This window comes from Drosophila miranda, chromosome 3, assembly GCF_003369915.1.
Source record: "Drosophila miranda strain MSH22 chromosome 3, D.miranda_PacBio2.1, whole genome shotgun sequence".
NCBI lineage: Eukaryota > Metazoa > Arthropoda > Insecta > Diptera > Drosophilidae > Drosophila > Drosophila miranda.
Genome location: NC_046676.1, coordinates 2,462,216 through 2,606,394, shown reverse-complemented (window position 1 = coordinate 2,606,394; position 144,179 = coordinate 2,462,216). Strand labels below are relative to the sequence as shown.

General features: G+C 41.5%; 5 protein-coding genes across 10 annotated transcripts; 2 read left to right on the top strand and 3 right to left on the bottom strand.

Annotated features, from left to right (window-relative positions):
- Positions 1-24,990: 24,990 nt before the first annotated feature.
- LOC117188518 (protein Wnt-5-like) lies at positions 24,991-116,836 on the bottom strand. 5 transcript variants are annotated; one of them, XM_033392518.1, is made up of 10 exons: positions 116,467-116,829; positions 103,681-104,095; positions 95,713-97,324; positions 94,672-94,756; positions 90,395-90,575; positions 84,721-85,117; positions 78,720-78,944; positions 43,775-43,877; positions 26,012-26,179; positions 24,991-25,955 (listed from the first exon to the last, which is right to left on the bottom strand). In XM_033392518.1, the coding sequence occupies exons 2-10, from the start codon at positions 103,794-103,796 to the stop codon at positions 25,768-25,770; spliced, it is 3,075 nt and encodes a 1,024-aa protein (XP_033248409.1). In that variant the 5' UTR covers positions 103,797-104,095; positions 116,467-116,829; the 3' UTR covers positions 24,991-25,767. The 5 variants fall into 5 exon arrangements, with proteins under 5 accessions (XP_033248409.1, XP_033248411.1, XP_033248410.1 ...); XM_033392520.1 differs by having other exon boundaries at positions 116,642-116,829; XM_033392519.1 differs by lacking the exon at positions 116,467-116,829 and adding an exon at positions 106,670-107,226.
- On the top strand, positions 99,505-100,095 carry LOC117188519. The gene is made up of 2 exons (XM_033392523.1): positions 99,505-99,757; positions 99,824-100,095. Exons 1-2 carry the CDS (start codon positions 99,560-99,562, stop codon positions 99,995-99,997), a joined length of 372 nt encoding a protein of 123 aa, XP_033248414.1. The 5' UTR covers positions 99,505-99,559; the 3' UTR covers positions 99,998-100,095.
- On the top strand, positions 100,206-101,686 carry LOC117188520. The gene has a single exon (XM_033392524.1). The coding sequence runs from the start codon at positions 100,355-100,357 to the stop codon at positions 100,721-100,723; it is 369 nt and encodes a 122-aa protein (XP_033248415.1). The 5' UTR covers positions 100,206-100,354; the 3' UTR covers positions 100,724-101,686.
- Positions 101,825-103,299, bottom strand: LOC117188521 (probable salivary secreted peptide). Its single transcript, XM_033392525.1, has 2 exons — positions 102,731-103,299; positions 101,825-102,090 (listed from the first exon to the last, which is right to left on the bottom strand). The coding sequence occupies exons 1-2, from the start codon at positions 102,914-102,916 to the stop codon at positions 101,914-101,916; spliced, it is 363 nt and encodes a 120-aa protein (XP_033248416.1). The 5' UTR covers positions 102,917-103,299; the 3' UTR covers positions 101,825-101,913.
- Positions 116,837-124,364: 7,528 nt separating the features above from the next.
- Positions 124,365-134,324, bottom strand: LOC117188052 (rho GTPase-activating protein conundrum). Of its 2 annotated transcripts, XM_033391276.1 has the most exons (10): positions 134,232-134,324; positions 133,655-133,665; positions 133,161-133,332; positions 133,029-133,096; positions 126,413-126,583; positions 126,256-126,344; positions 125,935-126,201; positions 125,322-125,880; positions 124,738-125,256; positions 124,365-124,682 (listed from the first exon to the last, which is right to left on the bottom strand). In XM_033391276.1, the coding sequence occupies exons 3-10, from the start codon at positions 133,273-133,275 to the stop codon at positions 124,560-124,562; spliced, it is 1,911 nt and encodes a 636-aa protein (XP_033247167.1). In that variant the 5' UTR covers positions 133,276-133,332; positions 133,655-133,665; positions 134,232-134,324; the 3' UTR covers positions 124,365-124,559. The 2 variants fall into 2 exon arrangements, with proteins under 2 accessions (XP_033247167.1, XP_033247168.1); XM_033391277.1 differs by lacking the exon at positions 133,655-133,665.
- Between the last annotated feature and the right edge of the window lie 9,855 nt (positions 134,325-144,179).

Below are 144,179 nucleotides of genomic sequence, written 5' to 3'. Positions count from 1 at the left end.
TCTCTTCCGTGTTGGTTCTCTTAATTCTACTACTAAGTAAAAAGGCCTCACTATTTTGGGGTTCTCTTAGCCTATTTCTTACTTTAATTTGGGAAAATAAGGATAACAGCATTAATTTAAACAAGAGAAATATCCGTTAGCCCATGGATAAAATCATTGTGGCAATTGGGAAGCAGCAGGTTAGCTTCGTCGTAAGGCACCCAAGAAAAAAATGGTAGGTTGAAGTCCCCTATGACAATAATTTGATCATTGAACGTAATGCCGATACGACAGTATTAATAGCTGAGAGGTGATTAAAGTAAACCTCAACATCAGACCTGGGAGGAATGTAAGGAAAAATGCCGACACAACACGATCTTTGACTGCAACAAATTCTATTCCATGGATGTCATTGAATGGGAATAACTCAGATGAGAAATCAATTTTGACTGCAATCAGAACCCTGCTAGCAAAATATGGGCGATCCATCCTATAAATAGTGTAATTATCAATGAAAATTTAATGATCATTGATATAAGAGTTTAGACATGTTTCAGTAAAAGCGATGGCGTCGAAATCAAAATACGCACTATTTGTATGAATTGTACGCAATTTTCACAACAAACTGCGTACGTTCTGACAGTGAATAGAAAAATGGTTCATCAGTTTTTTAGAGCAGCATGTTCGGTATTTCTAGGACTTAGGTTAGAATCGCTCAAGAGATTTAAAAAGAAAAGAATCATGGAGACATGTATTTGCGTATTTATGTATAATTATGTATAAGTAGGTTCGAGTATGTACAACGAAGCGGCAGCTTGTATCGGGGGTGGAAGCGTAACTGATTCTAGCTTACATGCTAAGACAACGGTGAGCGACGTGCGGATCGTAAAAGAGCACAGAGCCGGGAGAGCGAGAGCGAGGCAGAGGGCGATGTAACTGGCTGTTAACTGAGTGCAGTACGCAGAAGCGATAATAGACTGTTAGCCTGGGGCGCGGTTAATATTCAATATTAATGAGATTCTATAATATACCAAAACAAAATAACAATAATGTCGTATGATATTTAATCAAAGGGTAGAAAATGCAGGAGCGAGAAAAAAAATTTCGACGTCTATACAACCATCGAGCTGGCGCATCTCCCTAGTAACTTCGATGGAATACATCCTTACAAAACGGAACATAAGCTAGGCAGTAAACAGCTTCAACCCGTTCAAATCGCCAGGTCCGTACCCAGTAATTCCGGCCCATCTTCAAAGGCCGGGGAAATGTCCATCAACTGGCTACAATGTACAATGATTCCCAGGCCCACAGAAGGATCGAAGCTGGACAAGCTGGTCTTCCAAGCAGAGGTCATATTGATCAGGGAAGCTCTGAACTGCCTTCAAGCTGTTGCCGTTATGTCAGCTCGGATAAACATTTGTAGGGACAGCATAGACGAATTGGCCAGATCTGGTGGAGGAGGCAGTGGAACAACTGTTCTGCTCCTGTCCAGCTCTCGGCAGAAGAAGGCTACAACACTTGGGCTCGGTCTTTCTAAATGACATTTCAGAGATGTCTATACTATGTCCCAAAAGGAACGCTAACTTTGTGAGCGCATCTGGATGGGATAATTGCTGACATGAAACAAACTTTTTCTAAAAGATTTGGAGCTTTAATTTGTTGTTCCTTTATATTTCACATAACTTAAGAATCTGGTTGAATTGGACCCAAACATTTTGTAGCTTAGCTTACCGTCTGGGAAATATTAAGCTCTCAAATGCAAAGTTTTGACTTTAAAAACTCCGGAAAAGTCGACAAATATAATAGGCGTTCAAGCTATCGTTGAATACCATTCGGTACCTTCCCAAATTCTCTTGACAGTTAATAACTGTTACAAACACAAAATTTTGGTATTTTTTTTTAAATAAGGTTTGATTCCTTAAACGGAAGAACAAAAAAATGTTGGGCCATTGGACTTTTCTTTGTATCGATTACACAAATATGTAGACGATGTTGCTAGATAATTAAATGATTAGTGTTGCCCCAGGTGTGTTGTCGCAAGTTTCCCTAGAATATAATAGCATAGATAGCAGCAAAAAAAAAAATATTAGCTGCCGACATTGAAAAAATTATCATCCATATTATCGGTAAATGTTGAGGTACTATTTTCTAAAAATATAACCTTGTCTACTTCAAACACCCTTCTGTTCTCAAAGGGACTTGCCTTGACACGGGCAACATCCCCTTGGTCGCAATAGTAGAAACATGAACGCGAACAGGAACACAGCACGATTCATTTCAATTCAGTAAAATTTCATTGTGATTAAAGGAGAGAACAAAAAAACTGAAATCAAAAAGTTATATATTTAGTTTTTTTAATTACTACTTGGATATGATAATAAGTACTTAACAAATATCCAAGAAAACCACGATTAATCAATTTGATTTCCACATGTACAATCTTTTTATTCGTAATTTGCATATGATTCTACAGTTGAGAGCCAATATTTCATTATCAATAGTTCGACTTAACTTTTTGGAACACTAATTGGACATTTTATATTGAAAGGTGTGCTCTCATACATTAGAAGACACACAATTCATTCTAAATCATATAGATGTATACTTACAAAAGTAAGTTACGTTACGAGCATAGGTTGATCATTGCATCTACTTAGATCTAATTTAACTTATTCTAGCGCTAAAATCGAATTATTAGCTACACGTCACAATCATCAATTTGTATATTTTAAAATCAGTTTCAATTTTTCTGACTTATAAATACACTCGTTTTACGAATTAAACTTACTAATAGGATAGAAGCATTAAAAATCGAAGCTATTTTACGCTGAATACAAATTATTACGAATATAGTTTTTTCAAAAAGTAGTTACATACATGCTTAATTTCGAATTCGGATGAAAGCGCATGTTACAATATTTTCCCAATTCGTGAGGCAAAATATATATATGAAATAAAGCAACCTTAATTTTAACTATCGTTAAATAGTCTAAGTTAACTCTATAGGTATTTCGCAGGAATGAAAATCTAATGATTTAGTAACCTGTTTAATTGTTAAAAAATAAATACCAGAAAGCAGAATGCTCGATTTTGTAACTTATTGATTTCAATAAATAATTTTTGTAAGTATGCATAAGGTCGCTGCTCCGTCGCTGCTACTTTGCTGCTCTGTCGCTGGTGCCGCTTTGTCGCCGTCGCGTGCCAAAGTTTTAGGCGCGGTCCGCGGCCATTTTTTCCCGGCACGCGGTGTCTTCGGCGTCTCTCCCCGTCTCTTTCTACTGCGTAGGTGGCTGGCTGCGTGGTTTTCCGCGTGGTTTTCGCAGGCGCGTCTGGGACACGTGCCGGCGGCTGTTGCTTGGGGGATATTAGGTAAACCAGCCTTAGCTGTACACAAGTCGAGGGATCAAAGATTGGTGCTGGCTATTCGCCGGGGCTCTGATTTTGGGCTGCCAATCCCTGATTTGAAGATTTCTGCTGCTGCTTAGTTCCCTTTTCACTTTTCACTGCTTTTAACTTATTCCCTATGCTCACCGACTCTCCCCTCGTGAGTCCCTGCTGGGGCGCCATCTGTAAGGAAGTTCTCAGTCCGAGGTACAGCTTCTCAGTCTGTCCAGGGCCCGGTCCTTCCCCACAGCAAAATTTGTCGTGTGAGGACCTAAGGGGAGAGCCGTTCGTGGCGAAAGCGCACCCGTGGGGTGGATCGTGGGACGGTCGGGCCTGGCCCGGCCACGAGGCGTGGGTGAACCCATGCTTGTGGAGCTGCAGAGACGTGCGTTGGGGGTCATGCGTGGCGGGAGAAGGGGTTTGGGTCAGGGATCGGAAGGGTATGGGAGAGGGGAGCCCAGCTTAGCAGATGCCGCATGATCCACGACTCACATCTGCGTCGCCGGGTCCCCAGGGCGAGGGTGTAGGAGAGGGAACCCAGCTTTGCGGATGCCGCGTGAATCCACGACTCACATCCAGCATCGCCGGGTCCCCAGGGGAGAAAATTATAGGAAAGGGAAGCCCAGCTTGGTGGATGCCGCATGATCCACGACTCACATCCACTTCGCCGGGCCCCCAGGGAATAGGGAAGAGAGGGGGAGGGGGTGAGGGACTCCTACGGGCGAAAGTTCGGAAACCGGCGGGTTGAGGTGGGTGTCTTTATTGTGGGGGAATACGACAAAAATATCATAGACACCATGTCGATATCGATATGCATTTAACACTGTGGGAAACTTCTGCTGCTGAGCTTCTACCCTGCCTACTGCACCGATCTATCCCCCCCAGAGCTCACATACGTGAGGTGGCTCACCCTTGTTTCCCTTCTTTGGGTCCTGCGGCGGGTCCTCGTCACGGTGGTCACGTCTTACTTTTCACTTCGCGCGGGGTCGGGGCACTCATTATTTGGTACAACCGTTCTGGCTTAGCCCGAACGCTTTTCTGCTTTTCTTTTTGCAGCTTCTCTGCCGCTTCGCTGCTGCGCAGCTTTCGGCTGCCGGCCTCGGCTCGGGGGTGTATGCATGCTTCGCCGTCGGCTCTCTCCCTCGGCTGCGTGGGCGTAAGACCGATCGACGGCTTCTCTGCCGCTTCGCTCTCTTCCATGCTGGCTCTCTTTGCTGCGTGGCCGTAGTATGCGTCTCTCTTCCGTGCTGGTTCTCTGAGCTGCGTGGCCGTAGTATGCGTCTCTCTTCCGTGTTGGTTCTCTTAATTCTACTACTAAGTAAAAAGGCCTCACTATTTTGGGGTTCTCTTAGCCTATTTCTTACTTTAATTTGGGAAAATAAGGATAACAGCATTAATTTAAACAAGAGAAATATCCGTTAGCCCATGGATAAAATCATTGTGGCAATTGGGAAACAGCAGGTTAGCTTCGTCGTAAGGCACCCAAGAAAAAAATGGTAGGTTGAAGTCCCCTATGACAATAATTTGATCATTGAACGTAATGCCGATACGACAGTATTAATAGCTGAGAGGTGATTAAAGTAAACCTCAACATCAGACCTGGGAGGAATGTAAGGAAAAATGCCGACACAACACGATCTTTGACTGCAACAAATTCTATTCCATGGATGTCATTGAATGGGAATAACTCAGATGAGAAATCAATTTTGACTGCAATCAGAACCCTGCTAGCAAAATATGGGCGATTCATCCTATAAATAGCGTAATTATCAATGAAAATTTAATGATCATTGATATAAGAGTTTAGACATGTTTCAGTAAAAGCGATGGCGTCGAAATCAAAATACGCACTATTTGTATGAATTGTACGCAAATTTCACAACAAACTGCGTACGTTCTGACAGTGAATAGAAAAATGGTTCATCAGTTTTTTAGAGCAGCATGTTCGGTATTTCTAGGTGTGGAGATAATGTTTTTTATCCCCAATCGGCCGACTAATTATTTCGAATTAAATAAAACTCGGCGCAGAAATAAAATTACGATATGTTCTTTAATGCGTGACATCCAAATTACAATTGTGGCTTGCCTGCCCTTTACATTGCCGCTCCGATCGCTAAGCGCAGCTTCGCTCGGCCGACGTCGGTAGGCAGACGCAAAGCGGAGATAGCGAAGAGCGAGCTGGCAGAGAGCGTTTAGCAGGGCAAGCAAGCGCAAAGCTTTAACAAATAAATGAGTGACATAGACATAAGTAACAAACAAAATAAGCGGCTGAGGGCCAAGAATTAGGTGCTATTTGGCAAGCAGCTAATCGGCTGGGTTCTGCTCCGAACATTCACCCCCCGTTGGAAGGCAAAGGCTTTCAACAGATCCATCCTGAAGGGGCAGAACCGCTATTTTTCCAACGGCCCTCTTGAAGATGCTTGCTTGGGCGCAGCTGGCGGCTACGCTGGGATGATCGTCGAACGCAGCAATCGGCGCATCTTTACGAAGGCGGCTTGTCGTGATTACGTCTTGATCATCGGGAACCTCTGTAATTGCATAGAATGGCAGGAAATTTGGCAATGTAGAAATTGTTGAAAGTTGAATTTCATTTAGCGTGGATATGTAGGTTTTTAATATATGGAAAAGTTCGCGCTGCAGTTCCTGATTCTCCGATCGCAGTTTTTCCACTTGCACCTGGCACTCGAGCAGCTGCTTCCTGCATTGCTGCTCTAAGTTTTGGTACTCCAGCGTTGTGGGTCGAAAATCGTCAATAGAGATGCACGAGGAATTTTCAAAAGCGGCTAAAGCTGCACGCTTATTCTCCGAGCTATCAATGTTTGCTGATACTATCCAACCAAGTTTAGTCTCCTGCAATGTTGGCAATTGGGCTGATAGTCGAATCTGTCCGACGCACATTAAATCGAAGAACAAACCAGAACCTATCAACAGATCGATACGTTGGGGCTTGGAGAAATTGGGATCAGCTAGTTTTAGATTATTCGGCATTGGCCAATCCTTTGCGTCTACGCCGAAGTTAGGCTGCATTTCCGTAATTGAGTTGGTGACAATTGCAGCGAAGGAAGCTCGATAGCTTGCGTCCTGGGATTGTACAACTATATGTACAGACTTGCTCGAAGGTAGAATGGAATCCCCGATTCCAGAGATGTGAACATAAGACGAGCGATGATCCAACTGCAACTGATCAGCAAGTCTAGATGTTACAAAGTTTGCCTGTGATGCAGAATCCAAAATGGCACGACATGGGATAAGTGCTCCATAACGATCTGTTACATGGACGAAGGCAGTAGGTAGCAACACGTTCTGGCTAGGCTGAGATTTCTGGATCGAGGGGGGAGGGCTAGAACACCCGCTTGCTAGAAGCACAGTCGCGGCCTCTTGCTGGATCGATTCCTCGGCCGGTGAAGAGGAAGATGAAGCACCAGTTCCCGATGGAATGTGGAGTAGCGTGTGATGTTTGGCCTGGCAATGCCTGCAAAGTCCTGACCTGCACCTCTGCAATTCATGGCCTTTGTTGAGGCAGTTCAAACACAAGCGGCTCTTCTTTGCTTCTTTGTATCGTTCAAACGCAGATAGATTCAGGAATGCCTGACATCTAGATATGTAATGCTCGGAGGAATTGCAATGGTTACATATGGGGTTAGGATGGTCGTTACTGGAGGTGATAAGGGTGACAGGATTGTCTTCTCCCACCTGTTGACTAGGACTTGTTGCCATGGCTGATCCCAAATTCTCCAGCATCCGACATCTCGCTTCCAAAAATGAGGCCATGCTTGACCACCGAGGCAATCCTGACGTCGGCAAGTTCTCTTCCCATTTCTCCTTTGTTTTGTGGTCCAGTTTCGTGCCTATAATGAAGATCAGCAACCCATCCGAAATCTCCTGCGGGGTCGCCAAGGTGCACGCAAGTGCGAATTGATTTTGTCGCTGAGCGCGCGCAAGCCGATAGCTGAGCCCTTCTCCACCCCTTGCAGCCCGAAAATAGCCTTGACGTGTGCCTGAAAATGTAACAGTTTATTATCGAATCGCAACATTAGCAAATTCAACGCCTTGTCGTAATTCTCCTCAGAAAGTTCCAAGGAACGAATCGTATCCAGCGCAGCACCATCTAGACATCCACGAAGATATTGGAATTTTTCGATGATTGGTATACGATGGTCTTTGTGCACCATTGTCGAGAACATCGAGTGGAATTCTGGCCAATCCATGTAGTTCCCCCCGAATCGCGGAAGCTGCAACTCGGGCATTCGAGAACGGCCTATACTATTATAGGCGAACAACGACGAATTCCCCTCGAGAGTATGCCGAGCCGTTGAATTGGCAAAATTTACCGTGCGAGCAGCCATCAACTCCCGCGACAGCCTGGACCTAACCTTCACATAAACATTCGAAAAGTCCAGCCGGGCATCATGGGCTAACTGCAGGAAATCCAGCCTTTCAAGGCTCGTTTGAGCGGCATCGAAATCCGCATTCATTCGCTCGATTTGCTCTAAGCGAGCTTGAAGTTCTGCCTCATCTAACTCGGAAAGCTCTTCCTTGGTGAGAAAGCGATCCATGGCCTTTAGTTGGCGCGCGATGGACTCGGCCTTGTGCTTGTAGAAATCTACATCACTCGGCATTGCTGCGTTCGCGACATTGGTAGGCTCAGGTGCTGCCATGTTGAGGTTTTAAAAGAGTCACTCAGCACGACCGAAAATGACACCCTGTATACGTATAAACGTGGGAACCGAACGCAAAGGGATTACAGCTAATGCCTTTAGCTGTGCGGCTGTGCGAGCTGTCCGATTCCGCTTTGTACTCCGCTTGTGTGTATTAGTGAGTTCGCTGCACTGCCTACCGCACTGCACTGACCGAATTGTCGCGACAGAGAAATTAATAGCCAGCAATGCGTGTATGTAGGTGTATGTAAGTGTGTTTTAGCACCGAATTGTGCTTAACCGCCGAAAATTTGCTAGGGCTAACGAATGTCGATCGCGAATGATTATTAATTGACACTGCAACTCAGAGATCACGTCGGGGTCGCCAAATTTTATGTGGAGATAATGTTTTTTATCCCCAATCGGCCGACTAATTATTTCGAATTAAATAAAACTCGGCGCAGAAATAAAATTACGATATGTTCTTTAATGCGTGACATCCAAATTGCAAGTGTGCCTGCCCTTTACATTGCGGCTCCGATCGCAAAGCGCAGCTTCGCTCGGCCGACGTCGGTAGGCAGACGCAAAGCGGAGATAGCGAAGAGCGAGCTGGCAGAGAGCGTTTAGCAGGGCAAGCAAGCGCAGAGCTTTAACAAACAAATGAGTGACATAGACATAAGTAACAAACAAAATAAGCGGCTGAGGGCCAAGAATTAGGTGCTATTTGGCAAGCAGCTAATCGGCTGGGTTCTGCTCCGAACACTAGGACTTAGGTTAGAATCGCTCAAGAGATTTAAAAAGAAAAGAATCATGGAGACATGTATTTGCGTATTTATGTATAATTATGTATAAGCAGGTTCGAGTATGTACAACGAAGCGGCAGCTTGTATCGGGGGTGGAAGCGTAACTGATTCTAGCTTACATGCTAAGACAACGGTGAGCGACGTGCGGATCGTAAAAGAGCACAGAGCCGGGAGAGCGAGAGCGAGGCAGAGGGCGATGTAACTGGCTGTTAACTGAGTGCAGTACGCAGAAGCGATAATAGACTGTTAGCCTGGGGCGCGGTTAATATTCAATATTAATGAGATTCTATAATATACCAAAACAAAATAACAATAATGTCGTATGATATTTAATCAAAGGGTAGAAAATGCAGGAGCGAGAAAAAAAATTTCGACGACTATACAACCATCGAGCTGGCGCATCTCCCTAGTAACTTCGATGGAATACATCCTTACAAAACGGAACATAAGCTAGGCAGTAAACAGCTTCAACCCGTTCAAATCGCCAGGTCCGTACCCAGTAATTCCGGCCCATCTTCAAGGGCCGGGGAAATGTCCATCAACTGGCTACAATGTACAATGATTCCCAGGCCCACAGAAGGATCGAAGCTGGACAAGCTGGTCTTCCAAGCAGAGGTCATATTGATCAGGGAAGCTCTGAACTGCCTTCAAGCTGTTGCCGTTATGTCAGCTCGGATAAACATTTGTAGACGATGTTGCTAGATAATTAAATGATTAGTGTTGCCCCAGGTGTGTTGTCGCAAGTTTCCCTAGAATATAATAGCATAGATAGCAGCAAAAAAAAAAATATTAGCTGCCGACATTGAAAAAATTATCATCCATATTATCGGTAATTGTTGAGGTACTATTTTCTAAAAATATAACCTTGTCTACTTCAAACACCCTTCTGTTCTCAAAGGGACTTGCCTTGACACGGGCAACATCCCCTTGGTCGCAATAGTAGAAACATGAACGCGAACAGGAACACAGCACGATTCATTTCAATTCAGTAAAATTTCATTGTGATTAAAGGAGAGAACAAAAAAACTGAAATCAAAAAGTTATATATTTAGTTTTTTTAATTACTACTTGGATATGATAATAAGTACTTAACAAATATCCAAGAAAACCACGATTAATCAATTTGATTTCCACATGTACAATCTTTTTATTCGTAATTTGCATATGATTCTACAGTTGAGCGCCAATATTTCATTATCAATAGTTCGACTTAACTTTTTGGAACACTAATTGGACATTTTATATTGAAAGGTGTGCTCTCATACATTAGAAGACACACAATTCATTCTAAATCATATAGATGTATACTTACAAAAGTAAGTTACGTTACGAGCATAGGTTGATCATTGCATCTACTTAGATCTAATTTAACTTATTCTAGCGCTAAAATCGAATTATTAGCTACACGTCACAATCATCAATTTGTATATTTTAAAATCAGTTTCAATTTTTCTGACTTATAAATACACTCGTTTTACGAATTAAACTTACTAATAGGATAGAAGCATTAAAAATCGAAGCTATTTTACGCTGAATACAAATTATTACGAATATAGTTTTTTCAAAAAGTAGTTACATACATGCTTAATTTCGAATTCGGATGAAAGCGCATGTTACAATATTTTCCCAATTCGTGAGGCAAAATATATATATGAAATAAAGCAACCTTAATTTTAACTATCGTTAAATAGTCTAAGTTAACTCTATAGGTATTTCGCAGGAATGAAAATCTAATGATTTAGTAACCTGTTTAATTGTTAAAAAATAAATACCAGAAAGCAGAATGCTCGATTTTGTAACTTATTGATTTCAATAAATAATTTTTGTAAGTATGCATAAGGTCGCTGCTCCGTCGCTGCTACTTTGCTGCTCTGTCGCTGGTGCCGCTTTGTCGCCGTCGCGTGCCAAAGTTTTAGGCGCGGTCCGCGGCCATTTTTTCCCGGCACGCGGTGTCTTCGGCGTCTCTCCCCGTCTCTTTCTACTGCGTAGGTGGCTGGCTGCGTGGTTTTCCGCGTGGTTTTCGCAGGCGCGTCTGGGACACGTGCCGGCGGCTGTTGCTTGGGGGGATATTAGGTAAACCAGCCTTAGCTGTACACAAGTCGAGGGATCAAAGATTGGTGCTGGCTATTCGCCGGGGCTCTGATTTTGGGCTGCCAATCCCTGATTTGAAGATTTCTGCTGCTGCTTAGTTCCCTTTTCACTTTTCACTGCTTTTAACTTATTCCCTATGTTCACCGACTCTCCCCTCGTGAGTCCCTGCTGGGGCGCCATCTGTAAGGAAGTTCTCAGGCCGAGGTACAGCTTCTCAGTCTGTCCAGGGCCCGGTCCTTCCCCACAGCAAAATTTGTCGTGTGAGGACCTAAGGGGAGAGCCGTTCGTGGCGAAAGCGCACCCGTGGGGTGGATCGTGGGACGGTCGGGCCTGGCCCGGCCACGAGGCGTGGGTGAACCCATGCTTGTGGAGCTGCAGAGACGTGCGTTGGGGGTCATGCGTGGCGGGAGAAGGGGTTTGGGTCAGGGATCGGAAGGGTATGGGAGAGGGGAGCCCAGCTTAGCAGATGCCGCATGATCCACGACTCACATCTGCGTCGCCGGGTCCCCAGGGCGAGGGTGTAGGAGAGGGAACCCAGCTTTGCGGATGCCGCGTGAATCCACGACTCACATCCAGCATCGCCGGGTCCCCAGGGGAGAAAATTATAGGAAAGGGAAGCCCAGCTTGGTGGATGCCGCATGATCCACGACTCACATCCACTTCGCCGGGCCCCCAGGGAATAGGGAAGAGAGGGGGAGGGGGTGAGGGACTCCTACGGGCGAAAGTTCGGAAACCGGCGGGTTGAGGTGGGTGTCTTTATTGTGGGGGAATACGACAAAAATATCATAGACACCATGTCGATATCGATATGCATTTAACACTGTGGGAAACTTCTGCTCCTGAGCTTCTACCCTGCCTACTGCACCGATCTATCCCCCCAGAGCTCACATACGTGAGGTGGCTCACCCTTGTTTCCCTTCTTTGGGTCCTGCGGCGGGTCCTCGTCACGGTGGTCACGTCTTACTTTTCACTTCGCGCGGGGTCGGGGCACTCATTATTTGGTACAACCGTTCTGGCTTAGCCCGAACGCTTTTCTGCTTTTCTTTTTGCAGCTTCTCTGCCGCTTCGCTGCTGCGCAGCTTTCGGCTGCCGGCCTCGGCTCGGGGGTGTATGCATGCTTCGCCGTCGGCTCTCTCCCTCGGCTGCGTGGGCGTAAGACCGATCGACGGCTTCTCTGCCGCTTCGCTCTCTTCCATGCTGGCTCTCTTTGCTGCGTGGCCGTAGTATGCGTCTCTCTTCCGTGCTGGTTCTCTGAGCTGCGTGGCCGTAGTATGCGTCTCTCTTCCGTGTTGGTTCTCTTAATTCTACTACTAAGTAAAAAGGCCTCACTATTTTGGGGTTCTCTTAGCCTATTTCTTACTTTAATTTGGGAAAATAAGGATAACAGCATTAATTTAAACAAGAGAAATATCCGTTAGCCCATGGATAAAATCATTGTGGCAATTGGGAAGCAGCAGGTTAGCTTCGTCGTAAGGCACCCAAGAAAAAAATAGTAGGTTGAAGTCCCCTATGACAATAATTTGATCATTGAACGTAATGCCGATACGACAGTATTAATAGCTGAGAGGTGATTAAAGTAAACCTCAACATCAGACCTGGGAGGAATGTAAGGAAAAATGCCGACACAACACGATCTTTGACTGCAACAAATTCTATTCCATGGATGTCATTGAATGGGAATAACTCAGATGAGAAATCAATTTTGACTGCAATCAGAACCCTGCTAGCAAAATATGGGCGATTCATCCTATAAATAGCGTAATTATCAATGAAAATTTAATGATCATTGATATAAGAGTTTAGACATGTTTCAGTAAAAGCGATGGCGTCGAAATCAAAATACGCACTATTTGTATGAATTGTACGCAAATTTCACAACAAACTGCGTACGTTCTGACAGTGAATAGAAAAATGGTTCATCAGTTTTTTAGAGCAGCATGTTCGGTATTTCTAGGTGTGGAGATAATGTTTTTTATCCCCAATCGGCCGACTAATTATTTCGAATTAAATAAAACTCGGCGCAGAAATAAAATTACGATATGTTCTTTAATGCGTGACATCCAAATTACAAGTGTGGCTTGCCTGCCCGTTACATTGCCGCTCCGATCGCTAAGCGCAGCTTCGCTCGGCCGACGTCGGTAGGCAGACGCAAAGCGGAGATAGCGAAGAGCGAGCTGGCAGAGAGCGTTTAGCAGGGCAAGCAAGCGCAAAGCTTTAACAAATAAATGAGTGACATAGACATAAGTAACAAACAAAATAAGCGGCTGAGGGCCAAGAATTAGGTGCTTTTTGGCAAGCAGCTAATCGGCTGGGTTCTGCTCCGAACATTCACCCCCCGTTGGAAGGCAAAGGCTTTCAACAGATCCATCCTGAAGGGGCAGAACCGCTATTTTTCCAACGGCCCTCTTGAAGATGCTTGCTTGGGCGCAGCTGGCGGCTACGCTGGGATGATCGTCGAACGCAGCAATCGGCGCATCTTTACGAAGGCGGCTTGTCGTGATTACGTCTTGATCATCGGGAACCTCTGTAATTGCATAGAATGGCAGGAAATTTGGCAATGTAGAAATTGTTGAAAGTTGAATTTCATTTAGCGTGGATATGTAGGTTTTTAATATATGGAAAAGTTCGCGCTGCAGTTCCTGATTCTCCGATCGCAGTTTTTCCACTTGCACCTGGCACTCGAGCAGCTGCTTCCTGCATTGCTGCTCTAAGTTTTGGTACTCCAGCGTTGTGGGTCGAAAATCGTCAATAGAGATGCACGAGGAATTTTCAAAAGCGGCTAAAGCTGCACGCTTATTCTCCGAGCTATCAATGTTTGCTGATACTATCCAACCAAGTTTAGTCTCCTGCAATGTTGGCAATTGGGCTGATAGTCGAATCTGTCCGACGCACATTAAATCGAAGAACAAACCAGAACCTATCAACAGATCGATACGTTGGGGCTTGGAGAAATTAGGATCAGCTAGTTTTAGATTATTCGGCATTGGCCAATCCTTTGCGTCTACGCCGAAGTTAGGCTGCATTTCCGTAATTGAGTTGGTGACAATTGCAGCGAAGGAAGCTCGATAGCTTGCGTCCTGGGATTGTACAACTATATGTACAGACTTGCTCGAAGGTAGAATGGAATCCCCGATTCCAGAGATGTGAACATAAGACGAGCGATGATCCAACTGCAACTGATCAGCAAGTCTAGATGTTACAAAGTTTGCCTGTGATGCAGAATCCAAAATGGCACGACATGGGATAAGTGCTCCATAACGATCTGTTACATGGACGAAGGCAGTAGGTAGCAACACGTTCTGGCTAGGCTGAGATTTCTGGATCGAGGGGGGAGGGCTAGAACACCCGCTTGCTAGAAGCACAGTCGCGGCCTCTTGCTGGATCGATTCCTCGGCCGGTGAAGAGGAAGATGAAGCACCAGTTCCCGATGGAATGTGGAGTAGCGTGTGATGTTTGGCCTGGCAATGCCTGCAAAGTCCTGACCTGCACCTCTGCAATTCATGGCCTTTGTTGAGGCAGTTCAAACACAAGCGGCTCTTCTTTGCTTCTTTGTATCGTTCAAACGCAGATAGATTCAGGAATGCCTGACATCTAGATATGTAATGCTCGGAGGAATTGCAATGGTTACATATGGGGTTAGGATGGTCGTTACTGGAGGTGATAAGGGTGACAGGATTGTCTTCTCCCACCTGTTGACTAGGACTTGTTGCCATGGCTGATCCCAAATTCTCCAGCATCCGACATCTCGCTTCCAAAAATGAGGCCATGCTTGACCACCGAGGCAATCCTGACGTCGGCAAGTTCTCTTCCCATTTCTCCTTTGTTTTGTGGTCCAGTTTCGTGCCTATAATGAAGATCAGCAACCCATCCGAAATCTCCTGCGGGGTCGCCAAGGTGCACGCAAGTGCGAATTGATTTTGTCGCTGAGCGCGCGCAAGCCGATAGCTGAGCCCTTCTCCACCCCTTGCAGCCCGAAAATAGCCTTGACGTGTGCCTGAAAATGTAACAGTTTATTATCGAATCGCAACATTAGCAAATTCAACGCCTTGTCGTAATTCTCCTCAGAAAGTTCCAAGGAACGAATCGTATCCAGCGCAGCACCATCTAGACATCCACGAAGATATTGGAATTTTTCGATGATTGGTATACGATGGTCTTTGTGCACCATTGTCGAGAACATCGAGTGGAATTCTGGCCAATCCATGTAGTTCCCCCCGAATCGCGGAAGCTGCAACTCGGGCATTCGAGAACGGCCTATACTATTATAGGCGAACAACGACGAATTCCCCTCGAGAGTATGCCGAGCCGTTGAATTGGCAAAATTTACCGTGCGAGCAGCCATCAACTCCCGCGACAGCCTGGACCTAACCTTCACATAAACATTCGAAAAGTCCAGCCGGGCATCATGGGCTAACTGCAGGAAATCCAGCCTTTCAAGGCTCGTTTGAGCGGCATCGAAATCCGCATTCATTCGCTCGATTTGCTCTAAGCGAGCTTGAAGTTCTGCCTCATCTAACTCGGAAAGCTCTTCCTTGGTGAGAAAGCGATCCATGGCCTTTAGTTGGCGCGCGATGGACTCGGCCTTGTGCTTGTAGAAATCTACATCACTCGGCATTGCTGCGTTCGCGACATTGGTAGGCTCAGGTGCTGCCATGTTGAGGTTTTAAAAGAGTCACTCAGCACGACCGAAAAAGACACCCTGTATACGTATAAACGTGGGAACCGAACGCAAAGGGATTACAGCTAATGCCTTTAGCTGTGCGGCTGTGCGAGCTGTCCGATTCCGCTTTGTACTCCGCTTGTGTGTATTAGTGAGTTCGCTGCACTGCCTACCGCACTGCACTGACCGAATTGTCGCGACAGAGAAATTAATAGCCAGCAATGCGTGTATGTAGGTGTATGTAAGTGTGTTTTAGCACCGAATTGTGCTTAACCGCCGAAAATTTGCTAGGGCTAACGAATGTCGATCGCGAATGATTATTAATTGACACTGCAACTCAGAGATCACGTCGGGGTCACCAAATTTTATGTGGAGATAATGTTTTTTATCCCCAATCGGCCGACTAATTATTTCGAATTAAATAAAACTCGGCGCAGAAATAAAATTACGATATGTTCTTTAATGCGTGACATCCAAATTGCAAGTGTGGCTTGCCTGCCCTTTACATTGCGGCTCCGATCGCAAAGCGCAGCTTCGCTCGGCCGACGTCGGTAGGCAGACGCAAAGCGGAGATAGCGAAGAGCGAGCTGGCAGAGAGCGTTTAGCAGGGCAAGCAAGCGCAGAGCTTTAACAAACAAATGAGTGACATAGACATAAGTAACAAACAAAATAAGCGGCTGAGGGCCAAGAATTAGGTGCTATTTGGCAAGCAGCTAATCGGCTGGGTTCTGCTCCGAACACTAGGACTTAGGTTAGAATCGCTCAAGAGATTTAAAAAGAAAAGAATCATGGAGACATGTATTTGCGTATTTATGTATAATTATGTATAAGTAGGTTCGAGTATGTACAACGAAGCGGCAGCTTGTATCGGGGGTGGAAGCGTAACTGATTCTAGCTTACATGCTAAGACAACGGTGAGCGACGTGCGGATCGTAAAAGAGCACAGAGCCGGGAGAGCGAGAGCGAGGCAGAGGGCGATGTAACTGGCTGTTAACTGAGTGCAGTACGCAGAAGCGATAATAGACTGTTAGCCTGGGGCGCGGTTAATATTCAATATTAATGAGATTCTATAATATACCAAAACAAAATAACAATAATGTCGTATGATATTTAATCAAAGGGTAGAAAATGCAGGAGCGAGAAAAAAAATTTCGACGACTATACAACCATCGAGCTGGCGCATCTCCCTAGTAACTTCGATGGAATACATCCTTACAAAACGGAACATAAGCTAGGCAGTAAACAGCTTCAACCCGTTCAAATCGCCAGGTCCGTACCCAGTAATTCCGGCCCATCTTCAAGGGCCGGGGAAATGTCCATCAACTGGCTACAATGTACAATGATTCCCAGGCCCACAGAAGGATCGAAGCTGGACAAGCTGGTCTTCCAAGCAGAGGTCATATTGATCAGGGAAGCTCTGAACTGCCTTCAAGCTGTTGCCGTTATGTCAGCTCGGATAAACATTTGTAGACGATGTTGCTAGATAATTAAATGATTAGTGTTGCCCCAGGTGTGTTGTCGCAAGTTTCCCTAGAATATAATAGCATAGATAGCAGCAAAAAAAAAAATATTAGCTGCCGACATTGAAAAAATTATCATCCATATTATCGGTAATTGTTGAGGTACTATTTTCTAAAAATATAACCTTGTCTACTTCAAACACCCTTCTGTTCTCAAAGGGACTTGCCTTGACACGGGCAACATCCCCTTGGTCGCAATAGTAGAAACATGAACGCGAACAGGAACACAGCACGATTCATTTCAATTCAGTAAAATTTCATTGTGATTAAAGGAGAGAACAAAAAAACTGAAATCAAAAAGTTATATATTTAGTTTTTTTAATTACTACTTGGATATGATAATAAGTACTTAACAAATATCCAAGAAAACCACGATTAATCAATTTGATTTCCACATGTACAATCTTTTTATTCGTAATTTGCATATGATTCTACAGTTGAGAGCCAATATTTCATTATCAATAGTTCGACTTAACTTTTTGGAACACTAATTGGACATTTTATATTGAAAGGTGTGCTCTCATACATTAGAAGACACACAATTCATTCTAAATCATATAGATGTATACTTACAAAAGTAAGTTACGTTACGAGCATAGGTTGATCATTGCATCTACTTAGATCTAATTTAACTTATTCTAGCGCTAAAATCGAATTATTAGCTACACGTCACAATCATCAATTTGTATATTTTAAAATCAGTTTCAATTTTTCTGACTTATAAATACACTCGTTTTACGAATTAAACTTACTAATAGGATAGAAGCATTAAAAATCGAAGCTATTTTACGCTGAATACAAATTATTACGAATATAGTTTTTTTCAAAAAGTAGTTACATACATGCTTAATTTCGAATTCGGATGAAAGCGCATGTTACAATATTTTCCCAATTCGTGAGGCAAAATATATATATGAAATAAAGCAACCTTAATTTTAACTATCGTTAAATAGTCTAAGTTAACTCTATAGGTATTTCGCAGGAATGAAAATCTAATGATTTAGTAACCTGTTTAATTGTTAAAAAATAAATACCAGAAAGCAGAATGCTCGATTTTGTAACTTATTGATTTCAATAAATAATTTTTGTAAGTATGCATAAGGTCGCTGCTCCGTCGCTGCTACTTTGCTGCTCTGTCGCTGGTGCCGCTTTGTCGCCGTCGCGTGCCAAAGTTTTAGGCGCGGTCCGCGGCCATTTTTTCCCGGCACGCGGTGTCTTCGGCGTCTCTCCCCGTCTCTTTCTACTGCGTAGGTGGCTGGCTGCGTGGTTTTCCGCGTGGTTTTCGCAGGCGCGTCTGGGACACGTGCCGGCGGCTGTTGCTTGGGGGGATATTAGGTAAACCAGCCTTAGCTGTACACAAGTCGAGGGATCAAAGATTGGTGCTGGCTATTCGCCGGGGCTCTGATTTTGGGCTGCCAATCCCTGATTTGAAGATTTCTGCTGCTGCTTAGTTCCCTTTTCACTTTTCACTGCTTTTAACTTATTCCCTATGTTCACCGACTCTCCCCTCGTGAGTCCCTGCTGGGGCGCCATCTGTAAGGAAGTTCTCAGGCCGAGGTACAGCTTCTCAGTCTGTCCAGGGCCCGGTCCTTCCCCACAGCAAAATTTGTCGTGTGAGGACCTAAGGGGAGAGCCGTTCGTGGCGAAAGCGCACCCGTGGGGTGGATCGTGGGACGGTCGGGCCTGGCCCGGCCACGAGGCGTGGGTGAACCCATGCTTGTGGAGCTGCAGAGACGTGCGTTGGGGGTCATGCGTGGCGGGAGAAGGGGTTTGGGTCAGGGATCGGAAGGGTATGGGAGAGGGGAGCCCAGCTTAGCAGATGCCGCATGATCCACGACTCACATCTGCGTCGCCGGGTCCCCAGGGCGAGGGTGTAGGAGAGGGAACCCAGCTTTGCGGATGCCGCGTGAATCCACGACTCACATCCAGCATCGCCGGGTCCCCAGGGGAGAAAATTATAGGAAAGGGAAGCCCAGCTTGGTGGATGCCGCATGATCCACGACTCACATCCACTTCGCCGGGCCCCCAGGGAATAGGGAAGAGAGGGGGAGGGGGTGAGGGACTCCTACGGGCGAAAGTTCGGAAACCGGCGGGTTGAGGTGGGTGTCTTTATTGTGGGGGAATACGACAAAAATATCATAGACACCATGTCGATATCGATATGCATTTAACACTGTGGGAAACTTCTGCTCCTGAGCTTCTACCCTGCCTACTGCACCGATCTATCCCCCCCAGAGCTCACATACGTGAGGTGGCTCACCCTTGTTTCCCTTCTTTGGGTCCTGCGGCGGGTCCTCGTCACGGTGGTCACGTCTTACTTTTCACTTCGCGCGGGGTCGGGGCACTCATTATTTGGTACAACCGTTCTGGCTTAGCCCGAACGCTTTTCTGCTTTTCTTTTTGCAGCTTCTCTGCCGCTTCGCTGCTGCGCAGCTTTCGGCTGCCGGCCTCGGCTCGGGGGTGTATGCATGCTTCGCCGTCGGCTCTCTCCCTCGGCTGCGTGGGCGTAAGACCGATCGACGGCTTCTCTGCCGCTTCGCTCTCTTCCATGCTGGCTCTCTTTGCTGCGTGGCCGTAGTATGCGTCTCTCTTCCGTGCTGGTTCTCTGAGCTGCGTGGCCGTAGTATGCGTCTCTCTTCCGTGTTGGTTCTCTTAATTCTACTACTAAGTAAAAAGGCCTCACTATTTTGGGGTTCTCTTAGCCTATTTCTTACTTTAATTTGGGAAAATAAGGATAACAGCATTAATTTAAACAAGAGAAATATCCGTTAGCCCATGGATAAAATCATTGTGGCAATTGGGAAGCAGCAGGTTAGCTTCGTCGTAAGGCACCCAAGAAAAAAATAGTAGGTTGAAGTCCCCTATGACAATAATTTGATCATTGAACGTAATGCCGATACGACAGTATTAATAGCTGAGAGGTGATTAAAGTAAACCTCAACATCAGACCTGGGAGGAATGTAAGGAAAAATGCCGACACAACACGATCTTTGACTGCAACAAATTCTATTCCATGGATGTCATTGAATGGGAATAACTCAGATGAGAAATCAATTTTGACTGCAATCAGAACCCTGCTAGCAAAATATGGGCGATTCATCCTATAAATAGCGTAATTATCAATGAAAATTTAATGATCATTGATATAAGAGTTTAGACATGTTTCAGTAAAAGCGATGGCGTCGAAATCAAAATACGCACTATTTGTATGAATTGTACGCAAATTTCACAACAAACTGCGTACGTTCTGACAGTGAATAGAAAAATGGTTCATCAGTTTTTTAGAGCAGCATGTTCGGTATTTCTAGGTGTGGAGATAATGTTTTTTATCCCCAATCGGCCGACTAATTATTTCGAATTAAATAAAACTCGGCGCAGAAATAAAATTACGATATGTTCTTTAATGCGTGACATCCAAATTACAAGTGTGGCTTGCCTGCCCTTTACATTGCCGCTCCGATCGCTAAGCGCAGCTTCGCTCGGCCGACGTCGGTAGGCAGACGCAAAGCGGAGATAGCGAAGAGCGAGCTGGCAGAGAGCGTTTAGCAGGGCAAGCAAGCGCAAAGCTTTAACAAATAAATGAGTGACATAGACATAAGTAACAAACAAAATAAGCGGCTGAGGGCCAAGAATTAGGTGCTATTTGGCAAGCAGCTAATCGGCTGGGTTCTGCTCCGAACATTCACCCCCCGTTGGAAGGCAAAGGCTTTCAACAGATCCATCCTGAAGGGGCAGAACCGCTATTTTTCCAACGGCCCTCTTGAAGATGCTTGCTTGGGCGCAGCTGGCGGCTACGCTGGGATGATCGTCGAACGCAGCAATCGGCGCATCTTTACGAAGGCGGCTTGTCGTGATTACGTCTTGATCATCGGGAACCTCTGTAATTGCATAGAATGGCAGGAAATTTGGCAATGTAGAAATTGTTGAAAGTTGAATTTCATTTAGCGTGGATATGTAGGTTTTTAATATATGGAAAAGTTCGCGCTGCAGTTCCTGATTCTCCGATCGCAGTTTTTCCACTTGCACCTGGCACTCGAGCAGCTGCTTCCTGCATTGCTGCTCTAAGTTTTGGTACTCCAGCGTTGTGGGTCGAAAATCGTCAATAGAGATGCACGAGGAATTTTCAAAAGCGGCTAAAGCTGCACGCTTATTCTCCGAGCTATCAATGTTTGCTGATACTATCCAACCAAGTTTAGTCTCCTGCAATGTTGGCAATTGGGCTGATAGTCGAATCTGTCCGACGCACATTAAATCGAAGAACAAACCAGAACCTATCAACAGATCGATACGTTGGGGCTTGGAGAAATTAGGATCAGCTAGTTTTAGATTATTCGGCATTGGCCAATCCTTTGCGTCTACGCCGAAGTTAGGCTGCATTTCCGTAATTGAGTTGGTGACAATTGCAGCGAAGGAAGCTCGATAGCTTGCGTCCTGGGATTGTACAACTATATGTACAGACTTGCTCGAAGGTAGAATGGAATCTCCGATTCCAGAGATGTGAACATAAGACGAGCGATGATCCAACTGCAACTGATCAGCAAGTCTAGATGTTACAAAGTTTGCCTGTGATGCAGAATCCAAAATGGCACGACATGGGATAAGTGCTCCATAACGATCTGTTACATGGACGAGGGCAGTAGGTAGCAACACGTTCTGGCTAGGCTGAGATTTCTGGATCGAGGGGGAGGGCTAGAACACCCGCTTGCTAGAAGCACAGTCGCGGCCTCTTGCTGGATCGATTCCTCGGCCGGTGAAGAGGAAGATGAAGCACCAGTTCCCGATGGAATGTGGAGTAGCGTGTGATGTTTGGCCTGGCAATGCCTGCAAAGTCCTGACCTGCACCTCTGCAATTCATGGCCTTTGTTGAGGCAGTTCAAACACAAGCGGCTCTTCTTTGCTTCTTTGTATCGTTCAAACGCAGAGAGATTCAGGAATGCCTGACATCTAGATATGTAATGCTCGGAGGAATTGCAATGGTTACATATGGGGTTAGGATGGTCGTTACTGGAGGTGATAAGGGTGACAGGATTGTCTTCTCCCACCTGTTGACTAGGACTTGTTGCCATGGCTGATCCCAAATTCTCCAGCATCCGACATCTCGCTTCCAAAAATGAGGCCATGCTTGACCACCGAGGCAATCCTGACGTCGGCAAGTTCTCTTCCCATTTCTCCTTTGTTTTGTGGTCCAGTTTCGTGCCTATAATGAAGATCAGCAACCCATCCGAAATCTCCTGCGGGGTCGCCAAGGTGCACGCAAGTGCGAATTGATTTTGTCGCTGAGCGCGCGCAAGCCGATAGCTGAGCCCTTCTCCACCCCTTGCAGCCCGAAAATAGCCTTGACGTGTGCCTGAAAATGTAACAGTTTATTATCGAATCGCAACATTAGCAAATTCAACGCCTTGTCGTAATTCTCCTCAGAAAGTTCCAAGGAACGAATCGTATCCAGCGCAGCACCATCTAGACATCCACGAAGATATTGGAATTTTTCGATGATTGGTATACGATGGTCTTTGTGCACCATTGTCGAGAACATCGAGTGGAATTCTGGCCAATCCATGTAGTTCCCCCCGAATCGCGGAAGCTGCAACTCGGGCATTCGAGAACGGCCTATACTATTATAGGCGAACAACGACGAATTCCCCTCGAGAGTATGCCGAGCCGTTGAATTGGCAAAATTTACCGTGCGAGCAGCCATCAACTCCCGCGACAGCCTGGACCTAACCTTCACATAAACATTCGAAAAGTCCAGCCGGGCATCATGGGCTAACTGCAGGAAATCCAGCCTTTCAAGGCTCGTTTGAGCGGCATCGAAATCCGCATTCATTCGCTCGATTTGCTCTAAGCGAGCTTGAAGTTCTGCCTCATCTAACTCGGAAAGCTCTTCCTTGGTGAGAAAGCGATCCATGGCCTTTAGTTGGCGCGCGATGGACTCGGCCTTGTGCTTGTAGAAATCTACATCACTCGGCATTGCTGCGTTCGCGACATTGGTAGGCTCAGGTGCTGCCATGTTGAGGTTTTAAAAGAGTCACTCAGCACGACCGAAAAAGACACCCTGTATACGTATAAACGTGGGAACCGAACGCAAAGGGATTACAGCTAATGCCTTTAGCTGTGCGGCTGTGCGAGCTGTCCGATTCCGCTTTGTACTCCGCTTGTGTGTATTAGTGAGTTCGCTGCACTGCCTACCGCACTGCACTGACCGAATTGTCGCGACAGAGAAATTAATAGCCAGCAATGCGTGTATGTAGGTGTATGTAAGTGTGTTTTAGCACCGAATTGTGCTTAACCGCCGAAAATTTGCTAGGGCTAACGAATGTCGATCGCGAATGATTATTAATTGACACTGCAACTCAGAGATCACGTCGGGGTCACCAAATTTTATGTGGAGATAATGTTTTTTATCCCCAATCGGCCGACTAATTATTTCGAATTAAATAAAACTCGGCGCAGAAATAAAATTACGATATGTTCTTTAATGCGTGACATCCAAATTGCAAGTGTGGCTTGCCTGCCCTTTACATTGCGGCTCCGATCGCAAAGCGCAGCTTCGCTCGGCCGACGTCGGTAGGCAGACGCAAAGCGGAGATAGCGAAGAGCGAGCTGGCAGAGAGCGTTTAGCAGGGCAAGCAAGCGCAGAGCTTTAACAAACAAATGAGTGACATAGACATAAGTAACAAACAAAATAAGCGGCTGAGGGCCAAGAATTAGGTGCTATTTGGCAAGCAGCTAATCGGCTGGGTTCTGCTCCGAACACTAGGACTTAGGTTAGAATCGCTCAAGAGATTTAAAAAGAAAAGAATCATGGAGACATGTATTTGCGTATTTATGTATAATTATGTATAAGTAGGTTCGAGTATGTACAACGAAGCGGCAGCTTGTATCGGGGGTGGAAGCGTAACTGATTCTAGCTTACATGCTAAGACAACGGTGAGCGACGTGCGGATCGTAAAAGAGCACAGAGCCGGGAGAGCGAGAGCGAGGCAGAGGGCGATGTAACTGGCTGTTAACTGAGTGCAGTACGCAGAAGCGATAATAGACTGTTAGCCTGGGGCGCGGTTAATATTCAATATTAATGAGATTCTATAATATACCAAAACAAAATAACAATAATGTCGTATGATATTTAATCAAAGGGTAGAAAATGCAGGAGCGAGAAAAAAAATTTCGACGACTATACAACCATCGAGCTGGCGCATCTCCCTAGTAACTTCGATGGAATACATCCTTACAAAACGGAACATAAGCTAGGCAGTAAACAGCTTCAACCCGTTCAAATCGCCAGGTCCGTACCCAGTAATTCCGGCCCATCTTCAAGGGCCGGGGAAATGTCCATCAACTGGCTACAATGTACAATGATTCCCAGGCCCACAGAAGGATCGAAGCTGGACAAGCTGGTCTTCCAAGCAGAGGTCATATTGATCAGGGAAGCTCTGAACTGCCTTCAAGCTGTTGCCGTTATGTCAGCTCGGATAAACATTTGTAGACGATGTTGCTAGATAATTAAATGATTAGTGTTGCCCCAGGTGTGTTGTCGCAAGTTTCCCTAGAATATAATAGCATAGATAGCAGCAAAAAAAAAAATATTAGCTGCCGACATTGAAAAAATTATCATCCATATTATCGGTAATTGTTGAGGTACTATTTTCTAAAAATATAACCTTGTCTACTTCAAACACCCTTCTGTTCTCAAAGGGACTTGCCTTGACACGGGCAACATCCCCTTGGTCGCAATAGTAGAAACATGAACGCGAACAGGAACACAGCACGATTCATTTCAATTCAGTAAAATTTCATTGTGATTAAAGGAGAGAACAAAAAAACTGAAATCAAAAAGTTATATATTTAGTTTTTTTAATTACTACTTGGATATGATAATAAGTACTTAACAAATATCCAAGAAAACCACGATTAATCAATTTGATTTCCACATGTACAATCTTTTTATTCGTAATTTGCATATGATTCTACAGTTGAGAGCCAATATTTCATTATCAATAGTTCGACTTAACTTTTTGGAACACTAATTGGACATTTTATATTGAAAGGTGTGCTCTCATACATTAGAAGACACACAATTCATTCTAAATCATATAGATGTATACTTACAAAAGTAAGTTACGTTACGAGCATAGGTTGATCATTGCATCTACTTAGATCTAATTTAACTTATTCTAGCGCTAAAATCGAATTATTAGCTACACGTCACAATCATCAATTTGTATATTTTAAAATCAGTTTCAATTTTTCTGACTTATAAATACACTCGTTTTACGAATTAAACTTACTAATAGGATAGAAGCATTAAAAATCGAAGCTATTTTACGCTGAATACAAATTATTACGAATATAGTTTTTTCAAAAAGTAGTTACATACATGCTTAATTTCGAATTCGGATGAAAGCGCATGTTACAATATTTTCCCAATTCGTGAGGCAAAATATATATATGAAATAAAGCAACCTTAATTTTAACTATCGTTAAATAGTCTAAGTTAACTCTATAGGTATTTCGCAGGAATGAAAATCGAATGATTTAGTAACCTGTTTAATTGTTAAAAAATAAATACCAGAAAGCAGAATGCTCGATTTTGTAACTTATTGATTTCAATAAATAATTTTTGTAAGTATGCATTAAATATATAATGGCTATGTAATGAACATTTGGATATTACTATTCCGTTGCTTTTGAATATTCTATTTACATGTATGCTCTTCCAGTACCTTTGTACAAACTTCGCATTTAACCTGGCAGCACCAATGGAACTTGCAATTACACCGTTCATGGACGACAATATTTTTGGTATTATAGCCTCGACCGCAGCAAAGTATGGCACAGCTATCTAGACCCGACGAGCTCTTGTGACAAACCCGTCCATGCGTACCTGATAAAAAAGATTATCAAAATGTGCATTTAAATGAACTGTTTTAAAAAAATTACCAGGCCAATGCAGAACATAGTTACTTCGACACCAGTCGGGACTTTCATCTATGTAAATAAGGTCGTGCGCTGTGGGTACTTTAAACTGCGAATCCTTAACCTGAAGGCGTCCTCGTTTATTTATCTTCACTTTGGTTGCCTCTTCGTATTTCTCCCGCAGATAATCACCTGGAAATAATAACGTTAAAAAAACAACAACTTTAATATAATATTTACATAAAATAATGAATATTAATAAATTAATAGTACTTCTGTTGAGCTAATGAGCATTTTCAGAAGGGTAGATGAGACAAGATGGGACATGTACTAAACAGGATAACCCGATGACGCCTCGTTTTTAAGCGATACAAAACAGGGGTTGAATACGGTTTATAAACATTTTTAATGATCGGTGATTATCAATTTAGATTTAAGTTCTGCTAGGCAGCCGAGCCTTCTCGCAGCTCAATCGTTCGTTCTCTTTCGCAGTGACCAGACGTGTTTTTTTCTGCGCTCCGCTTTGCATAAACTGCCGGTGCTTTCGTAAAATAATTTATTTTTTGTATTTATTTATTTATTTATGTAATGCTAATAGCTAGTTAAAACTAAATATTAACAAGTGTTGGAGCTTTAGCTACTGAGGCCTTAAGCTCTAGGGTAATTGGGTCAGATTTTATACATATTTACAGAGGTGTTGGGATGGGTATTTACAGGATGCTCGGTTATATTTTGTGAAGGAGATTTGCGGTTACAAGGAATTTGAGGATAGTTTTGGAATTTTCGTTGGTGGGGTTTGAGATGAGTTGCATGGGGTCTTTGTTTTTGAATGATAGGGACCTTTGTGAGGAGAGTGAGGGGCATTTGTATAGTATGTGTCGTAAGTCGCGTTGCGGCACAATGGACATGTCTTGGGCAATGTTTAGTCAATGTAGTGGGCGTTGGTCAGCTTGGTCAGTCTCAGTCTATTAATTATGACCTGGTGCCTTCTATTAAGGATATTGTGCTTTGAGGGGGTGTTGTTGGTAGCGAGGTTGTTAATTTGTTGGTACCATGTAGAGGTGTTTGTGAGGAGGTCGTTTTGTTTAGATTGGAGGACTTTTTTTTAGGAGGTGTGCAATATCGGTAGAGTTGTGGTTTGGGGTGTAAATGAGGGGAAATTTGGTGTTCATCTTGGCTGCAGAGTCTGCGAATTCGTTGTCTTTTATGCCTATGTGACTGGGTATCCAGATTATTAAGATCTTTGGGAAATGGGTGGATAATAGATTTCTGATCGAGGAGGCGTAGTAGGAGTGATTGTTGTGGATCCTGATTGCGGTGATAGAGGAGAGGGAGTCGGTGCAGATAGCATATTTTCCACGTTTATTTCGGGTAAACAAGATCTCTTCGTGTATTGCAACTATTTTGCTGGAGAGTACGGATGAGTATGCTGGCAGCAATCCTGATTTTATTACTGATGACTCGTTTGCAATACAGCAGCTGGTGATGCCCCCAGCTTTGGAGCCGTCTGTGTAGAGGAAATTTGTTTGGGGAGAGTTGATTTAATAGAGTGGAAAAGTTGGTGGAAGACAATTGTAGGGATTTTTTTGGATGTGTAGGTTCTGATTGGTGAAAAAGGGATGAGGTGTTTTTGGGAAATTTGTATGGCTCTGTCCACCGTGCTGGGAAGTCGGTGTTTTCTTCTATAGCTTTTGGTAAGGGTCTTTAGGGGGGTGGATTTTCCGTGGATGTTAGTTTCAGATAGCATGTTATTTATGGGGGGTGGTACGAAATGCTCCAAGGGCGGCTCTTAATGCTGCATTTAGGATGGTTTTCAGGCGGTTAAGTTGGGATTTGGGAGCAAATCCATAAATGGGAAGGCAGAAATCTATTTTGGAAATGATTATGGAATTTATAATTTTGACTAGTTATGAGGTTTGATTATGCCTAGTGGCTTAGCAAGGTCAATTTTAAGTTTGTTGATGTGAGAGTTCCAATTGTATTTGGTGTTGATTGTGAGCCCTAGGATTCTGAGTGTCTCGGTAGCTTGGATAGTTGTGCCACCGGTGAGTATCTTGGGTTTGCAGTTGTGTTTGCGGCATATATTAAGGAGTTGGGATTTTTCCTTAGAGAGGATTGAGTGATTGCACCAGTCGCTATTTGGTTTTGTTTGTTGTGATTGATGAGTGGGTGAAAGTCGTTGGCGTACGCGCAAAATTTTATTTGTTTGTGGAGGGAGATGATATCGGTGAGTGAGTTGTAAGCTATGAGGAAAAGGATTACGGAGATGGGGCAGCCTTGGGGAATGCCATTACTAAGAGGGAAGATATTTGAGAGGCCAGTTTTGATGAGGATTTTCCTGTTGGACATAAAGTTGTTAACATAATTAAGTATTCGTGGCCCTATCTTCCATTTTTTTTTAGCTGGTTTATTACGGTGTGAATGCTGTGAGGTGTTTTTTTAGGGCGATGGCTCTGGAAGCTAGGTGGTCTACATAAAGTAGACTGTCTAGGGCAGATTTTCTTTTTTTGAACCCCAGTTGGTGTTTGTGGATCAGGTTGTTATTTAAAACAAACCACCACAACCTTTTTGCAACAATCTTGTCCAGAGTTTTGGCACGTCATGAGTTTAGAGAGATGGGCCTGTATGATTTGATATCGGTTTGGGGTTTTTGTGGTTTTAAGATGGGAAGGACTAAGCTGAGTTTAAGGGATTGTGGGATGGAGGAGTCGAGTATCTTGTTGTAGAGTGTTAGGATTCTGGTTTTAAGGGGGTAGGGTGAGTTCTTTAGCATAGAGTAAGAAATTCGGTCAAAACCAGGAGTATTTCCTTTCAAGGTGGACAGTGCTGCTGTATATTCGATGAATGTTATGTCTTTCTCGATTTTTAGTGCTGATGGTGTTGGGGTATAGTTAGAAGGAGTATTAATGAGGAGTTTGTTTGAGAGGAATGTTGGGGAGAAGTTTAGGTCGTCTGCTTCTTCTGACCATGTCTGTGCGAAGGAGTTGGCTATTTCGGATTGATAGGTTGATTGCGATTGGGTGTGAGGGTTATGAATGGCATGGATATTTTTTGTGGGGTAAAGACCTCAGAGACGTCTGATGTTGGACCATGTTGTGGTTGGATTTGAGTTAGGGTGTATGTGGGTTGTGAATTCAAGGATCGCTTTTTGTTTGGCTTCTCTAATTGCTCTTTTAAAACTAGCTTTTGATTTTTTGTATTCTATGATGTTATGGTTGGTTATGTTGTGTTTGAGATGGTTCCATTTTGCGACTTTGTCTCTTTTGAGGAGTGAAAGTTTTTTGTTCTACCAGGGAACAGTACGGGTGAGGGAGAAGGTGGTGTTTTGTGGGATAGATAGGTGGGCACTTTGGATAAGTATTTTTTTTATTAGGGCGGCTTCTCTATTTACATTGTTATTTGATTGGGTTGTGGAGATGAAGTAGGCTGTATGTTTCTCTGAAGAGATCCCAGTCTGCGTTTTTGAGATTGAAAGCCGGTTTAAGGGTGAAGTTCGGGGGAGAGGGCGTGTTGAACAGCGAAAGTAAGATGGGAAAATGGTCAGAACCGTAAAGGTCGTCTATCACTTCCCAAAGGATCTCTGGAACAATTCTGGCTGTTGAAAGTGAAAGATCGATGTGGGTAAAAGTATTGTGTGTTGAGAAGTGGGTCGGGGTCTTGTCATTTAGTACGATAAAGTTTGAACGGTCTAGGAATGAGGCTATTGTTTTTCCTCTGCAGTTGGCCTTAGGAGAGCCCCAGTAGGGGTGCCAGCTGTTGAAGTCTCCTAGTAAAATGGTGTGGTCGTTTGTCGGGGTGAGGACGTTTTCGAGGTTACGGGTGTTGAAGGATTTGTTAGGGGAGATGTAGGCGGATATGATATTGAGATTTGATTTGGACTTTATGGTGAGTCCTACTGCGTCAGTTGAGTTGCGTTGAGTTGAATTTGGGTATGGGAGATGGAGTTGTGAATGAGGAGAGCTGTGCCACCGAACGCATTTGTGGGGTTATTGTTGCAGTATAGGGTAAAGTTAATAGGGATTGGAAGTGAGATGGGCTTAGTTATGTGGGTTTCCAGTAGGGCTATAAGTTGAGGGTTGTGGGCTTTCATGAGTGTTTGTAGTTCTATATAGTTATTTTTGTATCCGTGGATGTTCCATTGTATTATTTTGAGCATTATACATATGTTAGTTGGAGTAGTGTTTTGTTTTCTTAGTGTAAGGGCTTAGTGATAATTACTATTTTGGGTTGATATTTAAAGATCGTATTGGCTGTAAGTTTGGCTTGAAAATGCATTATTAGATAAAAGGGCTAGGTTTGCGTTTGGGGTCTTATTTTTTTCAGTTTTATCTTTGGCTTTGAGGTGTTTGGTTACCAGGTTAAACTTGTCTTTTTCCTTAGTCTGGCTGCTGAATCTACGGTCAGATTCTTGGATAGTTTTCGAGTTTTTGGTATTTTTGGCAGTTTCCGTAGTATCGGTGTCCATATCCATTTCTTGTTGTTGACTGGTAGGGGGTTGTTGGGATGAAATTGGCTTAGGTTTGATTGGATGTGTGTTTGAGGTGATGTCTCCTTAGTGTTTGATTGATCTTATTTGGGGTGATAGGTTAAAGTTGTGTGATGATGAGGTAGATGTTTCGGTGTTATGAGGATTTGGTTGATGATGGCGGGCCACTTCAGGATATGGTGTGGATTGATAGGGGTTCCGTTGGTGGTAAATTTTCTTTGCGGTGGTGAAATCTACTTTTTCTATTGTTTTGATTATTGTGATTTCTTTTTGTTTGAGGAGCTCTGGGAAACTTTTGTCTGTGGGGCTGTGGTTATTCTGAATGTCGGTGTTGAATTTGCAGTTACTACAAAACTTTGGCTTAGAGCATAGTTCATCGTCAGCACGATGAACTTCCGAGCAGTTTATACAGATCTTTGCGGATCTGCAGTATTTAGAAGGGTGGCCGTATTTTTGGCAGTTGTGGCATTTGAGGGGGCGAGGTGTTTGTGGACGTACGTTCACTCGTTCGTAACCAATCATTAAATGTTGGGGTAGAGTTGGTGTGTCGAATGTAACGATGATGAGTCCGGTTTCATGGAGTACGTTGTCTTTCTGGTTAAGTATTTTGGTTGCGTCAATCACTTTTTGAGGTTTGGGTTGATTTTTGATTTTGTCAATATCAATGTTTCGCAAATCGTTGGAGTGGATAACCCCTTTGGAGAAGTTTAGTGTTTTGTGTTCGGTTGCTATTATTTCGAAGTCGTGGAATTTGGTGATTTTCAGAAGTCTAGTAGCCTGGGCTGTTCCTTTTGTTTTGACTAGAAGTGATCCGTCTCTGATTTTTTAACCGATTCTACTTCACCGCAACACTGGTAGTCTATGACTTTTTTTTTATAAAAGGGGAGGTGTTGTCAAAAGATTTGTGATCTGTTCTGTTTATTGATATGTATTTTGGTTCTAAGAAAGCTGTTTTGTCCCACTGTGTGAGCAATTTTGGGTCTGGTGGTCGCGACATTGCGTTCGAGCTAGGGCTGCTGCCCGCTGCACTTGGATTTTTAACTGTTCACTTGGTGTGTTTGTTATTGCCTTTTTTGTAATTTGCTTTGTGCACTTGAATGTTTTTATGTGTGGATTTTGTTGTTAGATTTGCGTTTGCAGTTGCTTATCTGCTGGCGCGTCTTTACTTGACGAAGTCTAGACTGGCATTGTTTGTGAAATAAACTTTAATTAACTCCCTAACAAGCCTACAAATTGGAAATCTATACTATTTCGCGAGTGTATGCTTTTTAATCTGTGTAAAAACATTATTTAAATTTGTTACTAAGTACTCATTGCATTGCATTACATCCCGCTCTCATCTTGTGCCTTTTTTTACTTTCTTACCTACCCATAAATAACTTCTGGTCTTGCACTATTTAAAAAAGAAACAAGAAAAGCAAGGAGGGTCTCTTGGCAAAAGTTTTGCTGGGAAATAGACGAAGATCCTCTCGAAAACTACCCCCTCGGTAGGGTGCCTTAAAATGAATGTTGGTAAGTGCCCAACACATTATACGCGACTCGCATTTCCCCGGAAGTACAACCATCGAGCCGGGCAGGCCCGGAACACGTAGTCCCGGCCCAACTTCAGAGGACCGAGGAAACGGCCATCAACTGGCTACAATGTATCTTCAGCAAGCTACTGGCTGTGGGCACAATCCCGCGAGCTTGGCTTATGGCAAAGATAGTCTTCATCTCCAAAGCAGGGAAAGCCTCGCACTCAACTGCAAAAGGTTTTAGACCAATCAGTCTATCGTCCTTCCACCTCAAAGCTTTTGAGAGACTTGCCGAGTACAACTGAGGGCAACTATACACCCTCAGATGCTGTCAGGCGCACAGCATGTCTACCGGAAAGGAAAATCCACGGAAATCTATACATCTCAAAGACTAAGGCGGTCTGCAAAGTCGTGGTTTACGCGGCAGACGTTGCAATTATCTTCTCGGGGAAATACCCTCAAACACTCTACGACTTAATGACCGCGAAGCTATTGTAACTGTCGGAATGGACAGAATCGCGCGGCCTAGTAGTAAATCCCACAAAAACGGAAATTCACAAAAAAAATACAAGGTCTCTCACATCAACCCACTAATATAACATGGATACAGGCTCTCCTCTCGCGGCTGTGCTAGTTACTTAGGGTTGGTAACTGGTAAGAAGCTTAACTAGAACGAAAACCCTCCACGAGGGTGCCAGCTGGGCAATGGACACTGCATTATCCCGGGCAAGGGTAATGCACTGTCGCCTTCAGCGTCTTCCCGATCTAAAATCCGGGGAACTGAACCAGGTCCATGACTAGAGGTGGTCAGGCTGGTGGTCAGGCATAAAACGCTAGGGCTTGGTCCGCCCGAAAAATATTAACCCGTATGGACCTTCGGGCCAGACATGGAGGCTGATAAGCATTAAGTACGGGTTGGGATGTCAACCCAAACGTCGGTGGAAAGCGTGACTGCTACCACCGGCAGGAGCAATCTTCTCTGCGTGTCGCCAGCGGTCACCCCTCGGACTTGGCGGGAGCAGGCCAGGTCAGCTGCAAAGCTACTGCCACAACTAAAACTCAATCCGCACTCCGCAAGCTGAGCCGCACAGATGCCGTGGTCGAAACAGTCATGGATCCGAAGAGCGTGCTTTCATTAATCAGGACGGAGGAAGAGAGCCTTCTCCGCTCACCAGAACCAGGCACCAACTCCCTGCGTAGGGAAGGGCAGAAGTATTCCAAAGATGGGATGAAGACTAAAGCGCAATACAAAGCGGCCCTCAAGATCAAAAGCCGGCTCCAAGGTAAGGCAAACATCTCCTAGGAGGAGAAAGTCAAGCTGGCCTGTGCCGAGCATCCAGTAGAGGAGGGCCGGCTAAACTACGCACAAATGCCAAAAATAAGGGCGTCGAGCGGCGAATTCGCCAATAAGGTGGAGGAGATGATAGCCTCGAAGAGGCAACGCTCGACTGAGAGTGCCATCAAGGACACTCCAGGGAGCTTGCGGCAACGCGGGCCCAAGAGTGCAGACCCTCCACCGGCCAAGAAGCCAATAACTAAGCTCAAAGTGAAGGTCAGTGACGTGACCAAACGATATCTGATCGTGGCACTCATCGACCGCAGCGAGGAGAATGGCAAGATGACAGCGGCACAGTGGAAGCTGGTGCATGCGCGTCTTGTCGACGCACTGTTTGGGCACATGGAGGAAGACCCCGCGGCCCCAATTCCCACTTTCGATGGTGCTGGGTGAATCAATGGGGTTAAAATCCTAAAGTGCAATGACGACCCAACCCTAAGGTGGCTGATGCGCACGGTCTGCCAATTGGAGGCGATGTGGGAGGGGTCCAAGCTGAAGGTCGTGGATCGGGAGCTTATCCCGTCCAAATCGAAGGTGAAGGTACTCTTCCCCATCACAATCCATGGGGCCCGAGCGTTGAAACTCCTTCAGCAGCAAAACGCTGACCTGCCAACGGCGGATTGGAGGATCCTACACATTGGTAGCCCACAACTCAACGAAGGGGTCCAATGTGTGATCCTTCAAATAAACAACGAAACAGAAGATCTGCTGTACCCCAAATTCGAGATGGCGTGGGGCATGGGTAGTGTCTACCTGTGCTTCAAAAAGCGCCACCCCAAAGACAAGGACGCACACAACCTACAGGCAGGCGAGATGGAAAACGACTTAGAACTTGAGTCCATCGTGGCGGCCGACCAGGGTCTTGCGCTCGAAGACGCAGAGGAAGAAGAAGAGGACGGTGACCTGACGCTGGTAGTCAACCCGTCAGGTGCAACTTAGGCTGATGCTCATGATACTGAGTGTGCTGCAGCTAAGCTTGCATAAAAGCAAGGTCGCGTCGGCGGAGCTCCTCAATGCCATGGAGCAAGGGCTCGTCGCCATAGCTCTAGTCCAGAAGCCCTGGATTGCGACAGGCAACTCAGTGGCCGGACTAAAGTTCTCAAATCATAACTTGTTCTATTCAACATCGGTAAGCAGGAACAGGACCGTCGTACTCGTACGAAAGGGAATCCATGCTTACCTTATGTCTCATTAGAGCCCGGATGACCTGACGTAAGTGATACTGGAAAGTGAGGAAAACCGCCTCCTGGTAGCTTCCTGCTATATGGCTCATGACAGACCGGCACCACTAAACGAACTTAAGAGTCTGGTGACAGAAGCCAGCACCAAAAACCATCAACTCGTCATCAGGACGGACGCCAATGCCCACTACAATGTGTGGGGAAGCCCCGACATCAATGACAGAGGTGAGTCACTCTTAGACTTTATACTAGCAACTAATCTATGCACATATTCGTAGGTCCCACCTCATCCAACGTGCTAGCTGGTATCTAGCTGGAGAGTCCTTGAAATACCTTCCTTTTCAGATCATAAGTACATTCAGTTTAGGTGCGAATTCGAAGATATCAGTCTATAGAAACCCCGGGATACAAACTGAGAAAAGATTAGAAAGACATTTACTTCGAAGCTCGCGAATCCGGGCTCAGTGAAATCCGCGGAGGATATAGAATAGTCCCTAGAGACCCTATCCAACGCGTTACTGGACGCCTACCACACATCGTGCAAGCCCTCGAGAACGAAGAAGAGGTGCAAGCCACTCTGGTGGAACAGGGATCTCTCTCTTCAAAGTAACAACCTCAGGGAATTCTTTTAGAAGGAAATACGCAAAACACAACGGAACTCGTGGAGGACCTTCTGCTCAAACATCGAGAAAGTACCAGAAACCGCACGGCTTCGGAAGCTGCTCTCTAAGCAGCCTACCATACAAAGCCAATTACAGCTAGATGACGGACAGTGGACAAAGGGCAGTGATGAAGCCCTAACAGCACTAATGGAGGAGCATGTCCCTGGCTGCACCGAGGTCGCTGATGCCAAAGAGCACCAGGACCTACCAACCGAGGAACAGCACCCCCCAACAGATCTGTAAACCACTAAGCGAATCCACTGGGCAATAGACGCCTTTACGGGCACAAAAGCACCAGGACTGGACGAGGTATTTCCAGCCATGTTGCAGGTGACCAAAGAGGTGATTACCCCATGGCTTTCCGCAATATTCACAGCATGTCTAAGTACGGGCTATATCCCCATCCAATGGAGAACCTCGAGAGTTGTCTTCCTCCTAAAGGCAGGAAAGTGCAGCCATGCGAGTCCCAAGGACTACAGACGGATAAGCCTTATCTCCTTTATACTAAAAACACTAGAAAAGCTGCTGGATTTACACGTCAGGAATGAGGTAGGAGGACTGATGTCACCCAACCAGCATGCCTATACCAAAGGGAAATCAGTGGAGACGGCACTACACTCGCTAGTAGGAAGTTCTGTCCCCACTACTGTGGAATCTGGTGGTCGACGACCTCATCAAAAGATTTAAAAGGAAGACCCCAAAACTAACAGCTTATGCAGATGACATAAGCATACTTATTACGGGTGTATGTCCATCGACACTCAGCTCCTTAATGGAACGTACACTCAGGAAGATACGTGAGTGGGCGGAAGAGGTAGGACTCAGTATCAACGCGGACAAGATGGACCTCATCCTCTTTACCAAGAGGTACAAGGTACCGATATGGACCCCCCCCCGATAATTGACCAAACTAGGCTGACCCCGAAAGCACAGGTGAAATACCTAGGCACAGTACTGGACAGCAAGCTGGCATGGAAACTCAATGTAGTGGAAAGGGTGAAGAAGGCCATGCGCTTTATACATCCAAGAAGATGCTCAGTAGCACATGTCACCTGTCACCTGCTCTAATGCACTGGATCTACATATCGGTGGTGCGACCAACTCTTCTGTATGGAGCCTTAGTGTGGGGGCAAGCTACCGAAAAGAAGACATACCATAAGCTTATTGAAAAGACTCAGCGACAGGCTCTGCTCTGTATTACAGGGGCGCTGAGGTCAACCCCAACAAAAGCACTCGCAACTGTCCTCGGAATCGACCCCCTGGACATTTACGCTCGCCTGATTGCGGGAAAGGCAGCACAGCGCCTAATCGCATCAGGGAATATGTCGTCACAAGGATGCGGGCACAGTTCAGTTGGCAGGGACATGACCAGATCCACTGATTACATGATCCCCCAAACTTGCCTCGACATCAAAACTATCTCATCTCTGGGACCCGAAGACTGGAAAAAGGGAAGGTACCAAGTTAAACACCTTAACATATATACGTACGGTTCCAAGATGGACGGACCCTGACCCTGAGATAAGGCTGTCGTATAAGCTACCGGACCGATGCAGCATATTTCAGGCGAAAGTTTTCGCCATCAGGAAAGCAGCAGAGGTCGCTCAGCTTATAGAGCGAGCACACGATGCGGTCAATCTATTCGTCGACAGCCAAGCGGCAATTAGAGGAGTACCACCACCTGCAGAACCTGGAAAATCATTTTCAAATAACGCAACGAGAAACTCAGCCACTACGTACTGCACCTACCACGAAAGGACTGTAGATTGTTAGTGGGAATACTAACAGGTCACAGTCTGGCTGCCGCACATGCAACAAAACTAGGCATCACCAACAGAGACAGTTGTAGGAGGCAACCGAAACCCTAGAACAACCTTTCCTGCTCTCTTAAGGGCAAGAAGGAAATTCCTGGGCGCACCGGTGCTGGCATTACTGGAAGATGCCTCCAAGAGGCCGCCACAGCAACTACTGTCCTATGCGAAAAATACCTCGATTTTTTTAAAGGAGTATAAAATCCCCTAAACACTGCAGGGACGGTTCATTACTCTCCTATCCGGACAACTAAGGGCCATATTGGCCTATGTGGGGCTCCGCTGAGGGCCGTCCGAGTCAACCTAACCTAACCTATTCGGGCTTGCGGCTGCTGTGTTTATGTTATGCGCACGGAGAATTCGCTTGGACAGGTCACAGGAAAAAATGCGGAGCGCAAATCAAAAACGCGTCTGATCACTACGAAAGAGAACGAACGATGATATAAATACAGATACACTCTTCAAACTAAAATCTGAAATCACATCAACTCTTGCTCGTGGTCAGTTTCCATTATGCAAGTGGCATTCAAATCATCCAGGCGTGATGGAAGACGAATCTACAAAGGAAATAAACATTTCAGAAAACTCAGTCAGCAGCACACTCGGCGTAACTTGGCATCAACGAAGTGATGCACTTAGGGTCACATTCAATCCAAAGGAAGTCTATCCCACTACCACAAAACGAACAATTTTGTCTACTGCGTCGTCGCTATTCGATCCAATCGGTCTGCTATCACCGTTAGTCATTGTCTCTAAGATCATTCTTCAGGAGTTGAGGCTTTTGAAACTCGACTGGGACGAGTCTGTCCCCCAGAATTTAAGCCACGCATGGAGCAATTGTTTGGAATCGCTGAATTCACTGTCGTCACTAGCGGTACCTTTTTTTTTGTTTGCAGCCTGATACTAGGAGCATTCAAATACATGGATTTTGCGACGCATCGATTCGGGCATGCTGTGTTTATGTGCGCACGGAGAATTCGCTTTGACAGGTCACAGTGAAATTGTTCACTTCTAAGTCAAGAGTAGCACCAGTGAAGAAACAGTCTCTGCCGAAGCTTGAACTATGCGGTGCACATCTACTTTCTCAGTTTTATAACAAAATCAAGGCCATATTCAGTAAACACACTATTACATCTTATTTTTGGAGCGACTCACAGCTCGTATTGCATTGGCTGTAACAACACTCAGTCACCTTATCGACCTTTGTTGGAAAAAGAGTGTCCGATATTCAGGATTTAACTTATGATGGAAAATGGCGCTATGTGCCACACATCAAAACCCTGTTGATATTCTGTCACGGACTGTATCAAGACTCCATGGTTTTTGAGGATTCGCTAAACTGGCTCGCCACTGGTGGAAAACTTGATGTTGACATGGACGCGGTTAACTCGGAGAAACGGAAAAGTTTGTTCGCTGCCGTACAGGAGACAAATACTATCCTCAACATCGTCGATAATATCAACTCGAACTCTCACAGTCTTCGTCTCATTGCTTGGATGGTTTGGTTCATAAGGAGATGTCGGAAGCAATCGACATTTACCACAACCGCAACGACAACCGTTTTGCTTTACATTGCCTTATTTGGAACATTCAACAAACTCATTTTGCAGAGGACATCCGTTTACTTCAGAAGTACCAGACGGTCAAAAACATCCGTTGCTGCTGCCTAGTCCAAATTTGTATAGAACCGCCGCTTTCGTCAGACCCAAATGACTATAGCACTCTCACGGCTGGTCATCTCTTGGTTGGCGAATCATTGCGATCACTACCTGAGAGGTCCCTCGAGAATATCAAGATGTCAAATATGGACCGCTACGATGCGATTACGGCCGTCAAGCAACGTTTGTGGAAGCAATGGTCTGCTGACTATGTCAACGAATTGCGATCGCGCACGAAGTGGACAGCACCCTCAACGAACCTCACCGAGGGCACGGATGGATGACCACATCATCCATGAGGACAAACTGCCACCGCTACGATGGAAACAAGGCCAAGTGCAGTCTACGGTGCTTGGGAAGGATGGGCTTGTAAGGGTGGTGCACCTCCGCACTGTAAATGGAACATGTTGCAGGCCAATACACAAGTTGGCAATTCTTCCGGTGGTTTGAAGGCAGTCCTTTCAACGGGGCCGGAATATTTGGTCAAACAAACTACTGGAATGACCCTCGTAAAATAGATAGCCTACGATCGCTTTGTATAATTACTCTCACAATCATTGTAATAAAGTAACCATAGTTGTGAGGGAGCGTACGCTCCACCCACATTTTTCCGCCCACCAGGTCGATCACGGCAGACGCCACTGGTTTTCAGAACAGTAAGCCAACAACAACAACGCAGCCGCGGCCAAAGAGAGACGAGGAAAATCCGGCGATAGCCTAGGCACTCTCGGTGATACTTGTCGGTATCCCCGCATAGCAAAGACCTTCGTAGTAATTCTTAGTCCGGCAGGGTCTCGGTGATACTTGTCGGTATCTCCGCATAGCAAAGACCTTCGTAGTAATTCTGAGTCTGATGGGATCCTGAAAGCGCTATCCGGCGATTGCCTAAGCGTTCTTGGTGAAACCGGCTGACACGCCCCGTACGGTTCTCCTTCACCACGATCGCTCCCGTCTGCGGGACTGCCTTCGTCGGTCCGAAATTCGGAGTCCCGGCAAATTATAAATATTGCTGTAATTTCGACCCTGGAGTAGATTGAGATATTTACCCCAGCCAAGATCCCTTCCTTACACGGTAAAGTCTCTCTTATGCTCAGTGCTTAAGCACTACAATTTGTAATAAATTGTTATTGCCTAACGGTTAAACACATACATCAAATTTTATTCGTTTACTAAAAACTAACACACCCCCATCCGTGAATAAACATTAATGCGGAAAACGCTCCGTGTTCAAACAAATGGTTTTTCGAAATCACTTTATGCGGCAAGGAGCCATGCAACTGTCAGCACCATCAGATCGAGTACACTCAAAGGATATCGGCAGAGTTGGATGGTAAGGATCTTCAGGAAACATGAGGCCAAAAAGACTGTCCGTCGTTTTTAACAGCATTAATTTAAACAGGGGAAAAATCGATAAGCCCATGAATAAAATCATTGTGGCAATTGAGAAGCAGCAGGTTAGCGTCATCGCAAGGCACCCAAGAAACAAATGGTAGGTTGGTCCCCCATGACAATAATTTGATCATTTCAACGTAATGCGGATACGATAGTATTAATTTCTGAGAGGTGGTTAAAGTAAACCTCAGAATCAGACCTGGGAGGAATGTAGGAGCAGGTTAAATAGAAAAATACCGAACCAACACGAACTTTGACAAACTTTGCAACAAATTCAATTCTATGGATGTTATTGAATGAGAATAACTCAGATGAGAAATCAGATTTGACTGCAACCAGAACCCCACCAGCAAAAGATGGGCGGTCCATTCTATAAATAGTGTAATTGTCAATGAAAATTTGATGATCATTGACAGAAGAGTTAAGCCAGGTTTCGGTAAAAGCTATGGCGTCGAAATCAAAAGACGCACTATTCGTATGAATTTGACGCAATTTGCCCAACAAACTGCGAACGTTCTGATAGTGAATAGAAAAATGGTTAATTAGTTTTTTGGAGCAGCAGGTTTGGTAATTCTGGGACTCGATTTCGAATCTTTATGAAGGAGCTTATGCATAATCGTATACTCAGTCCATTTTGACGGTTCAAGAGATTTAGATAGTAAAGAATCAGGGAGAAGATTTTTAAAAGATGGTATGTTGCCATTATGCTTAAATGTAAATTTAGACAAACTATATCATTAGGCGAAGCGTTAAGTTTAGAGGAAAGATGTTTAACATCCTCCGTTGTAGCCTCAGAAATATGACGAGAAACAAATATTGCTTTCCGAGGGAAGAGATCTCGGTCCTGGAACAGAAGCATTGGCAGCAACGGGTGGAGCACGAATTGGCAAGACCAGTTGGCAAGACCAGTTGGCATCACCAGCAACTAGCACACCCGCACTAGGAGCACTCATCACGTCGGTAGTGATGGCAGCAGAAACTGCAGAGATGGGACTGATACTGATGGGAACTTGCTCAAAGGAAGCACATTGTTCGTTTTAAAATACACCCGAGCTGCCGTTGGCGGATTAACTGCTGACGGCGAGGCATGACCACACGGAGTTACAACTGGTTCCGATGGATAAAGATGGGAAGCAGGAGTACCAATCGGATTAGGTTGCAAGATGCGGGACAATGCTGGATTTTCCGTCTAGGCGATTCGCTCAAGAGTTTGAGCCCAAGAAACTGCGATTCTAGAGCTAAAAATTCCTCGTTGAGAGCCACGAATTGTTTCCGGACATCCTGAAACCCAGTTAGAGTCTGTCTCATGAAAGTGCGGATTTCGGCCTCAATCTCCCGACCAAGACAGGCCCATTCGTTTCGAAATCAGACTGTTTAGACGGCCGAAACTTCCACCACCAGCACATTTTATGTGGGCAAAATTTTATTTTTTAAATATGCAGAAAAAATGAAATGAAATTTTGTTTTCTACTGAAGCTGAAGTAAAAAAGCTTTCAAAATGTAACACTGTATTAAGAAGTTTGATATTTTCTGGGATAAGCTTACATATACCTTTTTCTTGTACGATCGCGTCTAAAATCGATTAACGTACAAAAAGAAGTACATCTTAGTAAAAAAAAAAAAAAAAAAAAAAAATGACGTTAACACAGAAATAAATGGGGAAGATCGTCATGTCAGCATAAACATCCTTAAGCATTAATATGACGTCCATTAATAAGATTTTTCATGATCACATCGTAGTAAAAAAAAAACGAGGTGGAACGTTGTGAGTTGCTGCGGACACCGCAACTCTACAGTTATACCCGATACTAAGTCAGTATGGCTCTCCTCCGGCAGACGCCGCTAATATTGAACCACACGACAAAGAGTGCGTGCGAGAGAGACAGAAAATCAGTCTGAGCGTGACGTCGGGCGCTGCGTAGCCACTGAAAATTGATTTCTTGCTTTTGGCTACAAAAATGATCTGATCTGATCCAGATTCAGCAATCTGATAGATATGGTCATTATCTATGATTCTGCGTTTTTTTTAGTTTTCTCGAATGTGCAATATTGTGGATGCAACAGATTTTCGTCTTTTGTGGGGGCGGAAGGGGGTGGGGCGAAATTCTGAGATATACGTTTTATAGTGAGATCTAACAGAAGTGCGGATACCAAATTTGGTTACTCTAGCCTTAATAGTCTCTGAGATTTGTGGATGCCGCAGATTTTCGTCCTTTGCGGGGGCGGAAGGGGGTGTGGCGAAATTTGGACACGAAACGGTCAAGGTCCGATATCACAGGAGTGTGGATACCAAATTTGGTTGCTCTGGCTCTTATAGGTTCTGAGATCCTTGAACTCATATTTTGCAATTGACAAAACCGACCATGAAACCTGTGTGTTAGAGAGAGACAGAGCGAGAAAGAATGAAATTGTTTTCTTGATTCTGGCTATAATCATTATACGATCTGGTTCAGATTTTGCACTGTAGAAGATATGGTCATCCTCACCGATTCTGCGTTTTTGGTTTTATCGTATCTTTAAAAATGTGGATGCCACAGATTTTCGTCCTTTGTGGGGCCGGAAGTGGGCGGGGCGAAGTTTTGAAATATTTTTGTAGCAGTGACATATCACAGAAGTCTGGATCCAAAACATCGTTGCTCTAGCTCTTATAGTCTTTGAGCACTAGGCGCTGAAGGGGACGGACGGACGGACGGACGGACAGACGGACAGACAGACAGGGCTCAATCGACTCGGCTATTGATGCTGATCAAGAATATATATACTTTATGGGGTCGGAAACGATTCCTTCTGGACGTTACACACATCCACTTTTACCACAAATCTAATATACCCCAATACTCATTTTGAGTATCGGGTATAAAAAGGTGTGTTCGCCTTGGATCACACACAATTTAAAAATCGGTCGAAAAGAGGCTCGTGTCGATTGGTTTAAGAAAATAGTCAAAAAATACGATCGTGGTTCTTCAAAAGCTGCGTTTTATATCTACACAGGTGAAATATCATGGATATAAGAATTTAAGTCTGAAACAAAGAGCCAAATGCAAATAAACTGTTTGCCTCTTTGTTCGAAAACTGTTAAACCACTACTGCTGCTACTTTTTCGATAGAGAAAAGTAGGAAGACCAATTCTGAGTGGTCAGTAACAATTTTTTTGTCCGTAAGATTTTTGATAATATCAGGAAAAACCAACCTACAAGAGTGTTCACAGTCCAAGCTCTTCCACATCAAACCACTCAGATAGATAGATTTTTTAACCACCCAATGTATCGAATCAAAAGGACATCTGCTTTAAACACATTTTATCACAATTAATGAAAACTTTTTTCAGCTATCAAAAAAAAATTAATTGTCAACGTATTTCGACGCCGACAGAAGCTGATGAAGTCTTGTTTTAGAGATACATCCTTCTGATGGTGAAAGTTGTGCGATAAGAGTTTTAAACGTTTGAAAATGGTTATTCATATTCTTTGCGAATATTTGTAAAACCAATAAAACCATTTTCAACAACTAAAGTTTGTTTTGTCATAATTAGGCCAGAATCTTAAAAAGCAGCCAACTTAACATATTCCAGGCGGAATTTTTCGTCATTACGAGAGCAGCATCATTGGAATTTGCCTCTATCAAGGGATATAAGAAGATAGTTCACTTCGCAAAAAAACACTTAGGGCCATACCACCGTATACGTCTACATGATCCTTAGATGACCGTCATATCATGTTACTATTTTATTTTTAGAAAATAACTTACCAATTTCTCTTATAGATGATAATTGCTGCCAGCAGGTAATTAAACTGCATGATCCAGAGACTCCATGACACTTGCAAGTTATTCGAGTTTTTTTAATGACGGCCTTAAAAAAATATAAAAATCTAAAATTAGATGATTATCATAGCATATGGTACATATAAAAAGGAGACTGAGGCAAAAGAATTTTCTACCATTGCAGGACGGTCGACATCCCGAAATACGCACATTATTAATGCAATAGATCTTTTCACGTTTACACTAGTTACTCGTAAAAATACCCCATAATTTCATAATCAGGCAGGCTCCGTTTTTCACTTACTTTTGCGGATTACGTTTTCAGTCAAAACGTTTCGTTTTCGTTTTAAGGTGTTGTTTTTGTTGCCCTGGCCAATTTTTTCCGAGAAATTTGAAAACGAATAAATCTTGCGGAATGTGAAAACGGAAGCCCAAATTTATGTGTATTCAAAAGTAAATCTTAAAACTTTTGTGAACACGGAGCCTGACTGAATAAATTGGATTTGTGTATTTTAAATTTTACCGGTATATCGGTAATCTTGTGTGGCATATTAAATTCGAATAAATGTAAAATATAATAAATTGGAGTAAACATCATTAAAAGTCCATTTTCTGCACTTCCTCCCACAATATGATTCGCGACTAAGTGTCGACCACCCAATTCCACCCAGTTTCGTTTCAGATAACAAAATAAACGAACGGGAAAGTATTGAGTCGCAGCAAGGACTTTTAACCCGGTACTCAGTCAGTACATATGTACGTGATATTATGATTTATGTAATCTATACATTTTATATTGCGTTTGGAATCGCTATCGCAAATAAGACGACTGGAATTCTTAAAAAAAAAAAATTTTTCATAAAAAGCGAGACAAAAAAAATATATACTATTCACATTCCTGTATTTTTCGTAATCTTTGTTTCTCTTTACCTGAGCTTCCTCTGACATCTCTCCAATTGTTAGGCTTTGTTGTCCAATTCAAAATTCAATATGTGCCAACATTTTATGAAGCGTGGGAGTTAGCTTATTTTCAGGATATTTTTTCGGTAACAGTTCTGCAGTCTTCGAGGCATATTCATCAAACTTGCGGGGGTTTTTGTTTTCTTTGCAGTTTTAAATATGCAAAATGACACCCAATCTTTTGATAAAATCCACCCCAGTTATTTCTGCAGTAATTTCGTTTTTCTAAAAGTATGTCTGTGATGCCCACCTTCACTAATAGTTTGTCAACGATTTTAGCTTAAACATTTTTTTTCCATTGTTTTGTTTTTCCTTGGCTGGCGTGCCGTTGTCCAAAAATTCTCCGCTTCGTGTAATGGTATATGTAAGTTTAAGAATAAACTCCATACATCTTATTTTTGCATGCAATGGGGAAATTCTATTCTATTCTAAGGTTTCCTCTTTAATTATGGAATCATCAAAATTTTTAAAGAACTTTTGTATTTTTTTATAAAATGCGCATTTTGAGGTCGACGTGGTAAAAGTGAGATCGTTAAGAAATTATCCATCAATTAAAATAGGAAAAAATGCAAAATCGACACGTATGGTTTTTCCTTCCTTGATTTTATGTTGTACCTGACCCATATTTTAAATCTGATTCTTAATATCGATTACAGTTGACATATTTAATCCGAAGATTCCATGGCGTATTTAAATAATATAGGAGGGCAGTAGAGAGCAGACGAAGGTTGCGGAATTTTCCAATATTTCGATGTATCCAAAAACATTTTAGAATCAGCCCCATTGCTGATTAATGTGAGATTTTCGGCAGACTCTCAATCTGATGTCGAGGTAAACTTTTAATGAGCCGTTTCACAGGGTATTCCACCAGGTCTAGAAGTTTTACTTTTACTAACGCTAGACGCTTTTTTGGTTTCCGGCCATACCATCAGTTTTGCATCTGCAATTTGACTGTATTCAGGCAGAACATAGACTTTATGTTGCTCTAAGGAATACCGCAATATTGAATATTTCTCTATAGAAATAACCAGCTTTGCTATGGAACCTGTACATTTTACGGTGTGAACTCTGTCGCTCTGTTTAAGCCACACGCACACAAACTCCATACATATTTAAAAATCAACATTAGAACTAATAAAGAACAATAACTTATGCGTACTTAAAACTGTGTATTTCTAGTATATATGTATGTTCCGTGACGTTTCAGGGAATCGTGGAATATTTTTGAATTGTTGATCTTTAATCGTGGTTATGAAGTCTAGTGTAAGCTAGGCTAGGGCAAAGCGGGAGCGCAATAAAAGCTCGCTCTCTCGCTCTTGGCTCTTGGCGAATTCGGCCCGCTTTGCCACCGTAGGTTAGATAGACTAAGAGATTAAATTGTGAAGAAATTCATTCGTTGAAATTGAAGAAGATCGATCGCACCTAATATTTCCGCCCGCCAAAATATATATCAAAATACAGCCACCCAAAGTTTTCGGTTATTTCGTATTAAAAAAACTCTTCTCATTTTTCAATGTATAAGAATAAGTTTGTTATACCCGATACTCAAAATGAGTATTGGGCATATTAGATTTGTGGTGAAAATGGATGTGTGTAACGTCCAGAAGGAATCGTTTCCGACCCCATAAAGTATATATATTCTTGATCAGCATCAATAGCCGAGTCGATTGAGCCCTGTCTGTCTGTCCGTCCGTCCGTCCGTCTGTCCGTCCCTATCAGTGCCAAGTGCTCAAAGACTACAAGAGCTAGAGCAACGACATTTAAAATCCGTACTTCTGTGATACGAGAATGTTTCAAAACTTTGCCCCGCCCGCTTCCGCCCCCACAAAGGGCGAAAATCTGTCGCATCCACAATTTTAAAGATACGAGAAAACCAAAAACGCAGAATCGTAGAGAATGACCCTATCTTTGCAGAATCTTAATTGGATCGTATCATTATTATAGTCAGAACCAAGAAAACAATTTCATTCTTTCTCGCTCTCTCTAACACACAGGTTTCATGGTCGGTTTTGCCAATTGCAAAATATGAGTTCAAGGATCTCAGAGACTATAAAAGCTAGAGCAACCAAATTCGGTATCCACACTCCTGTGATATTGGACCTTGACCGTTTTGTGTCAAAATTTCGCCCCACCCCCTTCAGTCCCCACAAAGGAAGAAAATCTTTTGCATCCACAATATTAAAGATTCGAGAAAACTAAAAACGCACAATCATAGAGAATGACCATATCTATCAGGTTGCTGCATCTGAATCAGATCGGATCATTTTTATAGCCAAAAGGAAGAAATCAATTTGCAGTGGCTACGCAGCGCCCGACGACACGCTCAGACTGATTTTCTGTCTCTCTCGCACGCACTCTTTGTCGTGTCGTTCAATATTAGCGGCGTCTGCCGGAGGAGAGCCATACTGACTAAGTATCGGGTATAAATGTAGAGTTGCGGTCTCCGCAGCAACTCACAATGTTCCCCCTCGTTTGATTCTTGTGTCCCGCTTTCTTGTCCGATTAGATCTGGAAGACCCCCTTAGTTTACCAAAGAATTATCCAGTCTACAAAACTTAAAATCAAGACTTTATACAAAATTTCAAGAATGTAATAGCTCGGTCAAACTTTTCAGTTTTTAATGCTCAATGCTATAAGAACTACCTATCTCGATGCATGATACGTGTTTCTCAGGACCCCAAACAGTTTTACTGCTTCGTAAACAGTAAGCGTAGAACGTCCGCACACCCATCCTCGCTATCATTTTGTAATACGTCGGCAAATAATGATCAGGCAATTGCCGATCTTTTTGGCCAATTTTTCCAAGCCACCTATTCTGAGGAAAGCTACTCTGGTCATCCGTACCCATACGGTTTACCGAGGTCGAACGGCATTTTCAGTCCCTTGTTAAATGAATGTTCCCTACTTCATGATCTTCGACTAGTTAAGCTGGTGTTTTCACCGGGTCCAGACGGGGTCCCAATTTGTGTACTCAGGTACTGCGCCGAGGCTCTGTGTGGACCTTTGCTTAAACTATTCACCCTGTCCATTGATTCTTCTTGCTTCCCCCCGATATGGAAGGAATCGTTTATAATTCTTCTCCATAAAAAAGGTAGCAAGTCTGATGCAAAAAAAAATGCAAAGTTATCCGCTATTCCTAAAATGTTTGAGAAGGTTTTAACTCCGCACTTGCAACATCTCTGCAAGTCACCTATATCACCAACTCAGCATGGATTTATAGGGCGGCGATCAACCACCACGAACTTGTTAGAGTTTACCTCTTTCATTATTAAATTTTTTCAAGGAAACTTACAGACGGATGTTATTTACACCGACTTCAGTAAAGCATTCGACTCTGTAAACCATTCCCTTCTAGCACATCAACATGACCTTTTAAGGTTTCCGCCCAACTTCCTGAGATGGAAATCGCAAATTTGCATCAGGCCGTGAAACCATAGTTTTGACTGGATAAGATGGCTGGGAAGCGAGCCTCTCGAGAGGATATCAGCAGGATTTAAAGATGTGGGAGCATAGCGCCATTCCATGGCTGCCGTCAGCTCCTGAATTGATGCCACTCGATTTGCCACGAAAACTTGAAATTTGGCTGGCTCGTCCCTAATCCAAGATAATGCTGTTGACGAATCCGACCAGCAATAGAACCGACCTGTAAAGATTCCCATGTCCTTTACATTCTGCATGATTTTCGTAAACTAATGGGCTCCATGTAATTCCAGCTTAGGAATCGATAAATTCTTTAGTGGCACCACTCGCGACTTTGAGCACAAAACGTGGCTCGAAGACTGGGCTTCCTTGGACACGACATATACTAAGCTGGCATCCCATAAGCTGTGAACTTCTGTAGCCACACTAGAACGAAGAACCAAGCGAGGAAATGAGATCCGGGAAAAGCTTGCCAAACTGTTTCTCAAGTCCATCCAAGTTGAATGCAACGCTGAGGGTAGGCTTTCATCCCAATCCAAATTTTCTCTCCATAACTGCTGAAGGAAGATTTTGCACCTAACAATGACTGGATTTATGAATCCAAGGTGGTCGTTGAACAGCGCATTCGTAGATAGAACCGACCGCTTTGAGGGCTTTGAGTTTGTGTCCAGTGCGGCAAAAGGCAAAAAGCAGCTGATCCGAAGCAGGGTCCCACGCTAGGGCGAGAGTTTTAGCTATGTCGCTTCCATCATGAAACTTTAGGAACTTCTCTATGTCATCTTTAGGGGATCCCTCAAGCACTTCCTGGTGACTGGAGCACCATTTCCTGAGTTTAAAACTACCACGGGACAGTAAAGCTGATGTTTGGGGTATCTTGTCCATGAATTGTGCGACCGAATTACCGCCCGAAATAAGATCATCCACGTAAAACTCCTGACGCAGAGCAGCTGAGCCAAGAGGGTAGGACTCACCCTCGTCGATGGCCAGCTGGTGCATTTCGCGGACCACTACAAATTATGCAGCCCTTGTCCCGTATGTGACGGTGTCTAATGTGTAGACTTGAACATCGGACTCGATGGAATCTCGCAATCTGATACAAATTGTCGGGTGGAGACACTCGTACGCAGGGGTACATTGTACAAATGTCCCCAGTGAGAGCGACTGGATATGTTCGAAAGCGAATCAATATATTAAATCGGGCCTGTCATCACCACATCATTTAGAGAATATCCAGTTGATATAGCTACGGATCCATCGAAAAGGACACGGAGTTTTGTCGTCGTACTGTCCTCCTTTAGGACACAGTGATGAAGCAAGAAATATTTGCAAAGGCTACGGGAATCAGGGTTGACTTGGTGCATATGATGCAAATCAATGTATACGGCCCTTATAAAGGCGGAATACCGCTCCTTGAGTGTAAGATTACGTTCCAGTTTTCGCTCCAGACTGATGAACCGTCAATAAGCCTGAGCATAAGATTCTCCTAAGTGATATTTATTGTTCTTTAGCGGCAGACGAACTGCATACTCCCCGGACGGCAACCGTGAAAGGTGGCTTACGAAATGAGATTCACAATCGTCTTCTTCTTTGGTATTCAAAGCAGCTTCCACACAATTCTCCACTTCCCAAAACATACGAAGAGTTTTATCCATCTCAGCTTCCGAATCTGGACAATTGTGCGTTGCCGAAAGCGCTGAGCTTGAAACCTTCTGTCCATCGCCAGATACGATCCACCCAAGCCGGGTCTTCTGCAGAAGAGGCAGACCAGAAGAATTTGATTTCCCGTACTCAGAGATCATAAAAAACGCTCGCACCAATGAGGAGATTAGCCCGTTGAGAATTGAAAAATGCAGCATCGGCAAGCTGAATGTTAGATGGAATACTCCAATCGGATACATTTACTGCCATACTTGGTTGTGTAAGCAGAGGTGCGAGAATACATACAAATGCTTATGGTGGATCCCTCATTAGAAACGCTGGCATCGCCCAGCCCAGACACAACCGCTCCATGTATGCATGTAAATGACTGCAGAAGGCCAGTCTACTCTCTTGAGCCCAAGAATCTTCTTGATGTGTGCCTAAAAAACAAGAATCTATTGTTATTACGTCAAACGTTTATCCAGAGCCGCACAATAATTGGCACTGGACAGCTCCAACGATCGAACCGAATCGAAAGCCGCATCAGAGATGCAAGAGCGAAGGTGCTGGAATTTCTTGATGTCACTGAGATCCGCATCCGCTTCAATCACCGATTTGAACATGGCCATAAAATCTGAAAACTCGACGTATCCACCAGAAAACTTAGGCAGCTACAAACTCAGCTCAGGAAGTCGCTGCTTGTAAGCCATGATTATGGTACTGTCCGGAATGGTTTGGCAGAGTCGTAGAATGGGCAGAGGCGTGCGACTAGCTTAAGTCAACAGCAGCCAGCAACTCATCTTTCAATAATATGAACCGAATATCGAACTTTTCGCGCAGCTCACTTCCAATCTCGTTTCGATCAAGAGCCTCAAATTCATTATGGGCCTTATTAAATTCCTTTCGAATTTCTGCCAACATATCAAGGCGCACCTCGACTTCCGCGGCGGTCAATTTGTCAATTTTATTCCCCGCGAAGGATTGGCAAAGCCTGTGCAATCGATCATATAATGACTGACTTTTTCGCTTATAAAGACTCAGTCTGGAATCAGCCATTACAATATATCCGCCCGCGGCTATATTCGGATCGTTGTCCATGTTAACCGTTGTGCAACTCGTCACAGCAACGGAAAATGAAATACCGCTTAAGCGACGATGTATAGACGAGAGAGCGAAAATGGAAGACACGAAAAGTCAAGAACGCGGCTGAAGGTGCGCGGACATTCGCTTCTAGCTCTTGCTTAAGCCGGTCGTGTTTTTTCTTTCTCCTGCATTCTCTGCCCCTTTTTTAAATATCATACAACATTGTTTTGGTATCATTTGTCATTTTGTTTTGGTATATCATCGAATCTCTTTGATATTGATTAAAATTTGTGTAAATGTGATTCTCTTTCGCTCTGCCGATTCTCTTTCGTAGTGATCAGACGTGTTTTTGTTTTGCGCTCCGCATTTTTTTCCTTTTGTTTTGAATAAACAGCCGGTGTTTTCCTAACTAAATTCTAATTATACTTTCTAACCAGACAACAATCTGGAAACCTATTCATTTACGCGAGTGCATGCCTTTTGATTTGTGTTAAAACATTATTTAACTTTTTATTTTTCGGCGTCGGCTTGTGCTTGTGTTTGTGTTGTTGCAGTGAGTGAGTACGCATTACATTGCATTGCAGTCCGCTCTCGTCTGGTAGCTTTTGTTGTTTTATCACTCTCTCGCTATCACCTCAACTTCAATAACTGTTCTTTCTCTCTCGCTCTTCAAACTTTCCGAGCAATAGCGCTCTCTGCTTAGTAGCTCTCGCTATAACCGCTCTCCACTCTGCTCTCTTTTTTTACCAATTCCGCTTTGAGCGTTGTCTGGCACATTGGTCTTATACCAATTTGTTTTGCAAATAATAGTAAATAAATAAATAATAAAATGGAATACGCTGTGGTCTGTGCCAAAAAAAGCTGTAAGAAGCAGATCACCCACGATCAGCCGAATGTCCCCTGCTGGCTCTGCGACAGCGTAGTGCACGCAAAATGCGCTGGATTTTCTGGCCTCGTGAGTGATGCTATAGCCAAACGTAATGGCTTGCATTACAGTTGCGAGGCATGCCGTGCGGTGGAGAAAGACATGGTGGCTTTTATGAGGCAGACGCGGAGTGGCTTTAAGGAGCTGACCGTTGGTTTTAAAAACCAATACGATCGGCTCCTAGCCATGGAGGCTCAGTTTAGCGGTTTAAAACTGCTGAATGAGTCTCCGAGGCGCAAAAGGGTCACTCCGCGGGATCTGCAATTGCCAACCGTCACTCAGCCGTGCGCCGCCGAAAAACTGACTCCGACCACTCCAAGTGTGCAGCAGTTGATCTCGTTTGCCACTCCAAGGGCAATGACAGCTGCTGGCGATGCAGATTCGGTAGCCGAATTCATCGCCTCGGAGAATGTGCAGCCAAGTACGTCTGCAGCGTCCGTGTCCGTGGTGTCCGCAAGTTCGCTAGTTGTCCCGTCTATCCCGATCCCACCAGTAAATAGACGTTCCGGACCTCCGGATATTGCCACCACAGGTACTAGGCCTGTGGTGACTAAACCACTGGTGGGAGTCCCACCAAAACGACAAGTTTTTGTTTCACGGCTGGCCCCTGACCTCACATCTAATGATGTAATTGCTTTCATTCAAAGCAAAATAAAAGCCGTGGGTTTAAAGGTGGAGAAATTCAACTTCTCTTATGCCAGGGAGATAGCCTTGTTTAAGATAAGCATCTCCCCAACTCAATTTGACACCATTTGCTCCGCCAAATTTTGGCCGGAGCATTTTGTGGTAAAGGAGTTTAAGGCTAAGAAGAAGAATAGGCCCCCCATATCCCTTCCAAATCTTTCCAGTGTGCCACCCTCAACCTCAACTTCCTCTTCCTCAACTTCCCGTCTTGCTTCCACCTTTTCAAAAACTAAACAAAAAACTAACTTCTCTTTTAGTAACTTATCAGAATGTAAGAGGCTTGCGTAGTAAGCTCAGCATTCTTTTCCGGGATAGTGTTGCATTTGCTTCCCACGTTATTGTGTTTACTGAAACCTGGTTAAAGCCGGACATTCTTAGTTCCGACGTTTTGGCAGGTCGGTACACAACTTTTACAAAGGAACGTTCGTCTCGACGTGCAGGGGGGGTTCTAATTGCAGTGGACTCTTACTTCACGTCGGAACACTTCACAGTCCAAGTTCAACAGGAACTGGAATTCCTGTGTGTAAAACTGATTCTTCCCGCTTTCGCTATATTCATTACTTGCTCGTATATCCCACCTTCTTCGGATATTTCAATTTATGAGCAGCACTTGTCCGCTTTAACCGCTGTTTCTTCCTCGCTATCTGATAAAGATCGTATGATAGTTCTTGGTGACTTCAACTTGCCAGGAACTGTTTGGTCTTCGGTAAACGAGTCTAGTATCTTAGTGCCCATGTCACGACATGACTTTGTTGACGGCTTGCTTGACCTATCCCTGTCTCAAGTCAACCATGTGAAAAATTCCTTGGGTCGATTGCTTGATCTGTGCTTTGTATCGGATCCGACCATAGTGTTGTTAACCCGAGCCCTTCCGCTCACTATACCTGAAGACGCCTACCACCCTACTTTCGAGGTGTCGCTAGATATAGGACCAACTGTATTGGATCGGTCGAGTAGGCTACCCGAACGTGTCCGCTGCTTTCGTAAAGCCGAGTTTGCGAAGCTTAATAACCTCATTAGGGATTTTGATTGGTCCGCTTTGTACTTGTGCACTGATATCATAAAAGGCACAAACATTTTGTACAATGCTCTTGGCACATTTTTCGATTCTTGTGTCCCGCTTTCTTGTCCGACTAGATCTGGAAAACCCCCTTGGTTTACCAAAGAGTTATCCAGTCTAAAAAACTTAAAATCAAGACTTAATACAAAATTTCAAGAAGTGGGTTCTCCTACATCTCACTCTCGCTATGTAATAGCTCGGTCAAACTTTTCAGTTCTTAATGCTCAATGCTATAAGAACTACCTATCTCGATGCAGGATACGTTTTTCTCAGGACCCTAAACAGTTTTACAGCTTCGTAAACAGTAAGCGTAGAACGTCCGCACACCCATCCTCGCTATCATTTTGTAATACGTCGGCAAATAATGATCAGGCAATTGCCGATCTTTTTGCCCAATTTTTCCAAGCCACCTATTCTGAGGAAAGCTACTCTGGTCATCCGTACCCATACGGTTTACCGAGGTCGAACGGCATTTTCAGTCCCTTGTTAAATGAATGTTCCCTACTTCATGATCTTCGACTGGTTAATCCGGTGCTTTCACCGGGTCCAGACGGGGTTCCGTGTTGTGTACTCAGGTACTGCGCTGAGGCTCTGTGTGGACCTTTGCCTAAACAATTCACCCTGTCCATTGATTCTTCTTGCTTCCCCCCGATCTGGAAGGAATCGTTTATAATTCCTCTCCATAAAAAAGGTGCAAGTCTGATGCAAAAAATTATAGAGGTATAGCAAAGTTATCCGCTATTCCTAAAATGTTTGAGACGGTTTTAACTCCGCACTTGCAACATCTCTGCAAGTCACTTATATCTCCAACTCAGCATGGATTTATAAGGCGGCGATCAACCACCACGAACTTGTTAGAGTTTACCTCTTTCATTATTAAAGGCTTTCAATGTAACTTACAGACGGATGTTATTTACACCGACTTTAGTAAAGCATTCGACTCTGTAAACCATTCCCTTTTAGCGCATAAACTTGACCTTTTAGGGTTTCCGCCAAACCTCCTGAGATGATTTCTAGCTATCTTTGTTCTAGGTCTCAAAGAGTCCTCTTCAAAAACTCCCTCTCTTTACCAGTAAAGGTTTCTTCGGGAGTACCACAAGGCAGCCATCTAGGCCCCTTACTCTTCACACTCTTTATTAATGACTTGCCTTCAGTATTAACACACTCTCGAGTACTTATGTATGCGGATGATGTTAAACTCTGTGTCCAGTACAAGGACATTTCATTTCATTCTCGCTTGCAATCCGATCTCAATAACTTTAAGTCATGGTGTTGTGCAAACTTGTTACACCTTAATGCCACGAAATGCAAAGTTATGACATTTCATCGTTCTAGCCCTTTGTTGGCTCCCTACACCCTATTTGGTGGTTCTCTTGAGAGAATTACCCTGGTGGATGATCTGGGTGTTATGTTTGACCCCAAGCTAAAGTTTTCCGAACACATTTCTACCATGGTAAATAAGGCCATGGGCGTGCTTGGGTTTATAAAGAGGTGGTCAAAGGAATTTGACGACCCCTATATAACAAAGACTCTCTATACCTCGCTTATTCGTCCGATCTTAGAATACGGCTCCTGTGTATGGTGCCCTCAGTACAAAGTACACCAGGACCGTATAGAATCAGTACAGAAAAACTTTTTACTCTTTGCTCTGCGGTGCCTTAACTGGGATGCGGGTGTAAGACTCCCATCTTACTCTAGTAGACTACTATTAGTAAACCTCCCATCCTTTGTTAACCGTAGAAAAATGCTTGGTGTGATATTTATGCACAACTTGATCAGGGGTGGCATAGACAGCCCTGATCTGTTGAGCCGCATAAACTTCACGATTCCTATTAGACTGACTAGAAATTTTATACCGTTGTTCCTTCCACTTTGTAGATCGAATTATTCCTTGCATGAACCGTTTAGGGTCTTATGCTCGGATTATAATTCCCTCTACCATATTATATCCACCACTAATTCTATTCCTCTTATTAAATTATTAATCCTTACACACCTTTCTATTAATTAGTAACTGTAGTGGTATTTGTATTTTGATTGCATGCTTAGTTTCTTAGTAAGTTTAGTAATAATTTTCCTCGAATGTTAGTCTAATAGCTATCTTTCTTGCATGTTCGCGTTTGGTTCGGCTACGCACCGCGCGTCATGCGGCAGCGCCCCTCGGTCGGTTGGGCGAAAGGAGGGCTGCGTTTTGCCTGGGATCCGCGCGTAACAGCCTTCTGCTGGTGTCACACGGGCCACTTGACGGTGCAGTAACTGCATCGCCTCTTGAAAGATGCAGTCATTGCATGTCAACGTCCAAAGAAAAAAAAAAAAGAAAAAAAAAATGTGAATTCGGTGGTGTAATTATTGGCGATTCATTCCTTACCTGTTGGCTGTGCGACAATTTTGACCACATAAAATGTGCTGGTGGTGGAAATTTTGGCCGACTAAACGATCTGATCTCGAAACGTATGGGCCTGTCTTGGTCATGTCTGGCTTGTCGGGAGATTGAGGCCATGAGACAGACTCGAACTGGGTTTGTGGATGAACGGAAACAATTCATGGCTCTCAACGAGAAATTTCTAGCCCTAGAATCGCAGTTTCTTGGGCTCAAACGCCCAATGATCTTGCAACCTAATCCGATTGGTATGCCTGCTTCCCACCTCCATCCATCGGAACCATTTGTTAATCCGTGTGGTCATGCCTCGCCGTTAGCAGTAAATCCGCCAACGGCAGCTCCGGTGTTTTTTACACCGGGCAATTTCTTCGAGCATCCAATTTCCCATCAGCATCAATCCCATCACTACCGACCTGGACCTGCTCTGTTGTTGTTTTTCTTTGTAGGTGTCTTTGACTAAGATCGCTGTTCGGAGCAGAACCCAGCCGATTAGCTGCTTGCCAAATAGCACCTAATTCTTGGCCCTCAGCCGCTTATTTTGTTTGTTACTTATGTCTATGTCACTCATTTGTTTGTTAAAGCTCTGCGCTTGCTTGCCCTGCTAAACGCTCTCTGCCAGCTCGCTCTTCGCTATCTCCGCTTTGCGTCTGCCTACCGACGTCGGCCGAGCGAAGCTGCGCTTTGCGATCGGAGCCGCAATGTAAAGGGCAGGCAAGCCACACTTGCAATTTGGATGTCACGCATTAAAGAACATATCGTAATTTTATTTCTGCGCCGAGTTTTATTTAATTCGAAATAATTAGTCGGCCGATTGGGGATAAAAAACATTATCTCCACATAAAATTTGGTGACCCCGACGTGATCTCTGAGGTGCAGTGTCAATTAATAATCATTCGCGATCGACATTCGTTAGCCCTAGCAAATTTTCGGCGGTTAAGCACAATTCGGTGCTAAAACACACTTACATACACCTACATACACGCATTGCTGGCTATTAATTTCTCTGTCGCGACAATTCGGTCAGTGCAGTGCGGTAGGCAGTGCAGCGAACTCACTAATACACACAAGCGGAGTACAAAGCGGAATCGGACAGCTCGCACAGCCGCACAGCTAAAGGCATTAGCTGTAATCCCTTTGCTTTCGGTTCCCACGTTTATACGTATACAGGGTGTCTTTTTCGGTCGTGCTGAGTGACTCTTTTAAAACCTCAACATGGCAGCACCTGAGCCTACCAATGTCGCGAACGCAGCAATGCCGAGTGATGTAGATTTCTACAAGCACAAGGCCGAGTCCATCGCGCGCCAACTAAAGGCCATGGATCGCTTTCTCACCAAGGAAGAGCTTGCCGAGTTAGATGAGGCAGAACTTCAAGCTCGCTTAGAGCAGATCGAGCGAATGAATGCGGATTTCGATGCCGCTCAAACGAGCCTTGAAAGGCTGGATTTCCTGCAGTTAGCCCATGATGCCCGGCTGGACTTTTCGAATGTTTATGTCAAGGTTAGGTCCAGGCTGTCGCGGGAGTTGATGGCTGCTCGCACGGTAAATGTTGCCAATTCAACGGCTCGGCATTCGAGCGGCATTCGTCGTTGTTCGCCTATAATAGTATAGGCCGTTCTCGAATGCCCGAGTTGCAGCTTCCGCGATTCGGGGGAACTACATGGATTGGCCAGAATTCCACTCGATGTTCTCGACAATGGTGCACAAAGACCATCGTATACCAATCATCGAAAAATTCCAATATCTTCGTGGATGTCTAGATGGTGCTGCGCTGGATACGATTCGTTCCTTGGAACTTTCTGAGGAGAATTACGACAAGGCGTTGAATTTACTAATGTTGCGATTCGATAATAAACTGTTACATTTTCAGGCACACGTCAAGGCTATTTTCGGGCTGCAAGGGGTGGAGAAGGGCTCTGCTATCGGCTTGCGCGCGCTCAGCGACAAAATCAATTCGCACTTGCGTGCACTTCAGACCTTGGCGACCCCGCAGGAGATTTCGGATGGGTTGCTGATCTTCATCATAGGCACGAAATTGGACCACAAGACCAAGGAGAAATGGGAAGAGAACTTGCCGACGTCAGGATTGCCTCGGTGGTCAAGCATGGCCTCATTCTTGGAAGCAAGATGTCGGATGCTGGAAAATTTGGGATCGGTTATGGTAACAATTCCTAGCCAGCAGGTGGGAGAAAGTAAACCTAGCACCCTTATCACCTCCATTAACGATCATAATAGCTCAACATGCAAGTATTGCAAATCCTCCGATCACTACATATCCCGATGCCAGGCATTGATAGATCTCCCTGTTTTTTCTCGATACAAGGAGGTGAAGAAGCGCCATTTATGTCTAAACTGCCTCAACAAAGGCCATTCATTGCAACGCTGCAAGTCAGGGGCATGTAGAAATTGCCAAGCCAAGCATCACACACTGCTCCACATGCAGTCGGGCGCTGACGCTGAGTTGCCGTCGCCGAGCACGGAATCGACCCAGCATGACCCTGCAAGTGTCCTAGTAGCAAGCAAATATATTAGCCCTCCCCCCTCGAGTCAAAAATCTCTGCCTAGCCAAAACGTGCTGCTAGCTACTGCAATCGTATATGTCAGGGGCCGTTTTGGATCGCTTATTCCATGTCGTGCCATTTTAGATTCCGCTTCTCAGGTTAACTTTATAACATCGAGACTCGCCAATCAGCTGCAGTTAGATCCTCACCCGTCTCACGTTAAAATCGCTGGTATTGGAGAGTCAATTCTACCATCCAGCAAGGCTGTGGACATCGTCCTGCAATCTCAAGACGAAAGCTATCGCGGTTTCCTCTCTGCAATTATCACTGCCTCAATCACAGGAATGCAGCCTAACTTCGGCCTAGACGCAAAGGATTGGCCAATGCCAAATAATCTAAAACTGGCTGATCCTAATTTCGCCAAGCCCCAGCGTGTCGATCTGTTGATAGGTGCTGGTTTGTTTTTCGAATTAATGTGCGTTGGACAGATTCGACTGTCAGACCAATTGCCAACATTGCAGAAGACGAAACTTGGCTGGATAGTGTCAGGAAGTATTAAAAACTCTGAGAAAGCCCGTGCGGCGCTAGCAGCCGTTGAAGATCCCTCTGTCATCTCCGCTTGCGAGACTAATTTGTGCGATATTGTAAGGCGGTTTTGGGAAGTCGATGGAGATTATTCGCCCTCATCAATTTCGGAGGAAGATGTTCATTGCGAACAGCATTTCGTCACAAACTGCATTCGCCTAGAGTCCGGAGCTTACTCCGTGCGTTTGCCAACCAAATTCAGTCTAGAGGAATTAGGAGAATCGTATCAGCAGGCGCTACGTAGATTTCTCAATTTGGAGAGGAAGCTAGCAAAAAATGCACATCTTAAGGCAAAATATATGGAGTTTCTCCAGGAGTATCGTGATTTAGGACACATGTCGCCAGCTTCGCGGCAGTCAGACCTCCCGCAGTACTTCTTGCCTCACCATTGCGTCCACAAGCAGGATAGTACAACCACCAAATTACGCGTAGTGTTCGATGGATCTGCCAAAACAGCGTCTGGAGTATCACTGAATGATGCGCTAATGGCTGGACCCACCATCCAACCTAAAATTCTGATAACTCTGCTTCGTTTCCGCTTTTTTAAAGTCGCCTTGTGTGGCGATATCTGCAAAATGTACCGCTGTGTACGCGTTTCCCATCCCGATACGCACGTGCAGTGCATCCTATGGCGCAATGACCCGAAGGAGGAGATTCAGGTGTTCAAGTTGGAGACTGTTACTTACGGAACCAAACCTGCCGCTTTCTTAGCAATTCGTGCTATGCATCAATTGGCAAATGATGAAGAGTTGCGTTTTCCGCTTGGCGCTGATGTTGTTCGAAGAGATTTCTCTGTCGATGATCTCATATCTGGAGGGGACAGCATGGATTCTGTCATCAAGATTCGTCAGCAGGTAAAGGAGCTACTTTCGAAAGGATGTTTTCCCATACGTAAATGGTGTTCCAATGAACCCGCTGCTTTGGAAGGCGTATCGGAGGCGGATCGCGAAAAGTTCCTTACCTTTCATGACGGGACTGAAGTAACCAAGGCGCTTGGTCTAGTTTGGGATCCCACCACGGACAATCTTCTGTTTAGCTTCGCTCACGTCGGAACCGCTGCAGGCCCAATATCGAAGCGTTCGGTCCTGTCTACACTAGCTAGGTTCTACGATCATCTAGGGCTCATCTCTCCCATCATCACAAAAGCTAAAATATTTATGCAGTCGCTATGGAACGAAAGCCTAAAGTTGAATTGGGACGAAAGCCTGCCCCAGGATCTACATACGACTTGGATTGAGCTGACCTCGCAGTTGTCGATGGTTAAAAACTTTAAGTTTCCACGTTACGTGCTTCGGCAGCAAGCCAGATTAGAAATGCACGCGTTTTGTGATGCGAGCCAAGCAGCATATGGCGCCTGTGTATACATGCGTTCGGAAGCTCTTGGCATTGTGCAAAGTCATCTCTTATGCTCTAAATCCAGAGTCGCGCCCTTGAAAAGTATGACTATCCCCAAGCTTGAGCTGTCCGCTGCCCTCGTATTAGCCGAACTAGTGTCCACCATAGTTAAGGGATTATCAGCTCCATGCCAAATACATTGCTGGTCGGATTCGTCCATAGCCCTTGCCTGGATTCGAGAATCACCATTGAATTTTAATATATTTGTTTCTAATCGAGTTCAGCGGATTCAGGAGCTCACCGCTGGAATGACTTGGCATCACGTGCCCACAAAGTTGAATCCTGCCGACATCATATCACGTGGATCCACGCCCGCTGAATTAATGGATAGCAGCCTTTGGAACTCTGGACCACCATTCTTGCGTCTTGAGAGCTCAGAGTGGCCTGCAGGCTTGCAATTGCCGACCGATGTACCAGAACGTCGTCATGCAGCATTGGTTGTTTCAAACGAAAGGGATGTATCGTACGATTGCAAATTTCAAAACTCATTCGGATCCATGCAGCGCGTCTTTGCTTACATATATCGATTCTACATTCTCAAGGACAAAGGCATAGCGCGGTCGAAGGGTCAACTTACAGTAATCGACATCAAAAATGGTACGCATATGCTCATAAGGGCAATACAGCAGCAACAATTTTCGGAAGAGATAAGGGCCCTCGCCAGCAAACAGGCCCTACCCCCAAAAAGCACGATGGCCTCACTGAATCCATTTCTGGATAGCTTTGGATTGCTGCGTGTTGGAGGCCGCCTCCAAAATGCCGAATTGGACTACGACGCGAAGCACCCGATCCTGCTTCCTAAGGGACATCCTGTCACTGTCTCTATTATTATCTTCTTTCACGAAAGGTTTCTCCACGCAGGAGCTCAAGGATTGCTCGGACTGCTTCGGCAAAAATTCTGGCCTATTGGTGGACGCAAATATGTTGCGGGAATCATTCGCAAATGTGTTAGATGCTTTCGTTTGAAGCCAGTGCTGAGGGAACATATCATGGGAAACTTGCCTGCGGATCGCGTAAGGACTAATCCAGCATTCCACACAACGGGCGTTGATTTTTGCGGACCCTTTTATCACAAGTCGGAAGTCAGAAGCAGGCCTCCTATCAAATGTTACATCGCTGTCTTCGTATGCTTTAGCACCAAAGCAACTCATTTGGAAGTCGTTCGGGATCTATCTACAGAATCCTTTCTGGCAGCATTAAGGCGTTTTATAAGTCTACGTCCCAAACCTCGAATCATCTGGTCAGACAACGCTACAAATTTTGTAGGAGCAAAAAATGAGCTTTTGGAGCTTCGGCAAATGTTCCTCAGCGATCCTCATACGGCTGTGTCACATCTCTGCGTTTCTAGTGGAATCGACTGGAAATTCATCCCCCCTCGCTCACCTCATTTTGGGGGTTTGTGGGAGGCGGCTGTTAAAGCTAAATATCATTTTCATCGCATCGTCGGGACCTACATTTTTACTCTTGATGAAATTCAGACCTTGGCTTGTGAAATCTCTGCTTTGTTAAATTCCCGTCCGCTTTATGCAGTTACAGAAAGTCCCGATGATCTAGATGTGCTCACGCCAAACCACTTTCTCAATGGAGCCCCGAAAGCTGCATTCGACGAGCCAGATGTGGCGCATCTCCGGGTCAACCTACTTAGTCGATGGCAGCGGCTGTGTCAAATGAAGCAGGCGTTTTGGAGAAAATGGAGCACGGCGTATCTTTCGATTCTTCAGGAGCGGAGCAAGTGGCGGTCATCGTCTCCAAACATCAAGCTAGGAGCGCTCGTCATGATCAAGGAGGAAACGCTGCCACCATTAAGGTGGCCGCTTGGCCGCATTGAGAGCGTCATCCCAGGAAAAGATGGAACCATCAGAGTAGCCGTCATCCGCACTCAAAAGGACCTTTTCAAGAGGGCCGTTGGAAAAATAGCGGTTCTGCCCCTTCAGGATGGATCTGTTGAAAGCCTTTGCCTTCCAACGGGGGGTGAATGTTCGGAGCAGAACCCAGCCGATTAGCTGCTTGCCAAATAGCACCTAATTCTTGGCCCTCAGCCGCTTATTTTGTTTGTTACTTATGTCTATGTCACTCATTTGTTTGTTAAAGCTCTGCGCTTGCTTGCCCTGCTAAACGCTCTCTGCCAGCTCGCTCTTCGCTATCTCCGCTTTGCGTCTGCCTACCGACGTCGGCCGAGCGAAGCTGCGCTTTGCGATCGGAGCCGCAATGTAAAGGGCAGGCAAGCCACACTTGCAATTTGGATGTCACGCATTAAAGAACATATCGTAATTTTATTTCTGCGCCGAGTTTTATTTAATTCGAAATAATTAGTCGGCCGATTGGGGATAAAAAACATTATCTGCACAATCGCCATTTATTGAATTTGGAAGTCAAGAGGAACAGCTGGCGAATACAAGTATTCCTCTTAATATCACTAAAGATGAACAAGCATATATGCATCAAGAGGGTCTGCGTAAACTTGGTACTTTTATAAAACCTGTAGATTTGCGAGACTCTCAGACTGGTTTTGTAAAAGCAGATCTCACTAAAAGACTGACAAATGATCCGCCAAGATCTCGCCGGATTCATCCGATACAGGAAGAAATGGATCAGAAACAAATTGTACTTCTTATAATTGTGGACGTTGACATGCAATGACTGCATCTTTCAAGAGGCGATGCAGTTACTGCACCGTCAAGTGGCCCGTGTGACACCAGCAGAAGGCTGTGACGCGCGGATCCCAGGCAAAACGCAGCCCTCCTCCCGCCCAACCGACCGAGGGGCGCTGCCGCATGACGCGCGGTGCGTAGCCGAACCAAACGCGAACATGCAAGAAAGATAGCTATTAGACTAACATTCGAGGAAAATTAGTACTAAACTTACTAAGAAACTAAGCATGCAATCAAAATACAAATACCACTACAGTTACTAATTAATAGAAAGGTGTGTAAGGATTAATAATTTAATAAGAGGAATAGAATTAGTGGTGGATATAATATGGTAGAGGGAATTATAATCCGAGCATAAGACCCTAAACGGTTCATGCAAGGAATAATTCGATCTACAAAGTGGAAGGAACAACGGTATACAATTTCTAGTCAGTCTAATAGGAATCGTGAAGTTTATGCGGCTCAACAGATCAGGGCTGTCTATGCCACCCCTGATCAAGTTGTGCATAAATATCACACCAAGCATTTTTCTACGGTTAACAAAGGATGGGAGGTTTACTAATAGTAGTCTACTAGAGTAAGATGGGAGTCTTACACCCGCATCCCAGTTAAGGCACCGCAGAGAAAAGAGTAAAAAGTTTTTCTGTACTGATTCTATACGGTCCTGGTGTACTTTGTACTGAGGGCACCATACACAGGAGCCGTATTCTAAGATCGGACGAATAAGCGAGGTATAGAGAGTCTTTGTTATATAGGGGTCGTCAAATTCCTTTGACCACCTCTTTATAAACCCAAGCACGCCCATGGCCTTATTTACCATGGTAGAAATGTGTTCGGAAAACTTTAACTTGGGGTCTAACATAACACCCAGATCATCCACCAGGGTAATTCTCTCAAGAGAACCACCAAATAGGGTGTAGGGAGCCAACAAAGGGCTAGAACGATGAAATGTCATAACTTTGCATTTCGTGGCATTAAGGTGTAACAAGTTTGCACAACACCATGACTTAAAGTTATTGAGATCGGATTGCAAGCGAGAATGAAATGAAATGTCCTTGTACTGGACACAGAGTTTAACATCATCCGCATACATAAGTACTCGAGAGTATGTTAATACTGAAGGTAAGGCATTAATAAAGAGTGTGAAGAGTAAGGGGCCTAGATGGCTGCCTTGTGGTACTCCCGAAGAAACCTTTACTGGTAAAGAGAGGGAGTTTTTGAAGAGGACTCTTTGAGACCTAGAACAAAGATAGCTAGAAATCATCTCAGGAGGTTTGGCGGAAACCCTAAAAGGTCAAGTTTATGCGCTAAAAGGGAATGGTTTACAGAGTCGAATGCTTTACTAAAGTCGGTGTAAATAACATCCGTCTGTAAGTTACATTGAAAGCCTTTAATAATGAAAGAGGTAAACTCTAACAAGTTCGTGGTGGTTGATCGCCGCCTTATAAATCCATGCTGAGTTGGAGATATAAGTGACTTGCAGAGATGTTGCAAGTGCGGAGTTAAAACCGTCTCAAACATTTTAGGAATAGCGGATAACTTTGCTATACCTCTATAATTTTTTGCATCAGACTTGCACCTTTTTTATGGAGAGGAATTATAAACGATTCCTTCCAGATCGGGGGGAAGCAAGAAGAATCAATGGACAGGGTGAATTGTTTAGGCAAAGGTCCACACAGAGCCTCAGCGCAGTACCTGAGTACACAACACGGAACCCCGTCTGGACCCGGTGAAAGCACCGGATTAACCAGTCGAAGATCATGAAGTAGGGAACATTCATTTAACAAGGGACTGAAAATGCCGTTCGACCTCGGTAAACCGTATGGGTACGGATGACCAGAGTAGCTTTCCTCAGAATAGGTGGCTTGGAAAAATTGGGCAAAAAGATCGGCAATTGCCTGATCATTATTTGCCGACGTATTACAAAATGATAGCGAGGATGGGTGTGCGGACGTTCTACGCTTACTGTTTACGAAGCTGTAAAACTGTTTAGGGTCCTGAGAAAAACGTATCCTGCATCGAGATAGGTAGTTCTTATAGCATTGAGCATTAAGAACTGAAAAGTTTGACCGAGCTATTACATAGCGAGAGTGAGATGTAGGAGAACCCACTTCTTGAAATTTTGTATAAAGTCTTGATTTTAAGTTTTTTAGACTGGATAACTCTTTGGTAAACCAAGGGGGTTTTCCAGATCTAGTCGGACAAGAAAGCGGGACACAAGAATCGAAAAATGTGCCAAGAGCATTGTACAAAATGTTTGTGCCTTTTATGATATCAGTGCACAAGTACAAAGCGGACCAATCAAAATCCCTAATGAGGTTATTAAGCTTCGCAAACTCGGCTTTACGAAAGCAGCGGACACGTTCGGGTAGCCTACTCGACCGATCCAATACAGTTGGTCCTATATCTAGCGACACCTCGAAAGTAGGGTGGTAGGCGTCTTCAGGTATAGTGAGCGGAAGGGCTCGGGTTAACAACACTATGGTCGGATCCGATACAAAGCACAGATCAAGCAATCGACCCAAGGAATTTTTCACATGGTTGACTTGAGACAGGGATAGGTCAAGCAAGCCGTCAACAAAGTCATGTCGTGACATGGGCACTAAGATACTAGACTCGTTTACCGAAGACCAAACAGTTCCTGGCAAGTTGAAGTCACCAAGAACTATCATACGATCTTTATCAGATAGCGAGGAAGAAACAGCGGTTAAAGCGGACAAGTGCTGCTCATAAATTGAAATATCCGAAGAAGGTGGGATATACGAGCAAGTACTGAATATAGCGAAAGCGGGAAGAATCAGTTTTACACACAGGAATTCCAGTTCCTGTTGAACTTGGACTGTGAAGTGTTCCGACGTGAAGTAAGAGTCCACTGCAATTAGAACCCCCCCTGCACGTCGAGACGAACGTTCCTTTGTAAAAGTTGTGTACCGACCTGCCAAAACGTCGGAACTAAGAATGTCCGGCTTTAACCAGGTTTCAGTAAACACAATAACGTGGGAAGCAAATGCAACACTATCCCGGAAAAGAATGCTGAGCTTACTACGCAAGCCTCTTACATTCTGATAAGTTACTAAAAGAGAAGTTAGTTTTTTGAAAAGGTGGAAGCAAGACGGGAAGTTGAGGAAGAGGAAGTTGAGGTTGAGGGTGGCACACTGGAAAGATTTGGAAGGGATATGGGGGCCTATTCTTCTTCTTAGCCTTAAACTCCTTTACCACAAAATGCTCCGGCCAAAATTTGGCGGAGCAAATGGTGTCAAATTGAGTTGGGGAGATGCTTATCTTAAACAAGGCTATCTCCCTGGCATAAGAGAAGTTGAATTTCTCCACCTTTAAACCCACGGCTTTTATTTTGCTTTGAATGAAAGCAATTACATCATTAGATGTGAGGTCAGGGGCCAGCCGTGAAACAAAAACTTGTCGTTTTGGTGGGACTCCCACCAGTGGTTTAGTCACCACAGGCCTAGTACCTGTGGTGGCAATATCCGGAGGTCCGGAACGTCTATTTACTGGTGGGATCGGGATAGACGGGTCAACTAGCGAACTTGCGGACACCACGGACACGGACGCTGCAGACGTACTTGGCTGCACATTCTCCGAGGCGATGAATTCGGCTACCGAATCTGCATCGCCAGCAGCTGTCATTGCCCTTGGAGTGGCAAACGAGATCAACTGCTGCACACTTGGAGTGGTCGGAGTCAGTTTTTCGGCGGCGCACGGCTGAGTGACGGTTGGCAATTGCAGATCCCGCGGAGTGACCCTTTTGCGCCTCGGAGACTCATTCAGCAGTTTTAAACCGCTAAACTGAGCCTCCATGGCTAGGAGCCGATCGTATTGGTTTTTAAAACCAACGGTCAGCTCCTTAAAGCCACTCCGCGTCTGCCTCATAAAAGCCACCATGTCTTTCTCCACCGCACGGCATGCCTCGCAACTGTAATGCAAGCCATTACGTTTGGCTATAGCATCACTCACGAGGCCAGAAAATCCAGCGCATTTTGCGTGCACTACGCTGTCGCAGAGCCAGCAGGGGACATTCGGCTGATCGTGGGTGATCTGCTTCTTACAGCTTTTTTTGGCACAGACCACAGCGTATTCCATTTTATTATTTATTTATTTACTATTATTTGCAAAACAAATTGGTATAAGACCAATGTGCCAGACAACGCTCAAAGCGGAATTGGTAAAAAAAGAGAGCAGAGTGGAGAGCGGTTATAGCGAGAGCTACTAAGCAGAGAGCGCTATTGCTCGGAAAGTTTGAAGAGCGAGAGAGAAAGAACAGTTATTGAAGTTGAGGTGATAGCGAGAGAGTGATAAAACAACAAAAGCTACCAGACGAGAGCGGACTGCAATGCAATGTAATGCGTACTCACTCACTGCAACAACACAAACACAAGCACAAGCCGACGCCGAAAAATAAAAAGTTAAATAATGTTTTAACACAAATCAAAAGGCATGCACTCGCGTAAATGAATAGGTTTCCAGATTGTTGTCTGGTTAGAAAGTATAATTAGAATTTAGTTAGTAAAACACCGGCTGTTTATTCAAAACAAAAGGAAAAAATGCGGAGCGCAAAACAAAAACACGTCTGATCACTACGAAAGATAATCGGAATAATGATGATAATACTGATGATGATGATACTGATGAAAATGGTCTCCCCGCTAGCTTAACTGATGAGGATCGCAAGTTTATAGTGCCAATGGCACTAAAGAATGCATCACCTGATCCTGGGTGGCTTGATTCTGCCTCTTCCCATCCACCAGTTGTAAAATCGACATTCGTAGCCGCTTCCAATACACAACGTCGAGCCACGCAAATAGCACAAAGCAGTACATCGACGAAACTAGAAGTGGACCCTACTTCCAATATAGACGATTTGAAGAAGCACATACTATTCTTGCACAATATGACTAAAACCAATACAAACTTTGAGTCAAAGTTTGTTAAATTCCCAAGCTTGCAAAAAGACAAAGCTAAGCAGTCTGCTGGTTCACCAACGAACGTGAAACGTCCGCCTAGACCGGTTTTCCAATATGCAGCGCCGATAGCGCCGCCCACACGCAAAGTTCCGCACGGCGCACATACTCCAGGTCAACAGCCGTTTGGCGGTTACTACCATGAAGATATAAATACTTTGTCGTCTTTTCTTAAACCAGTTGCGGATACCAATGATTCTGCTCAAAGCGATGGGAACAGAAAGTTGGATAATATTCCCATAGTGCCTCAAGTACACTTGTTGAATGAGGATGAGTCAACGACCCGGTCAACCACTGAAGAGACAGTGCCCACCATAGTAAGTCCAGGAAATTTGGAACCGGCACGCACAACGAAGCGCCCGGCTTGTCTTCGTAATCCAGAATCACCAAAATGTATACGTCTGCGGCGACGAGAAGAGCAACAGCGCCAACGGGAACGAGATGAGTGGTTTCGAGGTCAATCAGAATACATACAACCTCGGTTTCAGCCTATCATACAAACGATCAATAATACTAGGCGTTTCGCTGTCTCTATTGAGATACCAAATTCCTTTAAAGCACATTCCGCCTTGACTTCACCATCCGACGAAGCAGAGGATGAAAGGCTGAATCGTATGAAGCGCTCGCAACCAAGCGGTCAGAAAGCCATGAAAGAAATCACTGAAGGCTCAGCTGAAAAGAAATTTGATAAACTGGCTCGTGAAACTGATTATTTCGACCGAGATATTGTGATGACATCGGCAGATGTCGCAAGTGGAAGCGATTTCCTGATCGCTAAGATGACTCAAAACGGCTTGGTATCACCTAAAGAACAGTACAATGATACAACTTCAAGACTAAATGCCTACTCAGAAAAAATAGACCTAAATCCTAATAGCTGTTATAAAATCAATGGCTTAAGCTACGGCCAGAAAAAACAATGTGTAAAGCATACTAGTGTTATGCCAGCGATTAGTCGTGGTGCCCGTGCAGCTATTCAAGTAAGTATGTAACAAAAGTGGTTACATACTAATGTATGTAACTATTATTGCTGCATATTAAAGTATGCAGTACATGTGCATATATTGAACATAATATGGGCTAAGATACAAAACCTAAATATACACCCAGAGACAAAAAAAAAAACAATATATATAAACTTTGAAAAAAGGGAGTCTAAATTTAATTTAAATAAATTAAACGACTTTATACAACCATCACTCAATTTTACCAGTAATTTTCGAGCGAACAAGAAAAAAGTCAAATTTAATTCAAAGTTGTTTGTTTTTTTAATAGTAATTAATTAATCTTTTTCGGTATCAATCTTGACCATGGGAAAAAACTTTATATTGTAAAAACGAGCTTCAGGATTGGCTTGAAAATTATGTTGAGATAGTATCAGAGGTGCCGCAATGTTTTGCAAATTATATTTCGGCTCTAACTATTTCATGCTCATTTTAATTCCCCATTTGCCAGACTATCAGCCAATTATCATTTTAGTTCAATCGTAAACCAAACCAGAAAATAAAAAAAATTACTTCGGACTTGTTCTTCGACAAATTTTTCATATCACTATAAGATTTTAATACAAACTTTGCGAGTTCTGTAAAAACATACGGGTGTATAAACACACACACACACGCACGATATATTTGAAATATAACAACAAATCTGATCTTAAATATATTTATTACCGATATTTGTATTTAAATTTTAAGAAGTTTTCATCTCCTATTTTAAACCGTTTCTTTGTTTTTATTTATCAGGAGTGCCAATTTCAATTTAAAAGTCGTCGCTGGAACTGCAGTACAACTAACGATGAAACCGTTTTTGGTCCCATGACAAGTTTAGGTGAGTATTTTAAATAAAATTTAATTCCTTTAAAGTCAAAACGGTACTTACTATATTCTTAGCTATGTTCCAGAATTAGTAGTCAGATCAACACAAAAAAATTTCGATCAACATTAATAAAACCTTCAAATAAACATTGAATGAATTTTGATTGAAGAGTGGAGGCATCCAACAATCGTTTGAATAAGAAATGGTTGCATAGAGTTTTTAACTAGTCCAATGCAAATTTCGGTTCGAATTTAGTTCTTGTTTCTGAAAAATTGAGTCTTACCCGCAAAGAGCGCCATTTAAAAGTCGATTTAACTCTTGGAAGAATATTTTATTTAGAATATTTATAGTAGTTAGTTATAGTTAGTAAAGGATAGTATAGTATAATATATATAGCCGTCCGGTCCATCCATCCTTCAACCTCTTCAAATGTTTTGCACTCCGATTAATGCGTTTAACAGTTGCCAAACTTGCATTTACACTGCATTCTTCACTAATTTTGGCTGCTGAACGCTTGGAATTTGAAGCCGGTCTCATGATAAGTCTGTCTGTCTGCTGGTGTTGTCGCGTGCTGTGACGAATAAAATTGCCATTTACATTTTGGCTTCGTCCGATTCTTTTAGCGATTTCAAGCTGATTTAGGCCTGAATTTATATAACCTTTTATTTGACATTTTTCAAAGTGATTTAAATGCTTTCCGCCACCCATTTTTGAAAAAAATCGACGTAAATAACTTTGACTGCAACTTGCAAACAAAAAATGACGTCGTTTAATAAGCGATAAGGACGTCAAAATGCAATAGTGCACTTGAACCTATTCAGATGAGCTAGAATAACATTCGCAGTTTGTTGGGCAAATTGCGTCAAATTCATTCAAATAGTGCGTCTTTTGATTTCGACGCCATAGCTTTTACCGAAACCTGGCTTAACTCTTCTGTCAATGATCATGAAATTTTCATTGATAGTTACACTATTTATAGAATGGACCGTCCATCTTTTGCAGGTGGGGTTCTGATTGCAGTCAAATCCGTTTTCTCATCTGAGTTTTTCCCATTCAATAACATTCATGGAATTGAATTTGTTGCAGTCAAAGCTCGTGTTGTCTCGGCATTTTTCTATTTAACCTGCTCTTACATTCCTCCCAGGTCTGATGCTGAGCTTACACCACCTCTCAGCAATTAATACTGTCGTATCTGCATTAGGTTACAATGATCATATTATTGTCATGGGGGACTTTAACCTCCCATTTCTTCCTTGGCTGCCTTGCGATGACGCTAATCTGTTGTTTCCCAATTGCCACGATGACTTTATCAATGGGCTAACGGATATTTCCCTTGTCCAAATTAATGCCGTTAAAAACATTAGGGGCAGACTTCTTGATCTCATGTTTGTTAACGATGCTTCTCTTGCTACGGTATCCAGAGCAAGCCAATATCATTCCCTGAAGATCCTTACCATCCAACTTTGTCGATATCCCTTGAGTGTACCCGATCTGGTGGTGCTGACAGTTCCATGGCTCCTTGTCACATAAAGTGTTTTCGCAAAACAAACTTTGTCGATTTAGATCTACATCTATCGCGTGTTGATTGGTCGTTTCTTTATTCATTACCGAACATAGATGCAACTGTTAGCTCGTTTAATAGCTCTATGTACTCCGCCCTTAATGCATTTGTTCCAGATATCACTGTACCCGTATCGTCCAAGCCTCCCTGGTTCTCCAAGTATTTGTCATACTAAAAAAACAATAAATCCCGGCTCTATAAAAAGTACCAGAAGTCGGGCTCCACGTCGGCCTTAGCTCTATACTCCTCCGCTCGCTCTCTGTTTCTTGCCGTTAATAGTCAGTGTTATAATCATTACCGTTCACAATGTAGTAGTAACTTTCGTAGTGATCCTAAAAAAATTCTATTCGTTCGTTAACTCTAAGCGAAAGTCAAACGCTTTTCCTCCGTCCCTTCATTACCACAGCAAAACAGAAGCTTCTGCTGTTGGTATTGCAAATTTATTCGCTACCTTTTTCCAAACAACGTACTCGTCTCATATTTACAACGCATCCACTCCGTATCCGTACCAGCTACCTCTCGCTAACAGCATTTTTCTGCATATTTTCGAGGAAAGCGTTATTCTGGAAGGTTTGTCATCTATGGACACATCGTTTTCTGCGGGTCCAGATAAGGTACCAAGTTGCATTTTAAAACACTGTGCCCAGTCCCTTTGCAAACCCTTGACCTTTCTCTTCAAGCTCTCTTTGGAACAGTCTTGTCTCCCAGTAATTTTGAATGAGTCCTACATAATTCCGCTTCACAAAAAAGGTTCAAGATCAAATATTGAAAACTATCGTGGTATCGCAAAGCTTTCCGCCATCGCGAAGCTTTTTGAGTTCCTGGTCACCCGTCAACTGCAACATCTTTGTTGCAGCTTGATATCTCCGTCCCAGCACGGTTTTTTTCAGACATCGTTCAACATCGGCTAACTTTCTTGAGTTTTCTAACCTAATCCACCGTGGTTTTTAAATTGGTTTGCAGACGGATGTAGTTTTTACGGACTTCAGCAAGGCATTCGATTCTGTGAACCATGCTCTGCTTATTCACAAGCTCTCTTTATTAGGGTTCCCAACGAATCTTCTAGATTGGATTTTGTCCTATCTCTCTAACCGTACTCAACGTATTTTGTTTTCTAACGTGTTGTCAAATACTGTGAATGTTACTTCAGGTGTGCCATCTGTCATCTGAGCCCGCTTCTGTTTATTTTATTTGTGAATGACCATCCTCACGTTATAACATACTCTACTACACTAATGTATGCTGATGATGTTAAAATCTGTCTGTCTTACTCTGATTGGTATGAACTACTATTGTGGTGTTCAACTAATCTTCTTTTTCTGAACCTTTCCAAATGCAAACTTATGACATTTTACCGTTGCGCTCCACATTTTGTCTCATATGTTCTAGGAAATCATGTCCTCGAGCGAATTTCGAGTTCAAATGACCTCGGAGTTCTTTTTGATCATAAGATGTGTTTTAACAGCCATATAGCTGCAACTGTAAATAAAGCTTAAAGTGTTTTAGCGTTCATCAAGCGTTGGTCCAAGGAGTTTGACGACCCGTACGTTACGAAACAACTGTACATCTCGTTAGTACGACCAATATTGGAGTATTGTTTTTGTGTGTGGAGCCCGAAGTATAAAGAGCAGCAGGTTGTTTTTGAATCCGTGCAAAAGCAATTTTTTAATTTTTGCCCTTCGTAACTTTAACTGGGACTCGGGTAGAATCTTGCCACCCTACCGGTCTAGACTAAATCTTATTGACCTGCAATGGCGTAATGTTCGTGCACAAGCTCCTTCTCGTGATTGTTGACTCCCAAACTCTCTTGGGTCAGATTGACTTGGCCGTTCCATCTAGATCTACCCGTACTTTTAGGCCCATATGTAGGTCTAATTATGCCGATCATGTCTCTTAAACTAATTGCAAGCAATATTTATAATCACTTAAATTTAGGTAACTTTTAACTTCTCTTTTTCCGCCTTTTGTAATTAAGTACCATTATTAACAGATAATTTGTTAATTTAATAAATAAATAAAAAAAATAGCATCGGCGGAGCTCCTCATTGCCATGGAGCAATGACATAGCTGACATAGCTTTAGCCCAGGAGCCGTGGATTACGTCAAACGATTCAGTTCCCGGACTAAAGTCCTCAAATTACAACCTTCTCTACTCAACATCGATAAGCAAGTAACCGCCGTACTCGTACGGAAGGGTCTCCATGCTCATCTTACTTCTGTAAACCGTCTAAAACCCAATGTAGACGAAAAAAAAAAATATATATATATAAAAAAAAAAAATAAATAGAAATAATAGTGTTGCGTAAAATCTACATACTCAAATAATATGGCAGAAAACAGTAAATCCACTCTTGAAGACTTAAAGATTAAGCTCAAAAGTCGAGTAAAAAGCATTCGCCGCCTAGAGGATCGATGAGACCAAGGGTCGATTCCGTTACAATTACCGGAATTACAATCTAGATTAGATTGTTCGAATGCTTCAATTGAAAAGGCGAATCATGTGCAAGAGCAAATCGAGGAGATAAGAGGTGATAATACATATGCAGCCGAGTTGGAAGAGATGACGATTGTAACCAAGGAAGAGCTAATGTCACTTATCACCGTCTTTGACGCAGCAAGCGATAGTTCAAAAATGTTATTAGCCTTTTCGAGAGACTAGTTAGTTCATAGCGACGCTTGTATACCAGTGATCAAAAAATGTAATCATTTGATTTCGTGCCTCTCTGATGATGCATTAGGAACAATAAAGGCGTCCCAAGTCACCGAGGCAAAATATGAAAAGGCCATGGCCGGCGATTATATGACGCGTTTATGAATTTCACGAATAATATCTCCACACTGTTCAATCTGCCGAGAATATCGTATCAGTCCGCATCGTCCCTAAGAAATCTAATCGATACTGTTTCGTCGATTTGCGGATCGTTTCTGTCGATCGGAGACGATACAAAAATTTTCAGTGCAATGCTCATTCTTATCGTTGTGAACAGCGTTGACCCAGTGACCAAACAAAAGTGGGATGAACAGCTAACCTATGAAAAGTTGCCGCTTTGGTCTGACTTTGAGAAAGTCTTGAATCGCCGATACCAGCATCTGTCTGCTGAATAATCGACGAAGCCAAGGCAAGACAGAGTCATGCCAAACAAGCCACATAATCGCAGTTCATTTGCTTGTTCTTCCACTTCCACCAACAGTAGAACTCAGCAACTTGTAGCTACTGCAATCCAGGAGACCATGTAGTGTCAAATTGCCCTCCATTTTCGCGTCTCTCGGTGATGCAAAGTTTTTAGTTTGCCAAGTCGGCATCCTTTACATTAATTGTCTGCGAAAAGGCCACGCTGTTGTAAAATGCAAAGCATGCGACAGCGTTGGACAGGGTAATTCTGGCTACGTCGATTGTAAGCGTCCGAACTAAGAGCGGTGAATACATTCTGGCCAGAGCTCTGCTCGACTCTGGATCACAAACTAATTTCATTACCGAGGACCTCGCTAATCGCTTACAGATCCGGAGAGAGGACTCCTGTATTAACTTGCTTGGAATTGGTGAATCTAACTCTCAAGTAAAGGATAAAATTCACACAGTGGTGATGTCGCGAATAAATGGTAGTGAGTTCTCCTTTGATTTTTGGATCCTGAAATCAATTTTAGGTTATCACCCTGACCAGTCAGTGAATGTGACTGACTGGCGAATCCCAGAGAACCTACCACTGGCAGACCCTTATTTCTACAAGCCACAAAGAATAGATATGCTAATTGGAGTAGAATCGTTCTTTGAATTATTAGCTGTTGGTCAAGGCAAGGCAAGGTAAGCAAGGTCCGGACTTTCCAACTCTTCAGAAAACCCTTCTTGGTTGGGTTGTGTCGGGAAAATATGTTTCCAGGAGTTCTGCTCCTCAAATTACAAACAGTTTGAGTTGCAGTGAAGAGTTGCTAGTATCCATCGATAGGACCTTGAAAAAGTTTTGGTCACTGGAAGAAATGCCATCTACCAAGAAAATTGGCACACCTGAGCACAAGCTACGTGAAGAACACTATCGTAAAACGACTCAGGTACTATCATCAGGTCGGTTCGAAGTAAGGCTCCCGTTTAAATCAGATCGAAATTGTTTAGGCAACTCGTTTGAGGTTGCGAAACGGCGGTTTTTGTCGCTTGAAAGACGATTGCATCGTGACCCTGAGTTGAAGAAAATGTACTTGGAATTCATGGAAGAGTACCTCTCCTTAGGTCATATGTCTCCTACTGACAATACGATTCCTTCTACTCCACACTACGTAATCCCTCATCAGTGTGTTCTGAGGCCCCAAAGTCCGTCTACCAAGCTCCGAGTCGTGTTCGAGGCTTCGTCCAAGACGTCCTCACAGGTGGCCTTGAATGATATTCTGTTGGTGGGACCTACCATTCAAAAGGAATTATACTCGACACTGCTCCGTTTCCGTCTGCACAGGTTTGCCCCGACTGCTGATGTTAAAAAGATGTATCGCCATGTGATGGTGAACGAAGCGGATCGGCAGTTTCAGGGCATAGTGTGGAGAAGAGACCCTTCTGAATCCTTGAGATTATACAAGCTCAACACTGTAACCTATGGGACTTGGCCAGCCCCATTCTTAGTTATCCGGTGTTTAAAAAGGTTGAGTGAGTCTGCGAAGCTCTCATTCTCTAGAGCTGCTAACGTTATTGGGTCCGACTTTTACGTCGATGACTTGTTGACTGGTGCTGCATGCGTAGAGGAGCTAAGGGCAATTAAGTCGGAAGTGTCTCAGGTTCTTCAGACCGCAGGGTTTGAGTTGACTAAGTGGTTTTCAAACTCACCCGAGATCAGCGCATCTGAGAGCACAGCCAAACCCATAACAATTTCGGATTCAGAGTCGACAAAGGCGTTAGGAATCTCATGGTTACCTACTGACGATGCCTTTAAGTTCAAAATTGACAATTCAGTTATGTGTCTCCGAGCGACAAAACGGAACATACTATCGGTGACATCAAAGTTGTTTGACCCCCTTGGTTTGTTAAGTCCTATCGTCATAAAAGGCAAGATCCTATTGCAGGAGCTTTGGCTTAACAAACTAGATTGCGATGAATCGATGCCGCTGCATTTGGAAACAGCGTGGAATAAGTTGAAAAATACACTATCTCAATTGGAAGACATATCCATATCTCGGTTTGTGTATTCCGATCCGATGTCACCGGTTCAAATACATGCCTTTGCTGACGACTCCATGAGAGCCAATGGAGCGTGCGTCTATATACGTAGCAGAACTGCAGAAGGTTTAAAAATATCTTTGTTGACTTCGAAATCCAAAGTAGCGCCGCTCAAGACCAAAACTCTCCCAAAGCTTGAGTTATGTGACGCTCACCTTCTCGCAGATCTCTGTCACAGAATCAAGCCCCTATTAAACGTGCCCATTGAACGAGTCGTTTATTGGTCGGATTAAGAGGTAACTCTTCATTGGATCCGGTCTCATCCATCGTCGCTGTCGACTTTCGTTTCAAATAGAGTGGCTGAGATTCAAGAGTGGTCAGATGATGCTACGTGGCGGCATGTACCCACGAAACAGAACCCAGCAGATATTGTGTCACGAGGTTGTGATGTCATCGAAATCGTTCAGTCAATTTGGTTCGAAGGGCCATAATTTCTGAAGGAGGAAGAAGAAAACTGGCCCAAGAACTCCCACTTCGAACCTACCGATGATCTTCAGCTGGAAAAAAAAAAGGAAGACTGCGGTCATCGAGGAATTTTCGTCACACCTCAAACAGTTTAGAGTGCTCGTGTATGTGTTCCGCTTTATAAGAAAATGTAAAGACCCAAGTCTAAATTTCGAAAAAACTATCACACCGACCGAATATAATGAAGCCTTTTATAAAATTGTCGAACTCGTCCAGCATCACGAGTATCAAGGAGAAATCGAAAAGCTTAGGAAAGGATCTACAATTGCTCCTAGTCTTGAGCGGTTGAACCCATACGATGCCAAGTTTCCTCTGCTTTTGACGAAACGCTCGCAATTCGTGCGAAGCTATATTCGTCATCTGCACCATTCGAATTTTCATGTCGGCCCACGAGCACTTGTGAGCATCCTTCGACAGAGCGTTTGGATAGTGAACGCTCGGGAGGTCTGCCGTCACACAGTTCGATCGTGTATGCGCTGTTTTAAATGCAATTGCTGACGCAACTCATGGGGAATTTACCCGCAGATCGACTCCGTGCTCTCCGCCCATTTTCAATTTGCGGCGTTGTAAAAACTGCCAAGAGCCTAATCCTACGGGCGGTAGGCAGCGCGCTCCTAACCGCCGAAGAGCTCGCCACAGTCCTCGTCGGCATCGAGGCCATAATGAACTCGAGGCCGCTGGGAGCCATCAGCCAAGATCCAAGCGACGGCGAGGCCCTAACACCCGGGCATCTGCTGACAGGCGGGTTGCTCATCGCTCTCCCAGCACTGCGGACTCCGGACCAGGAGAGTCTCAGTTGCTTGCGGCGATGGCGACTTGTCTCGTCAGTCAGGCAAGCGTTTTGGCAGCGATGGTCCCGCGAATATGTCCTGGGGCTGCAAATTCGGGGAAAATGGCACCAGTGGCAACCGAACCTCGAGGAAGGAGACCTCGTCGTCGTGGCCGAGGACAATCTGTCGCCTCGTGGGGAGGGTCATCGCCAGGCACAAAGGAGAGGACGCCATGGTCAGGGTCGTCGAAATAAGGACTAGCACTGGAGCTGTTTTTCGGCGGGCCATACACAAGTTGGCGCCGCTCCCAATGTGTTGAAGCCGATGCAGGTGTTCAACGGGGCCGGTGTTGCGTGACCTTCCCTCTATGCGGCGATTATTGTTTATTTGGTCGTAATTATGAAGTCTAGTGTAAGTTAGGCTAGGGCAAAGCGGGAGCGCAAAAACGCTCGCTCTCTCGCTCTTGGCGAATTCACCCCGCTTTGCCACCGTAGGTTAGCTAGAGTAAGAGATTTGAATTGTGAAGAAAATGTAGTGTTCGCTAACATTGAAGGAGATCGAGCGCGTATCCATTTTCGCCCCGCCGAATAAATAACTAAATTACAGCCACCCAAAGTTTTCGGTTAATTTCAGTTAGAAAAACTCTTCTAATTTTTCAGACGTCAATAGAAACATATGCAAATTTCGTAACAAAAGCTTTTTATTTACCCGCCTAAAAATATTTGTGAAGAAGCATCGTAATTTCAAGCGTCACTCTGAGTAGTCCAGAGTAGTAACCTTAATCAACAGTGGATTTGAACAACAAATTTGGAAAACTTATTTCCACTACGTAATAGAAAAAATAATTTTATTTCAAAAACATACCCGACGACCTGCTTCATTGTTATGTAAATTCATTAGGCTTCTAGCCTTGGTAGTTGTTGTGGTTGAAGTATCCACTCCATCCACATAATTTACTCTGTCATTGTTGCTAGCAATAGGCGCGTCTTCGACTACAGCCCGTTGATTCTTCCGCTTCCGTTTCCGTCGTTTGCTTTTACCGTCTGCTTGAAAAATTTTCGAGTTTAAAATCTCTCGATTAATTTTTTCCTGTGGAAAGTAAACAAAATAGAGGCTATAAAACTTGTGAACATGTATGAAGAACCTAAAAATGGCATAACTTAAGATTTTAGAGTTTCTTTTGAAGGTTAAGAATCCGTTACTACAGTTTCTACATATACATATGTTTATACATATATTCTTATAATTTAATTTATTTATTTTCGTTTTCAAATACATACATATGTATATATAAAGAGTCAAATTTCCCATTCCTTCAATCAACGATATGCATACGCCTAAATTATAACATAGTACACGCGGAGATGAAGATAAGGACGAAGCACAGATTGCCAGATTCAAACAGTGTGGTACTGATGTTGAAGGAGAATCGCTTGTCAAATGTACTAATTTACATTTTTTTTTAAATATTTTTCTAACCGTATAAACTATTTATATTATTGATCAGCATCAATAGCCGAGTCCATCCGTTCGTCTTGATGATCCCCTAGATATCAGAGACAATTACAAATTTGACAATGACAAATTTGTGTGGAGACTTCTGTGATATCACACTTACGGAGCTTGACGACCCGTACGTTACGAAACAACTGTATAGTACGTCCGATATAGGAGTATTGTTCTTGTGTGTGGAGCCCGCAGTATAAAGAGCAGCAGGTTGTTATTGAATCCGTGCAAAAGCAATTTTTAATTTTTGCCCTTCGTAACTTAACTCGGGTAGAATCTTGCCACCCTACCAGTCTAGACTAAATCTAATTGACCTGCCGTCGTTGCACCATCGCAGAATATGCAATGGCGTAATGTTCGCGCACAAGCTCCTTCTCGGGATTGTTGACTCCCAAACTCTCTTGGGTCAGATTGACGTTGCCGTTCCATTTAGACCTACCCGTACTTTTAGGCCACTCCGCTTACCCATAAGTAGGTCTAATTATGCCCTACAACAACCTTTTAGGGTTATATGCCATAACTATAACTCCCTCTGTTATACCTTATCCCCTGAACTATCCCTTAAGCTTGTAATATTTATAATCACCTAAATTTAACAAACTTTTAACTTCTCTTCTTTCCTCCTTTTGTAATTAAGTACCATTATTAGCAGATAATTGCTAACTAAATAAATAAATAAAACTAATGTATCTCCAATTTATGCCCCGAGTCCTAAACGCCAAAAATCTGTCGCATTCAAAATTTTAAGTATAAAAGTAAACTAAAAGCGCAGAATCTACATAATTTGATTATGTAGATCACACAATTTTAATCAGATCGGGACATTATTATATTATAGTATATTCTCCCATTCCCACTGTTGCCGAATTCATCGTATATTCAATTAATAGTTCACCATTCTCGCAGCACAGTGGGACATCAACCGAAAAGAGGTGGCAAAAGTTTTATGAGCGTTATGGATAAAATTAATACACGAATCTTTTTATTTATTAAAATTAGGATTTTATTTTATATTTTGATTGATACAAATTACGTTGTCTGCTGTCCCTGTTAGAGCAACTTATGGTCTTGGTCTTGGTCTTGGTCTTGGTCAAAGAAGCTGTACTATCGTGGACAACACGGAAGGTGCTCTCCCTCGGTGCCGAGTAGTCCCTCGTTCCCCAGCCGGCCGAAGGCCTGCGAAATATCCAAATAAGCAACCGTCTTGGACACCGTCTAGTATATGTTCTACCCTGTGCTCTTTTCGGTTGTGCCGTGCTGAAGCTGCTGAGTTGTCGATAATGTAGCAATGAGAGGCAGGTGGTCCGAGCTAAGGTCATGCTCTTCACGGATGGTAATTTGATTGCTAGGGATAGATCGATATATGAAGATGTCTAGCCAAGAGGGCATGGATCTCTGAAACGGTGGGTGGGTCTTCCTGTCGCCAGTAGTTGAGTCGACCCATTAGTTAGGGCGTCATGCACCCTCTGCGGTCTACTCTGTGATTGCCCCAAAGCCTGTGCTTCGCATTAAAGTCTCCTCTAATTATAAATTTGTTACCCAGTTGGGCCAGAAGATTGTCGACATCAGTGGTAGACCAGGGAATCGATGGGGGCAAATTAAAAATTATATATAAAATTATTTTAAATAGCGAAATTTACCATAAAACGTTCTTTACAGATAAAAAAAATAACGAGTTGCTGCGGACACCGCAACTCTACATTTATACCCGATACTTAGTCAGTATGGCTCTCCTCCGGCAGACGCCGCTAATATTAAACGACACGACAAAGAGTGTGTGCGAGAGAGACAGAAAATCAGTCTGAGCGTGACGTCGGGCGCTGCGTAGCCACTGAAAATTGATTTGTTCCTTTTGGCTATAAAAATGATCTGATCTGATCCAGATTCAGATTCAGCAATCTGATAGATATGATCATTATCTATGATTCTGCGTTTTTAGTTTTCTCGTATCCTCAATATTGTGGATGCAGCAGATTTTCGTCCTTTGTGGGGGCGGAAGGTGGTGTGGCGAAATTTTGAGATATACGTTTTATAGTGAGAGCTAACAGGAGTGCGGATACCAAATTTGGTTACTCTATCGTGTATAGTCTCTGAGATTTGTGAATATCCCCAGATTTTCTTCCTTTGCGGGGGCGGAAGGGGGTGTGGCGAAATTTTGAAACAAACTCGTCTCGGTCCGATATATTAGGAGTGTGGATACCAAATTTGGTTGCTCTAGCTTTTATAGTCTCTGAGATCTAGGCGCTAATGTTTTACTCTAAGCAAAGCCGGCTATGCTACGTGTGTGTTAGAGAGAGACAGGGCGAGAAAAAATGAAATTGTTTTCTTGATGCTGGCTATAATAATAATACGATCCCATTCAGATTCTGCAGTCTAGAAGATATGGTCATTCTCTACGATTCTGCGTTTTTGGTTTTCTCGTATCTTTAAGATTGTGGATGCCACAGATTTTCGTACTTTGTGGGGGCGGAAGTGGGCGGGGCGAAGTTTTGAAATATTCTTGTAGCAGTGACATATCACAGAAGTCTGGATTCAAAACATCGTTGCTCTAGCTCTTATAGTCTTTGAGCACTAGGCGCTAATAAGGACGGACAGACAGACAGGGCTCAATCGACTCGGCTATTGATGCTGATCAAGAATATATATACTTTATGGGGTCGGAAACACATCCATTTTCACCACAAATCTAATATACCCCAATACTCATTTTGAGTATCGGGTATAAAAAAATGTTACATAGGAAAATAAGCACCGGAACAAGGTTCAACTTTTACAAATTATTTTGATGCTAATAAATGTCGTAAAAGTTGTTACTGTGCAGACCTGCAGATCCCATTGATGTTACAAAAGTTGACTTTTTTATTTTTTATTTTCTTGCTATTCTTGGTATTCAAATTTATTGAAAAATGTGTCCCTAATTGAAAAAAAAATGTTTAGCTTGTTTTCTTTACACTCTACTGAAAATAAATTTCGCCTTGAAAGTAACAAGCCAGCTGAAAAATAACATCAATTCAACGTCAGAAGTCATAAGCAAAATATTTTATAATTTCTTAGTATTATTGATATCCACATTTACTTTAAATAACGAAACTAAGAGAACATGTGTGTATACTTTTACTCCACGAAAGTTTTGTAAACGACATTAAGAGCAGGACAAGATTATTACTCATTTCTAAAGCTATATTTCGTAACACCTTGTAAGTCACAATTGACAATAAAAATACTATTCAGTACATAGAAAACACTTTTTTCTAAAAATATGTGACTTCCACATCGCAATGCTTTACAGCTTTATCTTACGCATTATACATTATGTTATACATTATACGCATTATGTTAGGTTCGATAGCATATAGCTCTTCGACTTTTTGAACTAAAAATAAATCAAAAACCGATAATTCCTTGATAAATTGTAAATGGATATGGCCAAACAAATTTTTTGAAATTCCGCATGTTTTTCCTGCTAGATTAGTCATTTCACCCACTATGCGTTGCCGAACACCATCGTCTTGATCCTTCTGTTTTGCTAGATAGATTTTGAGACCTTAAATTTTTTTAATGAATTATGTTTTTATTCCTACGGCAAGGTTTTTTTATTTTTTAAAAACTTCAATTTTTTACAATTTAAAAACTTGTATTTTTTAAATGTTTTTTTTTCAGATATTGTACCCTTATTTTTCATATAACTTAATTATCTTACATCTGGTTGTATTGGACCCAAACACTTTGTAGCTTTCGCTTACCGTTTGGGAAATATTAAGCTTTCAAATGCAAAATTGAAATTTGAAAATTCCAAATTTTTACTTCAAAAACTCAAGAAAAAAGTGAACTCGAAAAAAGTGCTACCAATATTAATTTCGAAGATTTTTTGTTCAATCAATCTTTAGCCATGCCATAATTGTATAATTGTACGAATGAAAAATGTTGCTCCAAAGTTGAGCAACTTTAACATTACACCTCTGTGGCGATGATTAAGTCGAACGTGAAATGACGGCAAGTGATCCTCCACTGAAACTTGCTATCACCATTGCAGCTTTTGACCGTAGCTGCAGTTTGGCTTTTTAACCGCTTGGCTGCAAGCCAATTCATTCTTCAATTTTGCAAGTTTTTAATCTCCGAATTCAACCATTCTTCAATCCTACTTCCTGGGAGAACTAGAATGGCTGAATTAAAATGTATTGTACATGTGTGATTTGAATAAGTTCAATAAATAATTGTGCTCATTAAGTGGGGCGTCCAGTTCGCCGACTATGCGCCTAGCTTTTTGCAAATCCTCACCGTGCATGAATTATATTTTTAATTATATACTCATTTTGAGTATCGGGGTATATTAGATTTGTGGTAAAAGTGGATGTGTGTAACGTCCTGAAGGAATCGTTTCCGACCCCATAAGGTATATATATTCTTGATCAGCATCAATAGCCGAGTCGATTGAGCCCTGTCTGTCTGTCCGTCCGTCTGTCCGTGCCTATTAGCGCCTAGTGCTCAAAGACTATAAGTGCTAGAGCAACGATGTTTTGGATGCAGACTTCTGTGATATGTCACTGTTACAAGAATATTTCAAAACTTCGCACCGCCAACTTCCGCCACCACAAAGGACGAAAATCTGTGGCATCCACAATTTTAAAGATACGAGAAAACCAAAAACGCAGAATCGTAGAGAATGACCATATCTTCTAGACTGCAGACTCCAATCTGAATTGGATCGTATCATTATTATAGCCACCATCAAGAAAACAATTTCATTTTTTCTCCCCCTATCTCTCTGTAACACACACGTAGCATAGCCGGCGTTGCTTAGCGTAAAACATTAGCGCCTAGATCTCAGAGACTATAAAAGCTAGAGCAACCAAATTTTTGATCCACACTCCTGAGATATTGGACCTTGACGAGTTTGTTTCGAAATTCCGCCACACCCCCGCCCCCGTAAAGGACGAAAATCTGGGGGTATCCACAAATCTCAGAGACTATTAACGCTAGAGTAACCAAATTTGGTATCCGCACTCCTGTTAGATCTCACTATAAAACGTACATATATCTCAAAATTTCGCGTGTGCGTAAAATTTGATTATACAGATAAGACTGCTGTTGTCCAGTTTAAAGAATAGCTAAAACCAAGAAAGCTAAATTAGTCCAAAATATTCCCACCTTTATAAGTTTTAAGATTTAAAAGTTAAACCAGTTAGCTGGCTTTTAAAGAATCGAAAATATTTACTCACAGGAATCTCGCCTTTCTTGCTAAAACTTTTGTGCGATTACCGACCTCTTACCCATAAACATGTTTACAAACATATTTAATCTATTGACAAGGTCGTAAATATAACTTTATTTGCTTACAAATTGCAGGAGGTATTCTTACCTGCAATACCAGCATTTCCCTTCCTTCCAATTTTGAATTGAGTATTTCTTTCGTAATACGTTGCTGAAGCTCGAATAGATCATCTGGTAAGCCTGGTCCACTATTCTCCTTTCTTTGAAGTTTTAATGGAGTTGCTGTTACCACAAGGTCTTTACGTAAATAATTATTGTTAGCACTCGACTTTTTACTGAGTTCTTTTGACGAATTATCGATAGTGTCATTTTTTGCGTTAATCAAGAACGTTGCGTTTGTTGTTTCCAATTCGGATGTCCCAAATGTTTTTATATCGTCAGCCAGCATTAAAGTCTTCAAGGTAATTTCGCGAGTCCTTTTACGAACGCCGCGAGTTTCACGGTGAGCCTCTTTCTCACGCACATCGATGAAATCGGTAGCAAATCTGTTGATGAAATATTTAAAAAATGATTGAACAAATATTAGGCTAGTAAGATTTTTCACTAGCTTTTCTAAAATTTAATGAATAAAATTAATAATTATTAAAAATTTTTAAGTTTATTTGCATCATCTGGTATTTTTTGCATTTGTTTTTTCAGAGGTAGTGCTTCTTTTTTCACATTAAGTTATGTATCCTACGCCTGCTTATATCGAACTTAGCAATTCTGAAAAGCTCATAAATGAAGGTATATATCCTACCCGAATACTTTGCAGCTTAAGCTGAAAGCTTGCAAACTTATGTCTGGAAAATATTAAGCTTTCAAATTCAATGTGGTGTTGCATAGTGTTATGGAAGAGATTGTTGTCTTCATAGACTTGCATGCTTTGAATGCAGAAACTATAGTCGCAAATATTAAAGAATAAGTACGTGAGGCTATTAAGCGTTTTTAATAACTGTTGCGAGTTTTGAATTTAATAAAAGCCGAGAGTTTGTATATAATTCACAGTTTATTTGCATATGTAAGCCAACTTATCGCGTATGTACATATTGATGCGAGGATGTTAATCTAATAGCTGCGACGATTAGCTTAAGACTTAGAATGCAAAGGCTATGCAGCAAGCTTAGACGCGAGCGAGAGAGTAGGATAGACCGAGAGCGTTAGAGATGCTCGGTATAGCAATATATAACAATGTTATATGCGGTAACAAAATGATCTTGTTGATCAGTTGGCATTGCAAATGACAACCAACAACAAAATGCATTTCCTTTGGGCCGCACCACTAGCAATAATTTACAATATTTACGCTGCTTGACCCGACAAAGGAATTCAAATGAATCTTGATTCTGCAAAGTGTGTTGGACTAGATTTGAAATGAATGTACGATATCAAGGTATGAAGGTATACCAGATACGTAGACTGCTATTTGGCTCGCTTTAAAACTTTTTTTTTCAACTTTTCTACCCTGCTCCTTCTAGTAACATGCCTTCTATTCTCGCTTCACCTAACGACTATCCAGTCGCGCACTCATATCCTGTCCCTCTTAACAGTTCTAGTTATATCCATCCCCCCTTTATTGATTATGATGGCCTTTTAACTAATTTAAAATCGTGTAAATTTTCTTTCTCCACTGGTCCTGATTTGGTTCCCAGTGCCGTGCTTAAACTTTGCGCGGATTCTCTTGGCGTGCCTCTCTTAAAACTATTCTCGAGCTTGGTTATTTTCCCACCGTCTGTAAAGAATCTTACATAATTCCTATTCATAAAAAGGGGTATAAATCAGACGTCTTAAACTACCGTTGTATCTCCAATTTACCTGCCATTCCTAAACTCTTCGAAAAAAGTATTACTTCTCAGCTCCACTTTTGTAGTTCCATGTTATCAGAATCACAGCACGGATTTGTAAAACGTTGCTCAATTTCGTCTAACCTCCTTGAATTTTTCTCCTATGTAACTGCCGGATTTGCAAAGCAATATCAAACTGACGTAGTTAATACTGATTTTAGTAAAGCTTTCGATTCAGTTAACCACAATCTCCTCATCCAAAGACTATCTCTATTAGGATTTCCGACCAAACTTCTTCTCTGGACTAATGCGTACCTTTGCAATCGTTCTCAGCGTGTCTGCTTCCAATCTTCTCTTTCTAAACCAGTTTTTGTCTCTTCGGGTGTGCCGCAAGGTAGCCATCTCGGGCCCTTATTATTAATGATCTTCCCCAAGTTTTAACTAATTCTCGTGCCCTAATGTATGCTGATGATATAGTTATGCTATGTTTTTCCTACAGTGACCCGGCGTCCCCGTTATTTCTTCAATCGGATCTCGACGCTCTCAAAAATTGGTGTATTATTAACGCTCTTCCTCTTAACATTTCCAAATGTAACGTCATGACCTTCCATCGCAACAAGCCTTACCTTTTTGACTTCACAATTAAAAACATTCCTTGGAACGCCTGTACAAAGTTAATGACTTAGGCATTATCTTCGTACCTAACTTATGTTTTAATTCTCATATATCCGCTATTTTGAATAAAGCCAAAGGAGTCCTTGGCTTTATCAAAAGATGGTCGAAGGAATTTTCTGAACCCTATCCCACTAAACTACTTTACGTTTCTCTTGTACGGCCTATCTTGGAATATGGTTCCTGTATCTGGTCTCCCCATTACCAAAAATATCAAGATATGCTCGAGTCCATTCAAAAACAATTCCTTATCTTTGCCCTGCGCTGACTTAATTGGGACCCCTCTCGACATCTTCCTTCTTATGAGAGTCGGCTGCGTCTCATTAACTTGCACTCTCTTGAAAGCCGTAGGACTTGTCATGGAATTCTATTTCTCCACAAACTTCTCCTAGGCGACGTTGAATCCTCGGCCCTCATTAGCCTTATCAATATTGCTGTCCCATCCCACCTGACTAGGTATTCCTATCCTCTGCGTCTTCCTGTCCTTCGAGCTACTCTGACCATGAATCTTTCCGTAGCCTTTGCCGCGACTACAATAAATTTGTCCATCTTTTTTCCTTTGATACTTGTGCTTTCAAAGTAAAATCTTCTTTAATGAATAATTTAAGTTAACTTTCTTTTGCCTTGTATTGTGTTACCGAATTTTCCAGTAGCAGATAATTTTTATGATTTGTACGTTCCTATTTTTACACAGTTTAACTGTCTATAGTTGAACTCTAGACATTAAACATTAAAAAACACGCATACCGTCGTCGATACAAATTTGTTTCGGACTCAAATTTGTTTCGGACTCAAATTTGTTTATCCATGATTCTTCGCCTATGTTGATATTAAACACAGCTTTTGAAGCAGCACAATCGTATTCTTTGATTATTTTATTAAACCAATCGACACGAGACTCTTTTTGTCCGATTTTTAAATTGTAGGGGATCCAACGCAAACACAACCTTACGGTATGTGACCAATTATTTCTCTCAAAGCATCACTACATGATTATTGGGTCTTAATAAGCCTAAGGGTGGCATAGACCAGAAACTTAAATTGCAGACTGCGGCGTTAAAGAATTTGCGAGAAGCCTATATATTCAGTTTGCAAGTCTTAAGCTTGATTTAAAATTACATCAGAAATTTGAAACACCCTTTCAACAACTAAGGACTCAGATAAAGCCGCAACTAAGAACGCATTTCTACATTGTTGCAAAAACGTTCACACATGAAAATTACCCGAATAAAAACTCTTTGTTGACGGATACACACTTGCTTGAGCATATACGGCTGCTGCTGATTTAAAGTCACTCAAGTTACACCAGCAGAAGGCTGTTACGCGCAGATCCCAGGTAAAACGCAGCCCTCCTCCCGCCCAGCCGACCGAGGGGCGCTGCCGCATGACGCGCGGCGCTTAGAGGAAGGGAATTAGTGGTGGATATAATCTGGTAGAGGGAATTATAACCCGTGCATAAGACCCTAAACGGTTCTTGCAAGTCATAATGCGATCTACAAAGTGGAAGGGACAACGGTATATCGTTTCTACTAATAGGAATCTAATAGGAATTGTAAAATTTAGGCAGCTCAACAAACCATGAAAATCTACGTCACCCTTGATCATGTTGTTCATAAAAATCACATCAAGCATTTTTCTACGGTTAACTAAGAATGGCATTCTCACACTTGCATCCCATTTAAAGCCCTGCAGAGCAAAGAGTAAAAAGTCACCATACACAGGAGCCGCATTCTTACGAACCAGCGAGCTAAAGAGAGTCTTTGTTATAAAGGGGTCGTCAAATTCCTTTTCCAACATGGTAGAAATGTGCTCAGAAAACTATAGCTAATATAACGTCTAATAAAACACCAAAATTTTCCACCAAGGTAATTCTCGCATGAGAATTCCCGCCATCAAAGGGCTAGAACGATGAAATGTCATACCTTTGAATTTCGAGTCATTAAGGTGTAACAAGCTTGCACAACACCATGACTTAAAGTTATTGAGATCGGATTGCAAGCGAGAATGAAATGAAATGTCCTTATACTGGTCACAGAGTTTAACATCATCCACATACATAAGAACTCGAGAGTATGTTAATACCGAAGGCAAGTCATTAATAAAAAGTGTGAAGAGTAAGGGGCCCAGATGGCTGCTGTGTGGTACTCCCGAATAAACCTAGACTGGTGAAGAGAGGGAGTTTTTGAAGAGGACTCTTTGAGACCTGGAACAAAAGCAGCTGGAAATCCATCTCTGGAGGGCGGAAACCCTAAAACAGGGAATGGTTTACAGAGTCGAATGTTTTACTAAAGTCGGTGTAAATAACATCCGACTTTAAGTTACCTTGAAAGCCATTAATAATAAAAGAAGTAAAGTCTAACAATTTCGTCGTGGTTGATCGCCGCCTTATAAATCCATGCTTAGTTCGAGATATAAGTGACTTGTAGAGACGTTGCACGTTTACATTTTCTCAAACATTTTAAGAATAGCGGATAACTTTAATATACCTCTATAATTGCTTGCGTCAGACTCGCTACTCTTTTTATGGAGAGGAATTATAAACGATTCCTTCTAAATTTCGGGAAACCCTTTAAGCAAGGTCCACACAGAGCTTCGGCGCAGTACCTGTGTACACAGCCTGCAACCCCGTCTGGACCCGGTGAATATACCGACATAACTAGTCGGAGATCATGAAGAAGCCAGCGCTTATTAACAAGGGACTGAAAATACCGTTCGACCTCGGTAAACCGTATGGGTACCCCTATACTCTTTTTGAGTATCGGGTATAATTCATTTTTGCAGTTCTCTGGTAGGTATATGTGTACTGCTGATGTAATATTTAATGAACAAAATACAATTTCTGCACGGAAATGAACATGAGACATCAACATGAATAAGCGGAGTGCGGGAATATATTATTTATATTCTGTGCACGTGAGCCGCCACTCCTAGTCTGGCTAGTTTTTATATTAACTTCTTTTTTGACAAAATGATTAGAAATATCTATATCAATTATTAATTAATTAAAGAAAAATATTATCTGGTTTTCACAAAAATAGGAACATTATAGTAAAGGTTACTTGTGTAACCTTTTATATAAGCATATGTCTAGAGTGCAAAATAATAGGTAAGCCGACGCCTATGGCTATGTCCAGGGTATTGATGATGATCAAGATTAATTGTTATTTATAAGATCGGAAATGCTTTCTTTTTTTGCGTTAAGAACATCTGGTACAAACAAGCTTGTATCTACAAAATTGTAACTAAGCTCAGTGAATATGTCACTGAATATAGTTTAAGAGACTTAATCGGAATAAAAATAAGAGATCCAACGAAGTTACTACTTACTTATAAGCGTATTCCAGGTTGTCACCACAACCCCCCCACGTCCAATCGTCGTGAAGCTGTTTAGGCCGATTCCCACGCGAGCAGCCACACGACGCTAACTGGCCATCTCGACACGCACGGGCAATGAAGCTGGTCACCGTTGCTGCTGCAAGAGCATGAATAAATGCCATTTCTGGTGCCGCTGCATTAGATACAAAGATTTCAGTTAGTGGTATATTAGTGCTAGTGCGTTTTTGAAGCGTATATTATCTTATACATATTACATGTGATGCTCCTCATAAATTCCCAAACTTCTCAACCGATATTAACAAAATTCTAAATATTGTCTGCAGTTTTGTCCAACTTTCAAAATAGGATAGTGTTGGGTTACGTAGTATGTTATTAACAATGATCCATAGATTATAGCCACGTCTTTCTTTCGCGTTCTATATCGATCTCTCAGCGCTCTCGCTTACATTAGGGGACGTTTGGACGTCTTTTTGCACGTCTATTGCGAATAGTTCTTCAATCCGACACCGTCTTGAACCGATCCCCACGTCTTCAATTTGATCCCGTCTTGAAGCATGCTAATTATATACCATTATACCCATATACGTCATATACCCACAACAAACCACAATATTAAGCCGAAAAATCGACGAATTTTAATATATAGATCGCGCACATACGGTGCTGGAAAAGCTCTGTAGCTCAACAGATAGTATTTATCACATTTAATATTCTTAATATTATTTTAATTGCAATTACATATAGGAATTTATTAGATTGATTGGGTATGTATAGAGCTGTGTTAAGAGCTAAAACGATCCACTAATGAGAGAATTTATTTAACGTCCCGCGTTTATAAAATTAAGTATTCAATTTAGCAACAGCTGATTATAGGTTGTGGTCTACACATGATGAGTTACCGATGTCAATGTTTTTTCCCATTTGAATTCAAGGTATTTACCGCGGTTTTTTGTGAAATGCGTCCCGAGAAGCAATTGAAAAAGGGCTAATAAAGGGACTACATGGGTTCTATACTTAATCAGCGTAAAAATGCAGAATAATCAGACGATATCAATAGGGAAGTTGGTGATTTGAAATATTAATATTCTTAATATTATTTTAATTGCAATTACATATAGGAATTTATTAGATTGATTGGGTATGTATAGAAAGGAAGGTATGTATATGAAGCAAAGGAAGGTCACAGCAGCCAACAACACCAGCAGACAAGCGACTTATCCTTAGATAAATCGGTGAAATTCTAAGTTTGGAAATTTTTTAAACTTATTAGGAGAGCCAAGCATTTGAAGAGATTGAAATTAAAATAAAACGATGGGGAACGTTGTGAGTTGCTGCTGCGACTGCAACTCTACATTTTTATTTATTTATTTAATTAACAATTATCTGCTAATAATGGTACTTATGTAGTTACAAAAGGAGGAAAGAAGAGAAGTTAAAAGTTTGTTAAATTTAGGGGATTGTAAATATTACATTCTATTAGCTTAATGGATAGTTCAGAGGATAAGGTATGACAGAGGGAGTTATAGTTATGGAATATAACCCTAAAAGGTTCATGTTGGGCATAATTAGACCTACATATGGGTAAGCGGAGTGGAACGGCGAAGTCAATCTGACCCAAGAGAGTTTTGGAGTCAACAATCCCGAGAAGGAACTTGTGCACGAACTCAGGTTTATTTACTGTTGCAGCTATATGGCTGTTAAAACACATCTTATGATCAAGTAGGACTCCGAGGTCATTAGAACTCAAAATTCGCTCCAGGACATGATTTCCTAGAACATATGAGACAAAATGTGGAGCACGACGGTAATCTGTCATAAGATTGCATTTATAAAGGTTCAGAAAAAAAAATAATCAGAAGCGGTCCCAGATGACTTCCCTGTGGCACTCCTGAAGTAACATTAACCATATTTCACAACACATTAGAAAACAAAATACGTTGAGTACGGTTAGAGAGATAGGACAAAATCCAATCTAGAAGATTCGTTGGGAACCCTAATAAAGAGAGCTTGTGAATAAGCAGAGAATGGTTCACAGAATCGAATGCCTTGCTGAAGTCCGTAAAAACCGCATCCGTCTGCAACCCACTTTGAAAACCACGGTGAATTATGTTAGAAAACTCAAGAAGGTTAGTCGATGTTGAACGATGTCTGAAAAAACCGTGTTGCGACGGAGATATCAAGCTGCAACAAAGATGTTGCAGTTGCCGGGTGACCAGGAACTCAAGAAGCTTCGGGATGGCGGAAAGCTTTGCGATACCACGATAGTTTCCAATATTTTTGCAATACCAACAGCAGAAGCTTCTTTTATGTTCTGGTAATGAAGGGACGGAGGAAAAGCGTTGGACTTACGCTTAGAGTTAGAGAACGAATAGAATTTCTCAGGATCACTACGAAAGTTTCTACTACATTGTGAAAGGTAATGATTATAACACTGACTATTAACGGCAAGAAACAGAGAGCGAGCGGAGGAGTATAGAGCTAAGGCCGACGTGGAGCCCGACTTCTGGTGCTTTTTATAGAGCCGGGATTTATTGTTTTTTAAGTATGACAAATACTTGGAGAGCCAGGGAGGTTTGGACGATACGGGTACAGTGATATCTGGAACAAATGTATTAAGGGCGGAGTACATAGAGCTATAAAACGAGCTTACAGTTGCATCTATGTTCGGTAATGAATAAAGAAACGACCAATCAACACGCGATAGATGTAGATCTAAATCGATAAAGTTTGTTTTGCGAAAACACTTTATGTGACAAGGAGCTATGGAATTGTCAGCACCACCAGATCGGGTACACTCCAGGGATATCGACAAAGTTGGATGGTAAGGATCTTCAGGGAATGATATTGGCTTGCTCTGGATACCGTAGCAAGAGAAGCATCGTTAACAAACATGAGATCAAGAAGTCTGCCCCTAATGTTTTTAACGGCATTAATTTGGACAAGGGAAATATCCGTTAGCCCATTGATAAAGTCATCGTGGCAATTGGGAAACAACAGATTAGCGTCATCGCAAGGCAGCCAAGGAAGAAATGGGAGGTTAAAGTCCCCCATGACAATAATATGATCATTGTAACCTAATGCAGATACGACAGTATTAATTGCTGAGAGGTGGTGTAAGTAAAGCTCAGCATCAGACCTGGGAGGAATGTAAGAGCAGGTTAAATAGAAAAATGCCGAGACAACACGAGCTTTGACTGCAACAAATTCAATTCCATGAATGTTATTGAATGGGAAAAACTCAGATGAGAAAACGGATTTGACTGCAATCAGAACCCCACCTGCAAAAGATGGACGGTCCATTCTATAAATAGTGTAACTATCAATGAAAATTTCATGATCATTGACAGAAGAGTTAAGCCAGGTTTCGGTAAAAGCTATGGCGTCGAAATCAAAAGACGCACTATTTGAATGAATTTGACGCAATTTGCCCAACAAACTGCGAATGTTATTCTAGCTCATCTGAATAGGTTCAAGTGCACTATTGCATTTTGACGTCCTTATCGCTTATTAAACGACGTCATTTTTTGTTTGCAAGTTGCAGTCAAAGTTATTTACGTCGATTTTTTTCAAAAATGGGTGGCGGAAAGCATTTAAATCACTTTGAAAAATGTCAAATAAAAGGTTATATAAATTCAGGCCTAAATCAGCTTGAAATCGCTAAAAGAATCGGACGAAGCCAAAATGTAAATGGCAATTTTATTCGTCACAGCACGCGACAACACCAGCAGACAGACAGACTTATCATGAGACCGGCTTCAAATTCCAAGCGTTCAGCAGCCAAAATTAGTGAAGAATGCAGTGTAAATGCAAGTTTGGCAACTGTTAAACGCATTAATCGGAGTGCAAAACATTTGAAGAGGTTGAAGGATGGATGGACCGGACGGCTATATATATTATACTATACTATCCTTTACTAACTATAACTAACTACTATAAATATTCTAAATAAAATATTCTTCCAAGAGTTAAATCGACTTTTAAATGGCGCTCTTTGCGGGTAAGACTCAATTTTTCAGAAACAAGAACTAAATTCGAACCGAAATTTGCATTGGACTAGTTAAAAACTCTATGCAACCATTTCTTATTCAAACGATTGTTGGATGCCTCCACTCTTCAATCAAAATTCATTCAATGTTTATTTGAAGGTTTTATTAATGTTGATCGAAATTTTTTTGTGTTGATCTGACTACTAATTCTGGAACATAGCTAAGAATATAGTAAGTACCGTTTTGACTTTAAAGGAATTAAATTTTATTTAAAATACTCACCTAAACTTGTCATGGGACCAAAAACGGTTTCATCGTTAGTTGTACTGCAGTTCCAGCGACGACTTTTAAATTGAAATTGGCACTCCTGATAAATAAAAACAAAGAAACGGTTTAAAATAGGAGATGAAAACTTCTTAAAATTTAAATACAAATATCGGTAATAAATATATTTAAGATCAGATTTGTTGTTATATTTCAAATATATCGTGCGTGTGTGTGTGTGTTTATACACCCGTATGTTTTTACAGAACTCGCAAAGTTTGTATTAAAATCTTATAGTGATATGAAAAATTTGTCGAAGAACAAGTCCGAAGTAATTTTTTTTATTTTCTGGTTTGGTTTACGATTGAACTAAAATGATAATTGGCTGATAGTCTGGCAAATGGGGAATTAAAATGAGCATGAAATCTCCATTGAATTTTTTCCTTGACTTCTATTATAAATATGCGGGCAAAAATATAAAAACCAGCAGTTAATTTAAAAAATACATACATATCCGAGAATATAGGGCGTAACCATTCAGAATCACCCCAACGTGTTTTAAATTTTGACATGTTTTACCTTGCCACTTAAACTACCTCCTCTGAGCGACCTTAAATAGTTAGAGCCGAAATATAATTTGCAAAACATTGCGGCACCTCTGATACTATCTCAACATAATTTTCAAGCCAATCCTGAAGCTCGTTTTTACAATATAAAGTTTTTTCCCATGGTCAAGATTGATACCGAAAAAGATTAATTAATTACTATTAAAAAAACAAAAAACTTTGAATTAAATTGGACTTTTTTCTTGTTCGCTCGAAAATTACTGGTAAAATTGAGTGATGGTTGTATAAAGTCGTTTAATTTATTTAAATTAAATTTAGACTCCCTTTTTTCAAAGTTTATATATATTGTTTTTTTTTTTGTCTCTGGGTGTATATTTAGGTTTTGTATCTTAGCCCATATTATGTTCAATATATGCACATGTACTGCATACTTTAATATGCAGCAATAATAGTTACATACATTAGTATGTAACCACTTTTGTTACATACTTACTTGAATAGCTGCACGGGCACCACGACTAATCGCTGGCATAACACTAGTATGCTTTACACATTGTTTTTTCTGGCCGTAGCTTAAGCCATTGATTTTATAACAGCTATTAGGATTTAGGTCTATTTTTTCTGAGTAGGCATTTAGTCTTGAAGTTGTATCATTGTACTGTTCTTTAGGTGATACCAAGCCGTTTTGAGTCATCTTAGCGATCAGGAAATCGCTTCCACTTGCGACATCTGCCGATGTCATCACAATATCTCGGTCGAAATAATCAGTTTCACGAGCCAGTTTATCAAATTTCTTTTCAGCTGAGCCTTCAGTGATTTCTTTCATGGCTTTCTGACCGCTTGGTTGCGAGCGCTTCATACGATTCAGCCTTTCATCCTCTGCTTCGTCGGATGGTGAAGTCAAGGCGGAATGTGCTTTAAAGGAATCTGGTATCTCAATAGAGACAGCGAAACGCCTAGTATTATTGATCGTTTGTATGATAGGCTGAAACCGAGGTTGTATGTATTCTGATTGACCTCGAAACCACTCATCTCGTTCCCGTTGGCGCTGTTGCTCTTCTCGTCGCCGCTGACGTATACATTTTGGTGATTCTGGATTACGAAGACAAGCCGGGCGCTTCGTTGTGCGTGCCGGTTCCAAATTTCCTGGACTTACTATGGTGGGCACTGTCTCTTCAGTGGTTGACCGGGTCGTTGACTCATCCTCATTCAACAAGTGTACTTGAGGCACTATGGGAATATTATCCAACTTTCTGTTCCCATCGCTTTGAGCAGAATCATTGGTATCCGCAACTGGTTTAAGAAAAGACGACAAAGTATTTATATCTTCATCGTTATGGTAGTAACCGCCAAACGGCTGTTGACCTGGAGTATGTGCGCCGTGCGGAACTTTGCGTGTGGGCGGCGCTATCGGCGCTGCATATTGGAAAACCGGTCTAGGCGGACGTTTCACGTTCGTTGGTGAACCAGCAGACTGCTTAGCTTTGTCTTTTTGCAAGCTTGGGAATTTAACAAACTTTGACTCAAAGTTTGTATTGGTTTTAGTCATATTGTGCAAGAATAGTATGTGCTTCTTCAAATCGTCTATATTGGAAGTAGGGTCCACTTCTAGTTTCGTCGATGTACTGCTATGTGCTATTTGCGTGGCTCGACGTTGTGTATTGGAAGCGGCTACGAATGTCGATTTTACAACTGGTGGATGGGAAGAGGCAGAATCAAGCCACCCAGGATCAGGTGATGCATTCTTTAGTGCCATTGGCACTATAAACTTGCGATCCTCATCAGTTAAGCTAGCGGGGAGACCATTTTCATCAGTATCATCATCAAGAAGTACAATTTGTTTCTGATCCATTTCTTCCTGTATCGGATGAATCCGGCGAGATCTTGGCGGATCATTTGTCAGTCTTTTAGTGAGATCTGCTTTTACAAAACCAGTCTGAGAGTCTCGCAAATCTACAGGTTTTATAAAAGTACCAAGTTTACGCAGACCCTCTTGATGCATATATGCTTGTTCATCTTTTGTGATATTAAGAGGAATACTTGTATTCGCCAGCTGTTCCTCTTGACTTCCAAATTCAATAAATGGCGATCTTAGTCCAAGACACCTACAAAGAAAAACAACGCGTTATTTATTGGATAAAAAAAACAACCATTTAGATCTAATATGTTTACAAAAATATACAATTGTATATATAAATAAGATTGTCCGATTCGGTCATCAATGCACAGCGCGCAGCACTCCGATAAGTCAACCCAATTACTCGAATCCCCAACGGAATCTTTAACCCCTTGTTGAAAGTTAGTTTGCCGGTACACCTAAACCTGTTTTTGCACGGTCTTTTTTTACACGGTTTTGAAATAACACTGTTTAAAAATAAAAAATTGTACATTTTCTTACACAAATAGATAAAAACCCACATAGCTCAAAAACAGCAAGAAACCATGCGAAAACAAGAAAGAGCGTAAAGAGAATATGTATGTACATATTTGTTTCTCTTTCGTTTTTTTTTTTTTTGTGTATACATATGTATGTACATGGAAGAAAATTTACTGGTCAGAGCAATTGCAGATAGCAAACATTTAGAGGAATTCCCTTTTTGTGAAAATTTAAGGATATTACTTTTTCCAACGTTTCCTATGTTGGTTTAAAGTATATGTAAGTATATAGGTATATATATTTATTTAAATATACTGTTTCGGAAAACTCTCTCATTAACATTTAAGCTATCCGAGCTCCATTAAATTCAAGAATTTCGGAAAAGCAGCTACAATTGAAAAAAATATTGTCGTGTTTTTAGAAACATATTTCTTTTCATCTAGCACACTGTAAACACGACGTAAAAACGGAGCCCTATAGGCCCTGATAGAGGCGAAATGGTCAATTAATGGAAACTTGACTAGCAGGGTCCCAGGAACAGGATTCTTCCTTTACATATCGAAGTCAACACAATGCTTAAAGTAACTGGCAGTAACATGGTTAACATCATAGCAACTCATCTGGCTAAGATAATCCGGTTCACAGAGGGATGATCTAAGGATCATCGTTTTCATACACAGAAATTAATTTTTCGTAAATCCAAAACATTTTTTTTTTATTATTATTTTACGAGATGCATTTCATATAATTATTAGTATAATTATTAATTATAATTATGTGTGTGACGCATGAACCCAATCTTCTAAGATAATCTAAGCTACTTACATTTTATACGCTTTCTTACTTTTCAATACATTTTTTTCACTGCAACGGCCTAGCATAAGGTCCTGCCGACTCTTGATTGGTATTTGAGTCAATACTTTTTAAACCACTTCCCAAACTCGGCTTTGGTAGATGGATTTGCAGTTTGATATATTCATTTGATATACCCTCACAAGATTTCGACTTCTTACTTCTGCCTTTATTTTTTCGTCTAGCTCTTAGGTCTCTTCTTCTGGATAAAGCAATGATTACTTTTACGCTCCAAAAGGAAAAGTAGATGGTGCCATGTCCAAAAATTGTTTTCATCAAAATATTTAATAATTACATATATTACATATATATTTCAATGAACAGCAGCTTTTACGGGTATTACGGTCGTTAAAGACAATGAGGTGGAATACTTAATTTCAGGCTTTTGAAAGAAGTATGACTTCTTTAATTTGGTAGTCTAGAAATGTATCAAAAAGGGTTTTGAAAGTGGTGAGTTTATTTTAATGAACATTAAGAATAACTTGAATTTATTTTAGTAGATAAAATAACGTTAAATGGTCATCAGACTTCAAGGGTATACAAAATTCTAAGCAGCGAACATTGTTTTTTTTTACTTTTCATTTTTCTATTAAAGCTTGCCATGTTTTGCTGTAGCAATTAATATTTTTGTCTCTATTTTCGATAAGATAAAGTTTCTTAATTAATTTGAACCCTGAATAATACAATTTAGGTAAAATGTAGCATTATATTTATACCCCGTAACTCGTATTGTGGCTTATGTTACGTGTGTGTGAAAAGGGCAGAATGAATCGGTTTTGTTTTGACCGTTTTGTTTGATATTTAAAATCCCTAATTGAAATTGAAAAGGCAATTAAGAAATTTAAGAGATCCCTGTTAATTTTTTTTTTGTCAGAAAAATAACTGTAATTCCTATAGACAGTTTTTCTGTTGCAATCCCAAAATTATAAAGAAATCAGATTAGTGGATATACTCCAGTCTGAATATCGGAGATCGCATTCGCAAGTCGAGTATATGATTGTACTATCAAACTAGTTCAGAGTATAGAGTATAGCGCTATAAATAAAAGGTACGTGTAAGATTTGTTGCGTTGCAGTTTGAAAAGTTTTGCAGATACAGCGAAATTCTCAAAATGAGGCAAAGTTCCGTAGCTTTTGTAGTGACAGTAGCATTCGTCTTATTCGTCGCTTTCCAGGAACCGGTGTGTGCCACTAACAACTACCTCTGGGGCGAAATTGGGGCCAATGACTACAAGCTAGCCAAGGATACAGTCAAGAAAGCATTTTTTGTTGGTCTGGTACAAACTAAGAAATATGTTTTTAAACAGTCGGTAGGTTAAATACCTATTAAGTTAGGCAATATCTCTAAACAATCAAGTGTTTTTGTTTAATTGCAGGACAACCTAGACGCGTTAACTATTACTGCCATTCAAATCACTGACAAAAAGAAAAATAATGGAGCCACTGCCGAGCTTATAAGCGGTGGCCCTGGTTCGAAGGGTACTACAATTTTATTTAAATCAGTGCGTGGCTATGGCATTAACGATGTTGTTGAAATATGGGGCCGATAAAGTATAACAAATTTAAAATTTAACACCACACCAACTATTATGATGTATAGTATTCCACTTTACTTTCTCCATAATAAATGAGATACGCAGCAATAAAATGTTTTGTTTTTTTATGTTACACCGATAACAGCAAAGAGCCGTTACAAGAGTTTCCACATAGTGTGGAAAGCTAGAATTTATGGACTTTTGAGATATGCTGCAGGTGTTGGAGACACAATTTTATTATCGAAGTAGGTCATCATCGAATAACAATTTTTTAATCACGCCGGCCCTATAAAAACGAAAGGCTGTCTTGTCATTCGCATCAGTATTCATTCTTCCATCTTCAAAACACTACCGGAACTCACTTCTGTTAAAATGTACTTCAGCAGTGTGTTCTTGTTGCTACTAGGCTCCTATGTCTGTTTGATCAACGGTCTAGGCGGCAGTAGTAGCGAAGGTAACGATTATACGTGGGGTACTAAATTAACAACTGATACCCTGATTGCACGCGAGGTCATAACTAAAACAAAGATGCTGCTGCAAACCACAACTAAAACATATACGCTGACCCAGGCGGGCACCGCCAAAACTATAAGTTATATACACATTACGGATCTAAAACGCATGCGCGGTGCAACTGCGGAGATCACTTCTGGCGGTGTAGGTGACACGACAGTGACAATCAAATTTACTTCTTTAAGAGGATCCGGAATTAAATCTCAAGTGGAAATATATGGAGCATGATCGAATTATAAACTCTATGGTAAAATATCTCACTAATAGTTATTTTTCCGCGATGATCTTACACATTTTAAGTGTATTGAGTAGATTAGACAAGGCTTAGTTAGTTTATTGTTCTAATAAAAAATAAAAAACATAAAAAAAAATGCTGATATTATTAAGAATACATTTAAGAAGGACATATAAATGTTAGGTGGAATACTTTGCCAGCAATAAACTGTAACAACTTTAACATTTTAATTTCTACCTACATGCATGTACATATGTACAGAAGTATTATTATGTACATATACTCGTATACTCGATTGGTTGCACTTGGAAGAACTATGTTGCGCAATTTTGCAACGATTTTACGTAGATCAATATTGTTATATTGTTACTTACCAATGACCAAACCATTCAGCAAAAAATATTACAAAATCGGATCATTTTATTCACTATATCATTATATATCTTTAAGACTTCGAATTGAGAAATACTTGACAAAAAAAGTTGTTTCTGAAGAACATTTTCACAAACGCTAAAAAATTCACTTTCATATATTAGGATTTCCCTTCAGGAGTAACGTTACGTTCGTACGACAAATGTAACAAATTAATAATAAAAAAGTCAAATTTTAAAAAGATGTATTCCTATTTGCATAGTAATTATGTAAGTAATTAATTAAGTATTCAGCAAAACAACAATCAAAAGTACGGATTCTAAGATAAAAGCCTAAATATGACCTGACTCTACGCTACCAAAAATAGAAGTGGTCTTTTAGCTTAAGTTTCCAAAACGCCAAACTGGGAATATTTAATATTTATTTATTGAGTGATATTTTTGCTGTCTATTAAATGTAAAAGTATAAGAAATATTATCTCTCTTATATTATAAACATAATTATAAAAATAATCAAGAAAAAAAATATTATATATAATTAAATTATATGACAATTGGCAGAAATGTTCTTATATAGTATGTACATATTACATTACAGTCAATAAAGAAAGGAAAATTATGAAATGACTATATGTAAAATGACTCAGTGTAGTTGTATTGTACTGTGATTCTTGCGCAAAAAGAATCCTTATTTTAATGGTTCATGATAAAAGAAACAAAAGATTTTTTTTTTTTCAAGATTCCTTACTATTTTATTTTACGCATTTTGTTATTTATTTACTTATGGGCTATAATCAATTTGGATACTAGTTTTATTTTCCGTAAATTTCAACTCGAAATATAAGGCCATAGTTGTACTGAGATTGAAGCTTGATGTGTACAAAGTTGAAACCGGGACCTCCAGAGTAAATTGTAGCATGGCCACCCGTGTTATTCGTCACCTGGTCGAACGCCCGTATTCCCGTAATGATTCTCCCGTTACCAATGCCCTGTAGTGTGTGGAAACCGAGATATATATTTTGTGGGAAGGAAGCGCGAAAAAGTTGTATACATTTTTACACAAGGCCTATTATAGTTCGTGCTTGAATTTGTATGTTAACTAGCTTTCTCATATAAGTTTATTTATTGTAATTCTCTGCTTATATGTAGATTTTAATGTGGGTCATGTGGGGGCTTCGAGGAAAAAATGTCTACCTCGGAAACACTGGATAAAGATATAAATGAAAGATTTAAGTTTCTGATGCACTGGCGAGCATGCGAACATTTTACATCAAAACCTAAGACTCGTAATCAAGAAAACGTTTTGCTGCTTCGAAATATAAAACGGGACCTATTGATCGCTGTTTTACGAATCTGTATTTGTATTTTCTGACTCATGTGATTTTTTATCTGAATTACTAAAATATTTTTGCAATTTTTTGCTCAGAAAATGTTGGAATTATATACTTTTTAAGACACTAATATGTGTAAGCTATTTTCCAGTATGTTTCCGCCAGTGCTGGAAGTTGACAACACACACAAAAACAGGAAATCGGACAGAACATATATTAGTACATATATATACATACATATATACATTCATATGTATTTATGTATACATATATATGTATATGTCACGATGATGCTTACGTTTTTCGGATATTTAATCTCATGGTTAACATATCGTCCCGGGGACGATGCGTTTGCCACGTTTTCAGCATGTAAAAGTTGAGCTGAGTTTGAAATATTTCCCCATGTACTGGATACTGCATAGGCTGTTGCCACACAGCTTGTGACTACTAGCAAACGTATTAGACTCTTGTAGTTCGTTGCCATTTTAGCGTCTATAATCTATGAACAAAAACTCCTTGATAAGTGAACAAGCACTATTTATAGAGCTGATTGAACGTAGTGTTGATTTGTAGTAAGATGCTTCTAGTTGTTATTATTTTTTTTGTGTTATCGGCGCATGTGCATGTATATAAACTCTTATCAGTTTTGTGTAGTGTCTACTATATGAGCGGTATTGAAGCGCTTTTAAATTAGAACATGTTTAACACGAGCTCTTTCAATTTATTATATGCTACGGGGCTGCCGGTACCGCTTAAGTAAAGTTCAGATTAGAAACTAAATCGTTGTGTGGCAGCTTGTTTTGAGTAACAGCATTCCATGTGAGTCTCCATTTAAATATGAGAGGCATTTCGTTGAGCATCACTTTCTCTTTGTCACATTGTAGAGCTTATCAACTACGTTAATCAACAATGTATTATATTATATTTAAGTTTATTAAAAATGTTTCCAAATTTTAAAAACATCCCAGATATGGTTTTAATTTACATTCATTTTAATTTCTTTAATACAAATTCGACTATAAACTGCATAAAGGTACAACTTAAAATAACAATTATAAATATGACTTGACGTAAAAATACATTTAGAAAATAGTATGTACGTATATTATGTTTGATCTAATCAACGATTTTTGTGTCAAAAACTCTACTAATTGATACCTTTTAAAGCGCAGGATTTTAAAGAATTATACGATAGGGTTGGAGAGTATTTAGATAACTAATAAAATATATAAAAGCAAAAGTACTTACATCCATGTTGGCACACCTTGCGATCCAGCCGCGGCATTAGTCCGTGACGCCATCAGAAAAACACAAATTAAATATACAATCCACAATGGGCAATGCTTCCTTTTAAAAACATTCATTTTTAAATAGGGGTAAATTGTTTTGTGCTTGACGATTAAACTTTTAATTTCTTATTGTAGAATTAAATGTTTGATGTGATAAGTTGGTATTGGTACCACATAATAATCCAACTTATATCTTTGTATCTTTTGATTAAAGTTATTGTAAAGCTCAACTTGAACGAAGGAGCCCCAGTTTGTTAATTTTGCGTTAAATTATTCCTCCTTGATTTTTTTACATGTTATCTATCCAAAATATACATTTGAAATCCATTTCATTTGTTTGTGGGCTACGTGCATTTGATGAGTGCCATTTTGAACTGCAATACATATGATACGATTAATAGTGTTAGAAAGTAATTTAATTAATTAATAGTTGTAAATATGTTTCCTAACTCGATTAAAAATAAGTAATTTCTATTAGTATTATTTTTCTTACAATCTCAGAAATACGTTATAATAAGAGGGATGTCTGTCACCGATTTACTTGACACAACCTCACACAACGTGCGATGCCACGTTGGTATCGGTATAAAAGCTAAACGGCTCCGAAGCTCAGAAAGGGCTTTAAGACTAATAATAAACGAGGGGGAACGTTGTGAGTTGCTGCGGACACCGCAACTCTACGGTTATACCCGATACTAAGTCAGTATGGCTCTCCTCCGGCAGACGCCGCTAATATTAAACGACACGACAAAGAGTGCGTGCGAGAGAGACAGAAAATCAGTCTGAGCGTCACGTCGGGCGCTGCGAAGCCAGTGCAAATTGATTTGTTCCTATTGGCTATAAAAATGATCTGATCTGATCCAGATTCAGCAATCTGATAGATATGGTCATTATCTATGATTCTGCGTTTTTAGTTTTCTCGAATGTGCAATATTGTGGATGCAACAGATTTTCGTCCTTTGTGTGGGCGGAAGGGGGTGGGGCGAAACTTTGAGATACACGTTTTATAGTAAGATCTAACAGGAGTGCGGATACCAAATTTGGTTACTCTAGCCTTAATAGTCTCTGAGATTTTTGAATATCCCCAGATTTTCGTCCTTTGCGGGGGCGGAAGGGGGTGTGGCGAAATTTTGAAACAAACTCGTCTCGGTCCGATATATTTTGAGTGTGGATACCAAATTTGGTTGCTCTAGCTTTTGTAGTCTCTGAGATCTAGGCGCTAATGTTTTACTCTAAGCAAAGCCGCCTATGCTACGTGTGTGTTAGAGAGAGACAGGGCGAGAAAAAATGAAATTTTTTTCTTGATGCTGGCTATAATAATAATACGATCCAATTCAGATTCCGCAGTCTTAAAGATATGGTCATTCTCTACAATTCTACAATTTTTGGTTTTCTCATATCTTTAAAATTGTGGATGCCACAGATTTTCGTCCTTTGTGGGGGCGGAAGTGGGCGGGGCGAAGTTTTGAAATATTTTTGTAGCAGTGACATATCACAGAAGTCTGGATCCAAAACATCGTTGCTCTAGCTCTTATAGTCTTTGAGCACTAGGCGCTGAAGGGAACGGACAGACGGACGGACGGACAGACGGACAGACAGACAGGGCTCAATCGACTCGGCTATTGATGCTGATCAAGAATATATATACTTTATGGGGTCGGAAACGATTCCTTCTGGACGTTACACACATCCACTTTTACCACAAATCTAATATACCCCTCTACTCATTTTGACTATCGGGTATGAATAGAAACGTCGCGCAAATATTTTTCTTCTCGAGTTGTCAACTTAAACTCCTCTTGAAAAATATACATTGTTAAGGTATAAATCGCCTTATGCATCCAGCGTGGATGGTACATTTGTTGCAACCTACTGGTAACTCAGACCAAACCTATACTTGGTTTGTTCAATGGTGCTCCAGTGATCTTTAAATCTGGCAAAGAGTGGAACTTTTGTACCTGATGTAGCTTCGGCACATGACTAAAATGCTGCCCGTAAATATATTTCATTTATGTGATGTCGGCACGGAAGGTATAAGAGTTTTTGGTCTAATAGTTTCTCTAGGCGGAATGTAGCGCCGTTAAGTCGTTCAGAATTGGACGCAACTGTATCAAAACAGGCTTATTTTTCAACTTTCTTTTTATCAACTATTCCCCATTTTGTTCCCCTTTCCGACAGCATTATGGGTAGACGAGGTTGGCAACTCAATAATTTAGTCACATTAGTGCACATTAGTCTGAAAAGTTGAATGTTAACTATTTATTGTTGGCTTAAATATTAAGAAGTCGCGATTAAATTTTGGGAGCTGAATTAGTATATTATAATATTCTAAATCACAAAAAAAATTCAATCCGATCAGAGCGATATATGTATAGTATAGCTGCCATAGGAACCATTGGCCAAATATCGTATTTTTGAACTTTGACCTCAAGTCGGCACCTCTAAACATTGTCGAATCGGGCTTTTCGCCCATACAAATAAGAGCAAGCTCAATGTACTTACATACATATGTATATACATTTTTATACTCGGTACTTAAGAAGTATTTGGGTATTTTTCCAAATTCTGTTTTTACACGGTATTGGTTCCTAAAAAACCGTGTAAAATAGACATTAATGGTGCTCATCCCATAATTTTTCCGAACAATATGTAGAAGATTGCCCAGTTGAATTCTCTTTGGTGCGGCGCCTTTGTTGCAGAACGAATACTAGAGCAGCAGTTGTATCTGCCCCGGTCGAAATTAACGGAAGTATTTCGGGACTCCCGAAAATACGCAGTACTATCATGAAAAATCTTTATTGCGGATTTTCCATCTATGCAGTCCATTTATTTATTGGCAAAATAAATAATCATAAAAAAAGAAAGCAAATACATTACAGTGCCAATTTCTGGTCTCTGCATTTTGTATTATGTCTGTTGTTTTTTTTTTTTAGTCTTTAACAACTTACAATTCGAAGTAAAATTTGAAATATGTCTAGGCGCGAAATATTTTTGCCATTCATCGATTTTAAGGGCTGTATTTGAAAACCATCGGCTGAATATCACATAGAAACGTGCGCTTTATGAACATCTCATATGGATGGTGCGATAACTGGAAATTTTCGGAACGGCAAAACCTTACGGACTATCCCAGAAATGGATGGTAGATGGTCGCCTGTTGGAGTAGGCTATTACAAACCATCACAAAAATGGATGCTGGATGGTGCCCAGTGTGATAAGGCTATGAACATCAATTTGAGTGTGTGTTACAGTCAACAATGTCATTGGGACGTCGAACATAAAAAGCAAGGAAAATACTGAATTTTTTAGGTTATATGAAAATTTGTTGGAAACTGAAGAGAGTTGATGGAGAATATTTGTAATGATAATGAAGATTATACCCGTCAGAAATTCAACTGCATTTTGCCAATAACAATAATTGCCCAATAATATCTGAAAAATCGATTTCAAACAGTGAACATGCACATTATTGTGTACATACACAGTATATATAATATACATATATGTATATATAATTTATTAATCAGAGTTTAGCTAAACCGTTAATAAATAGTTAATATTTTCCGCACTTAGAGAGCATCTTTTTCATTAACATAGGCAAGTGATTGTTGCCATAAGTTCCACACTGACAACAACTTATACATAGACAAAAGTAACTTTTATCGTTCGCTCGTAACAAAATGCTCATTGAATAACAGTAATAAAAGAAAAGTGTAAAGAGCGAGTTAAGCAAAAACAGATTTGATCTGACTGTTTTAAGAATGTGTCCGTAGATAAAGTTTTTTTTTTGACACCCTGAAAGGGTCAACCATTATATTGTATACGAGGTCTGGTCAAAAGTTATGAGGCAAAAGCAAAATGGTGCCCACAACCGGCACACTGCCCCTACCCTAATTCTCGTTTTGTCATATATCAGGCAGACGACGTTTTTCACTTACTTTTGCGGATTACGTTGTAAGCCAAAACCTTTCGTTTTCGTTTTAAGGTGCTGCAGTAAAATGACTTTTATTTTCTCAATTGCTTGCACGACGGTAGAAATTACGTGGTTTCAGAGTAAATCGGAAACCTTTTGTGAAAGTGAAAAACGAAGCCTGGCCGAATATTGATAATTGAAATGGTAGGACAAACGCTTCCGTCATTCCACGCTCATCGTAATCACATTCAATACATGCTTTGAAGGGACATCATTCGGAGCAACGAAAATGGTTTGCCGGCTTATCTACTAGTATGCGCATTTATTCTTGATTAGCATCAACATACGAGTCTGTCTTGTTTGTCGCCTTTTTCTCAGAGACTATAAGAGCTAGAGCAACCAAATTTAGTACGCAGACGAAGTGTATTTCTAAATTGTTTCAATTCTCCAGCACTCCCACATAGGACAACAATCTGTGGCAACAACGATTTGGATGATATGAAAAAACCGAAAACTCCAGTGTACGGCTCCTGTCGAAGTGAGACCGGATCTAATAAGAATGCATAGTAATCTCTCTGGGAATGCGGGATAGGTTGAGATGAAGATTCAGGTCCCAGCCCCCCCATGACAGGGGATATCTTATCTTCGTTGTCCTGAAATGTAACTTACTTGAGATTGTAGCACCTTATCACTAAAAATAGCCTGTCATTGTTTCACTCCTGTTACACCCGATACTCAAAATGAGCATAGGGGTATATAAGCGGTGAAAGTGGATGTGTGTAAAGCGCAGAAGGAAGCGTTTCCGACCCCATAAAGTATATATATTCTTGATCAGTATCAATATCGAACCTGCAAAAGTGTACTTTAAAATTTCGCCCCACCCCTTTCCACCCCACAGATTTTAAAGTACACTTTTGCAGGTTCGATATCACAGGATTGTGTATACCAAAATTGGTTGCTCTAGCTCTTATAGTCTCTGAAATCTAGGCGCTCACTTTTTGTAATAGGCAAAGCAGACCATGAAACGTGTGTTAGAAAGAGACAGAGCGAAAGAACGAAATTGTTTTCATCGTTCTAGCTATAATAATTATACGATCTGTTTCAGCCTCTGCAGTCCAGAAGATAGTCATTCTCTACGATTCTGCGTTTTCGGTTTTCTCGTATCTTTGTGGATTGTGGCTGCCACAGACTTTCGTCCTTTGTGGAGGCGGAAGTGGGCGGGGCGAAGTTTTGAAATACACTTGTAACAGTGACATATCACAGAAGTCTGGATATCAAATTTCGTTGCTCTAACTCTTATAGTCTCTGAGCACTAGGCGCTGATAGGGACGGGCAGACAGACAGGGCTCAATCGACTCGGCTATTGATACTGATCAAGAATATATATACTTTATGGGGTCGGAAACGCTTCCTTCTGCGCTTTACACACATCCACTTTCACCGCTAATATACCCCTATGCTCATTTTGAGTATCGGGTGTAACAGGAGTGAAACAATGACAGGCTATTTTTAGTGATAAGGTGCTACAATCTCAAGTAAGTTACATTTCAGGACAACGAAGATAAGATATCCCCTGTCATGGGGGGGCTGGGACCTGAATCTTCATCTCAACCTATCCCGCATTCCCAGAGAGATTACTATGCATTCTTATTAGATCCGGTCTCACTTCGACAGGAGCCGTACACTGGAGTTTTCGGTTTTTTCATATCATCCAAATCGTTGTTGCCACAGATTGTTGTCCTATGTGGGAGTGCTGGAGAATTGAAACAATTTAGAAATACACTTCGTCTGCGTACTAAATTTGGTTGCTCTAGCTCTTATAGTCTCTGAGAAAAAGGCGACAAACAAGACAGACTCGTATGTTGATGCTAATCAAGAATAAATGCGCATACTAGTAGATAAGCCGGCAAACCATTTTCGTTGCTCCGAATGATGTCCCTTCAAAGCATGTATTGAATGTGATTACGATGAGCGTGGAATGACGGAAGCGTTTGTCCTACCATTTCAATTATCAATATTCGGCCAGGCTTCGTTTTTCACTTTCACAAAAGGTTTCCGATTTACTCTGAAATCACGTAATTTCTACCGTCGTGCAAGCAATTGAGAAAATAAAAGTCATTTTACTGCAGCACCTTAAAACGAAAACGAAAGGTTTTGGCTTACAACGTAATCCGCAAAAGTAAGTGAAAAACGTCGTCTGCCTGATATATGACAAAACGAGAATTAGGGTAGGGGCAGTGTGCCGGTTGTGGGCACCATTTTGCTTTTGCCTCATAACTTTTGACCAGACCTCGTATACAATATAATGGTTGACCCTTTCAGGGTGTCAAAAAAAAAACTTTATCTACGGACACATTCTTAAAACAGTCAGATCAAATCTGTTTTTGCTTAACTCGCTCTTTACACTTTTCTTTTATTACTGTTATTCAATGAGCATTTTGTTACGAGCGAACGATAAAAGTTACTTTTGTCTATGTATAAGTTGTTGTCAGTGTGGAACTTATGGCAACAATCACTTGCCTATGTTAATGAAAAAGATGCTCTCTAAGTGCGGAAAATATTAACTATTTATTAACGGTTTAGCTAAACTCTGATTAATAAATTATATATACATATATGTATATTATATATACTGTGTATGTACACAATAATGTGCATGTTCACTGTTTGAAATCGATTTTTCAGATATTATTGGGCAATTATTGTTATTGGCAAAATGCAGTTGAATTTCTGACGGGTATAATCTTCATTATCATTACAAATATTCTCCATCAACTCTCTTCAGTTTCCAACAAATTTTCATATAACCTAAAAAATTCAGTATTTTCCTTGCTTTTTATGTTCGACGTCCCAATGACATTGTTGACTGTAACACACACTCAAATTGATGTTCATAGCCTTATCACACTGGGCACCATCCAGCATCCATTTTTGTGATGGTTCGTAATAGCCTACTCCAACAGGCGACCATCTACCATCCATTTCTGGGATAGTCCGTAAGGTTTTGCCGTTCCGAAAATTTCCAGTTATCGCACCATCCATATGAGATGTTCATAAAGCGCACGTTTCTATGTGATATTCAGCCGATGGTTTTCAAATACAGCCCTTAAAATCGATGAATGGCAAAAATATTTCGCGCCTAGACATATTTCAAATTTTACTTCGAATTGTAAGTTGTTAAAGACTAAAAAAAAAAAAACAACAGACATAATACAAAATGCAGAGACCAGAAGTTGGCACTGTAATGTATTTGCTTTCTTTTTTTATGATTATTTATTTTGCCAATAAATAAATGGACTGCATAGATGGAAAATCCGCAATAAAGATTTTTCATGATAGTACTGCGTATTTTCGGGAGTCCCGAAATACTTCCGTTAATTTCGACCGGGGCAGATACAACTGCTGCTCTAGTATTCGTTCTGCAACAAAGGCGCCGCACCAAAGAGAATTCAACTGGGCAATCTTCTACATATTGTTCGGAAAAATTATGGGATGAGCACCATTAATGTCTATTTTACACGGTTTTTTAGGAACCAATACCGTGTAAAAACAGAATTTGGAAAAATACCCAAATACTTCTTAAGTACCGGGTATAAAAATGTATATACATATGTATGTAAGTACATTGAGCTTGCTCTTATTTGTATGGGCGAAAAGCCCGATTCGACAATGTTTAGAGGTGCCGACTTGAGGTCAAAGTTCAAAAATACGATATTTGGCCAATGGTTCCTATGGCAGCTATACTATACATATATCGCTCTGATCGGATTGAATTTTTTTTGTGATTTAGAATATTATAATATACTAATTCAGCTCCCAAAATTTAATCGCGACTTCTTAATATTTAAGCCAACAATAAATAGTTAACATTCAACTTTTCAGACTAATGTGCACTAATGTGACTAAATTATCGAGTTGCCAACCTCGTCTACCCATAATGCTGTCGGAAAGGGGAACAAAATGGGGAATAGTTGATAAAAAGAAAGTTGAAAAATAAGCCTGTTTTGATACAGTTGCGTCCAATTCTGAACGACTTAACGGCGCTACATTCCGCCTAGAGAAACTATTAGACCAAAAACTCTTATACCTTCCGTGCCGACATCACATAAATGAAATATATTTACGGGCAGCATTTTAGTCATGTGCCGAAGCTACATCAGGTACAAAAGTTCCACTCTTTGCCAGATTTAAAGATCACTGGAGCACCATTGAACAAACCAAGTATAGGTTTGGTCTGAGTTACCAGTAGGTTGCAACAAATGTACCATCCACGCTGGATGCATAAGGCGATTTATACCTTAACAATGTATATTTTTCAAGAGGAGTTTAAGTTGACAACTCGAGAAGAAAAATATTTGCGCGACGTTTCTATTCATACCCGATAGTCAAAATGAGTAGAGGGGTATATTAGATTTGTGGTGAAAGGGGATGTGTGTAACATCCAGAAGGAATCGTTTCCGACCCCATAATGTATATATATTCTTGATCAGCATCAATAGCCGAGTCGATTAAGCCATGTCTGTCTGTCCGTCCGTCCGTCTGCCCGTCCCTATGAGTGCCTAGTGTTCAGAGACTATAAGAGTTAGAGCAACGAAATTTTGTATCCAGACTTCTGTGATATCGGACCTTGACAAGTTTATTTCAAAATTTAGTCACAACCAAACGCAAGGAAGCGTTTCCGACCCCATAAAGTATATATATTCTTGATCAGCATCTATAGCCGAGTCGATTGAGCCCTGTCTGTCTGTCCGTCCCTATCAGCGCCTAGTGCTCAAAGACCATAAGAGCTAGAGCAACGAAATTTTGTATCCAGAGTTCCGTGATATGTCACTGTTACAAGTACATTTCAAAACTTCGACCCGCACAATTCCGCCCCCACAAAGGACGAAAATCTGTGGCATCCACAATTTTGGAGATACGAGAAAACCAAAAACGCAGAATCATAGACAATTACCATATCTAGCACATTGGAGAATCTGCATTAGATCAGATCAGATTATTATAGCCAGAATGATCAAGTGGCAAAGCCTTCCACGCGATTTGTCTGTCTGTCTGACGCAAACTCTGCGTCGTGTAGTGTGAGCTCTCTAGCGAGTCTAAACGGCTGATGTAGGTGTGAGAATAGAAAAAAAAACAGAAGGAAAAAATAATTAAAAAAAAAAACGATCGATTTAAAAAAAATTTTGTTTGGCTTAAAAATTAAATTTTCCTTTTGCGAATATCAATAGCTATATAAATAATAAAATCACATATATAATGTCTGAGTACCGGGTATAAATAAGTCTCACGTTTCTGTAAGTCCACAGTCCCCTGGCAAATGAAACAGTTTTCTTTCTCTTGGATGATTTATTAAGGATTTTAGGACAGTTTGCATTAAAAATACAATTTAAAAAAATCAGCTACAAAGAAATTACCAACAAATTCAGAAGGTACTTTGTTACCCTGAGCCATATCCAAACGCTGAGGCTCTTTCCAGATCTATCCGTACTTTCCGGCCTAATTGTTTACGCATATGAAGTACAAACTACAATCAAATTACAATACCCTCTACCATTCCGTACTCTCTGAAATATCCCTTGAATTGATACAATTTCATATTTACCATCATCTTGAATTATAAAATTTGTAAAACTTTTTGTTATTAGGGTAATCCCTAGCTAGCAGTTATTAAATAAATAAATCTATGAGGCAATCCCCCATTACCTGAGTACCCTAACATATCACATAGCACAATTCACCCATAACCTATCGCAATATCATTCCTTATCTATATTCTTGTACGACGCCAAAAATCCTTAAAACCAATTATATCCTGCCCCAGCCGCCATGATGTTAAATGAAAAATAATGAGCTGTGTTCCAAAAGCTTCGAGGACGTTGCAGTTTTGTCCAGTCGTTGGACAAACAAGGTTGCTGCAGACATTCTGTCAAATCCATGAATATTAAAACCGGTTCTTCATGTTGCTCCACCGCAGATAAGATAATGGAGTCTTTTATGTACATTTTCTTGTTGTTTTTTATACCCGATACTCAAAATGAGTATTGGGGTATATTAGATTTGTGGTAAAAGTGGATGTGTGTAACGTCCAGAAGGAATCGTTTCCGACCCCATAAAGTATATATATTCTTGATCAGCATCAATAGCCGAGTCGATTGAGCCCTGTCTGTCTGTCCGTCTGTCCGTCCGTCCGTCTGTCCGTCCCCTTCAGCGCCTAGTGCTCAAAGACTATAAGAGCTAGAGCAACGATGTTTTGGATCCAGACTTCTGTGATATGTCACTGCTACAAAAATATTTCAAAACTTCGCCCCGCCCACTTCCGCCCCCACAAAGGACGAAAATCTGTGGCATCCACATTTTTAAAGATACGATAAAACCAAAAACGCAGAATCGTAGAGGATGACTATATGTTTTAGAATGTAAGATCTCAACCAGATCGTATAATTATTATAGCCAGAATCAAGAAAACAATTTCATTCTTTCTCGCTCTGTCTCTCTCTAACACACAGGTTTCATGGTCGGTTTTGCCAATTGCAAAATATGAGTTCAAGGATCTCAGAACCTATAAGAGCCAGAGCAACCAAATTTGGTTCTTCTCTTAGATCTCACTATAAAACGTATATCTCAGAATTTCGCCCCACCCCCTTCCGCCCACACAAAGGACGAAAATCTGTTGCATCCACAATATTGCACATTTGAGAAAACTAAAAACGCAGAATCATAGATAATGACCATATCTATCAGATTGCTGAATCTGGACCAGATCAGATAATTTTTATAGCCAAAAGGAACAAATTAATTTGCACTGGCTTCGCAGCGCCCGACGTCACGCTCAGACTGATTTTCTGTCTCTCTCGCACGCACTCTTTTTCGTGTCGTTTGATATTAGCGGCGTCTGCCGGAGGAGAGCCATACTGACTTAGTATCGGGTATAACTGTAGAGTTGCGGTGTCGGCAGCAACTCACAACGTTCCCCCTCGTTTTTTAATTCATTTTGTTTGTCTTCTAAACTTTGGTTTCTTTCCTTTATTTAAAGACAAATCAGCTGTTCTAATAACGCTTTAACCTACGGTTGCCAATGTAAACGCCTATTCTGCGATGTTCCGTTTCGATAAGAAACAAACGGCACTGTAACTGGGCTATCAGTCTCACTCGTTACTCCAACAAATTACCATTCGGCTATTATATCTCGATCACTTCGCCAGAGGGTCGGAACTACACGAGGAAGAGTGTGTGGGAGAGAGAGATTTTTATGAGTCTCTGTTTTTGTCTTTCTCGTATCTTCAAAATTGTGGTTTTTTCAGATTATTGCCAATTGGGGGTAGTGGCAATTTTGGAAAACGAGCTAGATTCTATGTGATATCACACAGTAAGCCTTCCTAGATGTTACATACATATGTACATATGTACATCTACGCGAACTGTTTAATTTGTAAGTATTCTGCGGTTTTCCGAAACTAAATAATGACCCTGCAACATATCAGACCACCTTTAATATAATTGATCCTGGTTACAAACAAGAAAATGCGCATATGTATATATGTAGATGTGTACATATTTAAGTTCAGACACACAAAACCAAAACAAAAAGCTTTATTTTTACATATGTATGTATAAAATGATATATAAAGGAATAGACATATAAGAAAATAAATTTACATACAGTGGCTCATAGCTTAAATGGACCAGAACACTTTTCACACTTAAAAGTGTTATAACTTCTAAACCACCTAACCTACCACTAAAAATAAAATGTACATTTGATTTTTAGTTGGTTTAGAAGTTATAGCACTTTTGAGAGTTAAAACGTGCTCTGGTTCATTTAAGCTATGAGCCACTGTACATATGTATGTATGTATATGAATGCAAATTTACATGCATTTACAGACATATAAATATGGAAACATAAATATTTGTATATTTTCTTTATATATATATATATATATATATATATATATAAATGTATATATGTACATATATGTATGTACATACATTGCAAACAGATATAAATCTTCCTTTTGATGAATGAAGACGGCACTGTGCGTTTTATTGATGTTTGTTTATGTCCACCCGCTATTTACATACGTATGCATATATGTACATACATACATATGTACATAAGCAGACACAGATTTTTCTTAATTTTGTAGTATTTATGTACATGCATATATCTCATATTATTTTCGTTATATATGTATGTATGTACATATGTAGATGACAAACATATATAAATATTGAATTTCATATAAACGTATGCAAATTTATTTAGTTAAGAATCATCAATTAAAAGGAAACAGCGGAGCTGATTCTACAAATTTTCGTTTACAACAGAAATAGGCTGAAACGCATGTGCGTACACATAAACGCACAGGGTAAATATGTACATACATATGTACATATGAATGTGCAGAAGTATTTACATATGTGTATACATAATTGATGATCCAAAAATTATTAAAATAAGCGCAACATAAAACACATAGTTACATATGTATGTATGTATATGTATGCATATGCACAATATATGTATTAGACCCTGCTGATTATACATGCATGTAGATACATACATATGTATGTTTACATCCAGTGTAACAAAAATCCTGCACTTTTATCTAAATATGTATGAACATTAATATTATATAAATACATATATACGTATGTGTGCATAAAAACTGAATAGTACCGAACATATGTACATACATATGTAGGTATTAATTTTTAATGAAATGTTTCACTAATTGGATGCTTGCAGCTTGCTTCGGACGTACATTTTTAACTATGCATAAATGAATGGGTTTGTAAAAATAATGAAAATTGGTTTGTTTGTGTACATACATATAGACACTGAAATAAGCTATTTCTCCAGCATAATCATAATTTGAAGTATATTGCACTCGTTATATTCATACATGAGCACACACATAGTCATAGACATACACAACAAAACGAGAACTGGATTTGTAAAAAGTATGTATATATGTAAGTATGTATGTATGTAATCAACCACAACCGTATGAAGCACGAAGGAATCTTGGATGAATAAAGCACACGACGAGGACCGGAGGAGAGTCCACCCTCAACGCAAGTTCGAACACAACACACAACTCGTTCGGCATTGAAGTCTTTCGTGGTATCCAAACACAGGCAGGGTCGAAATGTTGCTGTAAAACCAACCACCACCAGTTGAAAGAAAGTTTGTTATACCCGGCACTCGCAGAGTTTAGGGCTATATTAGTTTTGTGGTGAATGTCTCTGTGTGTTACGCCCAGAAGGAAGAGTTTCCGATCCCACGAAGTATGTACATATACATATGTAGCTATGTCTGTCTGTCCGTCAGTCCCGATGAGTGCCTAAATCTCAGAGACTATACGAGCTATAGCAATCAAATTTTGTATACAGACTCCTGTGATATTACACTGTTACAAGTGTATTTTAAAAATTTTCCACGCCCCTTTCGACACCCCAAAGGACGAAAATCTGTGGCATCTGCAATTTTGAATACAAAAAACACTGGAGTACCAGGTATACAAGTAGAGCCGCGGCCCTTTCTGCAGCTGACAACGTTTACGCTCGCTTTTCCCGTTGTGCAACATGTTGCAGGCGGCTCTGTTGGTACATTGACTATGATCTTTGAAAGTAATGACGTATAAATATATGTATGTACGTATATGTATATGTATAAGTATATGTCTACGTACAACAAAAATCGAAGCACTAAGACGGTATTATTATTTTGACCAGATGTTTTAATTTCTAATAAATGTTTAAAAGATAGAATCATTCCATCGGTTTTATTACATTTTTCATTACATCTGCCAGGAGTTTCGGTATTTTGTATTTGTATTTAGCTCTTGGGACGTTAGGACGTTTCACATACATATGTATGTAGTTAATTATATGGCTTGAAAGCATATGTACATATGTATTTATGTGAACTACTTGTGACTATCGCATTAACATAGAGTAGATACTATAGCGTTAGGAATTTACATATGTATGTACAATGTAAGAATATGTGAAATACGCAGGACTAAACTGGGAATCTGTTGTTCTATTCAAGCTCTCCATGAATCCACAGTATTCATAAAATCACAGCTATGCCGTTGCTTCTTTAATGCTTTCGATCAATACAAATCCTGCCTTCAGTCAGACTCCAATCCCTTAAAACCAATTGCGAGCACTGCGGATTAAAATAAGCTAGTGTGGTTCGCAGTCTCGGAAATGATTTCGTGATGCCCTTTTCCGGAAAAAACTGTTTTTTTTTTAAACTGCTTCAGACATCTGGATCTATAGATATCTATTATCTGGATATCTATTCTGCTTTAAGTTTGATTTGATATCTTTCTGTCTGTTTTGTTGTAAATTTGATCCAATTTCAACAATGTGGTATCGCATGTATACATGCTTACTGATATCGATAGTGTTACCGATACTCGTATGGCATCAGAGCGTCACTTTTGTGCCCTTCTCCAAAAACATATGAGCAAGTCAGCCTTTTATTTATTTTTTTTTCAAATAGTAAAAGATTTAAGGAACTGGATGTGTCGCGACGAAGGTGATGCAAATAAAACATATTGCTAATACTGAAAATGGAGTAAAAATTGCAGAGATGCCCACAAGAAATGTGCAGAATGCATTGCAAATAAAATTAAATATTCAGCCTGTTGAAACCAATTAAGTTTGTCGCCAGGAAGTAAGGCTAGCAATGTGTATTGCCCAGCATGCATAAGAGAGGTATGCAATAGCTACTTCGGCGGCACTAATATCAATTACACCGGACAAAATGCACTAACGTAAATAAGACCACTTCAACGAGGATCTGCGAAATGATACTGGCGATGAAAAATAAAGTCTTTTAATTGATTCAGCGTTTTTTTCTCAGATTATAAGTAAGAAAAATTACATAAGTCTAATTATAATGATAACAAATTAATTTATATTGTTAAAATATTTTTATTAACTCTGAAATTAAATTAAAAATTGACTTCTAACAGAGTTATCTCAACTAGAAATATCAATCCAAAATGTAACTGGTAATGCTAATGTTATGGTGGGTAAAAAGAGATTAGTGGTGTCTATGCTTAGTTAAAAAGTCCATGCCGTCGCTAATTTTAATTAGGCGCGTTTTGTCATTCCGTGCAGTTGGCGGTAAATTCTGCTTGTAAGAAGAATTATCCACACTTGATTAAATTTTTTGTAAGCGAGTCGTACGCATGGTTCAGCAAAAGCTTCAGTAGGCAAATTGCTTATAATGATGAGGTAAAGTGAACTTCATTAATTCATTTACCAGATAAAATAGTAGTGAATATTTGCCCTCTCAAAAACCCTAGGTTTGCGACAATCGCTAGATTTCAATTAATCATGCAGTCAAATGAATTTTACACCAATGGATTGAGCTGAAAATGCATTTCAATGCTTCTGCATTAACAGAACATTTCCACAAAGCTTCAATTTTTTGGGTTTTGTAGAAAGATATTAACTATTTATATTTGATATTTTTGTTCGTTAATCAATCAGCTGCTTTGCATGTCGCTCCAGTTGAGCACCGAGATCTTAGGAACTATAAAAGCTAGAGCAACAAATTTGTTCTTATTGAGGTCTTATTGTTGTTCTTTATAAATTACACAGCCCCACAAAAAAAGTGTCGTGCGTGGTTGACTAGAGTATATTCTAGTATACTACTAAAATTATGTTTGAATTTTTGAATCAAATTCTTTACAGTTATACATTTCGCATATAAATTGAAAGTCCAGATTTGGAGCTTCAACAGCTAATCTTGACCGAAACCAACTCTACATTAACACCCGATATTTTGTCAGTTAATATTAAACGACACGACAAAGAGTGCGTGCGAGAGAGCCAGAAAATCAGTCTGAGCGTGTCGTCGGGCGCTGCGTAGCCACTGCAAATTGATTTGTTCCTTTTGGCTATAAAAATGATCCGATCTAATCCAGATTCGGCAACCTGATAGATATGGTCATTCTCTATGATTGTGCGTTTTTTCGTTTCATCAATATTGTGGATGCAACTGATTTTCGTCCTTTGTGGGCGGAAGGGGATGGGGCGAAATTCTGACATATACTTGTTATAGTGAGATCTAACAGGAGTGTGGATACCAAATTTGGTTACTCTAGCGTTAATAGTCTCTGAGATTTGTGGATACCCCCAGATTTTCGTCCATTGCTTGGGCGGAAGGGTGTGTGACGAAATTTTGAAATAAACTTGTCAAGGTCCGATATCACAGAAGTCTGGATACAAAATTTCGTTGCTCTAACTCTTATAGTCTCTGAACACTAGGCACTCATAGGGACGGGCAGACGGACGGACGGACAGACAGACATGGCTTAATCGACTCGGCTATTGATGCTGATCAAGAATATATATACATTATGGGGTCGGAAACGATTCCTTCTGGATGTTACACACATCCCCTTTCACCACAAATCTAATATACCCCTCTACTCATTTTGACTATCGGGTATGAATAGAAACGTCGCGCAAATATTTTTCTTCTCGAGTTGTCAACTTAAACTCCTCTTGAAAAATATACATTGTTAAGGTATAAATCGCCTTATGCATCCAGCGTGGATGGTACATTTGTTGCAACCTACTGGTAACTCAGACCAAACCTATACTTGGTTTGTTCAATGGTGCTCCAGTGATCTTTAAATCTGGCAAAGAGTGGAACTTTTGTACCTGATGTAGCTTCGGCACATGACTAAAATGCTGCCCGTAAATATATTTCATTTATGTGATGTCGGCACGGAAGGTATAAGAGTTTTTGGTCTAATAGTTTCTCTAGGCGGAATGTAGCGCCGTTAAGTCGTTCAGAATTGGACGCAACTGTATCAAAACAGGCTTATTTTTCAACTTTCTTTTTATCAACTATTCCCCATTTTGTTCCCCTTTCCGACAGCATTATGGGTAGACGAGGTTGGCAACTCGATAATTTAGTCACATTAGTGCACATTAGTCTGAAAAGTTGAATGTTAACTATTTATTGTTGGCTTAAATATTAAGAAGTCGCGATTAAATTTTGGGAGCTGAATTAGTATATTATAATATTCTAAATCACAAAAAAAATTCAATCCGATCAGAGCGATATATGTATAGTATAGCTGCCATAGGAACCATTGGCCAAATATCGTATTTTTGAACTTTGACCTCAAGTCGGCACCTCTAAACATTGTCGAATCGGGCTTTTCGCCCATACAAATAAGAGCAAGCTCAATGTACTTACATACATATGTATATACATTTTTATACCCGGTACTTAAGAAGTATTTGGGTATTTTTCCAAATTCTGTTTTTACACGGTATTGGTTCCTAAAAAACCGTGTAAAATAGACATTAATGGTGCTCATCCCATAATTTTTCCGAACAATATGTAGAAGATTGCCCAGTTGAATTCTCTTTGGTGCGGCGCCTTTGTTGCAGAACGAATACTAGAGCAGCAGTTGTATCTGCCCCGGTCGAAATTAACGGAAGTATTTCGGGACTCCCGAAAATACGCAGTACTATCATGAAAAATCTTTATTGCGGATTTTCCATCTATGCAGTCCATTTATTTATTGGCAAAATAAATAATCATAAAAAAAGAAAGCAAATACATTACAGTGCCAATTTCTGGTCTCTGCATTTTGTATTATGTCTGTTGTTTTTTTTTTTTAGTCTTTAACAACTTACAATTCGAAGTAAAATTTGAAATATGTCTAGGCGCGAAATATTTTTGCCATTCATCGATTTTAAGGGCTGTATTTGAAAACCATCGGCTGAATATCACATAGAAACGTGCGCTTTATGAACATCTCATATGGATGGTGCGATAACTGGAAATTTTCGGAACGGCAAAACCTTACGGACTATCCCAGAAATGGATGGTAGATGGTCGCCTGTTGGAGTAGGCTATTACGAACCATCACAAAAATGGATGCTGGATGGTGCCCAGTGTGATAAGGCTATGAACATCAATTTGAGTGTGTGTTACAGTCAACAATGTCATTGGGACGTCGAACATAAAAAGCAAGGAAAATACTGAATTTTTTAGGTTATATGAAAATTTGTTGGAAACTGAAGAGAGTTGATGGAGAATATTTGTAATGATAATGAAGATTATACCCGTCAAAAATTCAACTGCATTTTGCCAATAACAATAATTGCCCAATAATATCTGAAAAATCGATTTCAAACAGTGAACATGCACATTATTGTGTACATACACAGTATATATAATATACATATATGTATATATAATTTATTAATCAGAGCTTAGCTAAACCGTTAATAAATAGTTAATATTTTCCGCACTTAGAGAGCATCTTTTTCATTAACATAGGCAAGTGATTGTTGCCATAAGTTCCACACTGACAACAACTTATACATAGACAAAAGTAACTTTTATCGTTCGCTCGTAACAAAATGCTCATTGAATAACAGTAATAAAAGAAAAGTGTAAAGAGCGAGTTAAGCAAAAACAGATTTGATCTGACTGTTTAAGAATGTGTCCGTAGATAAAGTTTTTTTTTTGACACCCTGAAAGGGTCAACCATTATATTGTATACGAGGTCTGGTCAAAAGTTATGAGGCAAAAGCAAAATGGTGCCCACAACCGGCACACTGCCCCTACCCTAATTCTCGTTTTGTCATATATCAGGCAGACGACGTTTTTCACTTACTTTTGCGGATTACGTTGTAAGCCAAAACCTTTCGTTTTCGTTTTAAGGTGCTGCAGTAAAATGACTTTTATTTTCTCAATTGCTTGCACGACGGTAGAAATTACGTGATTTCAGAGTAAATCGGAAACCTTTTGTGAAAGTGAAAAACGAAGCCTGGCCGAATATTGATAATTGAAATGGTAGGACAAACGCTTCCGTCATTCCACGCTCATCGTAATCACATTCAATACATGCTTTGAAGGGACATCATTCGGAGCAACGAAAATGGTTTGCCGGCTTATCTACTAGTATGCGCATTTATTCTTGATTAGCATCAACATACGAGTCTGTCTTGTTTGTCGCCTTTTTCTCAGAGACTATAAGAGCTAGAGCAACCAAATTTAGTACGCAGACGAAGTGTATTTCTAAATTGTTTCAATTCTCCAGCACTCCCACATAGGACAACAATCTGTGGCAACAACGATTTGGATGATATGAAAAAACCGAAAACTCCAGTGTACGGCTCCTGTCGAAGTGAGACCGGATCTAATAAGAATGCATAGTAATCTCTCTGGGAATGCGGGATAGGTTGAGATGAAGATTCAGGTCCCAGCCCCCCCATGACAGGGGATATCTTATCTTCGTTGTCCTGAAATGTAACTTACTTGAGATTGTAGCACCTTATCACTAAAAATAGCCTGTCATTGTTTCACTCCTGTTACACCCGATACTCAAAATGAGCATAGGGGTATATTAGCGGTGAAAGTGGATGTGTGTAAAGCGCAGAAGGAAGCGTTTCCGACCCCATAAAGTATATATATTCTTGATCAGTATCAATAGCCGAGTCGATTGAGCCCTGTCTGTCTGCCCGTCCCTATCAGCGCCTAGTGCTCAGAGACTATAAGAGTTAGAGCAACGAAATTTGATATCCAGACTTCTGTGATATGTCACTGTTACAAGTGTATTTCAAAACTTCGCCCCGCCCACTTCCGCCTCCACAAAGGACGAAAGTCTGTGGCAGCCACAATCCACAAAGATACGAGAAAACCGAAAACGCAGAATCGTAGAGAATGACTATCTTCTGGACTGCAGAGGCTGAAACAGATCGTATAATTATTATAGCTAGAACGATGAAAACAATTTCGTTCTTTCGCTCTGTCTCTTTCTAACACACGTTTCATGGTCTGCTTTGCCTATTACAAAAAGTGAGCGCCTAGATTTCAGAGACTATAAGAGCTAGAGCAACCAATTTTGGTATACACAATCCTGTGATATCGAACCTGCAAAAGTGTACTTTAAAATTTCGCCCCACCCCTTTCCACCCCACAGATCTCAGAGACTATTACGGCTAGAGCAACAAAATGTAGTATCCACACTTCTGTTCGATCTCATTGTTACATGTGTATTTCGAAATTTCGCCCTGCGGCATCCACATTTTTGAAAATACGAGAAAATTAAAAACGCACAATCATAGAAAACTACCATATCTGCCAGTTTGCCGAATCTGGATCAGATCGGATAATTTGTATAGCCAAAAGGAACAAATCAATTTGCAGTAGCTGCGCAGCGCGCGAAGACACGTTCAGGCTACTGTCTCTCTCGCACACACTTTTTGTCGCTCAATGTTCGCGTCGTCTGCCGGGGGAGAGCTATACTGACTAAGTATCGGGTATAATAGTAGAGTTGCGGTCGGTATTAGGTAAAGCAAGTTTACAAATCTTTCGCACTTTTGCTGCTGCGAACAGATTCTGTATCTGTGTCGCTGTTGTACGAGTTGTATCTGTATTCGTAATTGTTGCCATTTCATATTACGTCTTTGTGTGGTTGTTGTTATTGTTTCCTTCTTTGTCCTTAGAGTATCAGGAATTCGCACAATACACTTTTCCAATGCGATATAAAAAAAAATAAACCGAAAGAAATACCTAGCAGAAAAACAAATTGGTCGCACTCGGAAAATTAATTATATAAATAAAAAGTCCCAGAAACATAACAATTTACATTTTTTATTACAGTTCTGACTTTTAGCGTACAAGTGACTGTCATATATAACTCTTTTTGTGAGAAATCAGGATAGTCTCCTTTATAATGTTGTTAACCGTTTTTAATTGTATTTAAAGCTTAATAACATTTTTGTGCAACTTATTAAAATAAAAAACTTAAATACATACATCGAATTAAATGCATTCAACGCACCCATTAAAATCAGAAATTTCTATCTTAGACAACAAAACGATCTAGATGATTTGGAGTGCGAGACCTTTCGCCAAGAACTTGTTAATCAACTGTGTTGTTACCGCTATCGTCTTTAATGTGGTTCTCCATCAGTAACGGGTTTGGTTTCATTGAATGTTCTAATGACACAACCGGTTTTACTCGCCGAGATATTCCTTTTTTTCCCTGCGAGTAAATAATTAAATTAGTTCAACATTTAAAACTAACGAAAAAATCGTACCAATCGTGCCTTCTTGCACTTGGATTCCATAATTAGGTTATTTGCTACCTGAAACAGTTTCTCCGCACGCAATATTAAAACGTTAGTCAATCGACTACACTGTGCTGCCATTTTCACTTGCTCTTCAATACTATTTTTGTTTGTCGGATGTATAAATCGTGGCGGAAAGAAAGATGGAGCAATAATCGTGGACACGTTATGTAGATTCATTTTGTTTATATCTTTAAGTTCAGTTATATAATTTAAAAAGCGTAGGAGCGAACGCAGGGTGTTGCGGTTTTCGTGTGGTAGGAGTTGGCAAACAATCGATAAGGCTCTTTTTTGATCCATCGACGGAAGTTTGTGACATTGGTAAAATAGCTGAATCAATTCATTGGTAAGCAACGGCTGAGGAAGCTCTCGCAGCCAACGTTTAAGAAGAGCGCTGAGTTCATGAACTGTAGCAGTAACAAGAAGTTGGGAAATTTTTCCTGGCTTTTGATAAAAGCTTGATTCCAATTCGTTGTAAAGTATTTCAGTCTGTAATATATAGATGGTATGTGTAAATATTACTTATATAACGTATACAGAATTTCCGGAATCACCTTATTTTTGTGCCCAGCTATTCGTAGTATACCCTCTTCCCTGGCGCCCCGCCTTATAAGTTCGTCGAGCAAATTTTCTAAAAACAGTGGAACTAATGTCGAATCCTTGCCGGTGACTTGCTGATCACGACGTATAAGAGCGTTCAGGGATACTCCAAATAGACTACCCTCCTCTTTACGACGACGTTTAAATGGCTTTCGTTTATCTAAGGACACCTGGTTGCGATCGAATATTGTGGCCAACTCTAACCAAAAAATAGGTTGAAGGCGTTTAAGATCGGTCTCACTTATCGAATCGATATCTGAGCAACATTTTAAATCAACATCATAACTATCTAATGTTTCCTCTCCATCTGGACTAGAGGTATCGCGACAAATACTTTCGAAGCTTAGACCTTCCCGCGAAGGCGGAGAATTTTGAACACTGAGAGATTTCACATGCACCTGGTCAATAATTTTCTTTGAGGAGGTATTCGTAATCAAGGTGCACTCGTCGCTAGAATCTCCGGAAGATGTGTTTTCACTTTGCGAGTCCCGAAGTAGATGTCCTCGAGAGCGCCTAATAAGTTTAAGGAATAAGTGATAACAATTGAATGCTTTTACAACAACTTACCCAACCGAGCAAGATGGATCCGAACCGGATCGATTTCGTGGTAAGTGAATAGTGCCAATCCGCGAATAACCAAGTAACTCAACGCCGTCAGCCGAATGCATAGGTATGTCACAGCGTACGTGTGATCCGCGGAATATATCAGTAGATGTAGAACTTTTAAGCGGCGCACTTGGTGTTCGTCTCAACTTCTGCTTTAAGTGTTTTGCCACATATGGTTGAACCATTTCGTTGCCACCGTTGTTTTCAAAAACACTTACAAAGCTTGGGCTAAAAAAAATGTCAACAGAACTGAATGTAAAAACATTCCATTATTTAACTTACATAGATGCGTTTCCCCAAACCTCCTCGCCTTGTATGGAATCCAGTGAGTCTGGAGTTGCACTTCGAGAGCGTGTGCCCGTACTAGACTCCTTTTCATATTTTAAAATTGTACAAAGTTACATAAACTAATTTTGACAAACTTTTAAATTATATTTACATCAAAATCGCGAAATACATCACGAATATCAGGCTTTCGCTTAGATCGATTTTTTGTGCGTCCGCGTACAGTTTGATTCAAAGCCCGAACGCGTTGTTTAATGACGTCAGCATGTGGTTTTGAAAGTGTAGCGAGTACATGCTCAAGTTCCGTAGTGCGTAGTTCCAGTCCCTGTGTGTAAATAAAAGATAAATATATTACACTATTTAACAAAATTTAACTTTTTTCGACGCTGTGAATCAAACCGACTTTTTTGTATATAGATTTAAGGCTTTAAAATGGTTTAAAAATTGTTGTTTAAGTAGTTTCTTTACAAAAATTTTACAATCTGTTATTATTACGGTTTTTGTTAGTAGTGTAGTTGTATTAAGGCGGTAGCTGGGAGGGGGAGATAAAAACCCCGCCTAAAATTTTGACTTTGAAAACTCGGGAAAAGTCGAAATAAATGGATCCCTTGTGTTCTTATTGTATAGGTGCACTAATTGGGCGTCGTTTAAAGTATGGTTTGTAAAAATCTATAGATAAACGAATAAGGTGGATATGGATAAACTAATCGTTGAAAAAAATACATTTTAATCTATTTTAAAAGTCACAAATCTATCAAAAAAGTCTGTTTGAGCGTCAATGTCGTGTTGAGCAGTGTTGTTAAAGAGAGACTAAGAACATATAATTTATTATTTTTTTACATTTATGTGGTTTAAACTTGACTTAAATTAAATTTTAAAGAGGCATGGGGGCACTTAATATTGTGCCATAATCTTATATTTAGTATTCTTGATCTGCATCAATAGCACATATTTGTCTAATAACACATCTTTAAGAAACTAAGGAGCTTGAGTAGCTAGATTTTATGTGCTTCTGTGTGCCATAATATCCCAAAGTAACTGAGTCAATTTTGTTTCACAATTTTGAAGAAACGAGTACTTCGTTGGTAAGAAAAGAAAGAGAGAGATGTAAGGGACGTACACATAGAATATTTGTCATTTAGTGGAAACAGGTCTTTAAAAAGACCTGGAGTAGGTAAGGTAAAAAAAAAATAAAATTTTCTTTTGCTACCGACAGAGTAAGGAAACGCTCAATGCATACCTAAAATGTGTAAAAATCATAGCTCGCAAATAACTGTTGACACTTTCGGCGTGTCTGATAAAAACCTCTCATTGACGGACACATTGAGAAAATGGACTGAAAAGACCCGATCAAATCTGTTTTTGCTCAACTCGCTCTTCGCTCAAGCAAAGACCGATTTTTTCACTTCTCTTTTGTTCCTGTTTTTCACTGAGCATCTTGTCGCGAGTGAACGAACAAAGTGTCTTTTGCGTATGTATGCGTGCTTGTACGTGTGATGCTTATGGCAACTATCAATTTTTGTGAATTCTATACGGTTTGACTTTTGGAGCTTAAAATGAATCGTGAAAAGCAAAACGAAAATGTTCGTTTGCCAATTTTGCAAATAAATATACATATTACAACACAATAGCCCAAAATATGCGGAAAACATGAATAAATAAACATATACACGAAAAAAAAACTAAAAACACTTTACTCAGACACTTTTTTGGTTCTGCTCATCTAAAGACACTTTTGCTGTGAGCGCTTGACCAAAGTGTCTTTCTAAGTTGTTATTGTGAGACACGATCGTGTGTCGGGCTCACCCGAAAACCCGAAACACATAACACAAGCGAAGAGACAAAAAGTGTTCTGCTCAGTGAGAGACCGTGTCTTCGTGGTCTTTTTCGGTTTTGTCAGTGACGAGACAGCAAAGGGAAAAAGTGTTGACCGTCGTTTGCGAGCTATGGTAAAAATACGTATGCAGGACTGCCTCATGACTTCGAACTCCCAGAGCCGAACTGAGATATTCCCAAAGCCGAAGGCTTTTTAAACGTTTTAAATTTACTTAAGAGTTTAATAAACAAATTTGTAAAAAAAAAATATTTTATAGTAAAAAACACCATTAAAAGTATTTTATCGATAAAAAACGAGGGGGAACGTTGTGAGTTGCTGCGGCGACCGCAACTCTATATTTATACCCAATACATAGTCAGTATGGGTACATTAAGCGACAATGTGTGCGTGCGGGAGAGACAGAAAACGTGTCTCAACATGTCGTCAGGCGCTGCGTAGCCACTGCAAATTAATTTGTTCCTTTTGGCTATAAAAATTATCCCATCTGATCCAGACTCAGCAATCTCATAGATACGGTCATTCTATATGATTGTGCGTTTTTAGTTTTCTCATATCTTCAATATTGTGGATGCCACAGATTTTCGTCCTTTTTGGGGGCGGAAGGGGTTGGGGCGAAATTTTGAAACAAACTCGTCAAGTTCCGATATCACAGGAGTGTAAATCAAAAATTTGTTAGCTCTAGCTCTTATAGTCTCTGAGATCTAGGCGCTAATGTTTTGCGCTAAGCAAAGCCGGCTATGATACGTGTGTGTTATAGAGAGACAGGGCGAGACAAAATTAAATTTTTTTCTTCATTCTGGCTATAATAATGATACGATCTGTTTCAGATTTTGCAGTTTAGAAGATATGATCATTCTCTACGACTCTGCGTTTTTGGTTTTCTCGTATCTTTAAAATTGTGGATGCCACAGATTTTCGTCCTTTGTGGGGGCGGAATTGTGCGGGGCGAAGTTTTGCAATATACTTGTAACAGTGACATATCACGGAACTCTGGATACAAAATTTCGTTGCTCGGCTATTGATGCTGATCAAGAATATATATACTTTATGGGGTCGGAAACGTTACCTTCTGGACGTTACACACATCCACTTTCATCACAAATCTAATATACTATAGGGGTATATTTTGTACTCATTTACTCATTTTGAGTATCGGGTATAAAAACACATAAATACATAAATTTTTTTTCTGAATTAAAAAAAGCTCTGTGCTACTTCTGTCATTGATAATATAAAATAAATCCAATTATTATTGCAAAATGCTCATTAAAACCAAATTTAAACGGTTTTGTCCACTAAAAGCTTAAGAAATTTTCTTTATTATTGAGTTCAACTTAAATCGATATAGTAAGTCTCTTGGTCTCCTTCTGATGACTCTAACCTGATGTTCCCATCCGTGCAGCAGAATTTCGTCGATTTTCTGTCCGATTTATCGTTGGGTCAGATAAATGGCATATGCCATAGCATGGGTACTTCTAAGTATTCAAAAGCAAAATCGAAGTTTTCTCTTTTAATACTCTGTGCTACAATAGTTACTTGGTAGCCATCTTGTTTCCTTTTCATTTAACCTGTTTATCAATGATCTTCCCCAAGTTTTAACTAAGTCCGAGTCCTAATGTATGCTGACGATGTCAAGCTATGTTTTTCTTATAGTGATTCCTTGTCCTCGTTATTTCTTTAATCGGATCTCGATGCTCTCAGTATTTGGTTTAAATTAACGTTCTTTCTATTCAAATTTCCAAATATTCAGGCAGGTTCCGTTTCTCACTTACTTTTGCGGATTACGTTTTCAGCCAAAACGTTTCGTTTTCGTTTTAAGGTGTTGTTGTTGTTGCCCTGGCCAATTTCTTCCGAGCCAAATTTGAGGTTGGGTTAAAATAAAATTATTTATAAAGAAAGCAAAAGTTAATTTACCCTGATATAGGTGTCAAGTTTATGTTAATGCATCAATAAGTCATCTATTTTTTATACCCGATACTCAAAATGAGTATTGGGGTATATTAGATTTGTGGTGGATGTGTGTAACGTCCAGAAGGAATCGTTTCCGACCCCATAAAGTATATATATTCTTGATCAGCATCAATAGCCGAGTCGATTGAGCCCTGTCTGTCTGTCCGTCTGTCCGTCCGTCCGTCCGTCCGTCCGTCCGTCCGTCCGTCCGTCCGTCCCCTTCAGCGCCTAGTGCTCAAAGACTATAAGAGCTAGAGCAACGATTTTTTGGATCCAGACTTCTGTGATATGTCACTGCTACAAAAATATTTCAAAACTTCGCCCCGCCCACTTCCGCCCCCACAAAGGACGAAAATCTGTGGCATCCACATTTTTAAAGATACGATAAAACCAAAAACGCAGATTCGGTGAGGATGACCATATCTTCTACAGTGCAAAATCTGAACCAGATCGAATAATGATTATAGCCAGAATCAAGAAAACAATTTCATTCTTTCTCGCTCTGTCTCTCTCTAACACACAGGTTTCATGGTCGGTTTTGTCAATTGCAAAATATGAGTTCAAGGATCTCAGAACCTATAAGAGCCAGAGCAACCAAATTTGGTATCCACACTCCTGTGATATCGGACCTTGACCGTTTCGTGTCCAAATTTCGCCACACCCCCTTCCGCCCCCGCAAAGGACGAAAATCTGGGGCATCCACAAATCTCAGAGACTATTAAGGCTAGAGTAACCAAATTTGGTATCCGCACTTCTGTTAGATCTCACTATAAAACGTATATCTCAGAATTTCGCCCCACCCCCTTCCGCCCCCACAAAGGACGAAAATCTGTTGCATCCACAATATTGCACATTCGAGAAAACTAAAAACGCAGAATCATAGATAATGACCATATCTATCAGATTGCTGAATCTGGATCAGATCAGATCATTTTTATAGCCAAAAGGAACAAATCAATTTGCACTGGCTACGCAGCCCCCGACGTCACGCTCAGACTGATTTTCTGTCTCTCTCGCACGCACTCCTTGTCGTGTCGTTTAATATTAGCGGCGTCTGCCGGAGGAGAGCCATACTGACTTAGTATCGGGTATAACTGTAGAGTTGCGGTCTCCGCAGCAACTCACAACGTTCCCCCTCGTTCTCTTTTGCAATTAAGGTTCGTATTGTTGTATAAAAAGCAGTTTACTTTACCCAATTTAAATATGTGTATTCAAAAGTAAATCGGAAAACTTTTGTGAATGTAAAAAACGGAGCCTGGCTGATTATGTCATGATCTTCCATAACAGCAAGCCTTACCTTTTTGACATTTCAATTAATAACATTCCCTTGGAACGCCTGTACAAATTTAATGATTTGGGCATTGTCTTTGCATATATTATTCACTATTTCAAATAAAGCCAAAGGAGGCCTTGGTTTTATCAAAAGATGGTATAAGGAATTTTCTGACTCTTATACCACTAAGCTTTTGTCTGGCCTATCTTATAATTAGTTGCTACGTCTGGTTTCGTCATTAACAAAAATATCAAGATATGCTCGAGTCTGTTCAAAAACAATTACTTATCTTTGCCCTCTGATTTTTACAGATTTGATGCTAATATATTGGTGTCCATGTCTTCTTAACCAACCTTACTCGCAAGAAACCACTCGATTTTATATATCCCTTTAATATTATAGCTTGAAATGGCTTGAAAATAATCCATAGATTATAGCCAGTGGTGCAGAAGTAAAGTAAATCCCTGTTATTGTTTATTCTTTGCACTGCCCACTGTGCCACATTGTAACATATATATATATATATGCATACACATATGCCTATGCAGCCGATCTCTCGCGTCTTTCTTTGTTTCTTTTGCCCTTTCTATATCTCCCTCAATCTGTCGCTTGCACTGGGGCACGGGCAATTCGGCCGCCTGCCCTTGATTTTAGTCTTGATCTAGCACTCACTTCTTTAATCTGACACAGTCTCGAACCAACCTTCAATCCGACCCCGTCTTGAATTGATAAACTTACTCGTCGCTTAATCTCGCTATCGCATCCGCACACCCAAATATACCATATAACACCAAACAACTATCGACTTATCATTAAATATATCGCAAACTACGCTGCTGAAGAAGCTCAGTAGCTCAACATTTGGTGACCCCGACGTGTTAAAACATAAACTGATTGTATCATAAAAAACATAAAATTTCGATCGTTAACAAATTTTTGTTAATTTGTGCAAGAGCAACTGCTTACGGTTGTTGCTGTGTTTACTGCAAGTCTTCCTCTTTTCGGTCATCTTCCGGCTGGAAACGTGTCGAAAGCGTTACCGATATGGATGCGAGAAACAACGGAGCAGTGACCGCTACTGGAAAAAGGGTGCCTTTCCTGAAGTGGTAAGCACTGGCACAATTGGCAATAATGAAACAGTTTGAAGTTATATTGGAGAGCTCTGCTCTATTTGACCACTTCATGCTCGTTGTAAGGCTCAAGCAGATCGAGGAGCTGCACGGCACTTTTAAAACCGTGAAAAACGAGCTCAAGCAGCTGGAATACGACGAGATTGGGAACTCCCGTGAATCACACTTGGCAAATCATAGCCGTGTTCAAATAAGATATTCGTGTCAATTTTGCCGATTGTGCTTGATGGAGCAGAGGACGAGGAATCCTATTCAACGTTGGAAAGTAGCATCGATCGATTTCATCTAAACATTACAACTTGCCTTCAAACATCATGGAGCCCCTACAGAGCTCTTCCGAACGAGCTTAACAGTCCTCTCTTTTTATAGGTGGACCTACATCTGAACATCGCCCTGGACCTCGAGCAGGGCCCTTGTTCTTCTCAATTTAGAGCCAATCGGGTGGAGGGCAGGAAACTCTAATTATCTAGTCTCAATTTCAGAAAGCCCTGCTGATCTGGCCATATCAACTTCAGCACCCGCTTTGAGTGCGCTATTCTGCTGGAGAAGCTCAGTAGCTCAACAGGTATAGTAAACTTACTTGTTCAAATGGCTTCGTCAATTCGGGGTATCCGGCAGAAACCAGCCATTCTGCCTCCATTTCACCATCTATGAAAAAAGACGATGGAATTTGAAGTAAAATGTGAATATCTTATATTCAAAACATACACACCCTCGTAATTCACTTCAGGTTCGTTGCTAGGGGAATTGGCTTGCAGTAAATACTCGTTGAGAAATTCAGAATAGTCCTGATCAGATGTATTATCCAGCGAAGTGTTACTGTTCATTATGTTCTTGATAATAGTACAATCTTTCGCTCAAAAATTAAAGGTATGCCACATTCACTGGAGTGATTAAAGTAAAGTTTTAAATTGGTTTAGGTAGATTTCAATTTACAATTTCATATAAATATATTATTACTCTATATTTTGATAATTTAACTATTTATACAACCGATTAAAGGTGTCACAAGTATACTAATAAATAAAATTATAATTAATATTAACTTGTTAATCTTTTCAAAGTAACCTTCTTGGTACTGAGATTGAGTAAAATCATATTTGATTGTTTTTTGTTTGCAAATTTTACAAACAAGTTCAACATTGTATGCACGTATATTGCATATTTATAGTATATTTTCTTAGATAAATACATAGCAGAAATTACCTATTGTTGTTCTGTTGATTTTATTTCATTTTGTTGACCAAGCAACAAAATAATCGGTAAGCAATAACAAAATATTTAATAAAAAAGATAGATAGATAAAGATTACAATTTGTACATAAGATTGAAGATATTGCAAAAGATACATACATACATATGTACATAGTTAAACAAGGAGACAACTATTAAAATTTGATACGAATTCAAAACATGTTTTGTTTAAATGCATACACAGCTTAACACATATCCATAAAAAGATGTACAAATATACATACATAAACGCTATTTCGTATTTACATATGTATATGTATGTATGTATGCATATAAGTTGATATTACAATTTCTCATTATTTAATTTTATTATGTTGCAAAGAAATAAATGTGAACATAGCATGTATGCATACACGTTAACAATCACATCTGTATGTTAAAAATCTCCACTTTAAAAAGACAAATGTAAGAAGTTTTAATCTGTCAATGTTTATGACTAATACTTAAATCGGTACGAGCATTGCATTGTTTTGCAAAAGGAATCACAAAGTATACATACATATGTACATATGTGCATATATGTACATACATTCAATTATATTTTCTAATGCATAATTATGTCAATATTTTCCTATTCGCTCCGATATATATGTATGATTTAACGACTGTCCGCAACGAAAATTCGAAATCAACTAAGCAAGTTTATGATAAAATCCACAACTTTACTAACATTCACAAATGTATATAGAAACATATGTATGCATATAAAATAGGTGTGCAAGAAATACACATATGTATGTATGCATGTGTATGCAGTGAGAGAGAGGAGCTATGTGAAAATCAGGTTTACTCTAAAACTACATGTATGTATGTATGAATCGAATTCATACACATCCAATATTATATGTAGACCCTACAAAAATTTCAAAGTCAATTTTTAATCGGTGACTGACCACCAGACTGACTTTATCTCAAATCTAGACTTGAATAAATATAGTCTACTAAAATCAAACACGCTCGCTATTTTAAACCATTCTTTGATCGAAGGAATGACCCGGATACTTGTACGGATACCTTACGGCATTGGTGAAGATCCTTGTCAGACTCAAGACAATGATCACACGGGCATTGGCTTGGCTTGGGCTAAACGGGAGGAACCAACTACAACGGCGGAGGTCGCCTCACGGATGGTGGTGGTCCAATCGGGTTGGAAAGAGTTCTCACATAGCCCTTCTTGAACATGTGGATGGGGTTAAAACAACCAACTACAACTACAATGATCAACGGTAATGGCAGCAAAAAGCTTCATCTACACTACGACTCTTCACGCAGCGCGAATATAAGGCGGTTATCAGGGACATAGCCAACGACGCCCAACACAGATCCCCGGTCATAATAGCGGGGGACTTCAGCGCCTGGACCATGACCTAGGGCAGTGCCAGGAACGCGCCCAGAGGGACAGCGTTAGGGAGGGACATCACCGTGCTGTGATGACGTGCACAGCCGCAATGCAACAAGGGGGCAACGAGCGCAACTGACTGGCTACAACGAAGCAACGCTGGATGCCGCCGGGGATGCTGAAGCTAGCGCGAGAGCCATAATCATGACCGTCAGTGCGGCATGTGGTACAGCTATGCTGCGAAGGAAGACAGGAGGAAGCACACACCGCCATGGTGGAACAAGCACATCGCCCAAGCAAGGAGGGAGTGCTGCGCAGCTCGACGCGTGTACCAGCGATCCAGAGGAACACTGCAGTTTGAGAGTAAAGCGGTGGCTTTCAAGGCCAACCGGAGAGCCCTACGAGACGAAATCAGAAGCAGCAAGGCCAAATGCTTCCAGCAGCTCTGCGAGGCGGCAGATTCAGAACCTTTAGGAGGCACATATAAATTGGTCATGGGGAAGCTCTGCAGGCAACCCACGCCCAAGTGAGGGAATTGTCGGCGCACTCTTTCCCTGGCAACCACCACTTCCGGAGGCAGACAGCGACGAGGATCAAGTCCAGGCGGCCATCACCTTCTCGGAGAGGGAGGTGCAGGAGGTTGCTGCCAAACTAAAGAACGACAAAGCGGCAGGCCCCGAGGGAATCCCCAATGCGGCCCTGAAATGCCTGGCCAGCGTCCACCCGGAAGCATTCACACGGATGTATAACCAGTGCATCCAGGAGCGGAACGTGACAATAGCATGGAAACGCTGGAGGCTTGTCCTGGTACCCAAACCAGGCAAGAACCTAGCGACCCATCGGCATACCGACCATTATGCATGCTAGATGGTCTGGGTAAGATTTTCGAGAGGCTGGTATGCAACCGACTCGAGGCTGAGCTGACACAACGACATGGCCTCTCGACGCTCCAATTTGGGTTCAGGAAGCAGAGAAGCACCACAAACTCCATACAGAAGGTCACGAGCCTGGCCAGAGAAGCCATTGCAGGAACGCGATAAACAGGAGGCACGAAGGAGTACTGCCTAGTATGTACGCTAGACGTGCGGAAGCCTTCAACTCGGCCAGCTGGAGGAGCATTCTCTATGCCCCGAGGAGTAGGGGCAAATCGCAGTACCTGATCCAGACGTTGCGAAGTTACTTCACGGGCCGTGTCCTGCTCTACGACACGGAAGATGGAGTGAAGTAGCACAAGAACAACGGTGGCGTCCCACAGGGTTCGGTCCTAGGACCGATCCTGTGGAACGCGATGTACGCTGAAATTCTGCGCCTGAATCTACCGGAAGACTGCACGCTGGTGGGCTTTGCTGACGACATCGGACTGGTCACGGTGGCAAAACACAAAAAACAGTCAGAGGACAGATGCAACGTAGCAGTTGGAAGCATAATATCCTTGTTAGCAACGAATGGACTGTCCCTGGCGGAGAAGAAGTCGGAGGCTGTGCGCATAAGTGGTGGGAAGTTGATCGAGCAGGCGTGTGTGATGGTTGGCAGCACTGCCATCATTACCAAGCCCTCCCTAAAATACCTAGGGGTAGTGCTTGACCAGCGACTCACGTTCAAGGCGCACCTTGAGCATGCAATCGCGAAAACAGCCACAGCAACAGCGGCCATTAGCAGGATGATGGCCAATACTGGAGGACCAAGACAGCGCAGCAGACAGCTCATCGCCGCAGTGGGTCAGTGCATCCTCTATGAGTCAGTTGTGTGGGCAACAGCAATAAGGGTGCCGTCATACAGCAGAGATAGCAGAGGCGCATACAGACGCTGTGGCCTCAGGGTTGCATGCTGTTTCCGGACGGTGTCAGAGGACGCCGCAATAGTAGTGGCAGGCATGGTCCCGCTGGACCTCCTTCGTACGAGCGGCAGAGCGGCATGACGGTTGGCAGTGAGCGCCGCGAGGGCAGCATAGCCCGCTGGCAACGGCGATGGGACCAAGCCGAGAAGATGGACCAGAAGACTCATTCCCCAGCTGAGACCATGGCCACAGCGGAGGAGAGGCCAGATCGATCACTATCTCGGCCAACTGCTAACGGGGCATGGCTGCTTCGAGCACTACCTATACCGCTTCAAGCATGCCGATGACCCGTACTGCAACTACTGTGGGCCAGGAGTAGATAAAGACGCCCCCGTTTTTCTCGGAAACGAGCGATACTAGAAGATACGAGCCCAGGAGTAAGTGCAGATACCCTCGCCGAGCGTGCAACACCCACTATTGTTGATATATATATTGTTTTCCCAATAAAAAACAAAAAAACACTACGACGCAGTACTCAGTCTGCTACAACAACAGCTAGCAATATTTAGCTGCAAACCAGAACATATCGACCATGTCGATATGTACTGATGGGGATAGCTGAATTCGGAGGCATGGCGAATGTGAATTCTGCAGTGGGTCCCTTCCGCTCCTGGGATTGTCTCCTTTACTATTCCTGTGAGCCACATTTGAGTGGGCACGTTGTCTTCGTCAATTGCCACCACTTTGGCTGGCTCTATGTTGGCGACCTCCTCGGACCACATACCACGATGTTGAAGGCAGATACGAAAGGCTGTAGTCGGGTCTGGGCGAGTCTAAATCTGGCGGCAGCGAAACTAGCATTTTGCCGACTAGCAGATGCATGGGAGTCAGCACCAATGAAAAACGGTGAGCCGCAGCATAGGTATTGAGCATGTGAGCTGCACCAACAAAATTCGTGGCATTGTCGCAATAAAGATTGACAAGGCTTTCAACAAACCTGGCTTAGCACAAAATAAATTTATTCGGGGGGGGGGGGCATTTAATAAGCGACCGCAAACTTGAACCAACGAGAGCTAACGGACATGAGCCCACTTGTTCTTCCAAAATAAAAAGATTTCGTTTCGTTTTTGAAGTTATGCCTGCAACTGTAATGGCCTTTTGATTGTGTTAATTTCCTTCGGAAATAAATCTTTTTGGGCAGCTTCTTCAGCTGTTAGAAATGTTGCGCCAAGCTAGTCTGCTGAAGGACTAGTAGTACACCACGTGACTCTGTTTCTTTTATTAATAAACAAGAGAATATATGTAAGTATACAATTGTTCCTACCACTTTTATATAAGATTACGAATTATCTTCAAAGGTGAAGATGGGATTCCGTTCAACATCGGCCGCTATTAGCAGCGCAGCGGCTACCTTCTTTTTCTCCAATGACGATTCTAACAAACGTAAATGAGAATTATAAGGCCAATACTTGGATTCTTGCTGTAAGAACGACGGGCCACTGAACCAAAATTGTGAATTTATGTCTTCCACTGATGATTCCTGAGATACTATGTCCTGTATCTCGAAACAACTTCATCGAAACAAATGTAGTTAACTGCGAGATATGTGTTTGCAGCCCATGCAGAACTACTTCCGAATCTGACCACAATATAACTTTTTCTACGAGACAATCGAAAATAATAATAGTTCCTCTCACAACTTTGTCAAAAGATGAGCGGCACATAGCCCTAATCTTGGAACTGTTTTTGTCTTTAAGGCTGCAACCCTTGACTTTGCCGTTAGTAAGTTAACGGAAACTTCATTTGAATGGGAACTACTAACATTGATACAACCGCCATATGCTCTCATGGATGCATCTGCAAAGCCATGTATTTTAAACCCAACCAAGGCTTAGTAGCCAAATTTCCAGCACGAATACTTTTGCATTGGTAATCCCTGGAAATAGCAGGGGGTATAAGGTCCTTAAAGAAATGAATTTGGAACATTTTCCAACTCCCGAAAACGTTTGACCAAGCTGTCGAGCGGGAAGGCTTCTTGAGCTGTGCTCACCAGAGCAAGTTATTGTAGCTTGAGGGCATTTTGACTTGCAACCACCAAAAAATAAGTGTTTTTTAAGGTTAGTGCTTCTACGCCCTGCTTTACTTTACCATTACTTAAAATATCGAAAAACGCGTCTGCACCTAAAAAAAAATCTACATTTTTTAGCTTATAAAAGACAGGATCAGCTATTGGATGGCTCTAGTTTTCTGGGAGATGCGATTTGTTTTTGATTTGATGCGGAAATTGATTTTAAGATCACAAAAACTGAGGCCATTTCAAATGGGTGTATGCGAGAGCAGATTGTTGTTTGCACAACTCGATGTGCCAATAACCTGGACTTTCTAAAGCTTAACAAGTCAATATCCTCTCGAGTCAATTCATCGGTGATAAAATTCACTTCAGAGCCGGAGTTCAGCAATACTCTGGCTGGCTGATGTTAGCTTCAGCTGCCTTTAATGTTAATGTTGGCATGATATTTGCCTTACAAAATGGACCTTTCTGATCCTTGGGCTTTAGCCACAGTCACATCGTTGATTTTCTTGGACGTTGACATGCAATGACTGCATCTTTCAAGAGGCGATGCAGTTACTGCACCGTCAAGTGGCCCGTGTGAAACCAGCAGAAGGCTGTTACGAGCGGATCCCAGGCAAAACGCAACCCTCCTCCCGTCCAACCGACCGAGGGGCGCTGCCGCATGACGCACGGTGCGTAGTCGAACCGAACGCGAACATGCAAGAAAGATAGCTATTAGACTAACATTCGAGGAAAATTAGCACTAAACTTACTGAGAAACTAAGCATGCAATCAAAATACAAATACCACTACTATTACTAATTACTAGAAAGGTGTGTAAGGATTAGTAATTTAATAAGAGGAAGAGAATTAGTGGTGGATAGAGAATTAGTGGTGGAGAGCTTTGTCTAGGCATTCCTCCACGTTGTCCAGGCATTTCAGTTATGAAGGGAGTGGTTTTATTATGCAGCGTCGCCCTCTTTCTGAGGGCTCCGTCCGCTGCCAGCATAAGTTGTTAACTGTGTATAAGAGCTGTCATATGTAACAGCGTATATTTTTTTTGCTATTTTATTTGTTTTAGTTATTACACATGAAATTGTCTCGTAACTTTATGAATGAAGACTATGATGAGGTACTAATATTTTACCACCGGTTCGCACAGTACAACAATGTATTATTGTTAAAATTCCTTATTGGGATAGATCAATTAATTCTTTAATTGAATTACTACATTGAATTCTTGAATTAGTGTTTACTAGAGCTTTGAAGAGCCAACTACCTTTATTTTTTAATTGGTTCAAGGTAGTTTCAGTCATCGAATGAATGAAGTCAATTTCGAAAATATAAACTAAATATCCAGAGCTCAAATCTACCTTGATCAATTCTTTTTCACGCTCAACCGAATCGGAATAATCGTAAGCAAATGGGATGCGTTTCTACCAAACAGGGGGATCTTCACATTCAGAATCAATTTTTTATCCACGAAAATTCCTTTCGCTGTTAATAGGATGTAAATTTCCTTCAATTCCGTTCCTGTTATTTTTCCTGGAACTGATCCTGAGTCAAAAAAAGTTTATTATTTTCCTCTAGATCTGCAATTTGCTTTCAGTGTTGCCTAAAACATTAGACAACTCTCATTTTTCCAATCAATTCTTTTCCCTTTTTATACCCGATACTCAGAATGAGTATATTTAGATTTGTGGGGAAAGCGCGTGTAACACATTTCGTATTTCAAAGGATGTCCTGTTTACTTGTTCAATGTTTTTCGCGAAATCCTGATATTCCTGATTTCCTGATATGATTCAGGAGCAGCTTTTCAAAAAACTTTGATAGGCACGGCAGGAGACTGAGACTATTTAATGATTTCTTTGACTTCTCCTTTTCTGCTTTATGGATCATTGACAGATGACAGATTTCCCCCATATTTGAGGATAGTATTTTATCATGCTTTTGAATGATGAGAAAGTATACTGCACAGCTTGGCAAATGTATCATTATTTTAGGGGAGACGCAGTCGTGGGGTGGCGCTGTTTCTTGAGACTAGGTCTTTAATGACTGTTATAATTTTTCTGCTTTGAATATGATTATCCAAGATTATTGCTTAGTGGCAGCACAAAGCTTTTTGTTTCTGGATATGGTTTCAAGACGTTTTCTAAATGGACGGTGAATGTTTTTGCCATCTCCTTGTTGCTGCGAACCCAGTCTTGTGTTTGGGTACGTAACGGTGATTCACTCTCCATTGATGGACACACGCGTACTTTAGCTTTCCAATGTGGGAAGCTGTCTAGGAAGCTATTATTATGTATAATATATTATGTTTGAACTCGGTTATTCTCATCTTTTAGGGTCTTGCGTAGTAGATGGTTGGCTTTTTTAAACGCTCCTTCGAGGCAGGTTATCTATGGGCTTGCCATTCCCGCCGAAGCCTTCTCTTATCGCGTATCAGCTCTTCAATATTCCTGGAAACACGACTGCTGTTGTGAATTTTATTAGCTGTTATTATTATTGGAGTGGAATGTTTTGCAGCCAGTGACACTAAAGACTCAAATGCTTCAACTGTGCTTTCTATGTTTGGGCAACCATTAATATGGGAACTTATATACTTCCTGTATTTGAGGCAATCGGTTTTGCTAGAAGTAAGAGTTAGTTGGCGAGTTAATCAATGATAGATCTGTTAAGTCCTCCACACGAATCTGAGCCTGCGGCACTCTTCTTTTAACAGCTCCTGTGGGAAAATATGTATGGCTGCGCGGAGAAATAAAGTCAGCATGTTTCGCGGTGTGATTATAGCGTTATATAGTTGTCTTCGTTTCGGGTTGCTGAGTCGAGATCCCCAATGGGAGTGCTTGCCATAAATCGGTTACCTAACAGGTCGAAGAATTTTACAAATTCTGCTTCGGAAGTTTTCGCTTTCAGTTTCGATATGAATCGATGTTGCCTGTAGATAACTTGTAGAAAATGATGGCAAGAGGATTTTGATTTTGATTGCGCATAAGTTCCTGCATCGTTTATTGGATTGCTACCATTGTTAAGACCTTATAAGAAAAGTCTAGACAATTTTGTATTCTATAATTATCGTAATACCCACGCAAGGTATTACGATAATTATGAATGTAAATTCACTCAGGCTCTCCACTTGTGTTTTGTTGTAGTATATTTTAATGGGTTACAGATCTTTGCTTCCACCCTAACAGTCATTACTTAAATATGTTTATGTTTGAACAACCAGTGTTTTTTTATATAGTTACCATCGTTGATTCAATTCCCTTTGGCAATTGGGATTGATTTGCAGGAGTACGTTGGTCAATAAATTCTGGCCACTGTTGCGATGCCTGAAGCATCTCTTCCTGCAGAGGTTTGTTGAAGTTTCGGTTTAGAGACTGAGGCGTACGAGGAGGTGTGGGAGCGCGAAGCATTGGAGCTGGGAGTGCAACGCCCGACCTCTCACATACTATTGGAGATGCGGAAAAGTGGGCACCGCGGCGTGGCAGTGCTGCAGAAAGACGAAAAACGCCCCACGACCCACGCCGCGGAGGGCTGTGTCAGGATCGCAAGAGACTGTCCCTCAAGACTAGTCGGCAGATTGACCAGTGAGGAAGCGCAGCTATCCGCAGTACTGGAATTCGGGGCATGGAGCTGCAAGCCACGGTAGACACAGGGGCTACCAGCAGTTTCGTGAGCTGCGAGCTGGCTGACCGACTGAGAGGTGAAAGCAGGGAAGCGGCAGCGAAGAAACGGTTGAGGTAAGCGGATGGGCGCTGCCAGGAGGTCACACGCCAGATCGAGGTAAAGGTAGCCTTTGGGAACAAGGAAATTCCAATGACATTACTCGTGCTACCGGGTGTAATCGACGAATTGGTTTTGGGGTTGGACTTCCTCAGCGCGGTCGGGGCAGTGGTGATCTGTGCAGGGCACACGGTGATGATCCCAGTTACAATGGTGGAGCCAGTGGAGGAATTTTTGGCACGAGAGATGGCCTTCTCTAAGATCAAGGGAGTATTCAATGTGGCGGTGCACACAATCACCATGAGTGATCTGCAGCCGATTAAACAAAGGTACTACCCAAAGATCCCCAAAATGCAGGCCGAGATCAACAGAAGGTAGACGAATTGTTGAGGATGGGATGCATCGGGCCGTCCAGAAGCGCATACTGTTCACCGATAGTGATGGTGAAGAAGAAGAACGGCAAGTGGAGACTATGCGTGGATTTCCGTCAAGTAAACGCGAAGTCAATAAAGGACGCGTATCCAATGCCAAGAATCGATTACATTTTCGATCAGCTACGGGAGGCAAAATTCATCAGCAGCCTGGATTTAAAGGATGGATGTTGGCAAATTCCCCTAGAAGAGAGCAGCTGGTCGATCACGGCGTTTACCGTACCCGGAGGGGGCTATACCAGTGGAAGGTAATACAGTTTGGTTTGCATTCGGCGTTGGCCACGTTTCAACGGGCGCTGGACCAAGTTATCTGGCCGGAAATCCACGCATAGTCTCCACTATGCGTACGCATACCATGACGACATCGTGGTCATCGGGCGAACGGAGGAAGAACACCGAAGAAACCTAAGGGAGTTGTTTCGACGGCTGCGCATGGCTAATTTACGGCTGAACGCAGACAAATGCGAGTTCCTTCGTTAAGAGTTACGGTATCTGTGGCACAAGGTGAGCGGCGGGGGGTGACCCCGAGAAGGTTGCAGCCATAGCTGAACTGAAACCACCGACGAACATAAAGGAGCTTAGGCAATACGTAGGAGTGGCCTCTTGGTATAGGCGGTTCATACCTGACTTCGCCACCCTCGTACAGCCGCTCACCGAGCTCCTGAAGAAGAAATCGGATTGGGTCTGGACACAGGAACGAAAAGAAGCGTTCGAAGCGGTGAAAAAGCGACTGGTGGTAGACCCCGTGCTGGCATGCCCAGATTTCTCGAGGAAGTTCATCCTGCAAGCGGATGGCAGCGATTATGGTCTGGGCGCGATCCTCACGCAGGAGACGGAGAGAGGGGAACGAGTGATTTCCTACGCTAGCAGGACGCTAAACGGCGCCGAAAGGAATTATTCGGCAACCGAGAAAGAGTGCCTCGCCATCGTGTGGGCCATCCGACGATTGAAGCCGGATTTGGAAGGGTACCGCTTCAAAGTAGTCACTGTACAACTGGCTACAGCAATACGACTTTGAAGTCGCATACAAAAGGGGACAGCTCAACGTGGTCGCCGACGCACTCCTCAGACAAACGATGAGGGAGCGATGCCGCCGGATAGGGCAGGAGACGCAACCAACGGATGAGCCGCCATGCTAATGGATCCAGGGC

Bases quoted from the DNA above. Each gene is read 5' to 3' on its own strand.
- LOC117188519 (XM_033392523.1), top strand. From the start codon at position 99,560: ATGAGGCAAAGTTCCGTAGCTTTTGTAGTGACAGTAGCATTCGTCTTA. The intron at 99,758-99,823 runs GTAGGTTAAATA...GTTTAATTGCAG, and splicing joins AATATGTTTTTAAACAGTCG to GACAACCTAGACGCGTTAAC.
- LOC117188520 (XM_033392524.1), top strand. From the start codon at position 100,355: ATGTACTTCAGCAGTGTGTTCTTGTTGCTACTAGGCTCCTATGTCTGT.
- LOC117188521 (XM_033392525.1), bottom strand. From the start codon at position 102,916: ATGGCAACGAACTACAAGAGTCTAATACGTTTGCTAGTAGTCACAAGC. The intron at 102,091-102,730 runs GTAAGCATCATC...CACACACTACAG, and splicing joins AGATTAAATATCCGAAAAAC to GGCATTGGTAACGGGAGAAT.
- LOC117188518 (XM_033392518.1), bottom strand. From the start codon at position 103,796: ATGAATGTTTTTAAAAGGAAGCATTGCCCATTGTGGATTGTATATTTA. The intron at 97,325-103,680 runs GTAAGTACTTTT...TTTTCTTTGTAG, and splicing joins CAAGGTGTGCCAACATGGAT to GTGTCTTGGACTAAGATCGC. The intron at 94,757-95,712 runs GTAAGTATGTAA...TTTATTTATCAG, and splicing joins GTGCCCGTGCAGCTATTCAA to GAGTGCCAATTTCAATTTAA.
- LOC117188052 (XM_033391276.1), bottom strand. From the start codon at position 133,275: ATGAACAGTAACACTTCGCTGGATAATACATCTGATCAGGACTATTCT. The intron at 126,202-126,255 runs GTAAGTTAAATA...CATTTTTTTTAG, and splicing joins GTTTGGGGAAACGCATCTAT to CCCAAGCTTTGTAAGTGTTT. The intron at 125,881-125,934 runs GTAAGTTGTTGT...TAAACTTATTAG, and splicing joins GATCCATCTTGCTCGGTTGG to GCGCTCTCGAGGACATCTAC.